This window comes from Moschus berezovskii, chromosome 11 (genome assembly GCF_049115385.1).
Source record: "Moschus berezovskii isolate FMDL1 chromosome 11, NW_MosBer_1.0, whole genome shotgun sequence".
In the NCBI taxonomy this organism is placed as follows: domain Eukaryota; kingdom Metazoa; phylum Chordata; class Mammalia; order Artiodactyla; family Moschidae; genus Moschus; species Moschus berezovskii.
Genome location: NC_142470.1, coordinates 5,576,229 through 5,690,055, shown reverse-complemented (window position 1 = coordinate 5,690,055; position 113,827 = coordinate 5,576,229). Strand labels below are relative to the sequence as shown.

The following is a 113,827-nucleotide window of genomic DNA, read 5'->3' as shown; positions in this document are numbered from 1 at the left end:
GCCTTCTTCTCGCCCAGGCGGCTCGCGGTGTCGCGTGCGAGCCGCTCCGCGCTCTGCCCGCGCTCGCGGCCGATCGCCCGCATTCCCCCGGCGCGCCCAGCGCTGCCTCGGACCCCGCCTCCTCCTCTGCCCGGGAGAGGAGGGATTTGTGCCGGGAGGGGGCTTCTTAGTCGCCCCCTCCCACCGGCAGCACTTTAAAAAGCATTTAATCCGCCCGGTGCAGCCTTCAGAGGTAATTGACAAAAGTCCTTAATCTGCGCTGTTAACGAGCTGCTATTGTGACTCCTGACCGGGAGGCGCCCACACGACCGAGGCCCGCCGCCCCCTCCCCCGGGCCGCCTCAGAGCCTGACCCACTGCCCCTCCCCCGCCCCTCTCTGCGGGGGCCCCCCATCCTCGGCTCCCCCAGCTTCAGAATAGACTCCCGTGTTCCCTTCCCCACGCTTCTCCCCAGAGCTGTGTTCAGGCTCCCGGGGCGCCTTGGCCTGCCAGGCTGTTCCCTGGCGCCGTCTTCGTCTCTCTCCCACCGGCTCCCAGTCTGTCGCCCCTTACTCGTCCCTCTCCTGGGGTCCTCACGGGTGCAGCAGACTGCCTGGGGGTGGGGCCCCCGGAAAGCTGGGGTTGGGGGGCACTCGCTGCCCCTGGCGTACAAGTGGACTGTCACTCACCCACAGAAGGTGGGTTCCCAACCTGCCAGGGCTGTCTGCCAGCCTCACCTGCAGCCCACTCCCCAGGCCCAAGGGAGGCAGTCCGGCCATCTGGGAGTTTGTGTCCACCAGCATCGACTGGGAGTCGGGGACCTGGGTTGGAGCCCTGGTCCCTGGGCTCTTTCTCGATGTCATCTCTCACTTGAGGCCTTTCCTGTCGGTTAAATGGATTGGCAGGGGGGCCATCAGCCTTGCGGAGAGGTGTGTGGTGGCCGAGTGGCCTGGGGCAAGCAGCTGTGCCTCTGAGCCTCGGTTTCCCCACGGTTGCTGAAGGGCCCACAGCACCCTCTTCCCAGGGCCCTCATGAAGTTCTGAGAGACGGTGCATTGAAACTCCTGACAGGATGAGCCTTCAGACTTTTCCGCTGTGACCTTGAGCACATTCCCTGTCTTCTCCAAGCCTGGGTCTCCTCATTGAACAAGAAATCACCACCTCCCCCTTCTGAATGGGGACTTGTGAGGTTTGCAGACCTAAGGAGGGAACTGCAAATGTGAGTCCGAACTGGGGAGAGACAGTAAACTCCAGCTCTTGCCTGGAAAATCTCATGGATGGAGGAGCCTGGTAGGCTGCAGTCCATGGGGTCACTAAGGGTCGGACACGACTGAGCAACTTCACTTTCACTTTTCACTTTCACACATTGGAGAAGGAAATGGCAACCCACTCCAGTGTTCCTGCCTGGAGAATCCCAGGGACGGGGGAGCCTGGTGGGCTGCTGTCTATGGGGTCACACAGAGTTTCGGACATGACTGAAGTGACTTAGCAGCAGCAGCAGTAAGCTCCAGAGGTGTCTCTGTCCAGACAGAAGGTCACCTTCTGGGGGACCCTGAGCTGAGATTCTGAGTGGAGGGGGTGCTAAGGGCCAGCAGAGTTTTGGGGGTATCTGCTCTGGATGGGCAGGGAAGACATCCTGGAGGAGGGGGTGGAGTGCTGGGCTGTGAAGGTGGAGACACCTGAATGTTGGGGGCAAGGCATTCCAGGCAGTGAAGCCAAAAGCAAAGGCAGAGGATGGAAAAGGACAGTTCCCCAGCACAGGCAGGTACCATCCAGAGGACGCCAGCCACAGGACCTGCTCCCAGGCCTGCAGAAGGGCGGTTGGACAGGTAAGCGGGGGCCACCTAGCGGCTGCTCCTGGCACTGTTTGCGGTCAGCCTGTCTCACACGCTGGGCCACAGATTCCTCACTTTCCTGCCCGCGGGGATGTGGTGAGTGTGTGTGTGGGAGTGGTCTTCACCCATGACCCCCGCTGTGATGATGGCCCCTGCTCGCACCCCCAGAAGAGCCCGCCCAGAAGAGGGAGCCCGCCAGCGTTTGCTCAGCTCCTTACAAGCTACCCTGTCTGGGGGAGAGGAGGGTCTGCCCTCTGTTCGTGAGCTCCAGATCTATGTGAGCAAAAGGGCAGCTGATCCCACAGAGGGGACAGTGCCCCTCCCTCTAATTTCCTTTGGGCACAGTTGGTGTCCACAGAGCCCCCAGGAGGAGTCCAGGTGTGCTCAGTGGAATCAGGGCTAGACCAGGGCACTCCAGCCAGGACCTCAGCCAGGACCTCAGGGAAGCTGGAACCCAGGACCCCCAGGCTGCTCCGGGACCCCGCCCACTCCCTACACATCCCCTCACCCTTCTCCCTCTGGTTCACGGATTCCCCGTGTTCCTGTCTTTCCTGCCTTTGGCCACTTGGACGTGATGGCCGCACCAACAGAAACCCCTCGTGGGGGATTTTTAGCTTAAATTCCCCAAAGAAGGGTCCTGATTCATCCTGCTCATCTTTTGGAGCCACGACATGTCACTCATAAGCCATCAGCTGTCCTTGGCCAGGTACCCACCATAGTGTGAAGGAGGGGATGGCTGTGGGGTCCTGATGCATGGTACCCTCTTTTCTTTGCAGGGAGGGGGTACAGGACAGGCTGTGAGGCCTGCCAGCCTGAGAGGGATGGAAAGGAAGAGACCCTTCTCATCAAGGAGACGAGCGTGGCCAGAGACGCTGGGTGACAACATTCAGGGTTGCTGCTGTCTGACCGGCTAGAATCCACTGCCCCTCGCTCCTACACTCAGCCCTGCGCCGGGCACACAGCATCCTCCCCGCCACCCTCATAAGTGAGAGCTATTGTTATCTTTGTTTCACGGATGACAAAATTGACTCCCAAAGGTAAGTTACATAACTTGGGTAAAAGTGCTATTAGCAAAAATGATATAAATAATCGCTACCATTCAGAAAGCATTTTTCACATGCTGTATACCATTCATTAGCAATAGATCTTATTTCATGTGGTTCCCCACAAAAGCCCGTGGGTGTTATTGATATACCCATTTCACAGATGAGGCGATTGAAGCCCAGAGAGGTTAAGTCACTCAGCCAAGATCACACAGCAACTGATGGCTCCAGAATGTGAATCGAGGTCTCCTCTCCGCTGGAGTGCATCTCCCTTTCTTCCTCGCCTCTGTCCTCTTGCTTGGCCAATGCTGGGCCTGAGACCAGCACTACGAAGCCGGCCTGTGGCAGGAGCTTGGCAAACGTGGGCTGAATGTTGAATATGCATTGTCTCATGGGGCCCCGGGGACTGGCTGGCTGGGAGGCTGGGACCTCTGGCCTTCGTCCACCCAGCCTCTGCCCCGCGCTGCCGAGGGCGCTTGACTCTCACTGTAAAGCTGTCTCAACTTCACTCTGACAGTCACATTTATCATTAAAAATAAATTTATCTTGGCTCTCCATGGCATGGAAAACCACCGTGCGGTGATTCAATGGGCTTGTCACCCCTCACGGTTAGGCACGGGGAGCGGAACAACTGGATGGTCTCCAGCGCTAGCTCTTCATTTTCTGTGGCTGGAGCCAGAGACGTACAGTGGGCTGACATTTAATTTAGAATCCAACATACCTTGACAGAAACCCATAATACAAAGGCGGGGGCGGGGCGGGGGCTGCCAAGCCCGGCGGAGGTTGAGGGGGAGTCCAAACGACAGGGTGGATTTCTTTCATTTTATTTTTTATTTTTGCTTTGTCAACATGAGTGGTGATGACAGACTAGAGACCGCGATCAAAGGCGGGGATTAGCGTGGAGTGAACCTGCGTGCGCGTGTGAGCTTTTGGCGTTGATGCGCTGTGCGTGGGCGGGTGGGTCTGTGCCCCGAGTCCCCTGGGATGCTTGTGGCCAGCTCTGCCGCCTGTCTGTCGGAGGGCACCAGGGAAATGCAGGCCGAGGCTGAGGCCGGAACCCAGGAGCAGGATAACTCAGGCCGGACGGGCGAGATGGGACCTCCCAGTGGGTCTCAGTGTCCCCAGACCTTTCCCCTGGTCCTCTGAGAGATGTGATCAGTGTTCTGGAAATACGGAGCAGGGAGGGAACACTGGTATTTTTAAAGCTGGAGGCAGAATTCTGGCTTTTTATTCAGCAAAACATCATCCCGATGGACTACTTGGGTGTAAAAAGCTGAGGCTCAAGCTTCACCAGGGAGGGGAGGGCAGGACCTGGAGAGGCGGGGAGGCAAGAAACTCAGGGAGAAATGTGGTTTCGGCAGAAGCAGCTGGAAGGGGAGGAGATGTGGGGGAGGGGAAGGGAGGCAGAGGGAACCAGAGAGGGAGGGGCTGAAGCCCACCCAGCTGCGTGGGGGCCTGGGGAAAAGGCTGGCCTGGGCACCCCAGCACTGATGCAAGTGCGAGCGGGATGCTTGTGGTTTCCGAGCTGTGATACAGGAGAGCCCATCTGTTATCCCCCTGTCTCTGGTTAAGAGTCTGCTCTGCTCCTGTGTTGGAAAGGCTTGGGAGAAATGAAGGGAGTGGGCCCTGCCCACACTGAGGTCAGCGCAAGGCACAGTGAAGGGTCAGCTATGGCAGGGGACGGGAGGGATTCTACGGCTGTGGTCCAGAATTCAGGCCGAGCAAGAGATCCAGCCAGCAGGTGACTTAAGCTTTTGTTAGAGGAATCGGGATAGGTGCTGTTTTACTGAATGCCCGCTATGCACCGTGTAGGTGACTTGAATTTTCTCGCAGAAACCTGGGCCAGCACCTAAGAGCAGCTTGCAGCGTTTCTTATGCTACTTCACAGATAAAGGAACAGCTGACGCCTGTGAAGGTCAAGTACCTTGCTCAAGGTTATACATCTGATAAACATCACAGCTTCAATTTGACCTCTGCATCCTGGTCCCAGAACCCACTCCTTTAGAATTTGGGGACCCCTATGTGGCTAACCCTCGGGTTCCCGATGTTTGTTGTTGAATGAAGGAAACTGGGTGTAGAAAACAAAAATTCTTGCAACCAGTGGCCACATCCCAACCGACAAGTGGCCAAACCTTCAATGATGGCATGCCTATGTTTCTGCTTGTTTCCTGTTCTGTGCGCTATAAGATACTGGGTTCACCATCTCGAGTCCCTGCAGTGCTAATCCTGTTGGTCGTTGTGTCTGCCGACCCTCACTCGTGGTGACTGCTTCCCAGTGTGTTTTGTAATTTTGGATTGTGAATTTCAACTTGGTCAGAACTTTATCTTTGGGAATCCAATGTGTTCTGAGCTGAGAATTTGTCCTTCCCTGGAGGAAAGGCTTTTGTTTCCACTAGATAACCGAAGATGCTTCAAACTCAAGCTACTTTAAGTTCTTATCTTGTATGTAGAGTGAATTCAGACCCCAAATCCTCATGAAAACAGATTTGTGTTGTTCATCCAAAGTGGAAACTTTTTCCTGGTCCTTTTCCCTTCCCAAGGTGGAATTTTTCCTAGTTTGCCCATGTCCAGGCAGGTTCCCTGGCCCCTGGTTCTTCCTGGTTTCTGGCCCCTGTTGATTCCTTCTTTACTTTTCAGTCTAACTACACATTTAAAAGAATATTTGTGATATCATATCCAACTTTTGCAGGCTTTTGTTGTTGCTGTAGTAGGTGTCTGTGGCAGTGGTTTAGTCACTCAGTCGTGTCTGACTCTTTGTGACCCCATGGACTGTAGCCCGCCAGGCTCCTCTGTCTTCCTGACCCAAGGATTGAACCTGGGTCTCCTGCATTGCGGGTGGTTTCTTTACCAACTGAGTCACCAAGTAGGTGTCTAGTCTACCATGTTATTAAAAACACAAGTCCCTTCTTCTCTCATGCTTATTTACTTTTTTTAACTAAAAAAATAAATAAATAAATTCTAATTTATGTATGATAAAATGCACAGATCTTTTTTTAAAGATTTTTTTGATGTGAACCATTTTTAAAGGCTTTATGGAATTTGTTACAATATTGCTTCTGTTTGATGTTTTGGTTTCTTGGCCACAAGGCAGGTAGGAATCCTAGCTCCCCGACCAGGGATTGAACTCCTACCTCCTGCATTGGAAAGAGACGTCTTAACCACTGGACACCAGGGAAGTCCCCAAATGCACAGATCTTAAAGGTAGAGTTTGGTGAATTTCAGCCATGACTCCTGTCATTTCTGTCACCCTAGGAATGCACTCCTGCCCCTCCCCCATCACACATGGTCCCCCCAGAGGTACCCGCTGCTCTGACCACAGCCTCGTTCTGCCTTTTCTTCAGTTTCAGGTGGTGGAACCACACGGTGTGTGTTCCTTTGGATCTGACTTCCCTCCCTCGGCGTTAGGCTGAAGAGATGGGTCCATGTTGTGTATTTCGGTCGTTTGTTCCTTTTTACTGCAATAGTATTTTATTTATGGTTCTGCATAATTGGCTTAACCACTTCACTGGTGATGGACGTCTGGGCTGTTTCCAGGCGGGGCTGTCAAGCCCAGCGTTGCTGTGAACATTTGTACACCCGTGCTGGTACACACTCGTACACAGTCCTTGGAATCGCTGGGTGATAGGGTGGGAGTAAGCGTAACTTTATAGGAAACAGCCAGGTTGCTTTCCAACATGGCCGTACACCCTGACACCCCACTAGCGGTGTCTGGGGGGGTGCAGGTGCCCTGTGACTTACACCTGGCTTCCTCCCAGTGTTTCTGTGGCTGCCACAGATGGTGGCTCTAATGTGAGTGCTTGAAGCTCCATCACTTGCTCCCTCAGTCACTCTGCAAACATTTCCTGAGCACCTCCCCTGCTTTGTCCCATTCATTAGGGCCTCGGGATAGCTGGCAGCCTGCCCGCTGGTGCCACTCTGCCCATCAGGGTGCCCTCTCCCATCACACCCGCCTGAGGGTCTGTCTTGCGGCCATGGTCGTGAGGGCAGCTTGGCTGTCATCTGTGCTCTGAAGTTGATGTCTTGCTCAAACCTCAGAAACATGTCAGCGTGTGGAAACGCCTGTCAATCATCATTCTATTTCCCAGTCTGCCCCTCCCCACTCTCTCTGGCCGCACTGCCCGGCACCCAGCAGCATCAAGGGCTGAAGGCCATGCCTCCTGAAACAGTGGTCCAATTCCTTCGCAATGTGGTTGTAGCCTTTGCTAGTCCCATTAGCAGCATGAGGGGGAAAATAAAATTCAAAGCCCAAATTGGACTTCCCTGGTGGTTCAGCGCTTAAGGCGCCACAGTTCCGCTACTGGGGGCACGTGTTTGATCCCTGGTCATGGAAATAAGATCCCACAAGCTGCATGGCACAGCCAAAACAAAACAAAGAAACCCAAATCTCCACGAGAACGAGGCTCTGGCCATACACCTGTGGCCGACATTTCCTTGTTAAACTCCTGCTCCTTCACCATGGGCAGGTATGTCCTCGGTCTGCTCCTTCACTGAGGGTATGGCCCCGGCTTTCTGCTGGGTTCTGACTCCCTGCCTTCCTGGATCTCAAGGCCTTGGAGTGGGTGGTTCCAGGTAGCCTCTGTCTCGTGCTCCAAGTCTCACCTGAGTGACAGATGAGGCTAGACAGAAAAAGTCCGGCAGGCAGACAGGCCCCAGGGAGCTCCTCTGGGTCAGAACATCCCAGCGGGTCCCTCCACCGGGACACAGGGCTCAAGAGCCATGGTTCCCGTACCATACGTGTCCCCTTCTGGAGACCCATCTGGAAGCCCTGCACACCCAACGCCAGACCCGCTGAGCATTGGGTGAGAAACACAGATGGGACAGATCTGTGGCAGGGGCAACCATGAGGGGCCCAGGGATGGGAAAGCTCAGAGGGGAGCCTTTCAGGGTTAGATTCGCAGTTAGTGCCATCTGTTCTGTGTTTTTGTCTTCAATCTCATCAGTTTTTCCAGTTGTAAAAGTCACCTAGTTTAGCTGTGTCCAGACACAACTCTGGTTACCATTCAGTTCTTCCCTCCAGTCTTTCTAAGTTTTTGCAGAGACTGTGGGCCATGGAAACAGCAGAGTCTTGGGAGTCCATCTGTATGTACCGATACATAACACAGACGGGAGAGGATCTTGGTGGTGTTTTTCTGGGCCGGCCGGAGGGGCCGAGATGGGAAAATACCAGCAGCATTTATTCAACATTTACCAGATATCAGTGCAGCGGGCACTGCTGGATCTCTGTCCATGTGGGTACTCATGGTTCCAGAATGTGCTGAACCTTCTCCCCCAAGGGCATCCCTTGGCCAACGACAGAGTGGAGTCAGGAGAGTGAGGGGTAAATGCCCAGTTCCCTCACTGTTTGTTGAGGGCGTGGTCTGCATTTCCCAGAGTCCCCCGGGGCTGGTGCCCAGATGCCACGGTGCGATCTGATACACATTCTCTCCGCCCCATGCTGTCCCCCCCACCACCGCCCTCTCACCCTCCTCCTCCCCTGGCAGCGCTTCTTGGGATCACCTCCAAACAAACTGCTTGTATTTACGTCTCTGCTTCTGGGAAAGCCCACATAAGGCAACCAGGTGTTCTGTGTGTAAGTTTCATGAGCATCTCCATTCCTTCTCACAGTCATTCAGCAAATTCTAGCGTCACCGCACTCCACTTACTGATACGTGTGCCAGACGTGGACCACGACCAATGTGCCGATGCAAGTGGCCTGGCATCTGTGCCCCAGTGACCAGGTCTCGCCCTTGACCCAGAGGAGGGCCCCAGGCGGCAGTGGAGATGGTTATTTCTGGCACACATCATGTTTTACCAGATGGAGGGCCTGCGATGATACATAGCTTCGTGTAACCTGATTGTGAGAATTGGCCCATGTTCTTCATGATTCCAGAACTCACTGTTAGAGTTAGGCTTGTGTCAGAGCTTCCCAGGTGGCACAGTGCCACCTGGCAACGCAGAAGACATAAGAGACATAGGTTCCATCCCTGGGTTGGGAAGATCCCCTGGAGAAGAAATGGCAACCCACTCCAGTGTTCTTGCCTGGGAAATCCCACGGACAGAGGAGCCTAACAGGCTACAGTCCATGGGGATCACAAAGAGTTGGACACAACTTAGTGACTAAGCAAAACCACCACCATGAAGCTATTAGCTAATATGTACAGATGGGGATCTCTGCGCCAGAAGCTGAGCTTAGCCTGCTCAGAGTGCTGATTCATCAGACCCTTACAGGTGCCCATAGCTCAGTCCCGTTTTTCTCCCCATTGACAGAAGAGGAAGCGGAGGCACAGAGGTCACCGCTGTAGACTGGAGATCTACATCCGGGTCATCAGACTCCAACTCCAGGGTTGGGGGAAAGGGGACATGGCGTTTACAAGCCTGGCTCATTTTTAGACATTTATCTCTATTTTCCAGTTGTTGTAAACAATGCACAGCTAACAGCCTCCTACCACCCCCCATTGCTGTCGGCCTTGCTAATTACTTCCTTAGGGTGGATTTCCAGGAAGAGAATTACAGGGTCAAAGCACAGGACTGTCTTTAAGACTCTTCATCCCCATCGCCCTGCTCCGGCCTTGCTTCTGGAATCTCTCGCCTTCCTTCCCACACTGTCTTGAGCCAAGCATCACTGGGAAGCGTCCAGCCTCGGCCTCCTTCCATCTGGCCCCTGCATGCCCAGATATGCACCTGACCTCCAGCCTGACATCCCAGGTCCTGTCTTGTATCTCTGCCAAGGAGGCCAGAGGCTCTCAGTGAGTCAGCTTTTTTCCAGAAAGGAATGGGAGAGGGGAGGACAGGAGGGTCTTAATAGGGGGACCGAGGTTGCTCCTAGCACACAGTAGGGGCTTGGTTATCACTGAATGAATGAACAAACAAACAAGATGCCTGGCCTGCCTGGAGTCACTGCTGGTTGCCCAGCAGCTCCTTATGAAGCAGCTTCCCCACTCAGGAGCCCACAGGGCCAGCCACCATGCCCACAGGGCAGGAGGGAAGGGACCCCTCAGTTTTGCAACCAAAGCCCCAGAGCCATCCCTGGTCCCATCTCCACTGTGTGCCTGACAAGTGCGTTTCTTTCTAAGACAAGTGCTCCAGCCAGGGCACCTTTGCTTAAGCCAGGTCCCTGCCAGGATACCTTGCAGCTCACTTTTCTGGTCTGAACAAACCAGGGAACAAAAATGCCTATTGTATTGGTTATCAACTGTGCCATTACAAGTTACCCCGAAACGTGGCAGCTTGAAACAACAAATACTTGTCATCTCACACAGCGTATGGGTGCCAGGACTTCAGGAGCAGCTGGGCTGTGTGGTTCTTGCTCAGGGCCCCCTCTGGAGGGTGCAGAGAAGATGCTGACGGAGCTGCATCATCTGAAGGCTTGACTGGGGCTGGAGGACCCACTTCCAAGGTGGAGAGCGCACATGGCTGCTTGGCGGGAGGCCTCAGCTCCTCCTTGCCACATGGCCCTCTCGAGAGGGTGACAAGAATCCTTACAGTACCGCCCCCGGCCTCCCCCATAGGAGCGGGTCAGAGAGAGCATGGGAAGCCACCGAGTGTTTTATGATCTGCCGTTAGAAGTCATACTCCATCATTTCCTCCACATTCTGTTCATCAGAAAGAAGCCCCTATGGACAGTCCACACTCAGTGGGAGGGGAATTAGGTGTGCCCTAAGAAACAGATATTTTTTTCAAAAGCCCACCACAGCTGCCTCCCAGGGGTGCTGAGAATGCATGGAGATGGGTCTGACAAGCTCTGAGCCTGGCACTGGGCATCTGCAAGCCCTCTGTTTTATTTTATCTACCCAGCACCCAACCTGATCACAATTGTCCAACACCCAGTCTATGGAAAACGGCACCAGCAGCTGAGCCAAAACTGGAATCTGGAGTGGATTTGCCTGCAGCCTCAAAGAACTGGTACACCTGGGAGATCCCGATGCAGGCAACTAATGCAAGAGGGCTTTCTGCTTTAGGTGTTCAGGAAGAGAAATGAGGCAGGGTTGCCTGGAACAGTTGTCCAGGCTGTGCAATGCACGAGGGCACCTGGCTTTGGGACTTCCTTGGTGGTCCAGTGGCTAAGACTCCGAGTTCCCAATTCAGGGGGCCTGGGTTCAATCTCTGGTCAGGAAACCAGAGCCCACATGCTGCAACTAAGACCCAGTGCATCCAAATAAATGACAAATAAAAAGAATTAACAAAACAAAACAAGGGCACCTGGCTGAGAAAGGTGGTGAGAACTGAAATGGGCGCCTTTCCCCAATTCACCAAAAGCACGGGATGGGATGGTGGGGCTGCAGAGGCCTGAGCATGTGGCTAGAAGGCAAAGATTTCGAGAGGATGGTACAGGCTCACCCAGAACATTCTAACCAGCAGCGGTTCCCTGGAGAGACTGAGACTCTGGGCCCATGAGTGTGGCTAATGGGCAGGAAGGGATTAAGTTCAGCTCAGCAAGGGGAGGGGCCTTGTCATCATGCCAACCTGAGATGCAAGGGTGAGTCCAGCAGCCCCATGGACCCAGTCACCTGGGCCCTGCTGCCTTCTGGGACTGGGAGAAGGGCCCAGCCAGGAGTCTACTCGGGGGGCTGGAGTTCTGCAGGCACAGAACTGGGGCCACCTGCTCCTGGGACCCTGAGAGCCTACCCCGGAACCTCCAGCAGTAACCAGAGCTTGGCACGAGGGCTGGGGCCTGCCCTGGGCCAGGGAGGCCCTCTAGATGCACCTGGTTCATCCCAGGAGCCCACACATAGCTGTTATCACCTCCATCACCACTTCTGAGGGGGTGTGGTGAGGGTGGTAAGAGCAGCTTCTGGAACCTAACCCCAAAGCAGGCACCATTTAGCCACATCAGGCCCCGCAGTGTCAGAAAGAAGAGTGGGAAGCACAGTCCCTTCCCCATGCTGATCCCGCCCCACGTGGGCTCAGAGGCCCCTTGCTCGGACCACGTGAAGATCCTGCCTTCTGGGCTCAGTCCAGGCCTCTCGCTCCCAATCCAGGGCCTGGCTCACCCGGTGTGTCCAACCCCCTTCCCTGGCATCACTGCACTGGGCCCCCACTTGCCTCCTGGCTTGCACCCCTGGGGCCTGCTCTGCCCCCTTGGCCTGAGCCTGGGTGTACTGGGACCCCCACCCCCGCCCCAAGGAGAACGCTTCCAACACAAACCCTCACTGTCAGCCCTGCCCACCTTCCAAACCCTACAAAACCCTTGGCCCAGAGCAGGGACAGCCATTCCCTGAGGGTCTGCCTTGTACCTGGCAGTCAGGGAGGCAGAATGTCCCCTCCCTCCCGGGCACCCAGGTGACGGGAAAGAGCGTGGAATGTGCGGACCACGGAGGAGGGGGTTGGCTCAGGGCTGTGCAGGGGTTGGGGGGGAGCCAGGGCCTCCCAGATGCCCCCAGCTCCTGGCACCAGCTCTGTTCTGCCCAGAGCCCCATGGCTGAGCCCTGAACTCAGAGCTGACAGCCATGCTAATCCCGTCTCAGGCTGGCAGCCACCCCCGGCAGGGAGGGGCACTGAGCCACCCCGGAGAGCTGCTTCGGAGTCCCCATTCGTCGTGGATGGCAGAGTGGTGCCATAGTGGGATTATCTACACCCGGCTGGTCCCCAGCAGCCGGCCCCCCGGCGCCGCGAGGGGAGGCAGCGGGCTATTAAGGAGCGTCCTGGGAAGGGGGTGAGGTGGGAGGAGGGCTAATCAAGCCTCCTGATTGTAATTGTCCAAAGGTGCCGGCCTCCTCGTGAACACGCGGCCTGCCTCTGCGGCTCCGCGGGGCTTCTCCCTGCTGGGGCCATGCTGGCTAATGTTCTTTCGGCATAACTCTATTTAAATTCACATTTCCATCATCCCCCAGAGGAGCCGGCGAGAGAGCTGAGCTGCGTGGTATAAGCCAGCAAAGGATTAGATGGGGTGGGTGTTATTTTTTCCTTTTATTTTCCTTAGTGATGGAGGTGAGGTTATGGGGGGTCGCGGTTCTAGAATCCTGCACTATCAGAGTCAGAAGGGCCATGAGGCCGTCCAGTCTAACTCCCTTCAATGTCCCGGGGGGAAACAGACCACAGGGCCCTCAGCACATGGGGCAGGGGACCCTCCCCAGATTCTTTCCGGGGCAGGTGTCCAGGAAAGACCTGGAGCCCAGATCTCTTGCCCCTTTGGAGCTGGCAAGTGGGACCACCTCCCTTGAAGCTGAAGCCCCCCAGAGGCCTGCCCCTCCTCGGGTGCCGGCTGAGCAAGCTCCTGTCATGAGTCACCTTTCTCCAGCGCATAGCTGGGGCCTCGTTGGCTCTGCTGGAGGCCCCCAGGGGCTGGCAGAGGCCATGGCCTCCTGAGTGAGGAGGAGGGAGCAGGTGAGGGGCCATCAGACAGGGACCCAGGCACAGGGCCAGCTGTAGCCGCCAGGCCAGAAATGTGGCTCCCTGGGGAGGGTAAGCTTATGGGGGAAGGTGGGGGAGTAGGAAAAGGGAGGGGGAGGGGGGCCCAGAGGGAGGAGAGGGCCCTCCCTTCGTCCTGCTGCCCACCTGGGGGGTGGGGGAAGTGTAGGGCAGAAGACAGGCAGCAGCAGGGGAGCGGAAGTTAGCCGCGTTTGGGATGAAACTCATGAATGCCAAAAATGTTCAGAGAAGCATCTGGTTTTGTTTTTTTTTCCCAATCTCCCCCATTATCAACAGCTTGGGTGCTGCGTAGGGGGCTGCAGCCCAGCCTGGAGGTCCCCCCCGCCAAGAGGCCCTGCCACCCTGGGGACAGCGGGTTCTGTGTGTGATGACCTCCTCCAAGCAGCCAGGCAGAGACCTGGGTTGCCTGGTATCCCCAGGACCCACAGCTCAGCCGCTCAGAATGTCTCTTCACCTCTGAGGCTCCTTCTCTGAGACCGGTGGGTGACGGAGAGCTTTGGCTTCTAACCCACCAGGATGTACTGGGTCCTCTCCTCCAGGGTGAGGACGGTCCATCCTTGGGTGGGGGGATCGGTGGCAGGGTAGCCTCCTGCATGGATCCCAAGGCTCTGTGCTGCTACCACTCATCCCAGCGTGAGCCCTCTCCTACAAGCCTATGGCCCAAGATGTCCCATTCCACGGCCTGTGCTGAGTCCCGACCCAGGCTCAGAGAGGTTGACACCCCACCTATGACTGCACAGCCAGGAAGTGCCCGCATCGAACCTTGTGCTGCCCCCATTTAGGTGCCCACGTGACTGCTGTCTGCCTCGTTTTCCATCAACTGTCGGCATCAGAGTCGAGAGGGCTTATAAGGAGCAGGATGGGGTAAACGACGCACTTGGCCACCCCAGGGCTCCAGCCCCAAAGGGACCTGGGAAAGGGGGTGAAACTGAGGCTCTCATAGGATACAGTCTGGCCAGGAACTCAGGGGGACCTTGCCCCAGACCCTGGTCGCCCCAACCCAGAGGCCCCCGAAAGAGGTTTGGTTCCAGGGACGCTGATAGTGAATGGGAGGTGAAATGGGATCTGAGTGTGAATCCAATTTCAGAAGGTTCTGTGGGAGTTCTGTCTTGTCCTGAGTGACTCTGGAGACCAGAGTGGGACAAGAGGTGGTTCTGACCCTCATGGATCCACCCCAAGTCTCTGCCCGGAGAGGAAAAGTCAGTTCTCCCCTCTTCAGGCCCTGGGACCATCTCTTAGCTCACACGACAGGTCGTGAGACCTCAGACCAAAGTGGGAAGAAAGCGGGTGGCCTGAGGCCAGGATGGGCTCTGCTGACCTCCCGGCTGGGGACCCTGGGCCCAGACACTGAAGAGGGATCTCCACCTTCTAGAATCTTCCGACCGCTGAATCTGAGGACCAGAGACTCTTAGAATCATGAAATCACGGGACTCTCAGGATGTTTGGGATAATATTAAAAAAAAAAAAAAAGTGAGAGATAGCAAATGGCAAAGGAATTTGGTAATTCTTCCCAAATGTGAGCACGGCTGATTCCTTTGTGCCTCTTGGCGGGCGGGTGCGGGGTGTCTGGGAGGGGGTGGGAACACGGAGGGGCGGGCGCTGGAGAGGCTGCCAGGACACCTGCTGCTTCCTGAGCCGGAACCAGAGACTGACACCCACTCCAGATGTCGCCCAGTCCCCCACCCACCCCCACCTTTTCCTGCTAACTCCCGCCCGGCCCTGCGGCTGGGCCCCTGCTAGCCTGGGATGCCATTGTGACCAAGACGAGCCCAGCCCAGCACCCTCTCCCCCCAGGCCCTGCCCCACCTCCCCCATCTTCAAATGAGGTCTCTGGATTTGATTTTAGCCGAGATACTCTGTTTAAAAGAGATCTTTTATGGAACCTCACGGTTGGAGAGCAAAGTTGTTCTGGGCGGGGTGGACAGGGGGTGCTGAAGGCGCCTGGCCCCCTGCTGGCCTTCCAGCTGCCCCCTTCAGCCCCTCCTGCGTCAGCCCCGCAGAGCCGCTCCGCAGAACCTGAGCTGGCGAGACAGACATGTTTAACCTCTGGACTGGAGGGATGCTCTGGAGAGGTAACATCAAACCTGCACACACTGGAAAACCCTCGGAGCCTAAGACAATGGGTCAGCTCCTCAGATGCCAAGGGAGCCTGGGCTCCTTGCCAGGCTGACCAGCCGCTCTGCTCGCATCTGTGACCAGCTAAGCAAGGGCCTGGATGTCGGCCAGCAGAGGTCACTGAAGGAGGTGGGGGTTGGCGTGTCTGCTCTGAGGGCCTTTTCCCCTCCAGCCTTGCCCTTGAAACCTTCCATGCAGCAAGTCTGGGGGGAACCCTTGAAACCTTCCATGCGGCACGTCCTAGAGGCAGCTAGAGGTCCATGTGCTGGACTGTGGGCACAGGTCATGTGTCGTTTCTGCACAAGGGGTGATCAAGGGTTAGAGATGCCAAGGCAAGTCTCAGGGACTCCCAGCTTGAGAATTCCAGGTCACCATCCTGGGTGGGACACCTGCCGTGGCCAAGGAGAGCCTCCTCCATCAAGTGGCCAGTGCAGGACATCAGTAAGAAGTGGTGGCCTCCTTGTGGGAAACCCCTGGGATCCCTGGAAGGCTCTGGGTGGCTCTGAGAGTAGACAGGGGCCACAGTCATGTGGATGGTTGCTGGTTCAGGCGTTCAGTAGTGTCTGACTCTTCGCGACCCTGTGGACTGCAGCACGCCAGGTTTCTCTGTCCTTCACTATCTCCTGGGTTTGCTCAAACTCATGTCCATTGAGTGGATGATGCCAGTCGACCATCTCATCCTCTGTTGTCCCCTTCTCCTCCTGCCTTCAACCTTTCCCAGCATCAGGGTCTTTTTCAATAAGTCAGCTCTTCCTTCACATCAGGTGGCCAAAGTATTGGAGCTTCAGCTTCAGCATCAGTGCTTCCAATAAATATTCAGGGTTGATTTCTTTTAGGATGGACTGGTTTGATCTCCTTGCAGTCCAAGGGACTCTCAAGAGTCTTCTCTAGCACTACAGTTCAAAAGCATCAATTCAGCCTTCTTTATGGTCCAACTCTCACATCCGTACATGACTATTGGAAAAACCACAGCTTCGACTAGACGGACCTTTGTCAGCCAAGTGATGTCTCTGCTTTTCCGATGGGGAGGAGCAGCAAAGTGAGTCCTGGGGCTCACGTGGGTTCATCAGAACTCACAGATGCCGGGCCACTGGGATGTAGGAGGGTCCATAGCAGCTCTTCTGAGATGCCGTGAATCTACGAATCTGTGACCTCTGATTCCCAGACACTGATCTCTGAGTCAGGGATTGGGACCTGTCATGAGCAAAACTCCCAGGAGGGCTGTCTCCATGCCCCACTCCCAAGGATGCCTCCTGCTGACCTCTCGCCCTCGGCAGTGACCCCTAACACGACTGGAGGGTCAGAGGATGGAGACGAGGTGGGGGGCAGCCTTCCCACAAAGGTCCCACAGGCTGAGGGCTGCTTGGAATGGGGCCAGGCCAGCCTGAGTTGCGACCCTACTCACACAGCTCCTCAGACGTCCGCATGATATTAATAATGGAAGGGCCTGCACTTGGCTCCCGAAGGAGCTTGGGATGCCAAGCTGTCCCGCCACAGACAGATGAGGGGACTCGGGTGGGAGGGGGGCTGCCATGGGCAGGGCGGCTCTCCCGCAGTCTGCCCCCACCCCTGGGGGGCTGTCTGAGCCTCTGTAAGAATGCTTTGTTAAGCCCCATTAAATATGCATTGCCCCCTTTAAACTTTAATGGCCCACTTTGAGGTGTCGCATTTTTCACCTCCTGGGATGAGCGAGGGTTGAGCTGCTGAGAGTTGATGTGTGGCACTGGGTGGGAACACAGGCCCAGCCCCTCAACCAGGGCCTGGTCCTTGGACAAAGCACAGCTGGGAGACACTACCCTCGGGCGTTGATCGTGCTGATCTAACCCTGGAGACGGAGGGTCCCTCCAGTAGAGTTTCTTCTCTGGGCAAAGCTGGGGCCAGCAAACTTTTCCTGTAAAGGGCTGGCAGTAAATGCTTTAGGCTTTGTTTGCATGTGCATCTTAGATTTCTTTCTGCAAGCCTTTAAAAACGTGAACACCTTTAGTTTCCCGGCTGGAGTTGAATTTGACTGTGGGCCATAGTTTGCCAATGGCAGGGCTACCATAGTGTACCCGGAGAGGGAGGAGCAAAGGGCTTTGGAATCAGGCAGACGTGGGCCAGGAGTGGTGACCTTTGAAACAGTCACCAAGCTGCGCAGTTTCGTTCCACCGCTCGGAACAGGCGCCAGCTGTGAGCAAGGCACACAGGGACCTGTTACCTGCCTCCCTGCCTGGGTCCTCCTGGCTCTGCTGCCCACCACCCATCCTGTGGAGAGTCGCCACCTCATGACGTCTTTTTCTCTGTTATTATAAAGTGGGTATGCAAACAGGGCCTCAAAAGATTGCAGTGAGAAGTAAATGAGATAAGATGGGGAAACACTGGCCAAAGCAAGCCAGGAGCTTATACCACAGGCTGCCCATCAGAATCATCCCAGATCCTGAAAAAATACTCTGGGCAAAACCACCATGAAGGAACAAAGCAAGGTTGTCTGCTTTTACCACATCTGTTCAACATAGTGTTAGAAGTTCTAGCCAAAGCAGTTAAGCAAGAAAAAGAAATAAAAGGCATACATCAGGGAAATCCAAATCAAAACCAGAGATACCACTTCACACTAATTAATATGGGTATGAAAAAAAAATTAAAGCAGAAAATAGCAAATGTTGATGGGGATATGGAGACATTGGATCTCTGTGTGCTGCTGGTAAAATGTAAAATGGTGGTTCCTCAAAAAATTAAAAAAAGAATGATCAGCAATTGCACTTCCGGGTACATTCCAAGAAAATATATTTCCAAAAGAATTGAAAGCAAAGTCTCAAAGAGATATCTGTATACCAACATTCATAGTATCTTTATTCACAATAGCCTAAAGATGGAAGCAGGGACTTCTGGGGTGGTCCAGTGACTAAGACTTCACAATTTCGATGCAGGGGGCCCAGGTTTGATCCCTGGTCAGGGAACTAGCTCCCACATGCCACAACTAGAGATCCCGCATGCTGACTCTAAGAACTGACAGTCAAATAAAGAAATATAAACATTTTTTAAAAAGATGGATGCAACCCAGTGTCCATCAGTGGATGGGTGAATGGACAAACAAAATATGGTAAATCTGTACACTGGAAAATTGCTGAGCCATAAAAAGGAATGACGTTCTGATGCATGTTACAGCATGGCAAATGAAAGAAGTCAGACCCAAAAGGCCGCAGACTGTGTGACCCCACTTATATGAAATAGCCAGAACAGGCAAGTCTGCAGAGACGGGAAGTAGAATAAGTAGAACAAATGGTTGCTGGGGTCAGGGAGGGGATTCGGGGAGGTGAGAATGGAGACTGACCCTTTAGCGGGTGTAGGGTTTCCACTGGGATGATGGAAAAGTTCTGGAGCCAGATGATGGAGATGGTTGCAGGACACTGTAGATCTATTGAATTCCATCGCGTTGTACACTTTAAAATGGTTAAAACAGCAGATTTTATGTTTTGTGCTTTTTTCCACTATAAACAATGATCAGGAGATATCCAGGCTGGTGGAACTGGACTGTGCTGTGCGAGATGCAGGAACCTGGGCCTCTGATGTGCAGCCTGGGTTGGGTGGCAGACACCTAAGGGGGTTCTTCAGGAAGTGTACGTTTGGAAAGAAAGCTCTCAGGAGAGGGGGAGTGGGACAGAGAGGGGAGCACTTTCTCTCAAACCCTGTTCTACTGAGCCCCAGGGCCATGCAGTGTGTACACTGCAGGAGGGCTGGACTGTTGAGCCGGCGCTCTGCAGAAAAAGAGTCCAGGGGCTTCCCTGGTAGCTCAGTGGTAAAGAATCCGCCTGCCAATGTCAGGAGACTCGGGTTCAACCCCTGGTCCAGGAAGATCCCATGTGCTGCAGAGCAACTGAGCCCGCGTGCCACAACTGTTGAGACTGTGCTCTAGAGTCTCGGAACCGCAACTGCTGAGCCCACTTGCTGCAAGTACTGAAGCCCGAACGCCCCAGAGCTGCTGCTCCACAATCAGAGAAGCCACCGCCAGGAGAAGCCCAGGCACCGCAACTAGAGTGGATCCTGCTGGCCACAGCTAGAGAGAAGCCCACCCAGCAGCGGAGACCCAGCACAACCAAAAGGAAGTAAATTATTTTAAAAAAAAGAAAAAGGAAAAGAGTCCAGTCACTGCTTCGATGGGTTATGGTGACAATTCCTAGACCAGGGTGGGGAAGGCCTTTTGCTCCACGCGGAGGCAAGACTCCAGGACCAAGCTCCAGAGATGTGTTCCGAGTGACCATGGTGTGGGTGCTGAGCGAGGCCTGGGGCCCCAGGAGGTGTTGCTGGGCGAGGGGCCTGGCCTGGAGGGTGGGAGGGTGGCCAAGAGCGTGGGCTGGGGTCCCAGTCCTGCCTTCACAAGCCGTGTGACCTGGATCTGACCCCTCCCTCTCCCAGCTGTTTAACAAAGCTGTGAAGATCTCCCCTTCCTGCAGTGGCGAAGCTGAGAGGGGGCAGCGTGTGGGCCTGGCACGGGGCGGGCGTCCAGCAGATGCTCCAGTGGTGGCCGCACGGATGCGGCCCAAGCTGGTCTGATGGGGCGAGACAGGCAGGCCCCTGAGACGGATGTCCAGCTCCAGCACCGTCTCCTGCCCTGCTCTGGGGAGCACACCAGCCAAAATGTGAACCTTGCCCAGAAGAGGATGTGCGTTACTGCTGAGCTCGGAGGAGGAGGCCTGAGGTCCAGCAATCCGCGGGTGGCCAAGGACACTCAGAACAGCCTCCGAGGAACAGGGGAAGGGACAGGAGATAGCTGGTTTCTAAATTGTTGTTTGGTTATCTGTAACCTGTGATAGACAGACAATTCACACACGTTCAAGAGGGGAAGGAAGGAATGAGTGAGGGATGGGGATGAATGAGTGAATGGCGCTCTGCCCTCCAGGGTGGGTGCTCACCTGTTTGTTTTTCAATTTTTTAAGTTTTATACTGGAGTATAGTTGATTTACAATGGTGTGTCATAGCAAAGTGATTTAGCTATACATATTTGTATATCCGTTCTTTTTCTGATTCTCTTCTCATATAGGTCATTACAGAGTATTGAGTAGAGTTCCCTATGTTGTACAGTAGGGCCTTTTTGATTATCTGTTTTACATACAGGAGGAGAGCATGGCAACTCACCCCAGTATTCTTGCCTGGAGAATCCCTTGCACAGAGGAGCCTGGCCGGCTACAGTCCATGTGGTCGCAAAGAGTCAGACACGACCGAAGTGACTTAGTGTGCACTCAGCGTGTATATATTTTTCCCTCCCCTGACCGTTGCCCTTTGATAAACCTACGTTTTCTATGTCTGTGAACCTGTTTCTGTTTGGTAAATAAGTTCATATGTATCACTTTTTTAGATTACACACATTAGTGACATCATATGAAGTTTGTCCTTCTCTGACTTACCTCACTTAGTATGACCATCTCTAGGGCCACCCATGTGGCTGCAAATGGCATCGTTCCCTTCTTTTTGATGACAGAGTAATATTCCATTGTGTATATGTACCAGGTCTTCTTTAGCCACTCCTCTGTTGATGGACATTTAGGTTGCTTCCATTTCTTGGCTATTCATTCACCGTACTTAACATAGGACTTGGGCTGCCTGCTCCTAAAAGTGGTAGGAACGTATTTTAGGGTTGAAAGAACAGGAAGGGGCCAGTGTCCCACCGTCCTCTCTGTGAAGGCAGTTCCGTGGCCCCAGGTGAGTCCCTTCTCTTGTTGGCCCCCGTGTTCTCATCTGGAACCGGGGTCTCTGTGTGTCACTCACCGCTGGACTCCCCGGGTCCCCAGATGGACCTGGCACATCAGAAGTTTCCGGAAAGGGTAGCTGCTGCTGGACTAGTGGTCTCTGTGGTCGCCACCTCATATAACCCTCGAGACCACCCTGGGAGGCAGGAGTTGGGCCTCCTCCATTTTGCAGACATAGAAACTGAGGCAGGTGAGGGGTGGGCTGGCCCCAGGTGGGCGGCCGCAGCCCCGCCCGTCCCTCTGGCCGTCCCTCTGAGCGCTGGGGTGGGGTGACCGCATGCCTGTCCCGCGGCCTTAGAGCCGGAGGACCAAGGACAGGGCCTCGAGGCTGGAGTGACAGCGGGCCCAGGACGCCAGCGGCTTCACTCCAGCCCCCAGGAGGCTCAGCCTGCACCGCTCTGCTCCCCCGCCTCTGACCTCCCCCTCCCGCGGCCCCCGGCGGCTCGTGGCCCCTTCTCCCGGAGCCCGCCTGGGGCCCTGCCTGTGTCCGCGCCCGCGACGGTCGCACGTGACGGGCGGGGCTGCGGGCCCCCGACTGCCTCCCTGTCTGCCTCCTGCTGTCCATGCATTATCTGTGGCCGTCTCTCTCTGCATCCCCCTCTCTCTGTGGATCTCTGCCTGGATCTCTGGCGTACCTCTCCGCGCAGAAGTGTCTCTCTGGGCTCGCTCCTGTGAATCCGCGTCTCTCCGGGTCTCTCCGCGTCTCTCCGGGTCTCTGCGCGTCTCTCCGGGTCTCTCCGCGTCTTTCTAGGTCTCTCCGCGTCTCTCCGCGTCTCTCCGCGTCTCTCCGGGTCTCTCCGCGTCTCTCCGGGTCTCTCCGGGTCTCTCCGCGTCTCTCCGGGTCTCTCCGCGTCTTTCTAGGTCTCTCCGGGTCTCTCCGCGTCTCTCCGGGTCTCTCCGGGTCTCTGCGCGTCTCTCCGGATCTCTCCGCGTCTCTCCAGGTCTCTCTGCGTCTCTCCGGGTCTCTGCGCGTCTCTGCGCGTCTCTCCAGGTCAGTCTCTCCCCCTCCCTCTGTCCATCTCCTTCAGTGGAATATCGATCAACCTGGTTTATTACGCCTCGCTTCTTCTCAGAACATTTGCCTTTGAAATTGCAGCAGGTGGGCTGGGGCCTCGGGTGCCCCTGGGGCGGCACAGGCCCCCCGGCCTGATGGGGATCCAACCGGAGGGTGCGGGGCCCACCACCCCATCCCCCTTTTGTGTAGACCCCAGACCGACCCTCCCGACATCTCTGTCAGCGCCTGCGCTCCCAGGCCATGGGGATCAGGTGAACAGATGCTCTACTATTTGGAGAGAGAGCCGGGCCGGGGTTCCTGCAGCCCCTTCTACCTGCTCTGGCCCAGTAGTGGCCCCATCTTTCCACGTCAGGTTTCCTTTGCCAGAGCAAGGCACATGTCCATGTCTAACTTCCAGAGGGCACGAGCCGATGCCCGGTGTAGGCAGGAATGACTCTTCCGAGACCTCATCCCCAGGCCTGCCTCCCTGTCCCTGCCCCTTTGTTCCCTTAACCCCCAAGTGGGCAGCGTGATCCAAACCTCGGTCACCCTGCCATATCCAGGGGCCAACCATCACATATTTACAGATCCTTTTCTTTAAATCTTATTCACTTTGCCAGGCAAGGAGAGGGGCCCTGATTCAGGAGTGTCTAACTGTCCCCCTGCACACGGGAGATGCTCCAAGCATTCAGGGCCACATTGGTGTATATCCAGAGCTCCCCCACAGTACCTGCGCCGAAAGTCCTGGTGCATAAAAGATACATGAAGCGCTGAGCTGCGCGTTCCGTGGCGAGGCTTGCATTAGACGTGATGCAGTGAGCGGGGTGATGCAGTGAGCGGGGTGATGGAAGTGTGTGATGTCTGCGCCTGTCACTGCACTGCAGTGCGCCCCGTGGCTTCCTAGCAGAGAGCAGGAAATGGAGGGGGCACCAACCTCTGAATGAGGAATGCCAGCCCCAGGAGAGGCTGTGGGTGGGGGGCGGGCCGTGAGTGAGAACCCAGGGCTCGGCACCTGGCTGTGCTGGGTTTGAACCCTGGCTCCGCCCCCGGCCTGGGTGTGACTTACAGCAGGAAAGGTAGGGACTCTGGTGTCTGGCTGCGTGCGTGCGTGCTCAGTCACTCAGTCGTGTCAAGCTCCTTTTAATCCCATGGACTGTAGCCCACCAGGCTCCTCTGTCCATGGGCTTCTCCAGGCAAGAATACTGGAGTGGGTTGCCATGCCCTCCTCCAGGGGGGATCTTCCCGATCCAGGGATCAAACCCACGTCTCCGAGGTCTTCTGCATTGGCAGGAGGGTTCTTTAGTCCTAGCACAACCTGGGAAGCCTGTTAGATCCCCACAGCCCCCTAAGGGCACTGGTGCCCATCTGCCAGCTCCTCCAGCTTTGCTGAGAACAGTTTACAACCATTGGCTTCGGTTTACACAGAAGCCCAGCCGCTCCTCGAATGAGACAAACGCCAAGGGTACAGTCTGTGTTCCCGTGCTGAGCCCAGGGCCGCACCTGAAGTCACACCCTCGTTGGCCTTCTCTCTTTCCTGGTTCTGCTTCCCCTATTTCTTCCGGCTTCTCCTGGGAGCACTTCCTTCATAAAGTCACTTGCCCTGAAATCCTCACCTCAGGTCTGCTCCTGGAAGAATCCACCGAACATAAGCAGGTGACTTTGCCTCTCTGAGCCTCACTTGCCTCATCTGTAAAATGGACGTAACATCCCTCACTGTTAGCATGAGGGGCCTTAGCGTAGGGCCTGGCACACAGTGAGGGCTCACTAAATGAAATCGCTTCTGATTACTGTGGAACACGCAGCAGTCCTGTCAGTAAGGGTACTCAGGAATGAGGCATTGCCCCTCAGGCAATCGGGGTTGTCTCAGCTCACCTGCCCAGTGACTGGAGAGAAGCAGCTTTAGAAATGTCTGTTGGGACTTCCTGGCGGTCCAGTGGTTAATTCTGTACTTCCACTGTAGGCGGCAAGTGTTCGATCCCTGCTTAGGGAAATAAGATCCTGCATGTCATGCGGTGTGGCCAAAAAATAAAGAAGAAAATGTCTGTAGCCGCCTCTGAGTCCTATCACACCCACCTTTTCCCATCAGAGTTTTTGTCCTTGGCTCTCTGATTAGAACTGCTCTGCCCAACTCTCAGGCCATGGGTTGGTGCCTTGGGGGTAGTCAGTCAGGAGAGCGGGTTTGTCCTCTGAAGTGGCCATTTCCTGGAGGTGTGGCCAAGGCCATGCAGGGCTCCGGGTTAGAGAGTGACGACGTTTTACCGTGAAGCCATCCTCAATCCAGGCGGCCTCGAAGGTCTCTGAGCAGAGGGCAGAGCTGATGGGCTGTCAGAAAAAAGAGCCGTGGGTGGGGCCCGCCTGGACCCCCACCCCCACCCCAGGCCACCCACCCAGGTCTGAGAAAACACAACTGGCCCGGAACCCCTTGGCAAGTCACGTTGCGCCCCCCCAAGCCTGTGGCCATGTCTGTAAAGAGGGACAACGTGCCTGAGTAAGGGGTCGAGGCGGAGACGTGCCCTCACCCTGAGCAGGCCAGGGCGAGCCTCTCTTCCCAGTCCAAGGGAGATGGTTTGCTGTTCTGCAGGCTGGTTCAAAGAAAAGGAAGAGGAAGAGGAAGCTGGTCTCGGTCCTGTGCCCTTCGGTTCTTGGGTGGACGTCCTGGCCAGGCCGGCCAGCCCACCATACCCACAATGAGTGTGGTGCTGGCCTATTGGAGGGGGCACCCACTAAGGGCAGATCTCACTCAACCCCCTACCCCAGGGGGAGGGACCTCTTACACACCCCCCCCACCCCGTCCTGATGAGGAAAGGCCACCCCACCTGTGAGAAGAGGGGAGTCAAGGTCAACCAGGGTGAGCGCTAACCACTGGACAACTGTGCCCAAGTCTGTGGGATCATTGACCCACACGGGTCCCTCCAAGGCTCTGCCCCTTCCCCCCAGGGTGGGCGGACATATGGGACCCGAGGACTTTCCCCACACCCAGGCCTGGCTTCCCCATCCCCCCAGGACATATCTCAAACCTGCAGTTGGGGTTTTCCAGCTTCCCCAGAGCTCCCTTTATTCTTATTAAGCCAGCAGCCCCCGTGGAAGGAGGGCATCTGATTCCTTCTGGCTCTTCCCCCCCGCCCTGCCCCTCCCTCTCCCACCTTTCATCACAGGGAAAAAAAAAAAAAAATCCCAGGAAGATGACTAATATCAACTCAGCCTGAGTTGCCAAGACAACCTACCCTACCCACCGCTGGCTGGCGGGAAGGGAGAGAGGCTGGAGGGAAGACCCCCACCCACGCCGGCTCTCCCCCACGGCCCCCACGCTCCAGCGGGGCACCCCTGCCATGGGGCTTTCGGCCCCACTTGAAGGCCACAGCTTTCATCTCTGAGAGGCGGTCGTCGCGGTACATTTCATTCTCTCAGGTTCCTGGTGCCGAGATAATTGAGGAGGGAGAGGCGAGCTGACGGAATGAAATCCTCTCCACTGTGGAAGGAGCGGGTCATGCTGCTTCCTCCTGCTGCATGCTGCCTCGCCCGTCCCAGGCCGGGATGTGCGGGCAGGATGGCACAGGGGCCAAGACAAGGGAGCCCTAGGGGTCAGACCTGCCTGTGTGCCAACCCCAGCTCCCCTGTCTCTAAGCTGCGTGATGCTGGGCAACTTACTCAACCTCTCCAAGCCCTAGGACTGACCCAGACACTAGTTACAGCCTTCAGGGGTCCATTGGGACATCAGACAAGAGACGGTGTGGACAGTCCCTCCCGGGCACGTGGCACCCAGGAAGCGGGCAGTCAGTGACAGGGGCTGGTGTGGATGCCGCCTCCCCACCCCAGCCTCCAGAAGAGAAGGGGATGGATGGTCACGTGGAGCCGGCTGGGTACCAGGCCCTGCTCGGGGCCACAGGAGGAAGTGTCAGACCCTGTGTGCGGTTGGTTTGTGTAACAGGTGGGATCCAGAAAGAGAGACAGCTACAGCCTGACAGCATTCTCTCAGCAGCGAGGGCGAGGTGGTGGAGTCCCTCTAGGCTAGTGTGACTCGAAGCCCAAGGTCTTCCCCGGAGCCCGCCTTCTGCAAGCAGCATCCCCGCATGTGGCTTCAGCAGCGGGAGACACGGGGCTGCAGCTGACAACGGTGGGGACACTGGAGCCTCCTCCGGCCCTCGGAGAGGTCCGGTCTCCTCATGACCACCCACTCCTCCTCCGACTCTGGTTGGGCCTCTTCCAGGCCGATGGCCAGGCTTTCTACCCCGCCCCGTCTGTCCTTGTAGTGACCTCAGAACCTCAATAAAAGCCCTGAGAGACACACAGAATCCAATCACCTGTCATTAGGAGTCCTCCACGTCGCCTCTAATGGAGAGGAGGGAGGAGAAGAGTCCCGGACAGGAGGAATCAGTAAACTGATTAGCTGAATCCAACCCGCTGGGGAGGGGGTGGATGTGGTGGGGGGCTTCGGGCGGGCTGAGCAGAGGGGGAAGAGGGGCCCAGCAGCATGAGCCCACCAGCCTGGGAGGCCCAGGGAGCTCCGTGCTTTCCATTCTGGGTTAGCATCTTTCAGACCCAAGAAGCTTTCGAATGGTGAATAGGCACCCCGAGACTCCCCTGGAGTTCCGGTGGTTAACAAACTGCCTTGCAACGCAGGGGATGTGGGTTTGATTCCTGGTTGGAGAACAAAGATCTCACATGCCACAGAGTAACCAAGCCCGCGGGTCACAACTACTGAGCCCTCTCGCCACGACTGGTGAGTCCTTGCATCGTCACAGATGATCCCGTGTTCCACACTGAGACTTGATGCAGCCAAATAAATAATATTAAAAAAAATAAAGAACAGGCATCTTTAAGAGAATCAAAGCAGCAGTATTAATATCTTAGTCTGAAGTGTGTGCAGGTTGAGCGGCTTACGCATTTGTAAGTTTCAGGAGCGTTTTGCTGTTTAAAGCACTAGTTCAGCCTTGTGATTCGAATTTAAAATATGAGACTGAGCACTTGATTTAGACTTGGGATTTCAGGTTGTACTCTTGGGAAGTTTGTAAACAGTGCTGGAGTTTATAGATTCCGTATATTAGACGTACAAAGGATGCACTTCATTCTGCCGTGAGGCTGGCTTCTCAGTCAGATCACTGAAGTACCTCAAGGAAAGTGGAACGTATTCAATCTGTTTATGCCGTTTCAAATGCTTTAAGGAGTTTGATTAACTAGTTTTGTAAATGGGAACAAACGGTAATCAGTGGCCCTTGAAAGAGATTGTTTAAATGTGCTGCATTTATAAATATAGAAATAGAAATAAAATAGTTAGATGTAAACTGAACTTAAGAAAGCACAGCGCTTTTGTTTTTATTTTTGGCCACGCCATGTAGACTGCAGGATTTTAGTTTTCCCACCAGGGCTTAAACCCGGGGGGACTTCCCTGGTGGTCCAGTGGCTAAGACTGCACTCTCTCAATGCAGGGGGCCTGAGTTCGATCCCTGGTCGCGGAACTAGATCCCACATGTTGCAATTAAGAGTTTGAGTGCCACAACTGAAGATCCCCTGTGCTGTAAGTAAGGCCTGGTGCAGCTGAATAAATAAATACATATATTTTAAATGGCTTGAACCTGTGCCCTCAGCAGTGAAAGCTCAGAGTCCTAACCACTGGACTGCCAGGGAATTCCTTGAACAGCACTTTTTAAATATGGAACATTCACAAATCAGATATGAATGTTTAAAGTCAAAGGTATTGTCTGAGTCACCTTTTCTGGGCACAAAAGTCACCCAGGGAACAAACCAATCCCAAGGCTACATTCGTGCCTCCATTCTCAGCTTGTCCGTCCCATGCACCCCACCTGCCATGTCCCTTCCCAAAGTGAGCTCTGGAGGTGACAGGCCTGCTTGTGCTCGTGGGTTTATGGTTAACAGAATAACGTCTGGCTTCTGTAGGAAACACTGGGACCTTTGAACATGGCCTTGGTCTCTAATGGTGGGGCTGCCTGAAGCCTTTAGCTGACCCTCCCGGAGGGAAGAAGCTCCAATATGAACCGGGAAGTGTTCAAGGTACTGCACCAGACAGCAAGAGCTAACACGGCTATGGTGTTATTATTGCCAGGGATAGTAGCTCATGTGATCACCGTAACGACCCATTTCACAGAGGAGTAGACTGAGACGCAGAGCTGTGGGTGGCAGAGCTGGGACTTGACTCCAAAAAGTCTGGTGGCAGAACCTTCGCTCTTCATCAGGCCCTTCTCCTTCAGCCTCTCCCCCAACCTCCCACCTCCGTGAAGAAGACATTGTGGTGCCATTGTGCAGATCAGTCAACCGAGGCTCAGAGTCTAGAGACTGGCTCCAGGCTACGTGGCCTGCACGGGACAGAGACTCTGCAGCTTGTGGCCCTTCCAACATCTGTGCAGCCCAAAGCCAGCGGGGCAGATGGATTTCCACCCACAGTCCCCGGATGGCTCTGATGCAATTACAGTCATGGCCAGTGCTTTGCAGGCAGAGCACAGGGGCTCAGAGTGAATGGAGCAGGGAGGCCAGGACTGGTCTGGGGGCTGGAGTGGGTGAGGGGGAGGGAGACGGAGGGGAAGGGGCAGGCCAACTCCAGGTGGGCAGCCCCTCGGAGGTGTTTCCTGGCTTTGGACTTATTTCTGAGGCCAGCTGGAGGTGACTGGGGGGTTCTGAGCACAATTAGACTCATGTCTGAGAGCTGTCTGGCACAGGAGGGCAGCAGGACCAGACAGGGCAACCAGACAGGGGCTGTCTTTGGTGCCCAAAGAGGGCACTGGAGCCTGGGCCAGTGTGATGGCTGGAAGCTGAGCTGGGCGGGTGCGTGGAGACTGGTTCAGAAGGCAGCCTGGACAGGTTTGGCGAGGATGGGCTGGAGGGGAGACTGGACGCCACGGAGGACCTCCAGGACCTGACACGGCCCAGGCACCTGTGTGGGTCACCCCCTCCACACGGAGACCCTGGCCCACTGCACCAGGGCCCCAAGCCGAGGGCCTTCCGCTGGCCTGGAGGGCGACCGGAGGGACTCAGAAGCATGGCCGCAGGGCTGGCTGCAGCAAACCGGCTGGCCTGAGGTGCCCTCACGGCGACCTGAACTGCTTAACACCCCCCAGAGGAGTCCCAGTAATTCAGATTCTGTGTTTACTCCCACGGTGAGTGCCTCTGAATCTTTCAACTTGACTGCTGACTGTATCAAAATTCCCGTGGTAATTGGATCAGGTGCAGTATTTTCCATGAGGATATTAAATCAGGCCTTCTGCCCGAGTCCAGAGCGATCCGTTTCGGAATATAAAGACACAGGAGATGGCATTACCCGAGGAATTTTTCCTCCTTTAAACTTTCTCCCCCACTCTTAATCATGGCAGCTCTTTATTTGTTGCCAAATAAATTGGGTTGTCCTCCCCTCTCCCAGTTATCAGCCAAAGGAAAGGAAAGACGCCTGGGGGTTGAAGAGGGAGGCTGGCAAGGGTGTGGGGCGGCAGAGCCCAGGTTCGCCCAGGACTGTCCCACCTCTAGGGGACCTGTGGGCCCAGGCGGAGTGGTCAATGGTGTGTGTGTGTGTGTGTTGCAGGGGGTAGCGGGGAGGTGTGGATAACCAACCACTTCACTGCCCCCGGTCTCTCCATCAGGCCCCTGGGAGGGTCACATGGTGGGAGGGGAGTGCTATGCACTTGGATGGGAGTCCTTGGTCAGCTAACCTTCAATGGGGGACTTTTTTTCCCCCAATATTTATTAATATTTATTTATTTGGCTGCATCAGATCTTAGTTGTGGCACACAGGATCTTTATTACGGCACGTAAGATCTCGTTACCTGAGTGGTGATCGAACCCGGACCCCCTGCTTTGGGAGCACAGAGCCCAAGCCACTGAACTACCAGGGAAGTCCCAAGGTGGAACCTTTTGATCATCTGTAACCTCCGTAGGAGAAAGCTCCAGGTCACAGCAAAACTCAGAGCTGGGAGTTGGAAGCTCAGAGGCATTTAGTTGTCTTAGAAATAAAAAAGGTGGGGGTGGGGAACTGTTAAGGTCACATCAGGGCTTGAAGAGGCCACATCCAAACGGCTGTTTTTCCCTGGAGAAGGAAATGGCAACCCACTCCAGTCTTCTTACCTGGAAAATCCCATGGACAGAGGAGCCTGGCAGGCTACAAAGAGTCGGACACAACTGAGCACACACACACAGTCAAAAATAAAATATTTTTTTAAAAGGCTGTTGTTTGAAACAAGACAAAGATGGTGGTCGCATGACCATGTATCTGCAGTATTCGTCACCAGATCATCTGCTTTAAAATGGTTACGTTTGGGACTTCCCTGGTGGTCCAGTGGTTAAGACTCCACTCTCCCAATGCAGGGGGCCCAGGTTCCATCCCTGGTCGGGGAACTAGATCCCACATGCCAAGTGTTCAGATGCTACAACGTTAAGATGCTGCATGCCACAACTAAGATCCAATTCAGCCAAATAATAAAATTTTTTTAAAAAATGGTTACCTTTATGTTACATGAGTTTCATGTTCATTAAAAACAGTGGCTCCACCAAATGCCCTGTTACCTGCCACTGACTAGTTTCAGTTGTTCAACCAGTATTAATTGAGCTTCTGTTCTGTGCCAGACACTGGCGTAGGCTCTGGGGATGTAACAAGGAACAAACCACAGGTGCTGCCCTTGGAGAGCTGGCATCTGGTGGGGTGCAGGGGAGACAGAGGACAACAGTGGGGGAAGGCCCGGGCACAGTGGGGCCTATCGGGACCTCAGCTTTTACTGTCAGCAAGCTGGGAGCTTTGGGAGAGTTTTGAGCAAAGGAGGGTTTTAACCTGACAACTAATCCTCTGACTACTGAATACAGGATGGACTAGAGGGGCCAGGGACCAGCCCAGGGACCCCGGATGGGAGGCCAATGCAGTCATCTAGGTAAGAGTCAGTGGTGAAAATACAAACGAAAACCACAATGAGATCCAGTATATAGCCACCAGAATGGCTAAAATTAAAGACAGATATCACCAAGTGTTGGCACACACCTGGAGCAACTGGAACTCTTACACATTGCTGTGGGTGTGTAAAATGTCACTGCCACTTTGAAGACATGCTTGATAGTTTCTGGTAAAATTAAACATACCTTTACCTACCCTGCTGCTACTGCTAAGTCACTTCAGTCGTGTCTGACTCTGTGCGACCCCATAGACGGTAGCCCAACAGGCTCCGCCGTCTCTGGGATTCTCCAGGCAAGAACACTGGAGTGGGTTGCCATTTCCTTCTCCAATGTGTGAAAGTGAAAAGTGAAAGTGAAGTCGCTCAGTTGTATCCGACTCTTCACGACCCCATGGACTACAGCCTACCAGGCTCCTCCACCCATGGGATTTTCCAGGCAAGAGTACTGGAGTGGGTTGCCATCACCTTCTCCTTACCTACCCTACAACCCAACAATTCCACTCACAGCCATGTACCCAAGAGAAATGAGGGCTTATATTCACAAAAAGACACATACCAGTAGCTTTCTTCGCAATTGCCTCAAATTAGAAATAGCTTAAATGTCCATCCACAGGAGAATGAATGAAACAATTGTGTATCAACAACAATGAAATATTACACAGCAATGAAAAAGGATGAGCCCCCTGATATACTCAGTGACATGGAGGCATCTCCTCTACACTAATGTCAAACAAATTAGGAAAGAGACACTAAAGAGTACATATTAATATTGTACAGTTGCATTTTTCTGAAGTTTTAGAACCTGTGGACTGACTTAGTGACAGAAGTCTGGCTCCCTCTGGAAAGCTGACAATGACAAGGAGGCGCATGAGGGAACTTTCCCTAGTGATCCGTGTTCTTGGTCTTGAGCCTGGTGGTGTTTTTACAGGTACAACTAGTGTGCCTAGTCACTAGTCATATCTGACTCTTCTCAACCTTTTGGAAGGCAGCCTGCCAGGGTCTTCTGTCCATGGGATTTTTCAGGCAAGATACTGGAGTGGGTTGCCATCCTCCGGGGATCTTTCTGACCCAGGGATCAAACCTGAATCTCCTGTGTCTCCTGCATTGCAGGTGAATTTCTTACCCACTGAGCCATTGAGGAAACCCCTTTACAGGTACATACCTACGGAGAAGGAAATGGCAACCCACTCCAGTATTCTTGCCTGGAGAATCCCATGGACAGAGGAGGCTGGTGGGCTACAGTCCATGGGGTGACAAAGAGTGGGACACGACTGAGTGACTGACACACACCCATGGAAACATTCATCAAGCTAGCGAACAGCTGACTCATTGGAAGAGTCCCCGATGCTGGAAAGATTAAAGTCAGAAGGAGAAGAGGGCGTCAGAGCATAAGATGGCTGGATGGCACCACCGATGCAATGGACATGAACATGGGCAAACTTCAGGAGATGGTGGGGGACAGGCAGGCCTGACGTGCTGCAGTCCACAAGGTCGCAAAGAGTCAGACACGACTGAGAAACTGAACAACAACGTGTACTTGTTGGTACATTTCACTGAATGTGACATACACCTTGGGGGGAAAAGATTGTCATGGGATGAAAGAGAAAGAATCCAGGCTCCAACCAGGTAACAGGGTGATAGGTGTGCAGGCGGAGGCAAAGGGCCTGTAGAAACTTACTCCCCGTCTGCGAGCTCACTGCTTCTGGGCCTGAGCACCTCGTGATGCCAGCCACCGCCTGCCCTCCCCCATGGACCCCGCCCCTTACTCTGGGTGGAGGCACCCAGGTGCACAGATGCCCATCTCGAAGGGGGCAGGTGGCCTGAGGGAACGCATATTTATCTGAGGGACTCAGCCCATTTGTCTGATGGGGGAGGGGCTGGTGGTGAGTACCGAGGGACCAGATTCCTGATTATAACTTCATCACGGGCGCTGGCTATTCGGGAGGCGCTGATATTTATGGAATAAATACGACGCGATTTATGGCTGTATCTCCCTCTGATGTCCCATCTGATATGCAATTCAATTTCTTTTATTGTCTTTGGGCTCTTGCCATGGAGGAGAATGCATAAATAAATAAATATATGGGCAAATGGCAGCCGGCAGGCCGGGCCGGGGCTGCCAGCCCGCCGTCTCCAGTCCCATATTAGGCCCATCGATCACGGGTTATGAAGCCCAAGCTTGTCCCCCGGCTGGGACGGGGAGCAGACGTGCCGGTCACTCCTAGTTATTTAGGGGCCCCCGTTGGCAGGCTGCCCTGCCCACCCTCTGCCTGCCAGAGGGCCCAGGCAGCCCTGCTCAGGAGCCAAGGCAGTGCCAGTTGCTTGCAGGGACCACCATCCCACCCCCAGGCCCAGGTGTCCCAGCTCTGCCGTGGTGGAGAACACCGAAGACTGCAGACATGTGCCCCCTGCCCGCTTGCCTGTGGGGACCCCATGCCAAGTGGCCAGGCCACACCTCTGCTGTGGAGGCAAACCACATCTCGAAAACCAAGCGGAGGGCAGCTCTGAGCTTTGGGGGCCAAGGTAAGTCCCCCTGCCTGATCCTCGCCTCCCCATCTGAGGAAGGGGCAGCCTTCACCCTCCGGGGCAGCTTCCAAGACACGGGAAGCCTGACACGCTCTGTGCACTGGGCTGGGTGTTCTTATAGGTGCTGTCCGGGCACTGGTGGCTTGAGGGGCCTCGGAAGCGGGCGGACCTCAACCCTGCCCTCAGCCAGCCCTGCTCTGGGGTTGACAGAGGGCTCTGTGGCCGGGCACCTGCCCTTTGCTGAGGACACAGTTTGGAGAGACCTGAGGCTTCAAGGCCGCCGTCCGCAGCTGTCTGTAGCCCCATCGCACACGGACTCCCAGACCCCGCGATCTCAGGAGCCTGTGGTGAGCGCCCCTCCCTGGGCCCCTTGGGGACGGTCCTCCAGAGGCCTGAGGCTGGGTGCCCCCTCCCTCTGCATCTCCCCAGCCCAGAGCCCCGCACGCCCCCCAGCCCGGCCAGGCCACGGGCTCTATGACAACCCAGCCTGAACCCTCAGGCTCTGGGGCCACACCCCTCCCCCCCTTCCCCCCAATCGGTTCCAGCCTCTCTTCCTCCAGCTCCCACGGGCAGGGCCTGCCGGCTGGATGCCTCATCTCATGGCTCCACAGCCTTCAGCTGGGGTGTGCTCACCCCACCTCCGGTCCTGCCAGGCATGCACACATACCACAGTTACACACACGCACACACACAGGTGCCCATAGCCCACACCCATATGCAAAATACACACCCATGCATGCAGGCACACACATGCACACACACACACTGCACACGCGTGCACGTACCCCACAGTGGTCACATGCACACACACACCACACACACCCCCATGCATGCACGCACACGCACACACCCCACATGTGCTCATATCTCACACTGATCACATGCATGCACGCCGCATGCTCACGTGACACTCACAGCTCATGCACGCACACACACGTATCCCAATGAAAGCCTGACAGCGCCAGCACATCCCCGACACAGCAGTGTGGGAGAAGCAATTTGCGGGAGAATCGCCACTGAAGAGAAATTTCCCTGCCGGGGGCGGGACAGGCCACTGACCTCAGCCGGGAAGGAAGGGGTGGGGGCGGGGAGGGTGTGCCAGCGGTGGGAGCAGTGTGTGTGCACGTGCCCTGTAACCCGGGCAGAGCACCCCGGATGCTCTCGGAGGGAGTTCTAACCTGACATGGATGCTGCAGGCTCTCCTTTGGGTGGTTTGTCCTGGAACTTGGGGGACGTGGAAGAAGGGCAGGATGGAGAGGCTGCTAGAAAGTCTGAGAGAACTGAGTTCAAACCCCACCTGACCACCACCCCGCCCCACCCCCAGCCAAATAACTCTGGGTGAGTTACTTTGCTCCCTGAGCCTCAGTCTTTCCATCTGAAGCATGGGTCGATATTGCTTCCTGGTAGGATCCCGTGAGGAGGAGCCTGATGATTGATGTGATGAGGGTGAGGGTTCACCCCTCCAAGGCTGCAGCATATGGGGGCCTCTAACCCCCCAGTCCCCAAGGCTACCACCACCTGTGGGACCACAATCTGCCTTCCCCCCGTCCTCCAGGTGCCCCCCAATGGCCCACACCCTCCTAGGGGAGGCACAGACTTGGCAACCTCACCGCTTTGTTTTCTAGATGTTCCTACTCCCACCTTGGCCTTGGATTGGCCCCAGCAGGCGGCATAAATTTCCCGCAGCCCATGAGGGAGCCCCATGAAGCCAGCACCAGGAATGCTAATGCCCCCGCCTGGTCCCAGGCCGAGAATCCCAGCCTCTCCCTGACATTTGTAAAGTTCACGCTTTCAAAACAGAGTCACGTGAAGGGCGAGGTGCGCTTGTAGATCACGTTCAGGTCGCGGGTCACAGGCTGGCAAGCTCCCTCCCTGCCCTCGGCCATCACCCGCATTCACCAGCAGCCTCGCCCCCAAACCAGAACCTGGGCCTCGCTGCCAGATTACTTTGTCCCTCTCTCCTTCCCTCCCTTCCATCTGCTTCCACATACTCACTCATGCACTCCAGACTATTCACGGACCACCGAGTGGACACGCTGCCTGGGGTGCACATCAAGGACAGCAGGAAGCCACCGGACCCTTGTCCTGTGGGGCCAGCAGCCCAGTGGGAAAGAGGAACATGAAACGGTGACAGGTTAGAAGTGCCATGAAGTCAGGGGTGGAGCATCCTGAGAAAGCGACATCATCCCGAAGTCTGAGGCCCAGAGTGGGAGCAAGAGTCGGCTGGTGAGAGGAGGCAGAGACACCAGCAAGTGCAAGGTCCTGGGGTTGGAAGGGACCCGGCAAGTCTGAGGGTCTGGAAGGTGCTGGCCAATGACACAGCAGTTCTGGGGTCTCAGGATCTGAGTTCTCAGAAGCTGCCTTGACCCAAAAGGAATGTGAGCTCCTGCAGAGGTATGCAGATCTGGGGGACAGACAGGGGTCTGACTCAGGTCTGGGGGTCCCGTCCTGTTCCCAGCGGTGCTCACAACGCTGATGAAGAGTCCCTGGGGGAGCTGGAGGCTTATCTGTGCCTTCCCCTCTCTGGCCGGGTTCCGGTGCTGACTTATAATCACTCTTCCCTTGTCCTCAGCTGAAAGAAAATTGCGGAAACGCAATCACTGTTTAAGGGCAGCTGCCCTGCGGCGGGGACTGCAGGCGGGGACCAGTGTCTGCGTGTAACCGGTCACTCCACCGGGGACACCATGCCCTCATCTGCTGCTCTGTGTCCCATGGATTCATCCCACCAGTGTCCCCGTGGGGCAGAGGAAGGGGTGGGTAGCACAGTTGCCTGCCCTCAGGACGCTCCCAGTCTGCTGGGAGAGGAAGACGACAGACAGACAAGCAAGGACGAGTTGTGGGGCAGGTTAGGGAGAAAAACACCGCACCACGCAGGAGTAGGAAACTCAGGGGAAGGTCAAGGAAGGTGCGGGTCGGACTCTCCATGTGCAGACCCTGGGGAAGGGAGGGACGTGCAATCTGGGGGAACAGTGCTCCAGGCATAAGGCACAGCATGTGAAAAGCCTTAAGGCAGGAATGTGCTCTGTGTGTGTGGGAAGGAGACCCGAGCGGCTGGAGCTGAGCGGCCAGAGGGAGAGGGCAGCAGGTGCAGTGGGCGGAATGGGGAGGGGGCCACCGGATAGTGCCCCCAGTGGGAGGGTACGGGCCCTAGGACCAGGGGCAGAGGCTGTGTGAGGAGAACCCAGGGAGGAGCGTGCTAACTTCCCACGTGCCGCATTCATCCAGCACCGTCGCCATCGTTACCATCTTCATCGCCACCATCAGGGTCCACACATCCGTTCACTCACCATCCATCCATCCACTCATTCAGATGCTCTCATTCTGCACGTACTTTTCATTCACACCATCCCTTCATCATGCATCATCCTTCATTCATCCACCAGGCTTTCTGCAAGCACCCACTTTGCTGCCTCCCCAGGGGATGAGTCACAGCCCTTCTGCCTATCCTCCAGGGGCCCCTAGTCTGGCAGGGGTGGGGTGGGTGGTGCAGACAATGGAGAAAGCCCACTGAGGAGCAGCTGGGCCGTATGATCTACCCACAGGTTGGGCCCTATGTTCCGGTCTTCCTGGCTGACCCATCTCTGGGTCACTTCAGCTGTGCCTGGGCAGTGTCTGGCACAGCAGAGACGTGACTGAGTGGGCTCGGCCACGGGGTCTCCTCAGGGAGTGCCAGGCCCAAGGATTACTGCCCTGGACCCTTAGTGTCCAGAGGAAGAGGGAGGGGACCTAGGAGGGGCCAGAGGCTGGGTCTAGGGCTGGAACCTCTTACTGGGGGTGAAGGGCCGTGACCGGCCCCTTGGGAGAGGTCAGAGAAGGGAGGCTGCTCTCTGGCAGCCCCCATGTGGAGTCCAGCTCTTCAGCAGGACGTGTGAGACTGGCCCTTGCCCAACCCACCAGCTTGGCCTTTGTGCCACCCCCAACCTGTCTCTTCCCAAACTCCCAACTCCAGCCACTCTGGACTCCCTTCAGTCCCTCGGTTTTGCCTGTAAGCCTTATACATGCTATTTCCCTCTCTTGGAATGTTCATTTCCATCCCCTTTACTGGCTATCTCCTCCTCTCTGGGTCTTAGCTGAGACCTCGCCTCCTCCAGGAAGCCTTCCCTGACTTCTCCAGACCAGGGTAGGCACCTTCTCTTTATTCTCACTTCCCAAGTGCTTACTCTGATCACTCTGTGTTATCATCACCAGTCTATTATTGGGGCCCCCCAAGTGCAGAGACAATTTCACCAATGCATCATTCTGTCCCCTTTGTCCAGCCTGGGTCCTGGCATGTGGACTCAGTAATTGTCCAGCCAGTGAGTTGATGATGAGTGGACAGCCAGTTATACCTCTTTTTCAGTCCAGCCTCTGGTCCCTGTACCACCCAGAAAAGGGGGGCATCATTTACCCATCTGGGCCCCCTGGATTTAAAGGGCTATCCAGGGTTGACTCAACCCTAGACCCAGGCCCTGCTCAGGCTGGGGACAGAGAGGGGTTGAGACAGTTGCTGTACTGAGGGCTGGCATGCCCCAAGGCCAAACATGTCCCTGGGCCTGTCTGAGCTTGTTAACTCCAGGGAGAAGATGTTCACTGAGGGTGACAGCTGAGGGGCCCCTGTCAGCTCCCATCAGCATGAGCCTTCCCTCTCCACTCTGCCTCCCATCCCATCTTTCAGGTCTCCAATGTGCTGGCACCTCTTCCAAGAAGCCTCCCCTGATTGCCCAAACTAAACTTACTTCCTCGTCCTGGCCCCTTATCTATTTCCTTCGTGGCTTTTACCATGATGTCACTACCTAATTTATCACTTTGTTTCCCAGGTCACTGTCTGTCTTCCTAGTTGTCTAGGAAACCACGTGAGATTGTGAAATGCCCACTGCCTGCACCATGGCAAGCCCAGTGGCTGGCATGGGTGCAGTCTAAAGGAGTGAGTGAATGAACGAGATGAGAGCAAAGCGGAAAGTGCATTGGCTCGAGGACCAGGCACACAGGGCTTGAATCCAGGCTCTGGGGTGGACCAGTGGGGTGGTCTTGAGCAAGGACCTGCCTCCGGCTGAGCCTCGGCCCGCCTCCTGGTCTGAACTTACCTGCAGCTGGTATGCTCAGCCCAGCTGGGCCTGGTTCCCAGCACGCCTCTGCGATGGCCACCCTATCCTTGCTCAGAGGTGCAGGATGGTCACGAGAGGGGCAGAGGATGATCACAGTGTAGACAGATGGGCTTGGGCCTGACGACAGGGCCCTCGGGGGCCGGTGTAGCCCTCTAGACCCCCAGTTTTGACCTCCTGCTTGTCTGCCTGTCTGCTGAGCAAGTGAAATCTACCCACTTGACAGAAAGGAAGACTGAGGCCCAGACATGCAGATAGAGAGCACAGACTTAAGCACCTTGGAGCCAGACAGTGCATCATGAAAAATCACCTAGACCAATGCTTTTGCTGTCCCAAAGGGGAAAACAAGGTGCCCCAGAGGGACAGTGCCCACTCAAGGTACCACGATGACTCTGGGCCAGCCCCGGCTCCTTCTGAGGCTGGGGGCCAGGGCTACGCCTCCTCTACTAGTGCCCCAACTCCAACAAGGCTATGGAGCTGTCAGGTGGGATCAGCAGGGCCCTGGCTCCATCTCCCCAGGTTTAATTAACAGGCCTTTCATCTCTGTCCTGAAGGAATCTGCTCTCTCCTGTCTTCTTAATTAACATTCATTAAGCAAATCAGAACAGGGCTTGTCTCCCTCCTTTCTTTGCCTGGAAGGTTTTAACCCTTGGCAGGTGGACTGTGGGGAGGGGAGTCTGTACCTCTGCTTGCAGCTCCAAGCGGGAGGTCAGGCCTCTGAAGGGGCTCCCCAGGTCCTCAGGATAGGCAGAAACGCCCCCCCACCCCCCACCACCAGCCACACCCAGACAGCAGGGCTGCCTCCCACAACACCTCCATGCCCCCCGGATTCTTGAAGGAAACTAACATGGGTTCTGCTGCTCAAGAGACTTCCCGGGCTCCCTGCCATTGTCCTAAGACGATGAGTTAGGACACTAGGCAGACTGTGGGCCCTCAGAGCTCCAGGCTACAGGAAAACTGAGGCCACGTGCCCCCGTGGCTCCTGTGGCCCCACAAAGACCTGGGCTTCAAGTCATGTGTGTGCTCACAGGGCACAGGCCGCAGGGCACAGATCCTTTTGCTGGGATCATGGCGGCTCCTGAGTGGAGCTGACCTTCAGACTAGTCTCTCCCTCTCCTGTCACTTTTTTTTTTTTTTTTAATTTTTGGCCATCCTGCTCAGCTTGCAGGGTTTTAGTTCCCCAACCAGGGATCAAACCCGTGCCCCCTGCAGTGGAAGCACGGAGGCCCAACCACTGGGCCACCAGGGAGGTACCACTCAGCGCCTTCACTTGATGGAGGGTTGGCAGTGTGCATCTTTGGTTGCCCTTTTGTGGTTCCTAATGGTGACTCCCACAGGTCTCCTGGCTCACTTCCTGAAGCTGCAGACGTGTTTGCTGTCCCTTTAGCACGCAGATGTGAGGAGTTATCCTGAGATTTTGTGGGTGCACAGACGACCCATGTTTGGGGGCCACATTCCTAGATGGCTTCCTGGCACCTGGGAACCCCAGCCCTTCCTTGACTCCCATCCTGGGAGGAACTGACCCCAGGATGGGAAAGGCCTAGGCGAATGTCCTAAGTGAACCACGTGCCCTCTCTGGGCCTCAGTTTCCCCATATGTGTAACCAGTGCCCGTGGGGCCCAGTGACTTTATTCTGGTCCGTGGTCCACCGTCTGTGCGGGACAGCAGAGTTGGCCTTGGCCGCCAGGGGGCGAAAGAAGCCGGTCCTGTAATGTGGCCAATGTCGCCACCTGGTGGGGGATCGGCGGGGGGAACAGGACCAGCCGGACTGGGAGCGCTGGGAGGAGACCTCGTTCAGGTAGGACCGAGGTGGCCATCCAACGCAGGATGGCCCCCTGGAGAGGCGCTTCCAGGAGCTGGGCAAGGCCAGGGAGCATCCAGCTGGCGCCTCTTAAAAGAGCCATCGTCTCAAATCTGGCTCCCGTAGGATAATCCTTTGCCAGCCATGTGGTTCCTGCTCAGTCCCCAAACATTCCCTGAACTGTGTGTTCACACAATGGGGACACAAGGGTGAGGTACCCAAGGTCCCTGCCCCCACAAACACACAACCCTCAGCAGCCGCAGAGCCTCTCCAGAACAAAGCCCCAGTTCATCACCATGATGCCCGGCCTCCGACTTCATCCGACCTCTGCTCCCTGCTCCAGTCTTAGCCCCCAGGACTGGCTCCCCACCCAGAGCTACAAACACACATCAGGCTTCCCCAGCCGTTCAGCCCTCTGACCCTCTGCACATGCTGTGCCTCAGATGCCCTTTCCCCCACTCATCCGTTACCACGTAGTTTGCTTATCACCTCTTCTGGGAAACACCCTCGAGGTCCAGGCAGAACTATCTACCCTGCCCTCTTTCCATCCCCAATCCCCCAAGCACAGCCTTCTGTTATATCCTCTCACCCTGTTCATGCACATCAGGGGCTATGGTGCCTGCTGCCGCTTCATTGACTACGCCAGAGCCTTTGACTGTGTGGATCACAACAAAGTGTGGAACATTCTTCAAGAGACGGGAAGACCAGACCACCTGACCTGCCTCCTGAGAAACCTGTGTGCAGGTCAGGAAGCAACAGTTAGAACCGGACATGGAACAACAGACTGGTTCCAAATCGGGAAAGGAGTACGTCAAGGCTGTATATTGTCATCCTGCTTATTTAACTTATATGCAGAGTATATCATGAGAAACGCTGGGCTGGAAGAAGCACAAGCTGGAATCAAGATTGCAGGGAGAAATATCAATAACCTCAGATATACAGATGACACCATCCTTACGGCAGAAAGCGAAGAATTAAAAAGCCTCTTGATGAAAGCGAAAGAAGAGAGTGAAAAAGTTGGCTTAGAACTCAACATTCAGAAAACTAAGATCATGGCATCCAGTTGCATCACTTCATGGCAAATAGATGGGGAAACAACGGAAGCAGTGAGAGACTTTATTTTCTTGGCTTCAAAACCACTGCAGATGGTAACTGCAGCCATGAAATTAAAAGACCCTTGCTCCTTGGAAGACAAGCTATGACCAACCTAGACAGCATATTAAAAAGCAGAGACATTACTTTGTCAACAAAGGTCCGTCTAATCAAAGCTATGGTTTTTCCAGTGGTCCTGTATGGATGTGAGAGCTGGACTATAAAGAAGGCTGAGCGCCAAAGCATTGATGCTTTTGAACTGTGGTGCTGGAGAAGACTCTTGAGAGTCCCTTGAACTGCAGGGAGATCAAACCACCCCGTCCTAAAAGAAATCAGTCCTAAATATTCATTGGAAGGACTGATGTTGAAGCTGAAACTCCAATACTTTGGCCACAAAAGACCCTGATGCTGGGAAAGATTGAAGGAGGGAGGAGAAGGGGACGATAGAAGATGAGATGGTTGGGTGGCATCACCGACTCATCATGGACATGAGTTTGAGTAAGCTCTGGGAGTTGGTGATGAACAGGGAGGACGGCGTGCCGCAGTCCTTGGGGTCACAAAGAGTCAGACAAGACTGAGCGACTGAATCGAACTGAACTGAATGGATCCTCCGCCCACATCTACCTTCCCAGTCTCAAGCAAGAACATCTGATAGTCCTGAGCATGTTTATAAATGTATTCCTATTTTCTTTAGAGTTTTTCTGGGAAAGGCTACTAAGTTTTATCAAGTGTTTTCTCTAGCATCTATTTATATGAGCATATGGCTTTCTCTCTTGGTTTACTAATTTTAATGAATGGAGAATATAAGGGGGCATCTCCTTGGTGGGGGTGGAGGGGGGAAGGGAGGAAGGGGGGAAGGAGGGAAGGGGGTAGGGGGGTGGGGGGTTTGGGGGTAGGGTGGGTGGAGGGGGGAAGGCTTCTCTCTCAAGTGATGTTTGCGGATGAGACCAGAGATCCTTGGTCACAAATATCAGGTTAGAATCTCTGCTTTGAGAGCAGAGAAAAGCCAGCAGCAAAAGCAATTTTCAGAGTTAATGGAACCGTGCAGACGTAAGGAACCACTGTAGGATCCTGCCTAGGGTGACTTCACTGCTGGGAGGAAGCATGCAGTGGGAAAGACCAGATTTTTTAAAACCCGCAGGTCCCCTTTTATCTCAGGACTTGAAAGGCACTGAGGAGAGGTTTCCACTTCAGCAGCCATTGAAACCTTACAACCGCGGTGAAGAACCTCTATCATCAGCCATCCCATTTTACAGATGAGGACACTGAAGCTCAGAGAGCCAAGGTTCCCCCGGCAGAGCCAGGGCAAGGCAGCCGGGCACTCCCGGGCACGTCCACCAGGTGGGGGTGAGCGCCCAGAGACGGAGCGGTCGGGAGGTGGGGGTGCTGCCCGCGTCCGTCCCTCCCTCCCGCAGTGGGGCCCGCCCGCCCGGGGGAGGCGCGGTCCGCGCGCACCGGAGGAGCCGGAGCCGAGGCGGGCGCGCAGAGCCGGGCGCGCACGGCCGAGCGCAGGGTCGTCGCGGGCCCCGACCATGGGCACGGCGGCGGCGCTCCTGCTGAGCCTGGCGCTCCTGGCGCCGCGCGCGGCCGGAGCGGGCATGGGCGCGTGTTACGACGGCGCGGGGCGCCCGCAGCGCTGCCTGCCGGTGTTCGAGAACGCGGCGTTCGGCCGGCTCGCCGAGGCCTCGCACACGTGCGGCCGCCCGCCCGAGGACTTCTGCCCGCACGTGGGCGCCCAGGGCGCGGGGGTGCCGTGCCAGCGCTGCGACGCCGCCGACCCCGCACGCCACCACAACGCGTCCTACCTCACCGACTTCCACAGCCAGGACGACAGCACCTGGTGGCAGAGCCCGTCCATGGCCTTCGGGGTGCAGTACCCCACCTCTGTCAACATCACCCTCAACCTGGGTAAGCGCGCTTGGGGCTGGGCGGCACCACCGCCCCCTCGTCCCTTCTCCCACTGTCGCGGGCTGCAGGTCCCCTGGGTCAGCTATAGGATCCAGATTTGGGGGGGAGGGCGTTGCTCAGGAATGGGACCGCGAGTCCTGGCTGCTGCAGTCCATGGGGTCTCGAGGAGTCCGAGACTACTAGGTGGCTGAGCACCAAGCGCAGCAGGAATGGGACCTATGTCCCGCGCTGTCTGGAAAGATAAACCGATGGGTGTCCCTTGGGTCTGGGAGGGGTGGGAAGCCTCCTGGGAGCCCTTTACAGAGCAGTGGGTTTGGGTGCCAGAGCCGTGCCAAGATTGTCCATCCTAGACCCAGAGCTGTTCTGGGCGAGGAGGGGGTGACCCACCTAGGGTGAGCTGGTCTGCTATCTGGGGCCTGGGCTCCTCATCCTGGCTTATCTGGGTGACTTCCGGGGTTCCCTGAACCCCTGAGGTTGTGTGCCGTCCCTGGGGGTGTCCTCGGGGATGAGACCAGCCTGTTCATCAGCTGGAAAGTTATCCTCAAGGCAGGAGCCAAGTTTCACCGGGCTGCCGGGTAACTGGACCAGATGGCCTGGCCTCTCTGCTGTGTCTAAGCCTCCCTCCACCCAACCCCAGGCCAGGGCACAGGAGCCCTTGTGTGTGTGTTCAGTAGTGGCCAACTCTGCGACCCCATGGGCTGTAGCCCACCTGGCTCCTCAGTCCGTGGGATTTTTCCAGACTAGAATACTGGAGTGGGGCTGCCATTTCCTACTCCAGGCCACCTTCCCGACCCAGGCATCGAACCCATGTCTCTTGGGTCTCTTGCATTAGCAAGAGGAGTCTTTACCACTGCAGTGTCTGGGAAGCCCTTAGGTGGCAATCAGAATCCAGAGTCTGGACCAAGCCCTTCACTCCTGGCACTGCCCCCATTGCAGGGAATGGAAATAAAACCTGCCCTCCTGGCCCCCACCCCCTTATGCCCTTTCAGGGAGGGAGTGTTTCAAACCGTTCCTACTCCCTTATCTGTGGGTTCAAAATCTCCCAAAGCTTTGAGAACTCAAGAGTATTTTTATACACTCATTTTGGCTGCTAAACCTGCCCTGAGGCTATTTATAGACCTTGTTGATCCTAGAGTGAATAGTCATACGAATAGTCATACGTTTGGTTACTGAGATGTTATTTGAATATGGCTGTTGGCCCCAGACCCAGCTGGGGGTGTTAACACAGTCCATGGTAAAAGGACTGCATCATCTCTCCAAACTCTGGAAGTTCTGAATTCTACACTACATCCGGAGCCTGGATAAAGAATTACAGGAATTTATCCCTATTTTTCAGATGAGAAAATTGAGGTTCAGAGAGGTTAAGTCTTTGGCCCAAAGACATACTTTGGCCCAAAGTCTTTGGCTCAATGTTACCGGCGTCTGTATATATCCAAGAAAAGAGCATAAACTCCTTGACATGAGTTCCACCCACCGTGGAGTCTGTTCTTTCCTTGGGAGGGCTGAGAGATGGGACTGAAGCGGTGGGTGGGGAACCCTGAGCCTTCTCAGAAGAGCAGGCTGGTGCTGACTGCCACCCCAAGAAGCTCAGTTGCTCTGGGGTCTTGACGGGCCTTGACACCTCCCATTGGCCTGCCAGGCCTGCCAGGTGGGGCTTGTCGATGGAATGGGACGGCTGGGATGGGGCAGGGTCTCTATCCAGGAGGGTGACAGAAAGCCAGTGTGGGGAGAGAAGCTGGGGGATCTGGCTGGACTGGCCTGGCAGGACCCCAAGGCCACAGGAGAAGGAATCTGGGACTGGGTGGAGGCTGTGGAAGACAGTCTGTTCCGTGACAGAGGGTGTGGGATTGGCTGATGTGTGGCTTGTGTGGGTGGAGCCCGGGGCAGGCAAGGGGCTCGGGCCAGGCTCAGATGAGGCGGGAGGGGGCGGGGAGCATCGGTGAGTTTCATCTGGGGCACTTCCCGGTTATTTTCGCTGTGTGCCAGGCCCTGTGTGGGGCACATGCACACACACGCACACAGACACACCATTCACATGTGCACACACAGTCACACACTGCACACATGTGCATACACGCACACACGTCACAAATGTGCACACATGCACGCACATGTGCGTGCACACATAGACACACCATACACACAGCACACACTGCACGCACGTGCACACACACATGCCACACACATGCACATACACACATGCACGCACATGAACACAAACACCACACACATGTGCACACGGCCATACACATATACCACACGTACACGCACATGTGCACACACATGCACACACCACACACGTGCACGTGTGCACATGCACACACATGCAGTACACACCTGCACATACACACTTACCACACACACACACCATTGTTCTTCCCATTTATTCTCGCTGTGTGCTGGGCCCTGTGTGGGGCACATGCACACACACGCGTGTACATACACACAGACACACACACCATTGTTCTTCCCATTGTGTGGTGTTGTGGCACGAGGCGGGGCTCTGGAAGGGTCTGCGCAGCAAATGAGTGAGTGACAGCCTCACCTCCTCCGTCCTGTGCTCCTCGCCCCGCTCAGGGCTCCCCTTTGCTGCCTCGAGGACTCAGAGCAGGCTTTGCCCTCGCGCCCAGCACAGCCACTCGCTGGGCGAACGCCACCCCCTCCCCGTGCCCTGTCACATGGGGCGAGAGCCGCACCTCCTGGGTTGGTTGTCCCGGCCCCCCGACTCAGGTCAGCCCAGTGCTTACAGGAGCTGGGGCCATCCTTGTGTGTGACCGGGGGCCTCTGCTCAGAGCGGCTCAGGCTGCGGCTCCCCTTGAGGGCGGCCTCTTCTGAAGGGCTTGAGAAAGATTCACCCAAAAATGGTGAAAATGGCTCCCAAAAATGTCCCGACCCTGGGTTCCGTCTACACAGGAGGGGTGCTGGGAACCCACAGCAGCCCCGGACGTGGCCTGTCTTTGGTTCCACTCCACTTTGAGTCTCTCCACCCCAAGCCACGGATGGCACAGTAACGGAGAGAAAAGGTCTGGGGTCTTCAGGAGCTCCCAGTGGGGGCCCGATCTCAGAGGAGGTGGTTGGGGAGCCTCTCCCAGCCCTCGGGCTGCCTCTGCTGACCTCGCCCCCTCTCTCCTTGACCCCGTGGGTGGCAGCTCGGGGGTGGGGGGCCCAGGTCTTCTGGAGGGAGGGGGTTGAGGGGTGGGGGAGGCACAGGCAGCCATCAGCCCTGGAAGGAGGTCGCCGCTTTCCCAGCCCCCCGCGAGCTCACAGACATCTGCTCCGAATCCCTGAGTCCAGTCGCCCAGCTGAGCCTTCCTGTCTGGGATGAAAGGCAGTGGTGGGGGCTGGCGGCTCCTCGGCCTCCACGGAGGCCCTGGGAAGTGGACAGGCTGGAGCCGGGGGTGGGGAGAGGTGAGAGGGGGGAGGTGGACATTCATCGGGGGGCCCTTCCCATGCGCTGGGAACCCCACCAAGCCTGCACCCCCATCCCAGCACCATCTGATCCTGTATATACAGGGAAGCTGAGTCTCTGAGCGTGAAATCAGTGCCGAGGGTCCCACTGGATCCCTTGGGAACCTCCCACCATGCTCTTGCCCTTGCGGATGATAAGCATCCACATTAGGCCCGTCGGAGCCTCAGCCCTTGGCTAGGCTTGGGTCAGTGGGCTCTGCCTTCTGCTTGTACACTTTCTTGAATTCCCGAGAACCTCCTGGAAGGACCCTTAAGTCCCTGAGCAGGTGAGCCCTGAGCCCCTGAGCGCAGGGAAGGCTGCAGGGGTGTGGGGGATGGGCTCCCGGCTGGGGGCTCCCCATGTGGACCAGTTCTCCAGCATCCAGCATCCGGTCAGCGTCTGCCCTGGCATGGAGCTAGAAGACAAGCTAGGCCCCTGGAACCATGTGGATGAAGATTTACGCTCTGGGGACACACCCAGAGCGGACCTCCTGGAGTTCTGAAGGGTGGCGGGAGCTGATACGAGAAGGGAGAACCTTCCAGGTCAAGGGGACTGCACAGGGGGACTAGGAGGCCGCTCTGTGTGTTCTTGGACCCGGCAGTCTGGCCGGCCAGAGTGGAGGGAATGAGAGGACAGTGGGGCCTGGCCTGGTGGGAGCTGACGTCGGAAGGACCTGCCAGCCCCTGCGGAGCCTGACGCCGGCTGCGTCTCCCGAGCCCTGGCTCCACTGCGTCTTCCTGTCGAGTGGGCGGCCGTGTTTGCATTGGCCGAGGCCAGTGCCTGGGGGGACCAAGTCCCTCCTTCCTTCTCCCTGGGGGCTCTGGCTGGAATGCTGGGGCCCCAGTCAGGTCAGGGGGTCAAGGCAGCAGCCGCGACTAGCTTCCACCACAGAAGCGGCCCCCCACGGCCCTGGGCCCAGCTGGCCCTGGCCGCCTCATCTGGCTCTGGGCTCAGGATAGACCTGGCCACTGTAGGAGCAGGAAGTCCCCAAACCCAGGAGGATGCAGGCAGCCTCCGGATCGTCCCTCTCTCCCCAACTCTGGTCGTGTCACCTCCCCGTCAGCAGGGCCGATGATGGCCAGAGACTGCCTCTCTCCTCTCTTTGCCTTTGTCTTTGCCTTTGCTGTTGCGTCGGCCAGGATAACTTCCTATTCCCGCCTTCTCTCGGATCACCCGTATCTCATTCATAAAATACCACGCACTGGTCCCTGTACCAAGCCCTGGGGATGCAGCAGTGGACAAGCTGCTTTCTCCCTTGCTAGGCTTTGAGGTCACCTCCTCTAGGAAGCCTCCAGGTTCCAGCATTGGGCGGAGGGCCTGCCTCTGTGTTCTTGCAGCCCTAACCTTCCCCTGTCACAGTCTAGATCATGAGCGTGAGCTTTTGGTTTGTTCGTGTCCATCACTGGCTCCAGGCTGCAGGGAAAATGCCTGTCTTCACAGCTGTCCCCCAGCACCCAGGGCAGGGCGCCCTGTGCACTGGTGCTGTTGGTTGGGTGGATGAATGGACTAGCAGCAAGCACTTAGTCCTGTGTGTGCCAGGGACTATTCTAAGTGCTTTGCGGTCATTTATTCATTAATCCATCTTATTGTGATGCCTGTTTTGCAAATGGGGGAACTGAGTCACTCTCTTCCAAACACATGCCCAGTTCACACAAGGAAGGTTAGGTATTTTGCCCAAGGCCACAGAGCTGGTAAGCAAGCAGTGGAGCTGGAATGTGAACCCCAGTTCATGACGGCCACACCGTGTTTCCTCCCCTCCCCGGGAACAAGGAACAGTGGATGAATGACTGCCTCCCCGGGCCCAGTCTTCCAGATAAATGCTGACTCCGAAGCTGGGGCCCCGCCCTTCCTCCTGGCCCTGTGCCTCTCCTGCCCACCCCAGGGCTCCAGCCGCTTCACCCGCCTCGCTTCCCCTGCTCTCTCTCGTCTCCCAACAGCCCTGCCACCAGCTGTGCCCTCTCCCCGTCTCATGCCCCCTGGCTTTGCCTATTGGGGTCATGATCGACATTTGAGGCTGCGCCTGCACCTATAGCCCAGGCTCCCACCTGAGCCCTTGACTGGGTCATTCAAGTGTTCCCCCGAAAGTCAGCCCTTGACTGTCACATGGGGTCCAAAGATAAAGGCACCGGGTAAACCATGCCTGTAGCAGCATTACCCACAGTAACTGAAGCCTGCAAGTAACCCCGGTGTCCACTGATGAACAAACAAGCAAGTGTGGCAATAGTCACACAGCGGGATGTTTTCAGCCTTAAAAAGGAAGGACACCTGGGTCTGACAGCTGCTGCTACATGGATGAACCTCCAAGACATTATGCTCAGTGAAATAAGCCAGACACAGAAGGACAGACGCTCCATAATTCCACTCATAAGGGCCCCTGAAAGAGTCATGTTCATAGAGACAGGAAGGAAAAAGGTGGCTGCCAGGGGCTGGGGGAAGAAAGAAGGAGGAGTTAGTGTTTAATGGGTATGAAGTTTCGGGAGAAGGAGAAGGTCTGAAGATGGAGGGTGGAAATGGTTGCATAACAATGTAAATGTACTTAATACCAGTCATCATGTGCTTAAAAGTGATTAAGATGATAAATTTTATGTGTATTTAAAATTGAAAAGTAAAAGCATCCTTCTTTCCCCTGGTCTCTCGCCTCCCAAAGCAAGGAACTCAGGAATCAACTGCACTTCTTCCCTCCTCATCCTCTGACTTCAGCATTCACCAGGTCACTAGACCACTGTCTGGAAGGTTCCCTGTCTTTGCCTTCCTCCCCATCGTGCCCACTCAACCCCTCATGTGTTTCCTGGTTTATTGCAATGGCCTTCAATATCCTGCCACATCTCTTTGCAAACACGCATTGGAAGAAAAGCTGTGACAAACCTAGACAGCATATTAAAAAGCAGAGACACCACTTTGCCGGCACAGGTCCATATAGTCAAAGCTATGGTTTTTCCAGTTGTCATGTACGGATATGAGTATAGGACCATAAAGAAGACTGAAAAGTTCTGAAGAACCGATGCTTTGACATTGTGGTGCTGGAGAAGACTCTGTGTGTCCCTGGGACTGCACGGAGATCAAACCATCAATCCTAAAGGAAATCAACCCTGAATATTCATTGGAAGGACTGATGCTGAAGCTCCAATACTTTGGCCACCTGATGCAAAGAGCTGACTCATTGGAAAAGACCTGATGCTGGGAAAGATGGAAGGTGAAAGGAGAAGGGGGTGACGGAAGATGAGATGATTAAATAGCATCACCAACTCAATGGATATGAGTTTGAGCAAACTGGAGGACAGAGGAGCTGGCATATTGCAGTCCATGGGGTCACAAAGTGTTGGACACGAATTAGCAACTGAACGACAATAACAGCAACATTTCAGTCACATCTCTGTTCAGACTAGACCTCAGAATCCTTCTTAACACAAAGCCATAGGCAATAATCAAACAAAACCTGCTCACTCTCTCCCTAGGCTAGACGATAAGCTTGACAATATTAATCCGTATTTGGGGTTTAGACTCTTGGCCCAAAGATGAGGGAACTGTCATGGGCCCAGCCCTGATCCAGCCAGGCTCTCATGGTGTCTGGCGCTGTGACAGACACCCAGCTCTTCACGGGCATTCATTGAGCCCCAAATTGCTAAGAGCTAGCTTGATTCATTAGAAAAGCCCCAATGCTGGGAAAGTCGAAGGCAGGAGGAGAAGGGGACAACAGAGGATGAGATGATTGGACAGCATCAGTAACTCAATGGATGTGAGTTTGAGCAAGCTCCGGGAAATGATGAAGGTCAGGGAGGCCTGGCATGCTACAGTTCGTGGGGTCGCAGAGTCGGACACGACTGAGTGCCTGAACAACAAAGCCTGGTGGCTCAGACGGCAAAGAATCGCCTGCGGTGCAGGAGGCCTGGGTTCGATCCCTGGGTCAGGAAGATCCACTGGCAAAGGGAATGGCAACCCACTCCAGTATTCTTGCCTGGAGAATCCCATGGACAGAGGAGCCTGGCAGGATACAGTCTGTGGGGTCGCAGAGAGTGGGACTAACATGGGGTGGGAGAGGAGGAGAACCGCGGATGGCCGGGCCCGAGGAGCCCTCTGTGGTGCCCCTGCAGGCTGGGAGCGGCTCTCGCCACCTGGTTCTCGTGCCCTTGGTGGGCAGGGCAGCGGCACCCCCACGTTTCCAGCTCAGCTCCCCACCCTGCCTCCCTCCAGCCCCATCCCCAGGCCACTGCTCCCCAGATGGCTCCAATTAAAGGGCTTTGTTTTGTTTCCATTTTCCCAAAATAAGCCTCTCCTTCGGGGCTCCCTGTGCTCGGCCAGTGCCGGATGTGGGCCGGCCTGCTTCTCTGACCGCCCTGGTGTCATTCCTGTCAGGCCTTATGTCCCAGCTGGCTGGAGAGGACAGGGCCGGGTGCCTCTAGTGCTGGCTTGGGTGACTTCAGCGGTTCTCAGGGGGCACCGGCACCCCCTTCCTGGGCAACCCCTTCTCTCTAAGCCCTGAATGGAGGGGTGTCTGGTTCAGCAACTTTGGGGCCGACAAGCCTGCGGTCAAGTCAAGACTCAGCTGTTTTCCATGTGACCTTGGGCGAGTCCCTGTTTTCTGCCCAAGCCTCTGTTTCCTCGTTAGCAAGATGCACACAGCGATGGAGGCGTCTGGGGGTCTCTGAGATACAGTGTACATAGAGCAGTTAACAAGGTGCCAGGCAGGACTCCCCTGGTGGTCCAGTGGTTAAGACTCCAACCTTCCGATGCAAGGGGCACTTGTTCAATCCCCGGTTAGGGAACTAAGATCCCACGTGGCTTGTGGCAGAAAATACATAAATACAAATTAAAGTCTTAAAAAATAATACAAGGTGCCTGGCACATAGTCAGTGCTCAGTAAGTGCTGGCTGTTGTTAGACTTATTCAGAGGTCATGAAGAGCAGAAACTCTGCGACAGTCTCAACCATGTTGTCGGGCTTGCCTGTCTCCACTTGCTCGCTGGATTATACCCTCCTGCTGCTGCTGCTGCTAAGTTACTTCAGTCATGTCCAACTCTGTGCGACCCCATAGACGGCAGCCCACCAGGCTCCCCTGTCCCTGGGATTCTCCAGGCAAGAACACTGGAGTGGGTTGCCATTGCCTTCTCCGATACCCTCCTCAGTTCAGATCAGTTCAGTTCAGTCGCTCAGTTGTGTCCGACTCTTTGCGACCCCATGAATCACAGCACACCAGGCCTCCCTGTCCATCACCAACTCCCGGAGTTCACTCAGACTCATGTCCATCGAGTCGGTGATGCCATCCGGCCATCACATTCTCTGTCGTCCCCGTCTCCTCCTGCCCCCAATCCCTCCCAGCATCAGACTCTTCTCCAGTGAGTCAACTCGTCGCATGAGGTGGCCAAAGTATTGGAGTTTCAGCTTTAGCATCAGTCCTTCCAATGAACACCCAGGATTGATCTCCTTTAGAATGGACTGGTTGGATCTCCTTGCAGTCCAAGGGACTCTCAAGAGTCTTCTCCAGCACCACAGTTCAAAAGCATCAATTCTTCGGCGATCAGCTTTCTTCACAGTCCAACTCTCACATCCATACATGACCACAGGAAAAACCATAGCCTTGATTAGGCGGACCTTGGTTGGCAAAGTAATGTCTCTGCTTTTTAATATGCTATCTAGGTTGGTCATAACTTTCCTTCCAAGGAGTAAGCGTCTTTTAATTTCCTGTCTGCAGTCAGCATCTGCAGTGATTTTGGAGCCCAAAAAAACAAAGTCTGACACTGTTTCCACTGTTTCCCCATCTATTTCCCATGAAGTGATGGGACCAAATGCCATGATCTTTGTTTTCTGAATGTTGAGCTTCAGGCCAATCTTTTCACTCTCCTCTTTCACTTTCATCAAGAGGCTTTTGAGTTCCTCTTCACTTTCTGCCATAAGGGTGGTGTCATCTGCATATCTGAGGTTATTGATATTTCTCCCAGCAATCTTGATTCCAGCTTGTGCTTCTTCCAGTCCAGCGTTCCTCATGATGTACTCTGCATATAAGTTAAATAAGCAGGGTGACAATATACAACCCTGACGTACTCCTTGTCCTATTTGGAACCAGTCTGTTGTTCCATGTCCAGTTCTAACTGTTGCTTCCTGACCTGCATACAGGTTTCTCAAGAGGCAGGTCAGGTGGTCTGGTATTCCCATCTCTTTCAGAATGAGGTGTTAATAAAAATCATGCTTCTTCTGGCAAGCATTTATGGAGCACCTGCTGTGTGCTGGGCTTCCTAGGTGGCGCTAGTGGTGAAAAATCCTCCTGCCAGTGCAGACGATGTAAGAGATGCAGGTTTGACCCCTGGAACGGGAAGGTCCCCTGGAGGAAGAAATGCCAACTCACTCCAGTGTTCTTGCCAGGAGAATCCACAGACAGAGGAGCCTGGCATGGAGTCACAAAGGGTCGGACACAACTGAGCATCTAAGCACATACTGTGTGCCAGGAAGATCCCCTGGAGGAGGAAATGGCAAGCCAACTCCAGTGTTCTTGCCTGGAAAATTCCATGGTCAGAGGAGCCTGGCAGACTACAGTCCATGGGGTCGCAAAGAGTAGGATACAACTGAGTGCCAGGCACGATGCTCAGCTCTGAGGATTCACTGCCCCTGTCCCCAGGAGGTCACGGTCTAGTGGGAGGGACATGCAGGTCTTTACAGAACAGGGTGAAGAGACTCGGGGAAGCCGGGGAGCACCAGTGAGACACCCAAACCCACAGCTCCATGGATGAATAGCCATCAGGAAGGTTGGGAGAGGGAGGTTCCATGCAGGACTCAGGCGGGGGCATGTGATCAGTCTGCTAATCCAGTGGGATGAGCAGGGATGCATGGTAGCCAGCCAGGTGAGGAGCAGAGGGAACAGCATTCTAAGCAGAGGGAACAGCATGTTGGGTGGCTGGGAGGTGGGAGCCATGTGGTCCTGAGCAGTGTCGCTCCCCAGTTAACAGCTGGGGATGACACCAGTGTGTTCCCAGCTTTCTTGATGGGAGCACACCTGTCTCAATCACCCTGAAGCCCTATCGGCCCCACAGCTTGGAAGGGTCTGGGTCAAAGCTGCAATTTTCATTCTTGTGGCTGCTTAGAAGACCTCAGTTCCTTTCCCAGCCTTTGGGCTGCCTTTGGCAGAAATCTTTTCATCACAAAGCAGGGATTACGCTGCTTTCTTCACCTTTCTAATTAGTTCTTGTAACAGAAAGTCCCTGCCGTGCCTCTGTGATGTTCCTGCGTCTTCTCTCGCCTCCTGGCTTGGCAAGGAAAGGGAAAAGCCACGATGTTTCCTCCCGTGTGAAGTTCCTCGTTTGCATGAAATCTCAGTGGCTGCTTTTTTCCGATCATGCTTCTAGCTGCCAGCTACCTTTTAAGTGGCTCCAAGCTCCCCTCCTGCGAGGTGTCTGGCTGGATATTTACAGAGGAGTCTGGGTTGGTGGACCCAGGGCAACCTCCACGAACATCCTTTTGTGAACGCACGTCTGGGGCAGGTCCCCACCTGGTTCCAAGGCCTGACGCCTGCTCAGAACAGAAGCCACCGCCCCAGACACTGGCTCTGTGTGGGACACATGCTTTCTTTTAAGGGACTCGGAGTGACAGTGCCAAGCTGTGCTGTAACTTTGAAAAACATCTTAAAACAGAACATGGCAAGGCGGTTGCTTTTTAAAATTTTTTTAAAAATTTGTGTTTTCTCCAGTTTTTAAATTAGAACAAGCTTCATCAGAAAAAAAAAAAAAACACGGGAAAATGCAGAACAACTGAAGAGGGAAGAAGAGTCCCCGAGTCCTCTGCCCTGAGGACAGTCATGCTTACACGTTTGATGGCTTCCTTTTCTGCTGCTTCTTTGGGAATTTTTAAATATCATCTGATGCTTCTGAATGTAGGACCATTTGTCTCCTTTTTCATTCTCATTTTGACTTTCCCACGTAATATAAACTCACTGTCAACGTTCCGGTGGTTTCAGCCAGCCTGTGAGTTTATGCCCTACAATTTATTGAACCCTGATGGTTCCAGTTTTTTCCCTGTTATAAAAGCAGTTCCTTGATGAACTAACTCCTCGATTTAGGTTCAGTGCCTTGTTTGACTTCCCAGAAGTGGGATTTTTCTTTTTCTTTTTTTTTAACCAAAGGCTGAGAACATTTTTATGGCTCTTTATATGTGTCGCCACATTCCCTAGGGACCCATATATATACTTTGGCCCCAATTTTTCTTTTATTGTGGTAAAATGCACATAACATAAAATTTATTATCATAACCTTTTTTAAGTGCCGAGTTCACTGGTATTAAGTACTTTCACATAGTTGTATAACCATCACCACCATCCACCCACCGAATTTTTTCATCTTCCTAAACTGAAACTTTGGGATTGGAATGAAAACTGACCTTTTCCAGTCCTGAGACCACTGCTGAGTTTTCCAAATTTGCTGACATACTGAGTGCAGCACTTTCACAGCATCATCTTTCAGGATTTGAAATGGCTCAACTGGAATTCCATCACCTCCACTAGCTTTGTTTGTAGTGATGTTTCCTAAGGCCCACTTGACTTCACATTCCAGAATGTCTGGCTCTAGGTGAGTGATCACACCATCGTGGTTATCTGGGTCGTGAAGCTCTTCTTTGTACAGTTCTGTGTATTCTTGCCACCTCTTCTTAATATTTTCTGCTTCTGTTAGGTCCATACCATTTCTGTCCTTTATCGAGCCCATTTTTACATGAAATGTTCCCTTGGTATCTCTAATTTTCTTGAAGAGATCTCTAGTCTTTCCCATTCTTTTGTTTTCCTCTATTTGTTTGCATTGATCACTGAGGAAGGCTTTCTTATCTCTCCTTGCTATTCTTTGGAACTATGTATTCAAGTGGGTATATCTTTCCTTTTCTCCTTTGCTTTTGGCCTCTCTTCTTTTCACAGCTATTTGTAAGGCCTCCTCAGACAGCCATTTTGCTTTTTTGCATTTCTTTTTCTTGGGGATGGTCTTGATCCTGTCTCCTGTACAATGTCACGAACCTCCGTCCAGAGTTCATCAGGCACTCTATCAGATCTAGTCCCTTAAATCTATTTCTCACTTCCACTGTATAATCATAAGGGATTTGATTTATGTCATACCTGAATGATCTAGTAGTTTTCCCCACTTTCTTCAATTTAAGTCTGAATTTGGCAATAAGGAGTTCATGATCTGAGCCACAGTCAGCTCCCTGTCTTGTTTTTGCTGACTGTATAGAGCTTCTCCATCTTTGGCTGCAAAGAATATAATCAATCTGATTTCGGTGTTGACCATCTGGTGATGTCCATGTGTCAAAATTCTCTAAAGTAGGCTTCAGCAATATGTGAACCATGAACTTCCAGATGTTCAAGCTGGTTTTAGAAAAGGCAGAGGAACCAGAGATCAAATTGCCAACATCCGCTGGATCATCAAAAAAGCAAGAGAGTTCCAGAAAAACATCTATTTCTCCTTTATTGACTATGCCAAAGCCTTTGACTGTGTGGACCACAATAAACTGTGTAAAATTCTGAAAGAGATGGGAATACCAGACCACCTGACCTGCCTCTTGAGAAACCTGTATACATGTCAGGAAGCAACAGTTAGAACCGGACATGGAACAACAGACTGGTTCCAAATAGGGAAAGGAGTATGTCAAGGCTGTATATTGTCACCCTGCTTATTTAACTTATATGCAGAGTACATCATGAGGAACTCTGGGCTGGAAGAAGCACAAGCTGGAATCAAGATTGACGGGAGAAATATCAATAACCTCAGATATGCAGATGACACCACCCTTATGGCAGAAAGTGAAGAAGAACCAAACAGCCTCTTGATGAAAGTGAAAGAAGAGAGTGAAAATGTTGGCTTAAAGCTCAACATTCAGAAAACAAAGATCATGGCATCCGGTCCCATCACTTCATGGCAAATAGATGGGGAAACAGTGGAAACAATGTCAGACTTTATATTTTGGGGCTCCAAAATCACTGCAGATGCTGATTGCAGCCATGAAATTAAAAGACGCTTACTCTTTGGAAGGAAAACTATGATCACCCTAGATAACATATTAAAAAGCAGAGACATTACTTTGTCAACAAAGGTCCTTCTAGTCAAGGCTATGGCTTTTCCAGTGGTCATGTATGGATGTGAGAATTGAACTGTGAAGAAAGCTGAGCGCTGAAGAATTGATGCTTTTGAACTGTGGTGTCAGAGAAGACTCTTGAGAGTCCCTTGGACTGCAAGGAGATCCAACCAGTCCATCCTAAAGGCGATCAGTCCTGGGTGTTCATTGGAAGGACTGATGCTAAAGCTGAAACTCCAATACTTTGGCCACCTGATGCGACTGACTCACTGGAAAAGACCCTGATGCTGGGAAGGATTGGGAGCAGGAGGAGAAGGGGACGACCGAGAATGAGATGGCTGGATGGCATCACTGACTCGACGGACATGGGTTTGGGTGCACTCCGGGAGTTGGTGACGGACAGGGAGGCCTGGCGTGCTGATTCATGGGGTCGCAAAGGGCTGGACACGACTGAACTGAGCTGAACGGAGCTGAACTGAAACTGTCCCGTTAAGCGGTCTCGCCCCTTTCTCTTGCCATTCTACTTTCTGTCTCCGTAAGTTCAACTACTCATATACTGAACTCAGCTACTCTAGGGGCCTCATGTAAGTGGAATCACCTAGTATTCGCCCTTTGATGACTGGCTGAATTCGCTTCACATAACGTCCTCGGTGCTCCTCCAGCTTGTAGCATGTGCTGGAACTTCCCTGCTCTTTGAGTCTGGATAATATTTCACTGTGGGATGAACCACCGTTTGTTTCTTCCCCATCCGTCCATGCACATCTGTGTTGCTTCCACCTCTTGGCTGTCGTGAATAATGTTACTGTGAAGATGTGTGTCCAAATGTCTCCTCAAGACCCTACATGACTCTCCGGGGCATATACGCAGTCGTGGAATGGCTGGATCATATGGTAGCTTTATTTTTAATTTCTTGAGGAACCGCCAAGCTGTTTTTCATAGCCAGTGCATCATTTTACACTCCTACTAACAGTGTACAAGACTTCCAACTTTCCCACATCCTCGCCAACGCTTGGTATTGTTATCTGTTTTTTTAAAAAAATAATAGCCATCCTAGGCCCTTCTCTGGTGGTCCACTGATTGGGACTCCATGCTCCCAATATGGGGAGCCAGGGTTCAATCCACAGTCAGGGAACTGTATCCCACATGCTGCAACTAAAGATCTCACCTATTGCAACTAAGAGCTGGGGCAACCAACTACATTTTAAAAATAGAATAAAATAATAGCCATCCTAATGGATGTGAGGGCCAATTTTTGAAAATATAGAAGACAAACTTATGGAAGCACAATTTACCATACAATGCACCCAATTCAAACATACAATTCAGTGCTTTTGGGTATTATTCATAGAGTTGCATACTCATCACCACAGTCCATTTTTGAACATTGTCATCATCTCCAAAGAAACCCTGTACCCATTAGCAATCATCTCCCCCCAAGTATTCTCCCACCCTCTAAACCCTGAAAACGACTAATCTACTTTCCATTTTTCTGACTGTGCCTAATTGGAATATTTAATATAGGTGAAATCATACTGTATGTAGTCCGTGGAGTTAACTTCTTTTTCTTTTTTGACTAGGCTGGGTCTCTTTTGCTGCTCGGCTTTTTGTCTCGTTGCAGAGCGGGGTTTGCTCTCCAGTTGTGGCGTTCAGGCTTCTCGCTGCCGTGGCTTCTGTTCTTACAGCGCGCAGGCTGTACACAGTTGCATGTGGGATCTTCCTGGACCGGGGATCGAACCCGTGTCTTCTGCACTGGCAGGTGGATTCTTTACCACTGAGCCACCAGAGAAGCCCAGCTTCTTTTCTTTATCATATTATTTTCAAGGTTCATCTCCACTGTAGCCAGTGTCTGTTCTTTGCTCCTTTCTCTTGCCAAATAGTATTTCTTTGTGTGATATACCACATTTTATTTTTTCATTTATCTGTCGATGAACGTCTGAGTTGTGTCACAGCAGGGTGAACATTCGTGAACGTTCATGTGCAGCTTTTTGTGAGGACGTTTTGTGTTTTCGTTTTGCTTGGGCACACGCCTGGGAGTGAGATTGCTGAGCCATGTGGTAACTTTATTTTAACCTTTTAAGAAACCCCCAGACTCTTGTCCAAAGCAGCTGCACCGTTTTACACTTTTACCAGCTGTGTACAAGGCTTCCAGTTTTTCCACATCCTTGCTAACACTGCTTTTTGTCTTTTTATTGTATCCATCTTAGGGGAGTGAAGTACATCTTGTTGTAGTTTTGGTGTGGGTAGTCGTGTCGAACATCTCCTGTGCACATTGGCCATTTATATATCTTCTTTGGAGAAATGTCCATTTTTTTCAGTTGGGCTATCTGTCTTTTTTATTTTTTTGGTGGAGCCACATGGCTTGCAGGATCTTAGTTCCCTGACCAGGGATAGAACCCGTGCTACCTGCAGTGAAAGCACCAAGTCCTAATCACTGGACCCCCAGGGAAGTCCCCAATTATCTTTTTATTTTTGAGCTGTAAGAATTCTTTATACATTCTAGATAAGTCCCTTAACAGATACATGTTTTGCAAATATTTTCTCCTGTTCTGTGGGTTGGCTTTTCATTTTCTTCAGTGGTGTCTAAAAGCCCAGGAGCTTTTGATGAAGTTCAGTTGGTCTGTTTTTTCTTTTGTCACTTGTGCCTTTGGTGCCCCATCTAAGAAGGCTTTACCTAACCCAGGTCACAAAGATTTACTCTTTTATTTTCTTCTAAGAGTTTTATAGATTTAGCTCTCACATTGGGCCAAGATGTTTTAAACAGAAGACTGAAGTGACTTGTCCTCCGTGGGTAAGGGAGACTGTGGACAGTGATGGAGGTGGCAGCAGCAGGGCAGGCCTCCTGGGCCATCCAGGACCAGGCAGAAAGGCCAGAGGGAAGAAAGTGGATGCAGGCCTTGACAAGCTCTATGCTGCTCAGTCATGTCTGACTCTGCGACTCTATGGACTGCGGCCCACCAGGCTCCTCTGTCCATGGGATTCTCCAGGCAAGAATACTGCAGTGGGTTGCCATGCCCTCCTTCAGGAGATCTTCCCAACCCAGGGATTGAATCCACGTCTCTTAAGTCTCCTGCATTGGCAGGTGGGTTCTTTACCACTAGTGCCACCTGGGATGCAGGTTCAATCCCTGGGTCGGGAAGGTTCCCTGAAGAAGGTCCACTGGAGTGGGTAGTCTCTCTTGCCCGGAGAATCCCATAGACAGAGGAGCCTGGCAGGCTACCTTCCAGAGTGTCGCAAAGAGTCAGGCACGACTGAGGAGACTTAGCACGCACGCACGAGTGTTAAATTGGGAGACAAGGCCACGGGTCCAAGAGATGGAGACTTCTCTTGGGAAATTTGGATTGAAGAGAAGTTAGATGGAAGCAGGGGGAAGAGTGGAGTCCCGGGGGAATTGCATTAGGATTGGGGGGGCTTGAAACAGGCATGTCTCCAGACTCCAGGGGTCTGAAATCATTGGGAGGGAAGGAGGTAAAAAGGCACATGTGGGAGGTCTGGGTTTGCTGGGGTGTAGTAAAAGAAATAACTTTCTAATGGCAGAGCAGACTTCAGGATGTGGCAATATCCCATTGCTGGAGCTATTTGAAGCAGAAAGAGATGGCTGAGTCAGGGCTGTTACACTGCTGATTTCTGTGCAGGGGGGCAAATCGGCCTAATTAAGGGATGGCAAATGCCTGGGAATCATGCCAGCATTGTCCTCTCTGGTGTCCCTGACAGGCATCACTAATTGATCATGGCATGCCCCACACAGTGCTCCAGACAGCCTCTAACAGTCCATCCAAGATAGTTTATGCAGCCCAGCCGTTCTGTTCTCCCTGGACCAGGATTCTGACTCTCCCTTCCCTTCTGTAAAATGGGTCCACGTCTCCCCACCACAGGGAAAGCTTACGAGATCACCTACGTGCGGCTGAAGTTCCACACGAGTCGCCCCGAGAGCTTTGCCATCTACAAGCGCAGCCGGGCAGGGGGCCCCTGGGACCCCTACCAGTACTACAGCGCCTCGTGCCAAAAGACCTACGGCCGGCCCGAGGGCCTGTTCCTGCGGCCGGGCGAGGACGAGCGTGTGGCCTTCTGCACCTCTGAGTTCAGCGACATCTCCCCACTGAGCGGGGGCAACGTGGCCTTTTCCACCCTGGAGGGCCGGCCCAGTGCCTACAACTTTGAAGAGAGCCCTGTGTTGCAGGTTAGAGGGGCCTGGGGGTGGGGCCTGGGGGGAGGGGCTGGCCCGGACACTCAGGTCCAGGGGACCAGAGGGAAGACTGAAAGGGCAGGAGGATGCAGTGGGGGCTCTTCGAGACCCCCTGGTTTTTAGATTCCAAACAACAGAAGCTTTTGTTGTGCCTGAATCTTTTGTGAATGGCCGACAATGAAAGAGATGGAAGAGGGTGTCCTGTGACAGCCACCAACTCAGCTAACCCTTTCCCCTGGGGAAACGGACACTCAGAGCAGGGGCGGGGACTTTCCAAGGGCGCATGCGGGTAGGTGGAAGGGTCCTGAGGGTCCTGACTCCTAGCTGGAGCCCCTGCCAGAGCTCCCCACTCTGGGATGGATGGCCTTGCCTGCCCCGTGTGTCTCCAGGGGCTGTGACGAGGATAAAAGGAAAACGTGAAAAGCACTTGAGTTTGGACTCGTGGAGTTGTGGTTTCCGTGCTGTCAGGCGGAGCTGTCCGACAGGACTTCTTGCAGTGACAGAAGAAAATGATCCCAAGCTGCACGGTGCGGTGGGGATTGCCACGAACCACGTGTGTCTGTAAGAACACGTGAAATGTGACTAGCATGACTGAGGGACTGAATTTTCAACTTTATTTTATTTTAATGAATTTTAATTACTAGCCCCACGGGGCTGGCTGCTGTTACCTTGGACAGTCAACAAGAAGGTCACCAGCAGAGTGAGTGCCCTTTAAGAGATGCTCCGAAGGCAATGGCAAGCCACTCCAGTACTCTTGCCTAGAAAATCCCATGGATGGAGGAGCCTGGTAGGCTGCAGTCCGTGGGGTCGCTAAGGGTCGGACACGACTGAGCGACTTCACTTTCACTTTTCACTTTCACACATTGGAGAAGGAAATGGCAACCCACTCCAGTGTTCTTGCCTGAAGAATCCCAGGGACCGGGTAGCCTGGTGGGTTGCCGTCTATGGGGTCGCACAGAGTCAGACACCACTGAAGTGACTTAGCAGCAGCAGCAGCATTCACCCTTTGAAGATGAGATCGTAGCAGCTCATTGATCTCATCTCCATGGCAGAGCACTGTGGCCATAGGCATTCACCAGATCCCCCATCTCGCCTGTCTGAGTCCATTCAGGTTTCTAACCCCACCGGCATCGGCACTGCCATCAGACAATCAATCCACCTGCATCTGTGCCATCTTGGCAGCTTGGTCCCTGTCTTGTTGCCCCACATGTCCTGGATGTTGTCCCTGACGGAGAAACAGCCTTTTCAGAAATGAGCCCCTTGCAGCCCCCCAGGCAGAGACCAAGGTCAGAGAAGGACAAAGAAAGGCAAGGCCACCCACCCCTTCTCTCCCCTCTGGGCGCCCCCAGAGTGGTGCTTCCTCTAAGGACGGGGAGCATTTGTGGTGGGGTACCCAAGGATGTAATCAACTGTGGTGTTGGAGAAGATTCTTGAAAGTCACTTGGGCTGCAAGGAGATCCAACCAGTCCATCGTCAAGGAAATCAGTCCTGAATAGTCATTGGAAGGACTGATGCTGAAGCTGAAGCTCCAATACTTTGGCCACCTGATAAGAAGAGCCAACTCATTGGGGAAGACCCTGATGCTGGGAAAGATTGAAGGCAAGAGAAGAAGGGGGTGATAGAGGAGGAGCTGGTTGGATGGCATCACCGGCTCAATGAACATGAGTTAGGGCAAATTCCTGGAGATAGTCAAGCACAGGGAACCCTGGCGTGCTGCAGTCCAGGGGTCGCAAAGAGTCAGACACAACTGAGCAACCAAACAACAACGAAGGACGTGTCCGTGTGACTGCTGCGTCTTGGATCCCTCCATCCCCCATGGAGGGGGGCCACAGGCCTGGGGTAGAAGGCTGACCCTCTGCAGGGTGCTGCCTGGGGCAGAAGCTCCCGCCTCCCGCTACTTACCGTTGCATTCTGGCCCCGGGTCTGTCCAAAATCAACGTGAGAGCCCAACTTGCCGTTTTAACTGGCCCATTGCAGATGCAGAAGCCCATTGCGTGTGTACACTGGGTCCCCAGTTTGCCCAGAAGTGACCTTCAGGGAGTGACCCGTACAGTTTGAGCTAAGGGAATAAATTCCCCTTCCCTCTCCCAGCTCCCTTCCTGGTGTCTCAGGGAGAGTCTGATGCTGTTCCCATGGCCCGTGTCTTCACAGACTGATGAGCAGGTCATAGGCTGCAGAGCAGATGCAGGAACCCAGAGGAGGGCCACTGCGGGCCAAGACCTGAGCGGATCATTGCCCTCTGGGGCTGGGGTCCCTGGTATGATGAGGGCGTTGCAGTTAGATGCAGGAAGGCAGGCTACCTAGTGGCTAAAGCTGGGACCCTGGGGTCCAACACAAACCCCAGCTCCTCATGCACCAGCCCTGCAACTTGGAAGCACAGTACTTCTCTGAGCTCAGTCTTGGAGGTCATGTTGTTCAGTCACTAGGTTGTGTCTGACTCTGCGGCCCCGTGGACAGCAGCACACCAGGCTCCCCTATCCTTCAGCATCTCCCGGAGCTTGCTCAAAGTCGCGTCCATCGAATCGGTGATGCCGTCCAGCCATCTCACCCTCTGTCGTCCCCTTCTCCTGCCCTCAGTCTTTCCCAGCAGCCGGGGTTTTCCCGTGAGTCAGCTCTTTGCATCAGTCTACTCATCTGTCAAACGTGGCTGAGAATCAACCCTCCCCCTGGGGTTACTGTGAGGACCTAAGTCATAACCACACAGTAAGTGTCAGTTGCTGCACCTTCCAGCTTAGACAGCAGTGGTTTGAGTTCTCTATGGGCACTGTCTCCAGACAAAGAAGACTCAGCGCATCAACGGTGCTCTGCTGGGTTCCCACGTAGGCCTTGTCCCTTGCTTCTCAGCTGCTTCAGGGACCAGCCACGCCTGGGCACGTGTGGAACTACAGAGTCTCAGGCCGCACCTCTGATCAGAAGCTGCTTTGTAACCCGACCCCTGAACGCACACTGACATTTGGGTATTGACTCAGAGAGTGACAGCCCCGGGGGCGCTGGCAGACTCCTCTGAGCGCTGACGTTTTCTGGTGCCGGAACTCCTCCCCGGCTGAAGCATCCTCAGGCAGAGGTTCTGGGCCCCAGGTCACGGGCTTGAAAGTTGCTGAGCCTGACGGGGCCTGCGGAGGCCTGCTGGCCTGAGTCATGCTGGGGTGAGAAGTCAGGACTCTGCCGGGAGTTCATTTCCTGTCCTGATGGGCCTGACTGCTAAACCAGGGGCTCCTGGGCTGAATTAAAAAGGTGATTAACATTCAGCTGGAGCCACCTCTGATTGTGACAGCAGGCCGGTGAAAATGTCAGCCTTCACGTGGGCTCTCCCCCACGTCCCTGCCAGCTCTTCCAGGGGGAAGCCTCTCCTCCTGCCATCAGCAAGTATTTACTGCATTGTCTGCCCTGGGCCAGGCAGAGCCCGGGGCTGGGGATGCCGCGAGGACCCCGAGTCCCTGTTCTTGTGGGGCTGTGTTCTGGTGAGACATGTCACCTGGGGCAAGGGCCTTGTCTGTGGGAGGCTGCTCCTTAGCCCATGAGAAGCCTGTGAACCCAGGGCCCTGGGACGCACCCTCCCTTGGCTGACCTCTAGAGTGGCAGTGCAGTCCTACTGGCAGGAGTCAGGGGACCCGCATGGCACGGTTTTAAAAGGGCTGCTCCAGCCCTTCGCCAGCACCTCGATCACGTGGCGGACTCCACGCCCAGCCACTGATATTGGCTCTTCCTCCTCCATCGCCCTCCTGGGACCGACGTTATCCTTTGTCCCACTTCACAGATGGGGAGGACGTGGAGGTTCCGAGACACTGAGCTGCTTCCCCAAAGTTGCAGAGTCAGGACTGGGCTGGGCACCCAGGTTGCCATGACCCCAAAGCACAGACTTCTTATTTCTGGAGTGTTCTCGGGGTCTGTCTAGGCTGGGCCTGTCCCTGTGTGTCAGGAGACCCCATCACCGCCGCCACCACCACCCCCAGGCCGCAGGCTGGACCTCCCAGCAGAGCAGGGTGGGCGTGCACCCTGGAAGCAAACTCTGCTGATGGCACCCCTTCCCCTCCATCTTGTCCCCCAGGAGTGGGTCACCAGCACGGAACTCCTCGTCTCCCTGGACCGGCTCAACACATTTGGGGATGACATCTTCAAGGACCCCAGGGTGCTGCAGTCCTATTACTACGCTGTGTCGGACTTCTCGGTGGGCGGCAGGTAGGAGGGGGACAGGTGGCGGTGGGGACGAGGGTGGCTGCCGCGGAGGGGAGAAAGGTGGAAAGGGAAAGTGTGAGTCACTCAGTCACGTCCAGCTCTTTGTGACCCCATGGACTGTAGCCTGCCAGGCTCCTCTGTCCATGGACTTCTCCAGGCAAGAATCCTGGAGTGGGGAACCATTTCCTTCTCAAGGGGATCTTCCCCATCCAGGGATCCAACCCTGATCTCCTGCACTGGCAGGTGGCTTCTTTACCATCTGAGCCACCGTGGATGGTAAAGAAGCCATTTCTGGTGCTCTGAGTGATGGGGGTTTGGGGAGGATCCAGAGCCTGGTCCCTGGGCCCAGCATTCAAGACCTGCACGACCTGGCTGCACCCCGCCTCCCAGCACCCTTCCCGCTGCTTTTCCCACATCAGCCGTGTTTCTGCACCACCCGTGACACACGCCATTCCTTTGCACCTGCGGTTCCTTCTGCCTGGCGGCCCCTCCCCTTCCTTTCCTTTCTTTGTTGGGCATCAGACAGGCGCACTCATTCATTCAAGCCTCATGGCCTGTGTGCAGCAGCGTTCCGGCTCCCGTCTAACACACGGAGCCTGCTAGGTTTTTAGCCCACCCACCGTTCCATGGCACACGTGCTCCGAGTAAGGCTGGTTTACAGTGGCCTTGAGTAGGCCTGGGACCCCAGACTTTCAGCTTCACTTCTTTAAGCAGCACTCATGAGTTTTTAACCGATGGAGCCGATCAACCCCATTCTTCCCCAAATCTCCTTGTAAACTGGGTACAGTAGGGTTTCCCAGGGACATTCGTATTATTGAAAAAGGCTTTGAGGCATCTCCACACAGGAGGAATGGTTCAGGCTGTTCCAAAGCCCCTCGGCCCGTGACCTGGAAAGATCACTGTGGGAGGAGCCACTGTACTCCCAGGCTTCTCATGGGGGTTGTCAGGCCCTGCTGTCGGCACGCCTGGCCCTGGCCCACATACTCCTCGGGCTTCAGTCACTGCATGTAGTCGTTTGTCTGTTTAAGCATCTCGTCTCTCCAAGAAGCAAGGGTCATCGACATCTCAGGTCTGCCTTACATGTAGGCACCCGGTACTGGGCGCTCCAGGCACATATGACATCTTTAATGTAAATGCCTATCGGGCTCCTTGGAATGGAGAAAAGAGAGATGTGTTCTGGTCCCAGGCAGACAGTCACCAGATTAGACGCCACTAACCACAGACTGATTAGAACCCAGTAACCATGAACTGTGGGGTTGGAGAAGACTCTTGAGAGTCCCTTGGACTGCAAGGAGATCCAACCAGTCCATCCCAAAGGAAATCAGTCCTGAATATTCATTGGAAGGACTGATGCTGAAACTCAAATTCTTTGGCCACCTGATGCGAAGAGCTGACTCATTTGAAAAAGACCCTGATGCTGGGAAAGATTGAAGGCAGGAGGAGAAGGGGACGACAGAGGATGAGATGGTTGGATGGCATCACCGACTCAACGGACGTGACTTTGAGTAAACTCTGGAAGTTGGTGATGGACAGGGAGGCCTGGCATGCTGCAGTCCACGGGGTCGCAAAGAGTCGCACAAAACTGAACTGTACTGAACCACGCCCCAGAGTAACAGGGACGGGAGACCAGGGCAAGGTGTGCCATTGGTCAGGGAGACCACCCTGCAGATGGGGACCCCGCAGGAAGTCAGGGCGCCCCAACAAGGCTGGAGGAGGTGAGGGGCAAGCATCCCAGTGAAAGAACTAGTGTGCGAGACCCAGGCTTGAGGAACAAGGTGACAACCCTGTGGCTAAAAAGGGGGACACAGAGACAGCTGGAAGTTTGTCTGGGCTGTGGACCAAGTTTGTGTGGTCAGTGGGAAGCTGCTGAAGGATTTGGCCAGGTAGCAAGAGGATCGGATTTCTAAAATACCCCAGTCCCTGACAGCATAAGCGGGGGGATGAGACGAGAGGGAAGTTGGTTGTGGAACTTCCCTGAAGGTCCAGTGGCTAAGACTCTGCGCTCCCAATGCAGGGGGCTCAGGTTCGATCCCTGATGGGGGAACTGGATCCCACATGCCTCAACTAAGGATTCGTATGCCACAGCAAAAATCCCCCACGCTGCATCCAACACCAGGCGTGGCCAAATAAATGTAAATATTTTAAAGAAGAAGCCGGTTGGGCAAAGAGGATGGGAGAGGTGTGGGTCTGAAAGCTAGTTAGGATGGGAAGTCAGCTTGACATGGGAGTGGTGGCCCAGGGGGGTAGGGAGCAGGGGCTTCCAGAAATCAGGGGTACTTGGGAGGGTGCAGAGAGATGGGGGTGTCTGCGAAGGGAGCACGGGTCCACTTCCTGCACTCAGGGCGTCTGCACCCCTCAAAGGCGGGGGCTCGGGAGTGAACGGGAAATGGGGGAGTGTCTGTGAGGACCCCTCTGCCCCTTCTTCCCCTACCCTGACTCCCACACTTGACTCAAGTCAAACCACCTGGGGGCAGGGCCCCTCTGAGGATGGTGGATGGTGGTGAGCTGCAGTGCCTGCCATCAGGGGGCTTCGGGACAAAGAACATCTGGTTCCCAGCTGCCAGAGCCGGACCACCCTCAGGCCAGCAGCTGGCTGGGGACAGTGGCTTGGTGGCCTGTGTCCCTTAGTGGCCCACAGGAATTTCACTCCTTCCCTTGAGGTTGGAGGGCTTCATGGAGGAGGCAGTGTTTGCAGTATCCCATCAGGGCTGAGAGCAGTCCCTTGTCCTGAGATGGGTGACTGCTGTCTCCCGAGACTACCTGGTGCCTGCCTCACCTGCCAGAAGTGCTGGGCATTACCTGCCTACCCTGAGCTTCCAGAGAGGAGCCAATGCCCCACTGACAGTGGTTGGAGAGCCTTCAGCACCCACTTAGGACGGAGCATGAAACGCAGCTGATGGGGAGACACCAGATGGTCATAGAGGAGTGTCCAGGAGCTTGGGGTTAGCGTGGAGTAGGAGAGAACGGGGTTCAGATTCTAGCTCTGCCACATAGCATCCATCACGCCATGACCTGAGCCTCAGTGTCCTCTCCTGTGAAATGGGGATAGTTATAGTCCCTTCCACCCTGGTGGTGAGACTCCAGACAACGTGAGCTGATTGCTCAGTTGGAGGCTGAGACAGAGAAGTCTGGGAGCTGGGGGCCATGGCCATTGTCTGAGAGGCTCAGTGTGGGCACTTGGGGTCAGGGTGACAGTTCCACAGGGTCAGGTTCAGCAGAGCAGGCTGTGTGATCCCCGGGCATCTTTGTTCCTGCCTGATTCCACCTGTGTGACCGTGGGGGAGGGTGGCTGGGGCAGGTCCAGGACTGCCCTCAAAGGCACAGCCACACCAGAGCCTGAGATGAGTTGGGGGCTGTCCTGTGTGGGGGGCAGTCTCCTTCTCGTCCCTTTAGACGCAAAGAAGCGGGCATGGGGTGGCCTCCCTGGCTGCCCTCGCTTCCACCCACTGCCCTGGGAGCTGGCCCACCCTCTCTCTATCCAGGAGACCGAGATGACTTCATCCCCTGGGTGTAGCGCCCTGAGTGTGGGGCCCTAGTGGGCTTGTGAAGACGTGATGGGTTTATACGTGTGTGGAGCTCAGAACAGCCCGCTGCGGCCAGCTCTGCTCCTGTCGCCCTGAGCCCATAGTAGGTGTGGAAGAAAGCTCGAGTGGCAAAGAACCCACCTGCCAAGGAGACATGAGATGTGGGTTCGATCCCTGGGTTGGGAAGATCCCTTGGATCTTCTGTTGGGTGTGCTGCCTCTCATTCTCAGAAATGTCCTGATTTGGACAAGTCCCCAGTTCCTGGGGCTTCCATGGTGTCTCAGATGGTAAAGAATCCACCTGCAGTGCAGGAGACCCGGGTTTGATCCCTGGGTCAGGAAGATCCCCTGGAGAAGGAGAGGGCAACCCACTCCAGTATTCTTGCCTGGAGAATCCCGTGGACAGAGGAGCCTGGTGGACTACAGTCCATGGGGTCGCAAAGAGTTGGACGTGACTGAAGCAACTTAGCCTGCAGAGCTCCACGGCTAAGCAGTAGAGTCAGGGGCTCCCCTGAAGGCCTGGGCTGCCTGCTGATTAACCCTTCCTCTGCTGGCGCCTCCCCCAGTTTGCAGACACCCTGCCTCCATGTTCTTTCCCCAGGTGCAAGTGCAACGGGCACGCCAGCGAGTGTGGCCCGGACGAGAAGGGCCGGCTGGCCTGCCGATGCCAGCACAACACCACGGGCATGGACTGTGAGCGCTGCCTGCCCTTCTTCCAGGACCGCCCATGGGCCCGGGGCACGGCCGAGGCCGCCAACGAGTGTCTGCGTGAGTGTTCCGGAACTTTGGGGGCCAGGGGCCAGGGGGGTGCAGGCTTGGGAAACCAAGCCCCCAGCCCTGCTTCTGGGTGGGCTGGCAGCAGCTTGGGGCTGTCACCCCCACGCAGGGACCAGGAGGAGCTGAGGGAGAGCTGGACAGGGTGTTTGATCCTCAGCCCTCACCCCCACACAGAGCTCCCCACACCCAGTCACCCGAGTAGAGGTGTGCGTGGCGGAAGGGCTGAGAAGGACCCCCAACTTGTTCCTTTGTTTCCATGGCTCCAACCGCAGCTGCTAATCAAAGCCAGACCACCCCGGGCCCGGGGGGTTGCTGACCTGCCCACCCAGCCTCTCCCGCAGGCCCCCAGGCAGCCCTGGGATGCCCGACCCGTGTGATGTGGCCGGGGCTGCCTAACCTCAGAGACGCACACTGCAGAGGCTGCTGGCTCTTTACCTTCCTCGATGGGGGCTCTCCCCCGCCTGGCATGCCACCTCCAGCCTCGCTGTGTCCCCAAGCCCTGCCCTGCCTCCCCCTCCCCTGACAGTCATCTGACTTGCTCAGCTCCCAAGTGTAGCTGGCCGTCGCTGGACACCAGACCCTGCCTGGTTCCGCGCTGGTGGGAGGCACGACTTCCCACGCATGCGCTCCTGACAGCTCGGCCTCTGGACCCACCATGCTCTTGGACCTGGGCTGCTGACACAGAGACCCGAGGGGGAGGGAGGGGACGGTCTGTTTCATGGAACAGGATGCTGTCCGCAAGAGCTTCCCAGGGCCACCGTGGCCCTAATGAGTTCCTTCTGCCCTCGCTGGCCTGCCTCCACCAGGAAGTCCTCCTGGAGCCAAGGAAGCTGGCTGGCTCACCATTCCCAGTCTGGGGCTGACTCCATGGTGGGGACACCAAAAGCTGTGTCCTCACCCCTGAGGTCACATCTCTGTCCTCCCAGCCTGGAAGCTTGGCTGTATGCCTGACCCCTCTCACCCACCAAGTCCAGGCAGCCCTGAGCCCCGATTTTGATCACATTCATGCCCCTCCAACCCAGATAACTGTGTCCTTCTGCACAGCCAATACGTGGTCCAACCAGTCGCCCCCCCTCTGAGCATCTGAGACTCCCACCTCCCTGCTCTCTCAACCCCCTCGCCCCATCCCCTGCTTGCACCACTTTCAAATGCAAATGTAATTGCAGTCGCCCACATCCTTGCTCCACGGTGAAGTCCACTGGCCCTGGCGGCCCCGTCTCCCTGGATCAAGCCCTGGCTGACCTCTTGACCTCACAGCTGCCCCTGCACCGCTCTCCCTCCTGTCATACTGCACAAAGCGCCCACCCCGGCCCTGCCCATCGCACGACACGCCACCTGCCACCCCCACCCTGGGCGAAGCCTGCTCCTCTGGCTGTCACAAAGGTCCTCTCGCCTCCCGCCGGGGACTCTCCTTCCCCTCCTCTTCCTTTGCCCTCCCACTTCCCCCCTGCTCACCCTTCAGTCCCCTTAGCTGTGACTTCCTCCAGGAAGGCTGGGGCCTCCCTGATTCTCCTGTCACAGCCCCTCCCCTGCAGGATGTTCACCTACTTGCTGCAACTGTTCTCTGTCAAACAGTGGGACCATGTGTGCAGGAACTGGGGTCCTACTGTTCACGGGTCTGCCCCACGCTGGGCTCACCATGGGAACCAAGATGGAGCTGATCCTTGATACATACTGTTTTTTGAAAAAATGTCTTAATGAGTGAATGAAAGGTGACTTGTATTTTTCATGCCTCTGAGTGACCTCATGGTCACTGGGGATCAGATTCATATACCATTATGGCTTAGAGGGTCCACAGGGGAAGCCAGGCTGCTGCTTTAGAAGGTAACCAGTCTGTGATCCATGACCAGGTGACTATGTCGTGGCTTGCCTGGGAGGGTCCTGTGTTGGATGTATTTTATTAACAGTGCCTCTTTTCTTCTTCTTGAGAGTGTCCTGTTTTGAAAGATCAACCCCCTGGTATCCAGATCCTTGATCACGCCGGGCCTGAACTCCATCCTTGACCTTCCTCCAGCTGCCTGCTCATTCACCAAGGAGGCTGATTGGCACCTGCTCCCCTCCTACCACGTGCCACAGCCTTACACTCACACCCTCCCCCGTCTCCTGCCCACAGCTTGCAACTGCAGTGGCCACTCTGAGGAGTGCACCTTTGACCGGGAGCTCTTCCGCAGCTCGGGTCACGGTGGGCGCTGCCTGCACTGCCGTGACCACACAGCTGGGCCGCACTGCGAGCGCTGCCAGGAGAACTTCTATCGCTGGAACCTACAGACACCGTGCCAACCCTGCGACTGCCACCCAGCAGGTGAGTGAGCCGCCCCGCCCCCCCCAACCTCACCCACTACCACGGGCCCCTGCTGCCCTGTGCCCTTTCTCCCCAGGGTCCCTGCGCCTCCAGTGTGATGACTTGGGCACCTGCGTCTGCAAGCCCACGGTAACAGGCTGGAAGTGTGACCGCTGCCTGCCTGGGTTCCACTCGCTCAGCGAGGGCGGCTGCAGGTGAGGGTGGCAGGGGCGGGGGATGGAAATGATCCAGCAAGGGCACATGGCAGTGGACTTGGGCTGAGTGATGGGAAGCAAGTGGGGGATTCCTGAGGCCCTCGGAAAGCAGAGTTGATGGGCATTTGCATAGGTGGATAGAAGGTGGTTACCAGGGAGCAGAAGAGGGAGTAGAGATGAAGGCTGACCCCCGAGGTTCTGCTTTGGGCATCTTGGCAAAGGGAAGCCATTCACAGCAAAGGGAACACAACTCAGGAAGATGCTGAGTCTGCAGCGCTCAGGGTGGCCAGGGGCACCGATGGGGAGAGAGACAGGCAGGGACTGCTGGGGTCTGGACCTCAGAAGAGGGATCTAACACATTTGCTGTCACTTGACTGAGAAAATGCACAGTGACCAAGAAAATGAAGCCGTTATAAATTCAGAAGCACTTTTAAATGAATTTGGCTTTGGTTAATTTCAGCAGTCTTCTTGTATATTTGAAAGGCAGTGGAAATGGCATTGGGAAGGTAGGGGAGTCTCAGATCTCTCACAGAATACTCAGTGGTTCCAACGTAAAACTTGCCATTGGGTGGGGCCCAGGATGCTTCTCCAGGGTCTCTCTGGCCTCTGGACCTTTGCCCATGCCACTCCTCTGACCCCAGAGCATTCTCCCCTCACTCAAAACCCACTGCCACCTCTCCCTGGCCTGTGTCTGAACAAAGCCCTACTCGTTCTTTAGTTGTCAACCAAGGTACAATCCCCCCACTTTGTCCCCACTCCAGACGTCTCATTGGTGCTGCCATGGCCTCTGATACTTTCTCTCTCCTGTTCAGTTCAGTTCATTTCAGTTCAGTCTCTCAGTCGTGTCCGACTCTCCACGACCCCATGAATCACAGCACGGCAGCTTTTATCAAAGTCCAGCATCTACCTGTTTGCCTGTCCATCCTCACTGGACTCTAGGCTCTGTGAGGACAGGGACCAGGTCTTGTCAGAGGGGTGGGTGGATAGATGGGCGGGTGATGGATGGAGGGATGCCTGGATGGGTGCGAGAATAGGTGCGTGGGCGGGTGATGGATGGAAGGATGGATACGTGGATCAGTGGATGGAAGGATGCACAGATGGAGGAGCGAGAGGATGAATGAACAGATGGATGGACAGGCAGGTGGGAGGGGGCGGACCGTTAGCTGTTCAGGTGAGTGAACAGGTCACTTCCTTTGCTCAGCAGAAACCAGGGGGCAGGCTGTTGGGTCAGCCTGCCTCCTGTTCCTCTCGTGCATCAGGAGAGAGAGAGAGATCCCTTCCAGTGAGGATGGGCTATTCCCACTCTGGAGCTCTCTCGTTGGACACCCTCCTCTTGTCCTGTCTCTTTGGCAGACCCTGTACCTGCAGTCCTGCGGGCAGCCTGGACACCTGTGATCCCCGCAGTGGGCGCTGCCCTTGCAAAGAGAATGTGGAAGGCAGTCTGTGTGACAGGTGGGTGAACCGATCCAATAATGAACCTGCTGGCAGTGACCTCTGTGGTGGTGGGAGGAGCACAGGGCATGGTCCTCCCAGACTTGGGCAACCTCACCACCTGGCTTTCGTCCTAGAGCACAGCAAGTCTGACACCCAGGAAGTCATCTAAAGACTTTATGACACTGCTTATACTGTGACACACCACCACTGATAGTTCATAAGCTGTGAAAATACATCTTGAAAAGAAAGAGCTAGAAAGGATAGGAGAGATGATCTAATCCAGGGATAGCAAACACATCTTACTGGTACCACAATCCTCCCATCTCCAGCCCAGGGCAGACATCACTAATGGAGCACTACCACAACCCTCCCATCTCCCACCCAGGACAGACATCACTAATGGAGCACTACCACAACCCTCCCATCTCCCACCCAGGACAGACATCACTAATGGAGCACTACCACAACCCTCTCATCTCCCACCCAGGGCAGACATCACTAATGGAGCACTACTATAACCCTCCCATCCCACACCCAGGGCAGACATTACTAACGGAGTACCACTACAACCCTCCCATCTCCCACCCAGGACAGACATCACTAATGGAGCACTACCACAACCCTCCCATCTCCCACCCAGGACAGACATCACTAATGGAGCACTACCACAACGCTCCCATCTCCCACCCAGGACAGACATCACTAATGGAGCACTACCACAACCCTCCCATCTCCCACCCAAGACAGACATCACTAATGGAGGACTACCACAACCCTCCCATCTCCCACCCAGGACAGACATCACTAATGGAGCACTACCACAACCCTCCCATCTCCCACCCAGGACAGACATCACTAATGGAGCACTACCACAACCCTCCCATCTCCCACCCAGGACAGACATCACTAATGGAGCACTACCACAACCCTCCCATCTCCCACCCAGGACAGACATCACTAATGGAGCACTACCACAACGCTCCCATCTCCCACCCAGGACAGACATCACTAATGGAGCACTACCACAACCCTCCCATCTCCCACCCAAGACAGACATCACTAATGGAGCACTACCACAACCCTCCCATCTCCCACCCAGGACAGACATCACTAATGGAGCACTACCACAACCCTCCCATCTCCCACCCAGGACAGACATCACTAATGGAGCACTACCACAACCCTCCCATCTCCCACCCAGGACAGACATCACTAATGGAGCACTACCACAACCCTCTCATCTCCCACCCAGGGCAGACATCACTAATGGAGCACTACTATAACCCTCCCATCCCACACCCAGGGCAGACATTACTAACGGAGTACCACTACAACCCTCCCATCCCACACCCAGGGCAGACATCACTAATGGACCACAGCAGCTCTACTGTAACCTTAGAATCCTCTATGCCCTGCTCCAAGAAGCTCCAACCAATTGAGTTGAGACTCAAGCTTGTTTGCCATCTTTGCCATCCTGTTGTGGTACAAATGGAGCCTCTAAAGCTCAATGAGGCAGAAGGGCTTTTCCCTAAACTTCCTGCTTCAGGTGTTCCGGGGCCTCCTAGCCCCAGCAGTGGGCTGGCAGACAAATGTGGGTTTATGTTCTTGCAATACTTGTCTCCTCTTCCTGACTTCCTCCCTGACCTCTGAAGCCTTTGCAGCCAGCGTGGGGCGTGCCAGGGCCTCTTTGGTCCTCTGGCCATGGGCTATGTGGAGGAACCTGGCCCAGCAGTCCATTGTGGACTCCACTATTGCCAGATCATGTTGGGCCTCTACTGGGTCAGGAAGACGCCCAGCTTTGACTCTCACCTTGGGCAGCCCCAGGCCTCTTCCTCACCTTGTCTGCATGTGGCTTGTGGGTCCTGGACACCCTCCTGGGTCTTCCTCCCACAAGACCTCTCAAGTTGAAGAGACAGAGTGGAGTTGGGGGGGCTAGATCCCACTAACTCTATTCTACTGCCTCTACCTTGAGGAAGTTCGCCTCTCAGCCTCACTTTACCCATTTGTGAAATGGGAGGACTGGGTGACAGGTTTGTTGGAGCAGCCCAGCGTTGAGGTAATTGGAAGATTCTAATGAATCAGATTCCTCCACCTGGGTTGGTCCGAATGGAGTTTCTGGGCAACCCCCCCCCCCAACATCGTGCAAACCAGGAATCTGCATTTGTAAAAGGCTTCTGTAGGGCTTGTTGGGAAAATGGCAGATTCTGAGGCTGGGGTTTGGAAAGTACAAGATGAGCCTGAAGCATTTTGTAGAAAGCAGAGAAGTGCTTAAAAACAAAACCAGACAAAAACAAACCCCCTAAAACCCCAAACTAGGATGGGGGCCTGTGTCCAAAGGACATGAGCACCAACCTGAAAGAGTTCCCAAAGCTGGAACAAAATAAATAACAATATTGGATTATAACCCAAGAATAAAATAAATATCCATGAGTCCACACTGACATAAATAGATGCCTGAATAAATAAATACATGGGGACAAATCCTCCTTGCAGAAGAATTCCACAGAAGAATTAGAAATGGAGAAGGAATGAGGGGAATACAGAATCACAGTTAGAATATCAGAGTAATAGTGTAGGCCGGAGTCACTGATAAATGCTGAAATTTGTAGGCAGAAGTTGAAGGAGAAACAGGATATTTGCATAACCCCCAAATATCTCCCTCAAAAAATTTACCAATGACTGGGACTTCCCTGAAGATCCAGTGGTTAAGACTTCATGTTTCCACAACACCTGGCGTAGGTTGGATCCCTGGTTGGGGAACTAAGATCATTCATACCCTGTGCCCCCCCCAAAAATTTTACTACCTACTCTAGTGGTTTCACCATAGGTCCACAATTCTTTGATTATTTCCCCCTCCCAGAGGTGGAGCTTAATTCCCTTCCTCTTGAGTCTGGGATGGATTTAGCAACTTGCTTTTGACAACTAAAATATGGCGGTTTTGCAGTGAAGGAACCTGGTGGCCAGTGCCTTAGCCAAGGGGTGAAGGTTAACATCCCCAGTGATGTCATACATGACCGGTGACATCATACATGACCAGGACATCACACAGGTATCAGTTACCCCAGTAAGATGTGACAGGAAGGGCACTTTCTCCCCCCAAACCCTTGGCCCCAGTATAATTATGAAAAACCTCAAATAAACCCAAATGGAGGGCATGCTACAGAGTATTTAACCAGTACTGTCAAAAATATCAAAGAAAGACCTATGAGCTCTTACAGATGAGAGATGAAAGATACAGTGAAATTCAACACCATGCCCTGGACCAGATCCTGAAGCAGAAAACAGACGTTTGTGGGGAAAGGGGAGAAATCTTAATAATGTGTAGGATTCAGTAAATAACATTAATCAGTGTTAAATTCTTGGTTTTGATAAGCGCACCCTGGTAAGGTCAGACGTTACAGTTAGGAAAAACTGGGTAAAGATGCCATGGGAATTGTGTCTATCATGTCTGCAACCCTTCTCAAAATTTGAAATTAAAGAAAATTCCCCAGTGACTCCGGGCTCCAGTTGGTCTAGCTGGGCTCCCTGAACCTAGCCAGTTCACCGGCCCCCGGGGGCGTGTCCCGCCTCCCTTGCAGATGTCGTCCAGGCGCGTTTAACCTGCAGCCCCACAACCCCACTGGCTGCAGCAGCTGCTTCTGCTACGGCCACTCCAAGGTGTGTGCGGCCGCTGCCCGGTTCCGGGAGCACCACATCCTCTCCAACTTCCGCCAGGGTAAGAAGTGGTCCCCGCAGCCACCTCCAAGGGCTCTGCTCCCAGTGCAGGTGGGATGGGCAGGCCTGCTGTGGGGACATCCAGTGATGGGGGGTGGTGGAAAGAAGGGGCAGCCTCAGGCCCCAGCCCCAGCACCTCCCACAGGCTCGCACAGTGGCCATGCCCCTCCGTGCCCTTCTGCACTCCCAGCACCTTCCTGCACCCCGGCTCCCTTCCAGTCCTAGCCTACTTCCTCAGTCTCTAGTAGGAGCAGGGGAGGGGATAGACATAGGACCCCTTGGCGTATCCTAGTGCTGGGGATCCAGGCTTGGTCCCCTGGCCTCCATTTATTGAGCACCTGCTGTATGCTTGACACCCTGCTGAGCTCATTACATACATGGAACCTGAGGGATTCCCTGGCAGGTAGATACTCTCATTCCCATTTTACAGATGGGGCAACCGAGACCCAGAAAAGAGAAGTGAAATAGCTTAGCTGTTGGCACCCCAGATTCATCGGCTCCTGAGTTTTGTTCTTCATGGCTGTGCACGGCCTTCCTTCTGAGTCCAGGGTCCAGGGTCCCCAATTCCAGGTGGCTCTTTAGAGCAGGAAAGCAGTGGAGCTCTGAACTCTGCCAAACATCATAGCCTGAGAGGGTCCCAGCCATGCCCCACTGAACCTCCTCCCCCAACCCCATCTCCAGCATCATCTCCAGGGAGATAGAGCCTCAGAGCCGGTTCTGGGGCGCCCCAGATGCAGGGGGCAGTGCGCCCTCTGCTGGACTGAGAGGGGCTTGGAATGGGGACAGCCCTGTGGTCACCTGGCCTGGAGTCAAGGATGTCAGCATCAGACGGGACTCATTTAAAACATCCTAGGAGAGCATCATGATCTGTTCTCACTTGGCCCTGGGTTTAGCAATTCAGTCTCAGCATCCCATGTGATCTCACAAACACCCTCGGCCAGCAGTTCTCAAACTTCTGGATCTCTGGATCCCTTTATGTTCTTGAAAATCAGAGAAAATCTCAAAGTCCTTTTGTTTATGTGGGTTGTGTTTTCTGTATTAGACATTAGAACAGTAATTTTAAAGTATCTGTGCATCAATTCATTTACAAATGACCAAAAAATAACTTCCGCCTGTGAAAAATAACTTTTTAAAAGACAGAAAACTTGGGGACAGCCCTGGTGGTCCAGCAGGTAGAACTCTGCACTTCCACTGCAGAGGCTGAAGGTGCAATCCATGGTTGGGAAACAGATTCCATACGCCATCGTGGTGTGGCCAAAAAGTTTAAAAAAAAAAATAAAAGACAAAAAACTTAGAGAAGAGTGGTGCTGCTCATTTTACACTTTTGCACATCTCTTTAAGCTCTGGCTTGATAGAAGTTAGCTGATTGTCATCACAGGTTCTGCCATCTAGTCTGTTGGGATGTCACATATCTTGTGGCTTCTGGAACGTTCTCAGTGTGAGAAAGAGAATGAAAAATGCAAATGACATTTTAGTGTTAATGAAAAGATCGTTTGACCTCACGGACTCGCCTGAAAGAGCCTTAGGGATCTCCCAGGGTGTTCAGACAAACTTTGAGAACTGCTGCTGGGGCCCTAAGTACTTCAGTTGCCCCCATTTTGCATATGCGAACCTGGCCTCGGAGAGGTTAAGTAACTAGCCCAGGGTCACAGAGCCAGCAAGGGGGCAGAACCAGCCTAGCACCAAGGAGCTCCAGACTTCCCCTTTCTGGCCCCTTTCCCTTTCTTCTTCCCTCCCTCCCCAGCCCTTGGGAGCCCCAGGTCTCCACCCTGTTCAGCTGTCTTCTGGAGAGTCTCCCCTGGAGGCCGCTCGCTCTGTGCCTGACTGCTTGGTGAACTGCTGGGGTCGGGGGAGGGAAGTGGACTGAACTGGGACTGAGTTCCCACCCCCGCCTGGCCACTTCCTAACCAGGGGGCCTCTTTGGGTGCAGTGAGGTTAGTGGCACCCACACTTGGAAGGACAGGGGCGGTGAGGTACAGGCGAGGGAATCCTCTGAAGACCGGAAAACCAGATCAAGCCCGGTCTCATGAGAGACGGCCCACCATGGGGTTCTGGGGCATGTCCTCAAATGCGCTCAAAGTCTGTTGATGGGGCAGGGCGGGCTCAGAGGTCAGCCATGCCCTTGCCCCAACAGAGGTGAGTCCCTGAAGCTTCTAGCTTCTCCCGGGGCCCCGTCCCACCCCATGATCCCGCCCTGATCTGGGCTGGGGCTCCAAGCTGCCTAGGTCTGGGCACAGAGCGAGGTCCCAGCCGGCTCCCCTCCCCACCCGACCTGTCTCTGGAACGGTCTCTCCCTCTCTGGGTCCTGTTGTTTCAGGTGGCACTCACGCCTCTGGGGGTGATCCTGGGGATCCAGGGAAGGGTGTGAAGTGGGAGGGGACAGAGACCACCCTCCAGGGCCTCACAGGGGGCGTGTGTGTGTGTGTGTGTGTGTGTTTGCTGTCCAGGAGCCGAGGGCTGGCGGGCCGGAAGCGTGGGGGACTCAGGACATCCTGCACGATGGAGCCCGGGGGGGCTCCTCCTGGACCCAGAGGACGAGGAGGCAGAGCTCACAGCACCAGGTACCCGCAGGCACAGGCAGGGGCGGGGCTGCCCGTGTACTTGCCCTGTGACCGCTGTCACAAAGTGCCACCTACCCAGTGGCTAAAAATGTGTTCCCTTAGTGTTCTGGAGGTCAGAAGTGTGAAATGAACTTGCTGGGCTGAAGTCAAAGTGTGGTCTAGCTGTGTTCCTCCTGGAGCGTCTGGGAGAGAGTCCCTTCCCTGGCCTTTACCAGCTTCTCAAGGTGGCCCGCACCCCTCTGCTCATGGCCCCTTCCTGCCTGAGGGCAGAGGCCTGAAGGAAGGAATGATGGGGTGTCTACTGGTCCCCTTTCCTTCTGAGTCGTGATTTTCCGCTTAAGTGAAAGTGAGAGTCACTCAGTCGTGTCCGACTCTCTGCGATCCTGTGGACTGTATTTCAGCGTTTGACTGGCACAGAGAAACGACAGTCAGAAGCCTAGGTGAGGGCCCCTTGGTCCTTGGTGTATCTGCCTTGTTTCGGCTAAAAGCAAGTTCTGACTCCTGTGGGAAATGTGGCCTGTGGGGGCCGTCAGCCCCCCAGCTTAGTCTCGCACGTGGCTCTCTTACCTGGGACTTGCTGGAGCCTCACTGAACTCCCACATACGCGGGTCCCTGAGGACTCTGAGCTCATGGGGCGCCTGGCATCGTGAGTGCTACGTGAACGGGCAGACAGGTGCCACCAGGCATACGGTATCTCCACCACCAGGCACACTGTATCTCCTCTGCTCCCACACGGACTCCCTTGTCCCATGGCACGTCACTTCCAAAAGCCAAGTTCCAAGACAAAAGTCTTAAAACTGTCAAGACAGGATAACCAACAAGGACCTACTGGAGAGCACAGGGCGCTCAGTGTTATGTGGCAGCCTGGACGGGAGGGGCGTTTGCAGCAGAATGGATACATGGATTGTATGACTGAGTCCCTTTGCTGTCCCTGCTGAAACTATCACAACATTGTTAATCAGCTACACACCAATATAAAATAAGCTTAACCAAAAAAATGAGCGTCTAGATAGTGACAGCAGAGCATTAAACTGGGTGTGGGACCCCCGGCGACTGGCAGGGTCACATGCCCTTGAAGCCAGCTCTGGCTGTGGACATGTGGGCAGGCCACCTTCAGGATCTTCTGTGCAGGGTCCCTTTGAGTTTTTAGTTTTCTCTTTTGAGAGTTTAATTGCCAATAAAATCAATATAGACATTAAAAATCCAACTAATTAAGTGAAGACTACCAAAGCCTTCGTCTCTTGTCTTCAGAGAAGTTTCTGGGAGATCAGCGATTCAGCTATGGGCAGCCCCTCACACTGACCTTCCGGGTCCCCCCCGGGGGCTCCCCACTCTCCATGCAGTTGAGGCTGGAAGGGGCGGGCCTGGCCCTGACTCTGCAGCATTCCAGCTCACCCCGCACCCCGGACTCCGGGCAGGCGGGGGAGGTACGGGTGAAGTTCCTGTAAGTGTCCTGCTATGTCCTGAGGGATGGGGTCGGGTGGCGGGGGTGGGCCGTGAGATCCAGGCACACCCGTTCCCCTGCGGTCTGGGGACTCCTGCCAGGGAGTTCTTGGCACCACCTGCTCCCCCGACCCCCGGCCTCAGGATCTGCTTTGACCCCTCCCCCGGCCAGGCTGCAGGAGACCTCCGAGGACGTTGACCCTCCGCTGCCCCCCTTCCACTTCCAACGGGTGCTCGCCAACCTGACTGCCCTGCGCATCTGGACCAGTGGCCGCAGCACCAGTTCTTCCGGTCAGTAATGACCCGTACACTCCCCAGCCCCCAAACGAGCGAGGCCCCCGGGGGCTCTTTCACCATAGCCTATGGAGTCTTCACAGCCGAGATTATCATCCCCACTTCAGCACAAAGGGGTCTGAGGCTCAGAGAGGTCAAGACACTTGCCCAAGGTCATAAAACCAGCAAGGGCAGCAGGAGTGGATGCTGAGGACAGAGGCAGGGGCTGGACAGGTGAGGAGGCTGAGGATGGACAGCTCGAAGGGACACAAAGAAACCAAGAACCTGACGTGGCCACACCAGGGTGGAATCCATCACTGCCAGGAGACTGGACCCTGGAGGGCCGTTCGATGATGCTGACCACAGCGGACAGGCTGGGATTCCCCAAGGAGTCGGCTCCCTCTGCTGGTCGTTAGAGGTGTTGCACCTAGAAAAAGCCCGGTTTCCAAAACCTCTCAACCAGCCTGCTGAGTCATCACAGCTTCAAGCCGAATTCCTCACCACCTCTCATCCTGGTCACTGGGTGACCGCCTCGGTGGTCTTCTCACTGTCCCTGTTCCCCTCTCTTTCCTGATGTACTTTCTCTCCTTCTCCCCCCACCCCGTCCCGTGCCTATATGTGCCTAGACCAGTCATTCTCCGTATCCATTTTTAGAATAGATCTGTGGCTCAATGATAAAGGATCCACCTGCCAATGCAGGAGATGCAGGTTCGATCCCTGGGTCAGGAAGATCCCCTGGAGGAGGAAATGACAGCCCACTCCAGTATTCTTGCCTGGAGAATCCCATGGACAGAGGAGCCTGGAAGGCTACAGTCCATGGGGTCACAAAGAGTCGGACACGACTGAGTAGCTGAGCACACACACATGCACCCCTTTACTATCTGGAAATGAAATTCACAGATATTATAACCTACCTAGACACAATTTTTAAAAACCAGTATAATATGCTAACTTTAATACACAGAATAAATAAAAAGAAAATGAATGATATTTGAAAATAACCATATGGGGACTTCCCTGGTGGTCCAGTGGCTAAGACTTCATGCTCCCAACGCAGGGGACCCAGGTTCGATCCCTGGTCAGAGAACTAGATCCCACATGCTGCAAAGAAGAGTTTATGTGCCACAACTAAAAAGCCCACATACTGCAACAGAGAGCTGTGTATGTGTGTGTGTTAGTCACTCAGTCGTGCCCAACTCTTTGCAACCCCATGGACTGTAGCCCAACAGGCTCCCCTATCCATGGGATTTCCCAGGCAAGATACTGGCGTGTGTCATTTCCTCTTCCAGGGGATCTTTCTGACCCAGGGATTAAACCTAGGTCTCCTGCATTGCAGGTGGATTCTTTACCATCTGAGCCACCAGGGAAGCTTCATATAAAGGTCTTTTGGCCTCATGCAACCATGTCTTCAGGTCAGATTCCTCAAAATGGAAATGTGAGGTCAAAGAGTGTATGTTTTCTGTTTTAACGCGTGCTGCCAAATTTTGCTTCAGCAAGGCTGTACCTATCTATATTTTGATGCCAAGTGTCCACTCTCCTTGTCTATTTGCCTGCCCTAGTTTTTCTCTAGTGTTGACAGACAGTTTTTCTATTTTGCCCCAAGTTTCTAGTAGTTTTCTGTGGGAAAGTTGGTCGATAGGAGCTACTCTTCTGTTACTAGAGGCTCCCAATTCATCTTCATACATCCCCATGTGTGAGTTCCCCAAGCCGCCATCCTCCACTGTCACTACTCTGGAAAATGCTCACCAAGCTGAGGTTGTGAACAATATCAGTGTTTACATGTACATATTTATTTATTTGGGTCTTAGTTGCAGCATGTGGGACCTTTTTTTTAGTTTTTGGCATGCAAACTCTTAGTTGCAGCATGTGGGATCTAGTTCCCTGACTAGGGCTCGAACTTGGGGCCCCTGTATTAGGAGCACAGAGTCTTAGCCACTGAACCACCAGGGAAGTGCCGTAAATATATGTATCTTTAATAACCAGTGAGAGTAAGCGTCTTCTTGTAAAATTCCCAGCCGTATATGTTTCCTTTGCCCTTTGTCCTTTTGACTTTTAATTGCAGTTGACCCATGGACTGCTTTTGTGTGCGTGGGCCTGTTACACAGGTGAGTAGGAAGGTTTGGAGGAGAAACACATGCATGGAGCTGTCTCCTTCTCTCTGTCTCTGCAGGTCCCGTGCTTCTGACTGAGGTCGGGCTCACATCCGCCCAGCGGGGGCTGTCCCCACCAGCCTCCTGGGTGGAGACTTGTTCGTGTCCCCAAGGCTACACCGGCCAGTTCTGTGAGTCCTGCGCTCCAGGATACAAGAGGGACACGCCCCTGGGGGGTCCCTATGCCAGCTGTGTTCCCTGCACCTGCAACCAGCATGGCACCTGTGACCCCAACACAGGTAAGTCTCCCTGCACCACCACCACTGCCCCCACCCCAGGCCACCTGGGCTACACCCAGAACAGCGAGAAGAGCACTGACCTGAACGGGGCCAGCTGTGTGCGTGTGAGTGATCCCTGATACTGATAAGATGGTGTCCTCAAGTTCCTCCGTGTGCTGGGCACCTTTGTATAAGCTGTATTGCTGGATCCTGCAAAAAGCCTTGGCGGTCCCATCTTACAGGTGTAGGACCTAAAGTGCAGGGAAGCAACTTGGCCAGTAGGTGGCAGAGCTGCTCCTCTCTCAGGTCACTGCCAGCGACGGTCACCCCCACTTGCAGCAGAGGAAACCCCAGTGGGGAGACCATGGGCCTTGGGCCGGAGCTGCAGGACTGGGCCTGGACACTGGCCCCTCACACGGGAGGTGGGAGGGCCGGCGCCCTGCTGTTCTTCTGCAGCTTCTAGGGTCTCTGCAAAGGGAAATGCCTTTTCCCCGCTGTCAAAGGACAGTAGCCTGGGAATCAGCAGGGTAGCCGGGGTGGGGGAGCACCCACAGCACAAGGGGCTCCTTCCTTCTTGTGTCCAGGCAGGCATCACTAATTGAGCCAGATGGAGCCTCGTGATCCTTCCATGCGGGGCTCTGGGAGGGTCATTTCATGAGATGGGACTGGTTTGTCATCCCTCAGAGCCCCTTGCCTTGGCACAGCTTCCAGCTCCGTTTGGGCAGGTTTTCATCTGTAAAAGCTGGTGGGGGGCGCACAGCAGTCACTGCTGCCCTTCCCGGGCAGACGGAGGAGTCGTGAGTGTGTGGGTCCTGGGCAGAGACAGAGACCGTGGAAAGTACCCCTGGGGGGCCACCGTGCTCTGCTTGTCCATCCTGGCCCCTCTCCCTTTACTCCTGTTCGCCCCAGTCCTTGATGAGTGCTGCTGGGGGGCGCCTCTGGGAAGGGGTGGTCTTGCTTAACCCCTTCTTAGCCAGGCTCCACCCTTAGTCCCCGGCAGTGGCTCTGAGCAGACTCTAGACGCCATGGGGCTAGAGAAGGGGGGTTGCAGTGTCCCCCTCATTAGAAACCAGTGGGCAGGAATTCCCTGGTGGTCCGGTGGTTAAGACTCCACACCTCCCCTGCAGGGAGCATGGGTTTAATCCCTGGTCGGGGAACTGAAGATCCATCGTAAATAAATAAATAAATAGAAACCAGTGGGCAGGGAGGGGAGTTCCATTCTATGAGGCCAAGAAAGCCTCTGGAAACCCACAGACCCCCTAAATGGGTTTCCTCACATTAAGGCCAGAATCCTGGGTCTGTGTCACTGTCCGTGAGCTTAAGAGGGCTTGGAGGCTTCAGTTTACAAAATAGAACAAAGAAGCCACTGAGGAAGGGGAAAAGGAATACTGAAAGCAAACGCTAGCCGTATCGTCAGCTGGTCCAGCTATAGGTTTCAGGTTATCAAATAATAATGATGACAGTGATAACTGTGTGTCAGAGACTGTGCATGGCTGCACTGAATCATGATGAAAACCTGTTGAGATCAGGGTCATGTGTGCCCATTTTGCAGGTGAGGAGGTTGAGGCCCAGGGGCGCCCAGGTTCACATGGTCAGTAAGTGGTGGACGTGAACCCAGGTGGATGCTTCATCCCTGGGCCATGCTGCCTTCACCGTGGAAGAGGTCCCACCCCAGTTCCCACCCCAGGACGTGCTCGGTGACCCCCCGTCCGGGAGCCCGCCCGCTGTCTTGTGCAGGGTCCGGGTTCAGGCGGTGGTGACCAGGTGCTTGTCTCGCCCCTCAGGGATCTGCCTGTGTGGCCACCACACCGAGGGCCCGTCCTGTGAGCGCTGCTTGCCAGGTTTCTACGGCAACCCCTTCACAGGCCAGGCCGATGACTGCCAGCCCTGTCCATGCCCCGGACAATCGGCCTGCACAACCATCCCAGAGAGTGGAGAAGTGGTGTGTACCCACTGCCCACCGAGCCAGAGAGGTGAGTGCCCGGGGACCCTGCCTCTGCCAAAGCTCCAGGAGTGAGTCCTGGGTCCACAGATGAGGGAGGGCCTAGCTTAGGGGTGTCAGGCCTGACTTTTGGGAATCCTGAGTCTCATAGTCTGATAGCCAGGGCCGTGGGCTGCTGTGGGTTCCTGGCAGAACTTGGACCACTGAGCATATCCAGGTGGGAGTTTGGAGATCGTCATGTCCAGCCCTGCCCCAACCCACAGAGCCTGGGTTAGTAGCTTAAGACGGAGCTCTGGAATCGTATTCTTGTCATGTTCCTGGGTTTTTTTAAAAATGTTGCCGTGGGAATTTCCTGGCGGTCCAGTGGTTAAGACTCGAAACTTTCAGTGCCGTGGGCCTGGGATCAGTCCCTGGTAGGGGAACTAAGATCCCACAAGCCATGCGGCATGGCTGAAAAGCAAACACACAAATAAATAAATAATTTTAAAAAGTCGCCAGGTAATGTGTGATGCAAAACTTCCCCCATCCCTAGTCCTCTCCCTGTTCTCCATTCCTGCTCCAGGAAGCAGAGTCATCCTAGACAGCTGATTGTTTAAAAAAAAAAAGCACACAAGAGCCTTATTGAGGTATTATTCATACACCCCCTGACTAACCATTTAAAGTGTGCAATTCAATGGTTTTTTTATATTTGCCATTACTGATTTTTTAAATTTTAGCAAAATACACATAACTTGCCGTTTTGACCATTTTTAAGTGTACAATTCAGGGGCCTTAAGTACATTCACTGTGTTGCGTAACCATCACCGCTATCCACCCACAGAATTTTTTATCATCCTAAATAGAAACTTCAAACCCATTAAATGATTATCTCATGGTTCCCCCTGCCCCATCCTCTGACATCCACCGTTCTAGTTTCTGTCTGTCTGAATGTGAATATTCCAGGTACCTCAGGTAGGTGGACTCAGACGATATTTGTCCTTTTGTGTCTGGTTTGTTTCACTTGGCGTAACGTTCCCATGATCTCAGATACCTGGTTCTACATTTGGGACCACTCTGAAAGCAGCTCCCTTGGGACTCCCCTGGTGGTCCGGTGGTTAATACTGCGTGCTTCCAATGCAGGGATTGCAGGTTCGATCCCAGGTCAAGGAGGTTCCGCATGCCATGTAGTGTGGCCAAAAAACACTGAAAGCAGCTCCCTGACAGCTAGCAGATTGGGGAGGTGCTCCAGAGGAGGGGTCCCCAAGAACTGCAGGAGTGAGGTCCTATCTTAGGACCCTGCCCCCACCATCATGCTGCCCCTGTGTTTCCATAACCTTCCCCGCGTTCCCTGGCTCCCCACCTGCGGCTTCCCCCAGTCTACAACTCAAGGGGACTCCACTCAGTGAGAGAGGGCGGACAGAGAAGTTACCCAAGGGAGGACTTCGGGGGAGGAGGACGCTGCTGTGTGCAGGAGGAGCCCTGGGAAGGATGCGAGGGTGGACATTAGAGCTTTGTGCCAGCCCATGTCTTTATCACGCCAGCATCCTTCAGGTCCCGCCAGAGCCCAGCACACAGGGGACTCACCCACACAGTCTCGTCCGGGACTGACCGCGGCCAAGTCCTGATCCTTGCCTGCCTCACTTGCCTACCATCCTGACCCCTCGCAGCCGCCTCCTGCCGGGGAACTGTCCTCACCCGGTCGCAGGCGGACGGCAAGTTAACTGCAGGGACCACACGTTCTTCGTCACTGGCTTCGATCTCCCCCTTGGCCGTCTCACTCCATCTCTGTTTCAGAGTCGCAAAGCCAGACCCTAGCCTCTACCTTCTGGACTCCATTCAGATTTTTCTTTTTCTTCTTTTCCTCTTTTGTCTTCTTCTCCTTAGTCATCCCCCATCCAGGTTCAAGGTTGCCTGCCTCTCATCGTCGCGTTAACTTGATTTCCACTGGAGTGATGAGTTTTGAGGATGTTGGGAGGCCACAGCTGCTTTTCACAATGACAGTAGCTACTTTTTAGATTGTAAAATAAGTAAGACTCATTGTAATCAATGAGTAAGTTGTTGGGGAAAAGTGTAAAGGAACGTGAGTGCCTACAGGCACGAAGATCATTTAAGATGCCCATCATCCTACCGCCCTCAGGTCCCTCCATCATCTGTTTCAGGCGGATGTGCACAGAGAGGTAGGCATGTTAACCAAGAGCAGGCTGACACTGCATGAAGCCCACGGTACAGGATGGCCCTGATCCGGGTTCAGAGTGGACTTCCCAGGCCGTGACCCCCAGAAGCCTTCTCACACACTGTCTTTTCTGAGACTCACAGTAACCCTCGGGCTGGAGATGAAGCCACAGCACCAGATCAAACCCAGGAAGCAGGGCAGGAGTAGGAAATAGTCCAGAGGGGGTTCAGAAGCCACGAGAAGCAGAAAAGGCAAAGGGGCCAGAAGCCGCAAGGAGAAAGCAACCCCGGCTGAGGGAGAGACATGTGGGAGGGGATGGTGACAAGGAGGGTGGCAGGGAGGTTGCCGATGGAGACGAGGAACATGATGACAAAGAGAGGGACGAGCAAGACAAGGACGAAGATGCTGGGGACCATCGAGTTGACGCTGGTGATGAAGGGGACGGCGACGAAGATGCTGCGTCGTGACGGAGAGTGATGCTCAAGGTCACGGGGAAGGTAAGGGTCAAGATGGTGACCGTAGCGATGAGAATGATGGATGAAAATGATGACAGAGGCGACGTCCACAGAGCTTCCTTGGTGGCTCAGTGGTGAAGAATTCACCTGCCAAAGAGGAGACGCGAGTTCCAGAAGACCCCCGTGGTGTGCAGCAGCTAAGCCCGGGCACCCCGCCTATTGAGCCCGTGCTCTAGAGCCCGTGGGCCACAACTCCTGAGGCCCATGTGCCTTAGAGCCCTGCCCTGCAGCCAGAGAAGCCGCAGCCACGAGAGGCCCTCGCTCTGCAGTCAGAGAGTAGGTCCCACTCTCCGCGACTATACAGAGCCCGCAGGCAGCCACGAGGACCCAGCACAACCATAAATGGATAATGCTAAATCAGCCATGGGCGAAAAATCAGCCAGACCCCGCATCCTCTGGCTGCCGCTCACCTCTGCAGACAAAGATCATGATGACGATAGTGATTATATGAGGAAGAGATCGGTGAATGAGACCATGATGGCTAGGAGGGTGATGATGGGGAATGGGTGATAACAGCCACTGCTGCTGCTCGTGAACCACGTGCCAGCATCTGGGCTTAGTGCTTTGCTCGCCAAACCTTCTCAAGGGTCCTTTGAGGTCGTTGCCTTTATTGTCCCCGCTCTGCAGACATGGAGTCCAAGTTCAGCAAGGCCCAGCGACTCGCTTAAGACCACACAGCCAGCTGATGGCCCGGCTGGGCCCTGGCCCCAGGTCAGCCTGACCCCACAGCCCGCGCTCTGCTCCACCAGGAGCCTTACAGGAGCTCTCTTGGGCTCCCACCCGCCCTCACCCCTCATGGACCCAGCAGGCCAGGCCCCTCATTCCTGCTTCTCCACACAAGCCTTCTTCTTTCCCAGGGCGGCGCTGTGAGATCTGTGATGATGGCTTTTTCGGGGACCCACTGGGGCTCTCTGGGCGCCCCCAGCCCTGCCAGCCGTGTCAGTGCAGTGGAAACGTGGACCCCAATGCTGTGGGCAACTGTGACCCCCTGTCCGGTCGCTGCCTGCGATGCCTGTACAACACGACAGGTGTCCACTGCGGGCACTGTCAGGAAGGCTTCTACGGGAGCGCCCTGGCCCCTCGGCCCGCAGACAAATGCGTGCGTGAGTACCGGCCTCCCAGGCCCACAGGGCGGGGCGGGGCAGGCTCCTTCTCCACCAGATCCAGCCGGCTGTTCTGCAAGGTGCCTGTGCAGCCTTAAGCAGGTTACTCACCTTCTCTGGTGCCTTGTTGAGAAGGTGTAAGGGTTTGTTTTCTTCTCTGAGGTTCTTTCAGCTTTGGGATCTGATCAACTCTGACCCTGTGAATTTTTTTGTTTGTTTTTTCCGGCATTTAGCACTGATCTCATGCTCTGCCGTTGGCACCTAGGACTGTCCCAGACAGCCTGTGACCCTTGTCATGTTAGTCCCACCCTGGGCTTCCAAAACGCTCAGCCCTCTGGGCCTTCGAGGCATTCACCAGCGTGTGGGAGGCTTCCAGGCGTGCTCCAGGGAGAAGCTCAGCATTTGCCCCCCTGCTCCATGCGGCCCCTGTCGGCCTCTCATTTTTAGGGGGACCCAGGAGAGCAGAGTCAAGTGACCCAAAACAGTGGGAGCCAGGTCTGCCCCTGACCCCCCCAACCGAGTTTCTGGCCTTCTCTGTAGCCTTGTAGGGGGAGGGTCACCTGCCACCATGGCCATCTGACCTGTGTCTCCAAGGACATAGAAAATGGGCTGAGACTAGTGCCCAGCCCTGGAGCCCTTTCTCAGAGACGGCTCAGGAGTCTGAGCTGAATGGGAGTCATCGCCTTGGGCTCCCCACCTTCTCTGCCTCTCTGGGACCCCCTCGAGGTGGAATAGATGATCTGCGGGGTGCCCTGACACCCTTTCCTTCCCCTCCTCCCATCCCCCAGCCTGTAGCTGCAACCCAGAGGGCTCAGTCAGTGAGCAGAGACCCTGCGACCCAGTGACTGGCCAGTGCTCCTGCCTGCCCCATGTGACCGGACGGGACTGTGGTCACTGCAGCCCGGGCTTCTACGACCTCCAGCCTGGGAGGGGCTGCCGGCGGTGAGTGGGGCGCGGCGGGGGTGCCCTTCCCCTGGGTGTCCCCCCAGGACGGAAGAAGTCACCAGGGAGCCTCCAGGCCCACTGCCAGCTACACCGTGCCCTGCAGTGATGGGGGACTAGGGGACGGTCCCTTGGGGGCTAGATTCACTGCCCTGCCAACCCAGGACACAGGCCAAGAGCAGCCCTGAGGGACGCCCAGGCGGGCGGGAACTGGTTTGGGCTCTGCTCCCCTCCTCGGTAACTCGGTCACTGTGTGACCTTTGTGGCCACGCAGCAGCTTAGATAGCGTCTCTAGGGAGCAACGGAGGGCTCCAGGGACATGCCCCGTGGAACAAATCAGTTTCTTTCCGACCAGACTGTCTGTCTCATGCTTCCAATATGCTAACTGCCTTGTGACTTTCCAACTGAAAGGTATAATCCAAGATGTATATATGAATATGTCCCCATACCCTTTTCGGGAAGTGGGGGGGGAGAATTTTGTGAGACTGTGCTTCCTGGGCCACAGCTTGGAGGAGGCTGTTGGCCACGTTCCCTCACAGAGATAGGACCTCGTCGGCAGAGGGCATGGTCCCGAGGCCCCGTGCCAGCCTGCGACGGCAGAGGCGGGGCCGGGAGCGGCCCAGAGCCCGGCGCAGACCTGGCCCCTCCCTTCCCTTGTCGTAGCTGCAAGTGCCACCCGTGGGGCTCCCGGGAGGACCAGTGCCACCCCAAGACCGGGCAGTGCCCTTGCCGTCCGGGCGTCGAGGGCCAGACCTGTGACCGATGCCAGTTGGGTTTCTTCGGCTTTTCCATCAAGGGCTGCCGCGGTAAGGAAGCCAGGTCCTTCCCGGGCTGCCTGGAGACGGAGGCTTCTGGGAAAGAGGATCAGTGGGGAGGTGGCAGAGCAGCAGGAGGGGGACAGATGAGATCAGGGCTGGTCTTCTTGGTATGACCGTGGGAACGTGGAGTGAATGAGCAGAGCAGAGGAGGGGTGCAGAATCTAACCCTGATGCTACTACTGACTGCTGAGTGCCTGGGGCCGTCACATCTCCTCTCCGGGTCTCACTTATGCGCAGACTGCATGGCCATCCTAAACCTGCCTGGTCCTCAGATCCCGGGGACACTGAGATAACTCAGGTTCTTGGTCATCGCCTCCAACCTTCTGAATCAGTCTCCTGGGAACTACCCAGGAAGGTCCTTGAGCTGCCCACGGGGATCGGGAGTATCTGGGTGGCCAGAGTTGCAGGGCACCTGGGGGTTCTGGTGTGGGGTGGCCATCCGGGTGCCCAGTGCCATCTGCATACGCCCCCCCCAAGACTGCAGGTGCTCCCCACTGGGTGCCGCCTTGCCCCAGTGCCACGAGAACAGCACGTGTGTGTGCAGGCCTGGCTTCGTGGGCTACAAGTGTGACCGCTGCCAGGACAACTTCTTCCTCACGGCCAGCGGCACGCAGTGCCAGGAGTGCCCGTCCTGCTACGCCCTGGTGAAGGAGGAGGTGAGCCCTCCCCATCTAGGCCCTGCCCAGGCTGGCTGCACTGTTCATTTTATGTCCCCAGCAAGTGCCTGTTCTGTGCTGGGCGCCGGGAAGTGCCCACTTATCCTGAGCCCTTGGTCTTTCTGGGACCACCGGCCCCCTCCTTCTTGTGCCCACCCCCACATCTGGCTCCGCTCTCCCCTCTGCCCTTTCCTGGCTCCTGAGTAGACAAGAGAAAACTGGCCCGACCTTGCGTCCTTCCCCACTACCAGGCCTAAGTCTCACACTTCCATTCAGTGGGGATGAGGACACAGGTGGCCCTTCATGGGGAGGGTCAGAGGGAGGGCGATGCTCATGCTGGATCACAAGTAGAACCTCAAGCAGGGAGGTGACGTAGAGCAGAGGTCAGGAGCATGACCTCTGGACCCCAGGAGCATGACCTCCCAACCCTGTTAGTTGTCACGTGTCCAGGCAGGTGACAGCCTTGGTAAGCTTCAGTGGGTCTCTCCGACTCCAAAATGGAGATGGCTCAGACCTGCAGCCCCTTTCCTGAAATCAGTGAAGCCAGCTTTTGGAATGATAGTTCCGTAGAAAGATAGGATGGATATTGGGTACCACTCCCAGCAGTTCCTGGGCCAGCTGCCCCAGTCAAGCCCGTTGATACATCTGCAGGAACACAGGTGAATATTCACACCGAGAGGGTAGATAAAGATCACAGGTAGCCTTGTTCAGAATAGTCACACCAAGAAGGGAAATGAAGATCATAGGCAGCTTTGTTCAGAATAGTCACACCAAGAAGGGAAATGAAGATCATAGGTAGCCTTGTTCTAAGTGAGTTCAGGGATTTTTTTTTAAACCTGATTTTGCCATCCTATGCGGAATGGAAATCTTTGAGGATTTTCAGAGCATTTTGGACTACAGAATCAAGCAGGGAGCTTGGGACCTGTTTCCCCCACCACTTAGGGTGGTTACAAGGTGAACGTGAGCTGGCACGTGGCTGGTGGTCACTCACACCTGGCTCCTAGCAAGTGCTCCATAAATGCATTTATTGTTCATATGATTGAAAGAACGGGGCTAGGAGACGGAGCAGAGCACTGTCACTCTGTCTGCAAGGATCGCATGTCTGCTCCGTGCCAAATCCTGGGAACATGGCAGGACAGACGGAAATCCTTCTGAGGCTTCCCTTCCCATCCCCCCTCATCAGGGCAGAGGGGTGATTGGGTGAATGCCAGTAGGTACCATGGGTGTGAGAAGGGAAGGGTCAGCTCCAAGGATGGGGGAGGGTACAGTAGGTCCTCAGAGGTCCAGTGTATCCTTCACTTTAAGGCCTAGATTAGGATTGGAGAAGGCAACACTTGCGGGGACAGCAGGCCAGGCAGAAACCAGCAGAGGTGTCCAAGCAGGACTTCAGGCCACCAGCGTCACACACCTTTCCTTCCCTGACCCCTCCAGACTGCCAAGCTGAAAGACAGGCTGACCCTGATGGAGGGATGGCTGCAAGGGTCTGACTGCAGCAGGCCCTGGGGACCACTGGACATTCTACAGGGAGAGGCCCCACGGAGGGACGTCTACCAGGGCCTCCACCTGCTGCAAGGTACAGCGGGAGAGCAGAGTGGGAGACTGGGAGGTCAGGGGAGGGGGCTGGCTGGTCAGATGCCCACCATGGAGCCCCTGTGTCTGGCCTCAGGATGCTTCAAGAGCTCTGGGTTCACCCCTAGGAGAACTCGCTTGCTGGTAGAGCGTGTCTGACTTCCCCAGCTGGGTGAGCCCCTCCTGCCACGCAGTCCTGTCGCCCCACGGACCTCTCTTTCAGTATCCCTTGCCCTGTTGTACTTTGTAGCTTTGTTAAGATCAGTCTCTGACTACAGCCTCAGTCCCCATGTCCCTTGCACCACCTAGACTGTACCGTAAGCTCAGTGAGGGCAGGAGTTGGGTTCATTCACTGAGTCAGTCGTTCAACAAATGAACGTTGAAGCGCTGTCCCAGGTGCTGAACAGGTAAAGTTCCTCCTGTCTTAACTGTTGGCCATTTTGCTCACTGCTGTATCCCCAGCATAGAAAAGTGAAAGTGAAGTCGCTCAGTCCTGTCCGACTCTTTGTGACCCCATGGACTGCAGCCTACCAGGCTCCTTGGTCCATGGGATTTTCCAGGCAAGAGTACTGGAGTGGGTTGCCATTTCCTTCTCCAGGGGATCTTCCCGACCCAGGGATTGAACCCGGGTCTCCCACATTGTAGGCAGATGCTTTACCATCTGAGCCACCAGCATAGAAAGTGAATGGCAAATAAGGAACAAGACTGTCATTAAGTCGAGGTGAAGTTTGACCCTGGGACACTGATAGGGGCATCAAAAGCCAGTTGGTTATTTTGTCAAGTTTTATGTTCACAAGCACCTGTACTCCTGCAGCAACCACAGGTGAGCTGAGCACTGGTTTGCAAGACTCACAAAATAGGGAGCTATCAGATGCTGTGCATTTAAATGTCTACTCTGAGCCATGCTGTGAATTATAGAGCTGACTTGGTGGGGAGGGTTTACTGCTCTCTCAGATTCAGGAATCGCTGGCTGTGGCTCTAGAAGTCCTGGTTTCCTTCCAGTCCTCCGTCTATGGCTCACTTCCTGTGTGGGGGACCTTGGGTCATGATCTGCCATCTCTGGGCCTCAACTTTTGCATCTGTAAAATGGGGGAGGCTCTTCCTTTAGAGCCAGTGCTCAGGCCTGGTGGGGGAGTCAAGCTGTGCCCAGGAGGAGTAGAGGCCACAGTTGGGGCACCTTGAGGCTGTGGGCTTTACTGTGAAATCTCGACTGCTCTGTGATTGCTGGGCTGGGGGCTTCCTGCAGGGGCCCAAGAAGCCTTCTTGGAGCAGGTGACAGGCCTCGAGGGTGCTGTGAAGGCTGCCCGGGAACAGCTGCAGGCGCTGGGCAGGAGTGCCCGCTGTGCCCAGGCCAGAGCGGAGAAGACCTGCATCCAGCTGGCGGACCTAGCAGCTGCACTGGAGTCCTCAGAAGAGGAGATTCTGCATGCGGCCACCATCCTCGCATCTCTGGTACCCTAGGGGACCCCCTCCCTGACCTCGACCCCTGACTGAGCCTGGGGCATGTCCCCACTTTGGGAGGCTCAGTTTTCTCATCCACAGAATAGCGGGTCACAGTAGCTCCCCTGCCCATTCAGTGAGATGATGTTTGCAAATCACGAGGCATATTCCAAGTAGACAGTGAATGCCCAGCCAGTGGCAGGCGTCGTTACTGTTGTTTCCAAGCTCTAGGGCTCTGCCCACTGGATGCTGACTTTGCAGCTGGCTCTGAGCTTTTATACATTAAGTGGTGTGGCCCAGTTCTCCCAATAACTGAGCCAGATACCGCCCTGAACCTTCAGGCATGGGCCATCAGCTCCCTCTGACTTCCTTCTTTCCCCTAAAGGTGATTCCTCAGGAAGGGCTCGGCCAACCCACCAACTGGAGCCAGCTGGCCACAGAGGCACGTGCCCTCACCAGGAGGTGAGCCCCTAGGCCCCGGGAGTTTGGTGAGGTCCTGTCCACAGAACCATGAAGGGAGACCAGCCCTTCTCCTGAGGGCTTCCAGGGTCGGAGCCAGCCCAGTCGAGGTGTCCCCACCCCGAGAAGTTGGAACCATTGAGTACAGGGCTGTATGGTGGGGGAGAGCTGTGCAAGATGCTCACAGCGTCTCTGAGCCCAGAGGCGTGGGGGTGGGGTGCGGGTGTATTGGGATGCAAGCCGTGCAAGTCAACCGCTTAAACTGAACAGTTCAGCGGTGTTCAGTATATTCACAGAATCGCGCTATTATACCATCGCCGCAGTCGGTTTTAGAACACTTGCGTCACCCCCGCCCCAGAAACAAGTCCCGTACCCATCAGACATCACTCCCCATTCCTCCTCACCCTCCCCGGCCCCTAGCAACCACTCATCTGCATTCTGTCTCCATAGATTTGCTAACCTGAACGTTTCACGTACATGGAGTCATGCACGTGGTCTTTTGCATCTGGCTTCTTTCACTTAGTGTAAATCTTCAAGGGTCATCGGTATTGCACCTTACGTCAGTACTTCGTTCTTTTTGTACAACTGAACAGTATTATTCCATGGTTTGAACATGTCACATTTTGCTTATCCAGTCATCTGTTGATGGATATTTGCATTGTTTCATCCTCTGCCTTTAAGGAGCAGCTTAAGATCCTAAAGACACAAGCTCTGAAACAGGGTGTCCCTTTGGCTGTACTTTACCAAAGTACAAGGATGGTAGGTCCATGTTATGGATGAGCAAAGAGACTCAGAGAAGTGAAGCGACTTGCCTGAGGACAAATGGTTAGCAGTGGTAGAGCCGGATTCAAACCCAGGCTGTCTTGACCACTCTTTTCTATGCTGTCTTTAGTAGGGTGACCGTATAATCTATTGTCCCAACTGGGATTTTATGTGTGATGAAAGGCCCCATTATACATTTTGCCAGTACAGCAGGCATAAACCCAGTTTAACAGGAAGAAGGGGCGTGGGTCCTCTTCCCATCAAGTCTTCACCACCTGCCAGGCACAGAGGGTAAAGGAGCCTGGCCCCCATGGAGGTACTCTGAATGGGATGGCGCAAGGCCCACACGGGGGTGTGGGTTTGCACCTAAGCCCCCCTTCCGTGCGAGCTCCTCGTGATGGTCAGGTGGGTATCTTCACACAGCCACAGGAACACTGCTGCCAAGATTGAGGCCACGGCTCGGAGGGCCCTGCTCGCCTCCAACACCAGCCATGCGGTTCTCTGGAGCCTGGTGGAGGGCCAAGCGGCCCTGGAGGCCCAGCAGGAGCTGGAGGACAGGTGAGACCTCCCACGTGTGTGTCGGAGCTGGGGTTGGCTCCCTGGAGCCCACAGGGCCTGACCAGAGGCCACTGGTTCCAGAAACGCCTTCCTTCCCTTGAGTCCTGAGGTTCCTTGGGGGGGGTGGGATGCCTGGGGTCTTGGGTCTCCTTGGTGGAGAACCCAGTCAAGCCTGGAGGAGGAAATGGCAACCCCCTCCAGTATTCTTGCCTGGGGAATCCCATGGACAGAGGAGCCTGGTGGGCTATAGTCCCTGAGGGTAGCAAAGAGTCGGACATGAGTGAGCACACACATTCACGCCTGGGGGTGCAGCTCAGCCTCTGGAGAGAAGGGATGAGAACATGGAGGAGGGTCCAGGTCAGCACCTCCTCCCCCCACCCCAGGCCCCTCGGGAGTGCCTCTCAGGCACTAGCTGTCTTCTTGGCCCCTGAGTCTCTGCTGAGGAGGGTGTGGCCCCCTCCCATCCCCCTCATTCAGAGGGTCAGCAAAGACCCATCAACGTCACCAATAGCCCAAGTGGACTTCCTAGATGAAAGACTGATTGGCCTGGCTTGAGTCAGGTGGCCCATCCTGAACCAATCAGTATGGCTGGGCGAATCACATGACTCACTCCCAGAGGCAGGGGCGCTGGTTCTCTAAAAAGGGATGAGGGATGGGAGTGACCTCAGGGGGTGGCTTCCCTCATAGCTCAGTCAGTAAAGAATCTGGCTGCAGTGTAGGAGACCCAGGTTCAATTCCTGGGTCAGGAAGAGCCCCTGGAGAAGGAAATGGCAGCCCATTCCCGTATCCTTGCCTGGAAAAAAATCTCATGGACAGAGGAGCCTGGTGGGCTGCAGTCCACAGGGTTGCAAAGAGTCGGACACGACTGAATGACTAACACTTTCTTTCTCAGGGGGGTGGTCCACTCCAGCAGTACCTATGGTTGGGGGAGCTGCGGGGGGAGCGAGATGTGGACAGCTGGACCGGAAAACTGTCTTAGTTGGTTGATTATAGCACTTTGGGGAAAAAGGCCCCCAGAGCAATCATGTGACCCAGGGATCTCGCTTTACCTGGAGAGCAGTGTGCCCAAGGTCACCCAAGGGGGTCAGGGCCTGGGCTGCTATCCCTCCACCAGTGCCAGGCTTTTTCCTCTTGGAGATTCATCCAGAGGAGCCAGACATTCACAGAACATGTAACTCTCAAGTGGAAGCCAAGCGGGAGCCCCTTCAGAAAATCGTGATTGAATTAAGTGAATGGAGGAACAAGAATGCAGTGCCTCTGTGGCCTTTTCACTCATTAGAAAGCTGCCAAGTAGCAGCCAGCTTCTGAGGCCAGCTTCTGGGTACCCACTCCACAGATGGCAGCTCTGCCCGGGAAGTCGCCAGAGCCCTCTTCCATCGGGGATTCCAGCAGGGTGGGGGGGGTGCGGCTGGGACAGCGATCGGGAGGGACATCCTGCACCCGCTTGCAGCCCACCCTGTCTCCTCCCAGGTACCAGGAGGTACAAGCGGCCCAGAAGGCGCTGGGCACAGCCGTGGCAGAGGCGCTGCCTGAAGCTGAGAGGGTGCTGTCTGCCGTGCAGCAAGTCGGCACAGACGTGGCCCTGCGCCTGGCCTCACCGGCCGCCCCAGCATCACCGGTCAGCTCGGCTGTCCTTGAAGCTCCGTGGGGTGGGAATGGAGGAGAATGTGGCAGCTGGAAAACCAGTATGGCCCAGGCAGAGGCAGATGACGTGGCTTATTTTTAACTCGATAGCGGTTGATTAAAAGATAGGGCACCTCCATGGCCTGGCAGAGTGCCTGCCTGGCACAGAGCTCAGCCAATCTTAATTATTGAAAATAATATTAAGGCTGAGGTCCCTTCTCCATCACCATGGCATTGGCAATGACACCAGACAGACATGGAGTTAAATCCCAGTCCCACCACTCAAGTTCTGTGACCTTGACCAAGGACCTTCCCCCTCTGTGCCTCGGTTACTTTGTCAGATGGAGCACAGCCTTTAGGTTATTTCTGGCTGTATCCATCAGGGGCAGGGAGGGGATTCATGGCTCACCTCTGGATAAATCAGTTCATCATGACTTCTCAGTAATCCTGAAATCTTAAAACTGGGGAGCTGAACTTAAAAAAAAAAAAAGACTAAACATATAGAAATGCATCTGGGACCCAGCCGGTTGGGACTGACGGGCCCCCAGGCTAAATGCTCAGGGTCTTTGGTTCTCCCGCTGTGTATAAAAAAAGGAAAACATGGGTAGTGACATGTCTGGCCCTGAGTGGTGTCCCAGATACTCCTGAAGGTGTTAGGTAAGAAGCGGTCCCCACAGCATAGTCTGAGTTTAGAAATACAGGTCCTCTCCATTAACACCTTTCCCCTCCCCAGAGTAAAGCTAGACAAAGGGCCAGTTGGGTTGGACTAGATACTGGTTTTCAGGCCCCTTATCCTTGAAAGGAACCCCACCTCAGATACTCAAACATTCCTAGGAATCATTCTGCTTGCCTCAAACAAACAAAACCAAGAAGTCACTGCCCAGCTAGTATTCATTCTTGCCATAGAAAAAGGAAACAATCTGTTGAGGGTGTTTCTCTGCCTGGCTGTTTCCAGGTACAAGATTATGAGTAATCCTAATCTACCTACAATTGGCACTTCCCTTGTAGAACAATCGGTAGAGAATCTGTCTGCAATGCAGGAGACCCGGGCTCGATTCCTGGGTTGGAAAGATCCCCTGGAGAAGGAAATGGCAACCCGCTCCAGTCTTCTTGCCTGGAGAATCCCATGGACAGAGGAGCCTGGAGGGCTATAGTCCATGGTGTCGCAAGAGTCTGACACGACAGCAACTAAACCACCACCACCACCTGCAATGGACCAGCCCGTGTACTTAATTCAGGCTGGAATTTAGAATCAAGTAGGGAGTCTGAGAGAAGGCAATGGCTACTCCAGTACCCTTGCCCGGAAAATCCCATGGTAGGCTGCAGTCCATGGGGTCTCTAAGAGTCAGACACAACTGAGCGACTTCACTTTCACTTTTCACTTTCCTGCACTGGAGAAGGAAATGACAACCCACTCCAGTGTTCTTGCCTGGAGAATCCCAGGGATGGGGGAGCCTGGTGGGCTGCCGTCTCTGGGGTCACACAGAGTCGGACACGACTGAAGCGACTTAGCAGCAGCAGCAGCAGCAGGGAGTCTGAGGGAGGAAACGCAGGTCAGGAAGGTCAGCCGAGTTGCCTGAGGCCACGCTTCTAGAAATTGCTGGGTCTGGAGTCAGGCCTCAAGTGACAGGCTCCCCAGCCTGGCTTCTCTCGCCCTGGCTCCTCTGCGTCTTGGGGATCCACATGCAACCTGAGCCCCACTGTTTCTGCCCCTGGACTTCTCCCATTCTGCCCCTTGGACCTTTCTTGCCTGAGCCCTCCATCTCCCGGCAGCCTCAGAAGTCCCAGGCCGAGGCCATGAGCCTGAAGGTGCAGACGCTGGAGAAGACCGTCACCTCGAGAGAGCGCATGGTGATCGAGGCTGCCCGGTCCCTGCAGGCCACCGCCCGGGCCGCGCTGCAGGAGACAGAGCCCCTCACGCAGGTGGGCTCTCATCCTTTGGGGCAGCACTTGGAGGAGGTGATCTGGGGTAACGGGTTGCAGGGGAGGGAGGGGCAAAGGCCAGAGCAGTTCTTTCTGCCCCTCCAGTGCCTCCCCCCCAAACTCCAGACAACCTCAGGGTGACAAGGCAGGAGGTCTTGACCGCCTGAGAAGGAGCAAAGGTGTGAGAGGAGGCGGGGTGGGTAGAAGACAGAGCGCCGGCCACAGCCAGCGCCCTGCCTACCACCCTCAGTTCAGTTCAGTTGCTCAGTCGTGTCCGACTCTTTGCGACCCCATGAATCACAGCACGCCAGGCCTCCCTGTCCATCACCAACTCCTGGAGTTCACTCAAACTCATGTCCATCGAGTCGGTGATGCCATCCAGCCATCTCATTCTCTGTCGTCCCCTTCTCCTCCTGCCCCCAATCCCTCCCAGCATCAGACTCTTCTCCAGTGAGTCAACTCGTCGCATGAGGTGGCCAAAGTATTGGAGTTTCAGCTTTAGCATCAGTCCTTCCAATGAACACCCAGAACTGATCTCCTTTAGAATGGACTGGTTGGATCTCCTTGCAGTCCAAGGGACTCTCAAGAGTCTTCTCCAGCACCACAGTTCAAAAGCATCAATTCTTTGGCGATCAGCTTTCTTCACAGTCCAACTCTCACATCCATACATGACCACAGGAAAAACCATAGCCTTGACTAGACGGACCTTTGTTGGCAAAGTAATGTCTCTGCTTTTTAATATGCTATCTAGGTTGGTCATAACTTTCCTTCCAAGGAGTAAGCGTCTTTTAATTTCATGGCTGCAGTCAGCATCCGCAGTGATTTTGGAGCCCCCAAAAATAAAGTCTGACACTGTTTCCACTGTTTCCCCATCTATTTCCCATGAAGTGATGGGACCAGATGCCATAATCTTTGTTTTCTGAATGTTGAGCTTCAAGCCAACCATTTCACTCTCCTCTTTCACTTTCATCAAGAGGCTTTTTAGTTCCTCTTCACTTTCTGCCATAAGGGTGGTGTCATCTGCATATCTGAGGTTATTGATATTTCTCCCAGCAATCTTGATTCCAGCTTGGGCTTCTTCCAGCCCAGCGTTCCTCATGATGTACTCTGCATATAAGTTAAATAAGCAAGGTGACAATATACAACCTTGACGTACTCCTTATCCTATTTGGAACCAGTCTGTTGTTCCATGTCCAGTTCTAACTGTTGCTTCCTGACCTGCATACAGGTTTCTCAAGAGGCAGGTCAGGTGGTCTGGTATTCCCATCTCTTTCGGAATTTTCCACAGTTTATTGTGATCCACACAGTCAAAGGCTTTGGCATAGTCAATGAAGGAGAAATAGATGTTTTTCTGGAACTCTCTTGCTTTCTCCATGATCCAGTGGATGTTGGCAATTTGATCTCTGGTGCCTCTGCCTTTTCTAAAACCTGCTTGAACATATGGAACTTCACGGTTCACATATCGCTGAAGCCTGGCTTGGAGAATTTTGAGCATGACTTTACTAGCATGTGCTGCTGCTGCTGCTAAGTCGCTTCAGTTGTGTCCGACTCTGTGCGACCCCATAGACGGCAGCCCACCAGGCTTCCCTGTCCCTGGGATTCTCCAGGCAAGAACACTGGAGTGGGTTGCCATTTCCTGAAATGAGTGCAATTGTGCGGTAGTTTGAGCATTCTTTGGCATTGCCTTTCTTTGGGATTGGAGTGAAGACTGACCTTTTCCAGTCCTGTGGCCACTGCTGAGTTTTCCAGATTTGCTGGCATATTGAGTGCAGCACTTTCACAGCATCATCTTTCAGGATTTGAAATAGCTCAATTGGAATTCCATCACCTCTACTAGTTTTGTTCATAGTGATGCTTTCTAAGGCCCACTTGACTTCACATTCCAAGATGTCTGGCTCTAGGTGAGTGATCACGCCATCGTGACTATCTTGGTCGTGAAGCTCTTTTTTGTAGTTCTTCTGTGTATTCCTGCCACCTCTTCTTAACATCTCCTGCTTCTGTTAGGGCCACACCGTTTGTCCTTTACCGAGCCCGTCTTTGCAGCGTCACTTACATCTGGGAGGACTCTCATTCATTCATTCCTGAATGCGTTAGCTCACTTGCCAGATATTTTCGCGAGCACCTCCATCACTCCAGTGCTCAGCCCCACAGCTGACACCCAGAAGCGGAGGCAGTGCTCAGTAATCAGGGAACTCAAGAACTATGGGGTGAATTTCGCCCAACCGTGGTTTCCAATCGATTAAATTATAAGAACCCCTTCAAGTGTTTTTTTAACTTTTCATCTGAAAATAATTTTAGAAAAAAGTTTTGAAGAGAGTCCAGAGAATTCCCCTATACCCTTCACGTAGATTCCCCTCCTGTTAACATTTTACCTAACCACCTTATAAAGATCAGAGTAAGGAAATCAACATGATATTTACACAATGAGCCTGATCTACAGACTTTATTCAAATGCATCTTCCACTTATCCCAGCAGTGGCTTGTCCCACTGACATCTTTATTGTCCTTTTAAAGACAGGGCTCAGGGGAGAAGCTTGCTGTCAGCATCCGAAGAGCTGGGCCTTGTGCCTGTCACACGCTGGGCGAGCTGTGCTGTGTCAGGGTCTCCTGGGGTGGTACTCGTTGGTCTAGTCCACCCCTCTGGTCCAGGGAGCAGATGAGGCCACAGCAGGGTGAGGACCAGACCCCAGTGTGCAGTGGCTGGCCCCAGCACAGTGCCTCCTATCTTCCTCTCCCAGGAACACCTCTGCCGGGCGTTTGGAGTAAGACTTAAGACATGAGGGCTCCCTGGGCAGCATCTGGTAGCTCTTCAAACCCACATGATTGATTGATTGATTGACAGAAATTCATGTAACATAAAATTACCCCGCTTTTTTTTTTTTTTTGGCCAGGCCGTGCAGCATGTAGGATCTTAGTTCCCTGACCAGGGATTGAACCCGTGCCCCCTGTGATGGAAAGGTGGAGTCCTAACAACTGAAACACCAGGGAATTCCCTAAAATTACCCATTTTAAAGTGTACAACACAGTGGCATTTAGCACACTCACCGAGCTGTGCAACCATCACCTCTCAGTTCGGAAACACTCATCACCCCCGAAGGAAACCCCCAAAGGGAAAACTTATGCCCATTAAACAGTCACTCCTCAGCCCTCCCTCCCCCAGCCCCTGGCAACCACCGGTCTGCTTTCTGTCTCTATAGATTTACCTACTCTGGACGTTTCATACAAACGGAGTCATGTGATACGGGCCCCTTTGTGTCTGGCTGCTTTCACTTACCGTAATATTGTCCAGGTTCATCCACATTACGGTACATATCAGCATTTCATTCTTTTACATGTGAGGATATGTGAAAGTCGCTCAGTCGTGTCTGACTCTTTGCAACCCCATGGACTATACAGTCCATGGAATTCTCTAGGCCAGAATACTGGAGTGGGTAGCTTTTCCCTTCTCCAGGGGATCTTCCCAACCCAGGGATAGAACCCAGGTCTCCCACATTGCAGGCGGATTCTTTACCAGCTGAGCCACAAGGGAAGCCCTGAATAATATTCCACCATGTGGATACACCACATTTTGTGTATCTATTCATCCGTCAGATATGTATCCTTTTGAGTATCCAGCCTTATTTAGTGGTGGGCTTCCTTGGTAGCTCAGTCAGTAAAGAATCCATCTACAATGCACGAGACCCGGGTTCGATCCCTGGGTCAGGAAGATCCCCTGGAGAAGGAAATGGCAACCCCCTCCAGTATTCTTGCCTGGGAAATCCAATGGATAAAGGAGCCTGGCAGGCAACAGTCCATGGGGTCACAAAGAGTCGGACACGACTCTTAGCAACTAAACCACCACCATCACCTTATTTAGTGACAGCGGGGAAGAAACTAATTTCCTAGGAGTAAAAGTTGTATAAGAAACAGATTCTCCATTTCACATCCTCTTGCTGAGATACAGCAGCATTCTGAAAAGCAACTTTCGGTCATCCATCTTTCTTTTAGTTCTTCGGATCCAGTGTTCCTCTGAGGTTCTGTGGGACAGATAAGCTCTTGGGAGAGACCGTCAAAGTTTAACATTGGTAGAGTAAGACAAATCAGGTGGTCCTGGTAAACAGCGTAATTCAGCGTCTGTTTTGGTGCCCTTTGGGGACCTTGTATATGTGGGTTTGGTGCCCACCTGACCCGGCTCTGCCCATCACACCTCCAGCACCACCTACCCAACCTCTCCCATCTCTCTCCAGCTGCACCAGGAAGCCAGAGCCGCCCTGACCCGAGCTTCCTCGTCCGTCCAGGCTGCCACGGTGACTGTCATGGGAGCCAGGACACTGCTGGCTGACCTGGAAGGTATGTGTGCCCTGCTTAGCCCCAGGCTCATCAGTGCACAAACGTGCATGACAGACATCAGGGATCAGGCCTCACCCTGGGCAGGCCTGGCTGCAGGGGCCAGAGGTCCAGTCATGTGAGCATGAGCCAAAGAGACCGTTCCCCCTGGTCTCAGGACCTCCCTTTCCTGTCACTGCTTGTCCCTCCCCATCTCACATACCACTCACCCGTTTCTTGCCCACATGGCCATCCATCATCAGACCACACACAGAACCCCTCAAGAGCAGATGGGAAGAGAATCTGATGCCATCAGCTGTCCGTCCCTGATCCAGGCCACTCTGGCTCAGTTACCTCATACAAAAATGGCTGCCCTGGTCCAGCGTCCAGTGGGGCTACGAGAAGGGATGCAGTGTTTCTCTTCAGAAGGGGGTGTGGGTTGATGCTAGTCCAAGTCTCTCTTGAACTTTAGGAAAATGAGGCCAAGAGCCCCCATTTTACAGATGGGTAGACCAAGAAAGGAAATTCTGCTGCATGAAATGTGGAACAGCCCTTAGCCTGTAACTGTTCTGCCAAGAGAGGATTTGTATTCAAATAAGTTTAAGAAACTGGACATGCTATAGATCTCCCTGAGGCCTTGCAGCACACGCCTTACAATCCTAAAGGCTCTGAGAAGTCTTGCAATGAAAAAACCAGGTTCACTTTTTTGGGGGGCATGCCTCCATGAAGTATGAAGGATACTTCCCCCACCAGGGATTGAAACTGTGCCTCCTGCAGTGGAAGTGTAGATTCTTAACCACCAGACCACCAGGGAAGTGCCCCAGGTTCACTTCATATAAACTAAATTGACATTATGCCCTAGCATTTATCAGCACCCTGTAGAATTAGGACTCCCCAGCATGCCCTTTAAGAAACACCGGTTTTGTGTACAAGAAGCAAAATAGATCTAACCTTTGGATTCTCCTCATAGAATGATTATGTATTATTCTGTCCTTGAAAATTACAAGGCTTGATTCTTTTTAAAATTTTACTTTGTCTACCATGGGGGGAAGCCCAGAATGAGATGGTTAGATGGTTAGACAGTATCACCCACTCAGTGTACATGAATTTGAGTGAGCAAGCTCCAGGAGATAGTGGAGGACAGAGGAACCTGGCATGCTATAGTCCATGGGGTTACAAAGAGTCGGACACGACTTAGCAACTGAGCAACTATAATCAGTACCCCTTAGGATAAATTTCCCCTAGAATTTGATCTGAAAGGAAAGGGAAAAGTCTTTCTTTCTTTATGGAGAGACACTACCTTTTATTAGATAATAAAATCCGTGTGAATTGTAGAATTTCCCCTTTTGTCTTGGCTGCTAGGAGGCTAACTGGTAAACAGAGCATCTGGCCCTGCACTGTCACGGCCCTAATTTTCTGGCACTTCTCACTCTTCCTCATCCTCCGAGTTACATATGGCCCTTGGTTTTTCATTTTAATGGTCCAGTTGATCTATCATGATTAGCTGCCTCAAAGTCTTTGTAGAAATGGGCAGTCCATAAAAACAAAGAACTGAATGAATCTTTTTATATGCTGGGCTGTGGCTCCCATCTCCACTGGCCCAGGCATTGACCACCATGTAATCCTGTGATTTGTAAGTAGAGTCGGCCCAAAGGTCCGTTTGAGTTTTTCCATAAGATGTTCCATAACCCAAACAAGATCTTCCCAGCTGGTTCAGTGGTACAGAATCCATCTACCAATGCAAGAGACACAAGAGACTTGGGTTCAACCCTGGGTTGGGAGGATCCCCTGGAGGAGGAAATCGCAACCCTCTCCAGTATTTTTGCCTGGGAAATTTCATGGATGGAGGAGCCTGGCAGGCTACATACAGCCCATGGGGTCACAGAGTCAGACAAGACTGAGCACACACTCACGCAACCAGCTTTTTGGCCGATCTGATATCATGCTATCACGTGACTCTTTACACTCACAGAGCAGTGTGTCTTGTTTATGTCTTTCCTGGGTGATCCTGAGAAGTAACACACACAGAGCTCGTGTGTCTCATTCCTCTGCTCGCACTGTCTGAGGGTCTGGGGATGGTCAGCTTCTGGTAGTGACCTCCTGTCGGGCTCTCCAGGCTTGAGCCCAGCCCTCCTGACACAGCCTCGGCTGGGTTTACAGGGATGACGCCAAGGTTTCCTCGGCCCAAGGACCAGGCCATGCTGAGGAGGAAGGCAGCCATCGTCCAGGACAGGATCCTTGCAGACTCGAGAAAGAAGACCAAGCAGGCAGAGAGGGTGCTGGGAGATGCGGTTTCAGTCTCCTCCAGGGCCAAGAAGAAGGGCAGGGAAGCCGAGCTGCTGGCCCAGGACAGTGCCAAGGTCAGGGCCAGGGACATGACTCCTGGGGCATCCGTGTCTTCTGGGCCTGGGGGAGGACTGGCATAGAGGAGGTGCCCTTCTGTAGGGCACCTGCCCTCACACATTTGCCCCCTTCTGTGTGCAATGCTGAGTACTCTGCACTTACTAGGGGCTCCCAGGCTCTGAGCTCTGGAGCTTCACACGGGTGACCCTGTTGATTTCCCATGAAATAGATGTCACTGCAGTCCCCATGGGACAGGTGGAGACCCTGGGGCCCAGCCTGGTTCAGTAGCTTCAATCACATGAGCAGGACTCACACCTCGGTCTGTTGGGCTCTACTCCCTAAACCTTTCGGCTTTTCTTGTTTAATTGGTGCCAAACTTGAATCGATGTGAGTCTCCCCAGCACCTTCACTGGCTTTGTTGCTTCGGCCCCAAGTAAACTGCCTTTATTTTTTTCAGTGTATTCTTTCTAAAAAATTAATTAATCTGACCACGTGGGGTCTTAGTTGCGGCACTCAGGATCTTTCCTTGCGCTGCACAGACTCTGTAGTTGTGGCACTCGGGCTTCGGTAGTCGTGAAGCGTGGACTTGTTTGCTCCGAGGCCTGTGGGATCTGTTTCCTGACCGAGGATCGAACCCATGTCCCCTGTATTGCAAGGCAGAGTCTTAACCACTGGATCACCAGGGAAGTCCCCTAAACTGCCTTTACAGCTGCCTAGAGAAAGTGCTAGGTTTGCAGGCTTGGTTTCTGGTCCTGTCGTTTTGATTTCGGCCAGCTCCTCTCCTACAGCTCTGTTTCCCCATCTGTAAAATAGCTGGTTTCTCCTCAGAGGGGAGATGGGTAGGGTCCAGCGACCTGCACTGTGCCAGCAGCTGGTACATACCTGTTGAATGAATGAGTGATTGAACAAACAAACAAATGATCATGAAGTGATGACCACTTGGCATGATGACCATTAATATCCTTTACCTCTATGAGGACTCTCTTGGGGACTTCCCTGGCCGTCCAGTGGTTAAGACCTTCCAATACAGGGGGTGGGAGGTTCAGTCCCTGGATGGGGGGGGCTAAGATCCCACATGCCTCGCAGCCAAAATATAAACAAAAATCCATAAAACAGAAGCAATATTGTAGTACATTTAGTAAAGGGTTCAAAAAATGATCCACATTAAAAACAACAACAACAGTAAAAACTTTAAAAAGGAAAAGAAGGACTCCTTCCACTCACCCTCCCCTCTCTGCTGCCTCCCACCCACAGCTCGCCAAAGCCTTGCTGAGGGCGGGGAAGCAGGAACACCGGCGGGCTAGCCGGCTCTCCAGTCAGACGCGGGCGACCCTCCGACTGGCCTCCCGGCAGCTGCTGACCTCAGAAGCGCACAGACAGGAGCTGGAGGCAGCTGAGCGGGTACGAGATCCCCACCCCTTTTCCTCCTGGTCCCGGGAACCAGCTGGGAGCCACTCAAGCTTTTCCTCTCCCCCTGCCCCGCCAAAAGGATGGTGCCAGGCTGAGCCAGATGGAACGGCAGATCCGGGAGTCACGCACCTCCCTGGAGAAAGACATCAAAGCCTTGTTGGAGCTGCTCGCCAGGCTGGGTAAGGAGACCCCAAGGCCGGGCCTTGGCCCCCTGGGTCCCCGGCACACCTCTGGGCTCTTTCTGTGAGGCCCAGTCCAGGGGAAGGTTGTCTCCTAGCCCTCCTATCCATTGCTTCCCCCATCCTGAGCCTTGTGGCCAATTGCAAGCATTTGTAACTGCTCCACGCCCCCTCACGTAAGGCAGGGTTGGGGTCTAGAAACAAGCTCACTTTGTGCCTCCAGGGGCTGCTAGTCAGGAGGAGGGAACACTCACTACCTGCACAACACCTGTAGGCACCAGGTGACTGGATCCACCCTCAGTGGTTGAGAATTTCAGAGAAGGAGAGCGAATGTCACAGGAGCAAGCGTGGCACTGGGGACCGGGTGCTGGCTTGGGATCAGACAGACCAGGATTCAAGTCTGGCACTTTGTCCTCCTGAGCGGTGAGATCTGGGAAAATCACTCACCCTCTCTGAGCCTCAGTTACCCAATCTGTGAAATGGGGTCACAGAGGGTAATTTACAGAGTGCTTGCCACACTGCGGTGTGCGCGCGCATGTGTGCTCAGTCGCTTTAGTCGTGTCTGACTCTTTGTGACCCTATGAACTGTAGCCCACCAGGCTCCTCTGTCCATGGGATTCTCCAGGCAAGAATACTGGAGTGGGTTGCCATGCCCTCCTCCAGGGGATCTTCCCAACCCAGGGATCGAACCCACGTCTCTTACATCTCCTGTATTGGCAGGTGGGTTCTTTACTGCTAGTGCCACCTGGGAAGTGTGATGGGTCAGTAAATTTTGAAGAGGACAGCCCCCAAGACGTGGCTTAACTGCCTAATAGCAGTTGGACTGAAGCCCTAAACTTCAGTGAACTTCAGGGAAGCAGTTGGCTTTGCTGATAACTCAGTTGGTAAAGAATCTGCCTGCAATGCAGGAGACCCCAGTTCAATTCCTGGGTCGGGAAGATCCTCTGGAGAAGGGATAAGCTACCCACTCCAGTATTCTTGGGCTTCCCTTGTGGAAAGCCTTTGTGGCTCAGCTGGTAAAGAATCCACCTGCAATACAGGAGACCTGGGTTTGATCCCTGGGTTGGAAAGATCCCCTGGAGAAGGGAAAGGCTACCCACTCCAATACTCTGGACTGGAGAATTCCATGGACTAAGTCCATGGGGTCACAAAGAGTTGGACACAACTGAGCAAATTTCACTACTGAAATGAACAGCATGCTGTTTTAAAACACACAAAGCATTAAATTTGCCATTTTAACCACTATTCAGCGTACATTTCAATGGCGTTAGGTACAACATTCACCTTATCATGTGGCCCATCACCACCACTCATCTCCAGAACTTTTTCAGCATCCCAAGATGAAGCCTGTCCGCATTATACACAAAGCCCACTGCCCCACCCCCAGCCCCTGGCAACCCCCGTTGCACCATCTGCTCTGAATCTGGCGTTGCAGGCAGCTCACCTGAGTGGAATCGTACAGTGTGTGTCCTCTTGTGACCGGTCTGTTTCACTCAGGGTGACATCCTCAGGGTTTGTCCACGGGATCGCATGCGTTTCAATTCTCACTGTCAGTAAGACAAGGGGAAATCAGCATGTTCTGTATCTCCCCTGGAGAGCAGGCCCCCACTCAGCTATTCGCACACACGATCGGATCTCATTCCAACCTTTCCAGCCAAGGATCCTGATGCTCTTGCTATTCTGCAGATGAGGAAACCAAAGCACAGGGAAGTTAAATAATGTGCCCGGGGTCCCACAGCCAGTCAGCGGGGAGGCCGTGGGTCACGCTCAGGTCTGACTTGACTCAGAATGTGTCCACTCGTAGTCACGAGTCTATACCCACAAGAACTCAGCACCCTGGACACGATTCAGCCCAGCCTGAATCGAACACTCTGTGTGGGTTAAACCGTCCTCACCACTGTTGCCGTTCACTCATTCACGCTGGCACTGGGATTGACCTGGAGGCGCAGGAGTGACCACACTCACCCAGACCCTGTCCCCACCCCAGGAGACCCAGCTGGGCAGGCAGAGTGGAGGCTGGAAGCTCCTCCGAGGCCAGGCTGTTTGGACTTTCCGGTGGATGGTAGGGCCTCTGAGGGACTTTGCTGGGAGCATCTTTCCTCTGCCTCTTCCCGCCCCAGGCTCAGCTCCTGCAGCTGCCTGCCCTCCATCCCAGTCTTCATGGCCCAGGAAACTCAGGGCCATGGGAGCCTGTGGGGTCCTGTGGGATTCAAAGCCATTTAGGGGACTTCCCTTCTGGTGGTCCAGTGGCTAAGACTGTGCACTCCCAATGCAGGGGGCCTGAGTTCAATCCCCGGTTAGGGGACTGGATCCCACAGGCGGCAACCAAGAGTTTGAGTGGCTGCAACTAAAGATTCTGCATGCTGAAACGAAGATCGAAAAATCCCACGTGCCACAGCTGAGCCCGGGCATGGCCTGATTAATTAATTTTTAAAATGCCGTTTAGAATTTGTTTCATTGTCCCCACCACTCTCCCGCCTGGCTCAGCTGTCTTCCCGTTGAGTGTCACCTTAATGACAAGTTGACAAAGCCCAGGCAGGGGAGACAGCTGGTGGAGTCCATGCCACCATCATCACCAAGTTCATAGGTGAGCACCCAGCCCCACCCACCTCGTTTCACACTTGGAGGGGCTCTGGGAGAAGTCCTTCAACCCAAGCAACAGAGCTAATCCAGGCCCCGGGGCCAGGACTAGACCCCCGCTGCCCGCTTCACAGGCCTGCAGCCCCTCCTATCCACCCCCCCATTCTCATGCCGGAGACCTTTTTTTCACCTGGTGTCCCCACATCCCAGGTGAAATCCATCCATAAGCATGCACTCTCAGCAAATCGACAGCTTGTGGGAGCCAGCAGATACGTGGGGACCTCTCTCACACACGCTGCTTTGTAGATGAGGAAAGCGGGGCTCAGGACTCACCCAAGGCCTTCTCTTCTTTAACAGTTAATAGTAATACCAGTGCCAAAGCTTAACAGCTTCTCCGTGCCACCCGAGGGGAACTTCCAAGGTTGGCACATAAGCTTCAGTCAGTCAGTCAGTTCAATCGCTCAGTCGTATCCGACTCTTTGCGACCCCATGAACCGCAGCATGCCAGGCCTCCCTGTCCATCACCAACTCCTGGAGTTTACCCAAACTCAGGTCCATTGAGTTGGTGATGCCATCCAGCCATCTCATCTTCTGTTGTCCCCTTCTCCTCCTGCCTTCAATCTTTCCCAGCATCTGGGTCTTTTCAAATGAGTCAACTCTTCGCATCATGTGGCCAAAGTATTGGAGCTTCAGCTTCAACATCAGTCCTTCCAGTGAACACCCAGGACTGATCTCCTTTAGAATGGACTGGCTGGATCTCCTTGCAGTCCAAGGGACTCTAAAGAGTCTTCTCCAACACCACAGTTCAAAAGCATCAATTCTTCTGCGCTCAGCTTTCTAAGCACATAAGCTTGGTGGGGTACAAACACAGCCCAGGCCCTCACCTACCTCACCATGCTGCCCTCTTGGGCTCTTGCTTTCCTGGTAGCTGGTAGGGCAGTTGGGATCCTGAAAACTTGGGGTTGGGGAGGGCCCTCCAGGGGTGGGGCACTGGCCCCCTCCCTGAGTCTGTCTGTGTTCCTCTGTCCAGGGTCGCTAGACACCCACAGAACCTCAGCCAGGGCCCTGAACGAGACCCAGCTTGCACTGGAGCATCTGAGGCAGCGGCTGGGTTCCCCAGGGGCCCTGCAGGGGAAACTGAGGCTCTTGGAGCAGGAGTCCAAGCTGCAGGAGCTGCAGATCCAGAGCTTCGAGAGCGACCTCGCAGAGATCCGCGCCGACAAGCAGAACTTGGAGGCCATCCTGCACAGCCTGCCCGGGAGCTGTGCCAGCTGGCAGTGAGGGCTGCCGGGCCCTGAGGTGCCCCCCAATCCCGGCCCAGGGCCTTCACACCCCCGCAGGAGCGCTGTGCAGACACACCCACCAGAGCCTGCTGCCTCGCACCCTCCCGAGTCCGTGCTCACACCCCCTCCCCTCCGGCAGGAGTGAGTGTGCATTCAGAGCTCACCCAGGCGGCTGTGGTGTGCACACCCCCAACAGCGTGCACTCCCACGCCGTACATGCTTGCACGCGCACAGGTACACGTGGGCACCTACGAGTGTACACAGCGCGCACGTGAACTAGTCCATCCATGTGTGTTGCACTTCCCCGCTGGGCTCTGAACACCCTGTGACACTGACATATCCGGGCAGGATTGGTACCCAGGAGGCTGAGTCGGGGGCCATCTGCAGAGATCCAGGGTGGGTTCAGCCAGAGCCCCCAGCTCCAGACCTGCCCTCTGTCCTGCAGCAACACCCCCCCGCCCCCGGACCTATCTGTCATCCACCACAAACACCCAGCAGCTCTGCCCAGCCGAGGGACCAGGCAGGTCAAGAGATGCAAGATGCTAAGGCTTCCCAGCAGAGGAAGCCGAGGCCCAGGGCTCCTGGGGCCCCAAGGCAGCCTGCTTGCTCAGCCGGCCGGGGCGTGGCCCACCCTGGGAAGGGGCCTCGTTGGTTTCAAGGAGTGCCTCCCTTCTCAAGATCCTGGGACTGGGTCTCACTCACTGAAGGAACCGCTGGCCCTGGGCCTGCGGACCCCTTTTAGGGTCATGACCCTTTAAAGGGTCATGGCCTGTCCAAAGAGCTGGGTCTCATGGCCTGAAAGGGCCTGGGTTTTGGAGCTCTTTGTGACCCTGCCAACCCTGGTTGACCTTTGACCGATCAATACTTCCCAAACTGGCCCCGCAGCCCTGCGGCCCCACCTGCCACAAGGCAGGCCCTGCTGGGTGCTGGGCGGGGAGGTCTGACTGCCTTTCTACCCTGTCATGCCGGGGAATCCCCATGTGGCCCGTCCCCCTGCCTGCCTCTGCCCAGGAGTCTTGGCATCTCCTCCTGGCTCTCCTCCCCTTCCCCGGGCCCTCTTCCAGCAGATGGCAGGGCCCTGGCACTGGGAGGGTGGGTGCCTGGCACGCGGAGGAGCCTAGCCCCTTCCCAATGCCCTTTCTGCCTCCCCCGCCCCCAGCAGGGGCGACAGGCAGCAGCTCAGACCGACTCTGTTTAACCAGTTCTGTTTAACGTGGCAATAAAGGACTCCTTTACTAGCTGGTTTTGTGCCTCTGGTCCAGCAGGGGCCTGGGCTGTGGGTGTCCACACCCAGCACCCAGCGAGTGGGTGGCAGCACATTCGGCGATGCCTCTCAGCCTACACAAGGGGCTAGGACGATGGCAGATCTGAGACCACCAGCTTTGCCAGTGTCTTCCCACCGCAGGGACTCTGCAGGGGTCCTGCAACCCCAGCCATCTGCCCTCTCCTCTCTGCTCCAAGGGGCTTATTAGACAAAGTCTCGGGGCTGGGAGGGGGCTTCTCTGGTG

General features: G+C 54.6%; 1 protein-coding gene across 1 annotated transcript; it reads left to right on the top strand.

The window, feature by feature from the left end:
* Positions 1 to 42,896: 42,896 nt before the first annotated feature.
* LAMC3 (laminin subunit gamma 3) lies at positions 42,897 to 113,556 on the top strand. The gene is made up of 28 exons (XM_055400297.2): positions 42,897 to 43,324; positions 60,682 to 60,986; positions 65,041 to 65,171; positions 69,293 to 69,459; positions 71,582 to 71,770; positions 71,847 to 71,964; positions 73,318 to 73,416; positions 76,977 to 77,113; positions 79,560 to 79,673; positions 80,925 to 81,117; positions 81,289 to 81,407; positions 83,560 to 83,778; positions 85,542 to 85,730; positions 89,224 to 89,469; positions 90,258 to 90,411; positions 91,075 to 91,217; positions 91,707 to 91,885; positions 93,317 to 93,458; positions 94,701 to 94,906; positions 95,280 to 95,356; positions 96,539 to 96,673; positions 98,144 to 98,291; positions 100,070 to 100,219; positions 104,446 to 104,548; positions 106,685 to 106,884; positions 108,122 to 108,268; positions 108,357 to 108,456; positions 112,067 to 113,556. The coding sequence occupies exons 1-28, from the start codon at positions 42,949 to 42,951 to the stop codon at positions 112,315 to 112,317; spliced, it is 4,737 nt and encodes a 1,578-aa protein (XP_055256272.2). The 5' UTR covers positions 42,897 to 42,948; the 3' UTR covers positions 112,318 to 113,556.
* Positions 113,557 to 113,827: the final 271 nt, after the last annotated feature.

Coding starts and splice junctions, on each gene's coding strand:
- LAMC3 (XM_055400297.2), top strand. CDS start 42,949: ATGGGCACGGCGGCGGCGCTCCTGCTGAGCCTGGCGCTCCTGGCGCCG. Junction 93,459..94,700: donor GGGCCTCCACCTGCTGCAAG/GTACAGCGGGAG, acceptor GGCTTCCTGCAG/GGGCCCAAGAAGCCTTCTTG. Junction 95,357..96,538: donor GCACGTGCCCTCACCAGGAG/GTGAGCCCCTAG, acceptor ATCTTCACACAG/CCACAGGAACACTGCTGCCA.